Source organism: Oppia nitens, unplaced genomic scaffold, assembly GCF_028296485.1.
Source record: "Oppia nitens isolate AA-2021 unplaced genomic scaffold, nextdenovo-longstitch-racon4-pilon3 scaffold8_pilon_pilon_pilon, whole genome shotgun sequence".
NCBI lineage: Eukaryota > Metazoa > Arthropoda > Arachnida > Sarcoptiformes > Oppiidae > Oppia > Oppia nitens.
The window spans coordinates 563189-698676 of record NW_026533252.1 but is presented as its reverse complement, the minus strand read 5'-3'; the positions used below and the strand labels follow the sequence as shown (position 1 = coordinate 698676).

Sequence of the window (135488 nt, the reverse complement as noted above, 5' to 3'; positions counted from 1 at the left end):
AGCTCAGGTGCGCCCCTAAAAAAATTCAGTTGAAAATCCCAATAAATACCGCATATGACTGATATAATTACAAAAACACTGATATATATATAATTTTTATAATATAAATATAAAGCCTTTATTTGTTGTTGTGTTCAGTTTTGGTTGAGTTAATGGCATAAATTAATACTTATTTATTAGTATTTTCAGTATTTCTATATATTTATTATATGGTTATTGTTATGATTATTGTTATGTTGCCGTTATATTGCAGACCTTTCTATCTCTATATTGCAGTAAATTAAAAGAGTGAAAAAAAGTTCAAAAAACTTTATTTAACATTAGTTTATTATTATTAAAACTCTCTCTCTCTCTCTCTCTCTCTCTCTCTCTCTCTCAACAGATAAAAAATAATGTTTTGTTATTATTATCACTTAAATATATTGCAGTTGGTTTAATAATTAATAATTATTTTATCAATTTGACAATAAAATATTATTTTCTATATAGCAATTAGTATTTTCTATTAAATGTAACATTACTATAAATATTATTTATTATTGTTATAATAATAAGTTGTAAAAAACAATATATTGTATATCTTAAAATAGAAATATATAGAAAAATAATAATTTTAATAAACTATAATTAGAAAATACTGGATTAATTATGATACAATCAATAAAATTGTTTCACAAAATAAATATAATTAACACATTTATAAAATAAATTACACGCATATACATGTAGTATACATTATATTATATAATGTAATATTACAATACATATATTGATTCAATTAATTATCTGATTTTCAAACATCTATTATTTCAAAAGAAATTTTTTATCCAATAAAAATCTCATCTTAAATTTCATGTTTGTCAACAAAAATTGTCATAATTAAAAGTTATCAAAATTATCAGTTTTGCTAAATTTTTAACTAAAATCATAGTCTGTTAATCATTTACTACTCAACGTAACTAAAAAATAGCTTAATTTGATTTTTTATAATCAACAATGTAGAGATTTTTATTTAACAATATAAAAATTTCTATTATCAACCATTGTGTTAAAATATAGATAAAATTACAGATAGTTTCAATTTTTCTACAATTTTTATTATATTATATTAAAAATCTTTTATATAATTATTTAATTAAAAATATTTTCTTCGGATTTTATTATATTTTTATGTGTATATTATTAAGACATCAATCTATACCTTAGCATTGAATATCAAAAGTATTATATAATTCAATATATTTTATTATTTTGCATTGTTATTATTATAAAAGATAATTTAATTTATAAGATATTATTAAAATTTAAACATTTTTTAGTGGTATTCATATTTACATATAAATTCATATCTGGTTTATAAAAATAAATGGATCAATCTATTTCTATATTAACATTATAATATTTATTGTAATATACAATATAAATTTAATATGAAATCATAGTCAAAATTTTAAGTAAATAAAACATACATTAAATTTAGTTAACTAGTTTGAAATCTAGGCGATGATAAATAAAATGATAACAATTTTAAATTACCAAAAATAGTACTTTAATTTTGAATAAAATTTCATCGCTTAACAGGACTTCAAATACATTTATTTTTAATCAATAATACATTAGAAAGAGGAGAAATCTAAAGATCTAAATATTTACAGTAAATATAAATTATATAATCATTTATCTAATTATAAATTATTTTAAATTCAATTATAGCTTTTGATTTAATTACAATTTTTAGAGTTAACATTATATTATAACTATAATACTGTACTTAGTAAATGATAAACATTTTAAATGTCATTATAGTTTTAATGACATATAAATAAAGTTGAAATATGTTTTTGCATGTGTGAGAAAATTGTTGAATTGAGAGATGAGTTTAGTTTTTACTATTATTTTATTTGGTGATAAAATTACTTAATTGAATACCTCTGATATAAAAATAAAACATAATATAAAAATAATAATAAATATTAGTAGAGTATTATAAACATTATTATTAATTTCCTAAATATAAAATTTAATTTTTATTTGTTGTGTTACTTTGAGATTCATTTAATAAATCATTTTATGTTATTTGTTTGATAATTAATAATATTTTAATAAAATTGAGGTTTAAAAGAAATACACTTTTTTGTTATTTATGAAAACCTCAAACACTTATTTTGTTTACAATTATTATGTTTCGTGTCATTAAATTATATTATTTAATAATACTATTCGTGTAAAACATTACTTAATTTGGCAAAGAGTTTGTTGTAAAATAATTCAATTTTTTTCACTCATTCTTAATGTCACTCATTATAAAAAAGTGTTAAAACAAAAAAAAATAATTGAAGTCTTAATTCATAAATTTATAAAATAGTAGGCGATATATATATATATATAACAAATACAAACCAAAAACATATTCAAGTATTTCATTATGTAATAATTGTAATAATTAAATGTAATTTTTGTGAAGTAATATAATAATAAAATGTTAATTTATATAGAGTTAACAGTAATAAAATTATTTTGGATTAAAATCATTTCAAAAGTCATGTATTATTTTAGTTAATCATACAAATAATGATCTAATAACACATTTTTACATTTCTTATAAGTTATTAAAGAAGATAACATTTCTATAAATTATAAAACGATATAATAATAATAATAATATTTAATATTTTGATTGATAACTTAAGGGGGAAGAGATACACTACTAATCAAACTATACAATCAAATAGTTATTTTAATTACTCTTATGTTTCCTTTTAATTTATTCTGTAAAATGTGTGTCGATATAGTCTATAAATAATAAATGTATTGATAATATTTTAATTAATTGATAGATAAAATTATATAAATTTTTATTGCAAATTTTATGTTACATTTTCAGTGACTATATTTGGTATTAGAAACTGTATATTGTACTGTATACTGTAATTTATTACATATAMTGTATTAACATTAATGATTGACTATTACTTATATTTTTTATAAAAAAATATTGAAAAATTGCTTTAAAAAAGTGATTTTTGCCAATAAATGGGACGCAAAAAAATATGATATATTTCCCAATGGGTTTATTGGCAACACATATTAACTGGTAATTGATTGGCCACAAAATATAATTGATTGATATTTTTAATTAGAAAAACGTTATAAAGTTGTTTAAAAAATAAGACTATGAATCAGTCAAGTAGTAGTTAGTGAGTATAATAGGATTAAAATAAAAATATATTAAATAATTTTACTGTATTTACCTTTGAATATGTTGTTTGCATTATAATCGAAATGACACTCAAGTAATTGATTTTTTTACTTTAAATACTGATTTGATTTTAAGAAAAATTAATCATATTTTTGGGTTTTTTGTTACTTAAAATATAGCAACATATTAATTAACTTAAAGTTTATAAATGTATAATATTTATAAATGAAGTGTATAATACACTGTGTATTAAACTATTAAATACATTCAATGATTTATGTTATCATTCATTGAACTTTTTTACCTCAAATCTCTGTAATAATAAATGTTTACAAATACAGGTATAAAACATTATTATTGATAAATACTATATTTTTCGCCTAAATTGCAATTGACTGATTAAAATCACTTATACTATATTATGATTTATCTAAAAAAACTGTTATATAAGAGGTATAAGTAAAAACAAAAGTTAATTATTATTATTATATAAACACACTTATTTTTGTTTTTATCAAAACATTTATTAGATATAATAATATAAAATATCATTAATAAAAAATATAACTTTTTATTGTTATTACTTTTAAGTCATGATTTATACTTATAGTCTATAAGTTATAGATAATACATTAAGTCGGCAATAGGTCCGCAAAACAATATTTACAAATCTATAATAAAAACTAAATAATTTTTATTACTATTTTTATGATGGAGTGGGAGGGGAAATGTATGAAAACTTTTTTTTTGTAGGCTATTCCAGGATTAAGAATCCCTGAGAGCCGGCTATTAAGCCGGAGCTACACTAAGATCAACAACAATACCATAGAAATGAATTTAATAACAAAAATAGTGAATATAAAAGTAAACATATAATTAAATCAGTAAAAAATAAGACAAAAATATCGAGAGTATTGAACACAGATTTAGCTAAAGTAATAAAAACTATTGTTTTATGAGACTATTATTTACGTAGAGTTAAGACTTACATAACAATGAAAGCCATGGAAAACAACATCATATAAGTTATAGTCTCTGATGTTTGTGGTGTTCATGTCATACAAGAAAAGAGGCGACACTTCTTTGTGTTGTTTGAGTTTGATGTCCGGTCCGGTAGTTCTGTGGCCGAGACAGTAGAGTACACATAGTTTGCAATCACATGTATAGTATTGATGAATCACATGCTATTAAAGCACAGGTTTTATTGTACCGTTTATTGAATATACATAAGCAATGGTAAAGTCAATGAAATGTATGTTTTTGAGAGCACTGTTCGCTTACATTCACGATATCAGATGTGAATAACTGAATAGCACTAACACATACACACAAAGTGATTAATACTGTACTGAGTTAGCACAGCATACCTGAGCGCTAGTGAAGTACACCTGACGAGAGCTGCTATTCATGTGATGTGAGTTTCTTTAGTAAACTTTTTGAAACTACAGGTCTATCCAGCACTTGGAGTTCAAGTTTGTCTCTCTTTATACTATATTCCCTCTTATATGCGAACACATGAACTTATTTTTTTTACCGCTCAGACAGTCGGGTAGATCGTGTGCACTGTAACCGTGAGTTTGCTGTACTATGAAAGAGAGAGACTTGGATAAGGGACGGCCTCTCATAAGACTGGGTGAACAACACTATAACAGAGTCTAATATTTAGAGAGTGGGGCTAATAGTGAAACTCTTGATAAATTGTTTGCCATTTAACAAACACCTACAGTATTATTATTATTATTATATAATACACACATTTTATTTAAACATGTTTTTCATTATTCATATCTTTTATTCTAAAATTGTTTTTGGCATTTATGGCAATAATTTCATGAGTGACGGTAGGGATCAATTGATATTAATAACAGAGAGAGAGAGAGAGAGAGAGAGAGAGAGAGAGAGAGAGAGAGAGAGAGAGAGAAAGTCATTGAATGTTGCTTAATATTGTAATTATTATTTTGTCAACTCATTAATTCAAATAGTTTTCAAATGTATTTTAAAATCAATGTATTATTATTGTTAAATACAGTAAAACTTATTCTTAATTTTTGGATGTCATATGAATTTTATGAGAAACTAAAATATAAATATTACAACTATTATACCTCCCATGGCTTTCAATAATAGTCCCCTATAAAGTCAAATAAGCACTATTGAACACAATAGCAATGATAATTTATTTATTTGATTTGCAAACGTCATTAAAAAAATGCTAATAAAACAGTTAAATAATAATTTTTATAGTTATGTAATATTTATGTAAAGTACTGGTGTATTGTATTATGCATTAATTAGTAAAAAACATGATCACGACTATATATATTAAGAKTAYATATGAAGTTGAAAATTATATTATTTAAGTTTGTTTTTAAAATTAACGTTTTCTTAAGTTATAGATTTTAATGATTTTTACACATAATTATTCAGTGGATTATACTCTCAACATAGTATGCGCTGTATATACTCAACACACTTAACAGTAATATATAATTTAAAATTTTAATTAATTTTAACTTATTTATATTTTAAATTATATTATTAAAAATACCGCTAAAAATGAAATCTCTAATAATTTATTAGCAATAAATATGAACAAATAAAAAATTTAATTTAAATAAATTATTTTTTATCTTTTAATATAAAATAAAGTGTTAATTTGAATGCTGTTTTGAAATTGATTTTAATTCCACACCTTATTTGTAAAGATTTATTGATCGCATTAACGAAACATATTTAATAATAAAAGTATTAATATTTTATAAATTTATAATAACATTATATACTCTATAAACAAATTAGTTCAATAAACGATAAATTTTAGGTTAGTAATATACTAAAAATAATAAATATTTGTTATGTATGTGAAAATTTATTTGAGATAAAAACAAAAATACTGTCAACATAATAATAATAATAATAATAATAATAATAATTATATAGTATATTATACAAGAGTTGTACAATAGTTGTTCAATTTTTTTAAATTGAAAATTTATTCACTAATTAACTTAATTTTAGTCTATAATTGAGAAACGTTCTCAAGAATTAAAACTAAAGTTATAAAWATATTTGTTTWATGTTTGAAATTGTAAAATAAATGTATAATTTTTAATGTGTAATTATTTTAAGAAAACAACACAAAACTCGGCTTTAAATCCAAAAATATAAATTAAATTGTAGTTATAATTAGTCGATATTAATAAAAATATGTTAATTTTTAAGTCACTCAATGAAAACTTATTGCAATACCATAGAAATAATACCAATCATATTCATAGATAAAATAACTAATTTTAAAATAAAAGCTTTTTTATTAATAATTTGTTAAAAAATAAGGATTACGTTAATTTAATAAATGACAGCTTATATTTCAGTTTACTAACAAATAAGTTAAATAAAAATATTAAATAAWATAAACAATATATTATTTTTAATATATAGTATTACATTATATATATTTATACTGTACTTTTAAATYACACCAAAATTTRCATAAATGTAWAAATATTTTTTACAATTTGTTTTTAAATTTAAAAAGTTAATCCTATCATAAGTTTTTAATACCATATACTGACGTACAAAGTAAGTCAACTTCAAAATTAKTTTTAAAACTTTTAATATTATAAATTATAATAATTATCAAAACTAAAAATATAGTCAAATAATTACTATTCACAATTGMCTAAAAATTAAGAGTTTTGATTGAATARWTAAATCAATTTTATTTAAGATTTTATAATTATTGACAATATCTATACTAAAATATTTGATAGTAAATAATTACATTAAAAATTTGTTAACTAGGTTGTTTTAAMATAATTGTATTTTGTTAAATGTTAAATTTGTACATTTAACATTGTATCATTTAGTTCATATACAAAAAATGTATAACAAAAATGTTTTGTATTTTCTGTTAAACAAAAAATTAAATTTGAATCAGCCCTACATAAACATTGCACGTCAATCAGTTTTACTCAAATTATTTATATAACTAATATACAGTACATACAACTTTTTTTACAGTTTACACATTTTATATTGAATATAATACAATATTTTTTGTCACTAATTAAAATGTTTCAAAAAAAATTACTAGTCTAGGTTATGTAATATGATATACATATATATTTGTTTATTTTTAAAAATCATATTATAAAAATTATTTTTATAATAATCATAAGAGTATTATTTATATTTTAGGCTAAACAATAAAAATATTAAAATCCTTCATTAAGTAAACGATTAAAAGTTATTTTTGTAAAAGTGAATGCAAATGATTAGTTAAGTAAAAGTTGAAAAATTATATTTGTTTAATATTCAAATATATATTATATACAGTCTATATTATACACTATTATATGGAAAATAATTACTGTATACATATTATTGCAATATTATTGAGACAGTTAATAGAGGAGAAACTTATTTGAAATTATAATCATTATTAACATTATAATAGTTAACCAAAAATACATTTGTCATTAGTGTTTGTGTATAAATATTTAAATAATATTATAATTAAAATAKTAAATATAGATATTAAAGTTTATTTTAAACTATTAGAAAGTTATTGTTTGCCAATAATTACTAAATAGAAAAGTTTTAACCAAAATAATTATAATTACCAAAAACATTATTGTCTGCAATGGATGAAAGCATTTTGATTGTYACAAATTATTGTCATTATTGTCACTCAGAGAGCGATGATCTGACCCAAGACTTACAGTGTCCGCTGTGTTTGTCCAAAGCAGTCGAAGAAAAGATTATTTACGAAAAGGTGAAGACTGTGGCCAAGAGTACTGATTTGTCGGACACCGCAAACAATAGTAAAAAACGAAATTCAATACTTGTCTGTAGTATATGTTTGGACTTAATGGACAAACCCAACGATTTACAGAACCTGTACTGTAGTCACCGATTTCATCGACAATGTATTCAACAATGGTTTGCCAGCGGACATAATACCTGTCCATTTTGTCGCCGTAAACAAGATATGAAATTTCAGAGACAGAAGTAAACAAAATAAATATTTTTAAAGTTTTAGAGTTTTTAGAGTATTTTTAAATGTTATTTGAATTATTATAAAGTATCTATTATTAATGTTTTTACTATTTTTTGAATATATATTGAATATATCTGAATATATGTTTTTATATTTATGTTAATATTATGAAGTACTGTATATTTCATTTTAAATAAAATCATAGTTTTTATAAATAAACCAAAATATARTAAAAAGTATTTTTAATATATTTAAAATATAAATTTAATTAATTTACAAAAAATATCTATTTTATATAGATTTAAATAATAATTAAACTAAGCTTAATTACTCCTAATTAAATTAAATTATTTATTAATTGTTAATTATTTATTTTTACTTAATATACATATAGCTAATTGCATTATTATGTAAAACTATTAAAGATAAATAAAAAATTGTTTCATATAATGTAAGTGACTCTGTGTCTAATTTTTAATAAATCATGAACTGAACGCATTTAAAGTATAAAAATTTATACTATTTTTACTATTTTATTAAATACCAATAATTGCAATTAAAATATCTWTAATCTATTTGTTAGTCAATTATTTAAGGAATATTTTCAAATATTTTCACATATTTAGTAAAGTAATATAGATTAGCATATTTTTATATATAATACAATTTTTTTAAATGTTAAACTTGTATTATTATTATATACTGTATGTACATTTGATTATATCAACAAAATTAAATTCTAGTATTTATTAATATTCGTTATTTATTTTAATTCATAGGTTAAACTAAAGAAAATACAGTATAACGATATTCAATCAACGTTTAAGTATTAAAAATAAAACCATACAATAACTTATTGTTAATAAGTGGTCAAAAAAAATTATCATTAAATGTCTGCATATAATTATAATAAATATATTATTACAYATTTTTGTCATAATTGTGACAAAGAAAGCAATATTACGATCTCTGATAACAGTTTTTGTCCAGAATGTGGATCTAAGTCTGGAGTAAGCGTTTACTATAAACCGAAAGCCATAGTGACTGACGAGGAAAGTAATGAAACGAAAGAATTGGACAAAAGTAAGTCCATTATTTATTGCACAATTTGTTGGGAAACATTGGAAGAACAGTTGACGCAAAAAGTCTTGGATTGTGGACATTATTTTCACTGCGAATGTATAGATGAGTGGTTGGATAGCGGACACAATACTTGTCCCGTCTGTCGACAAAATGTCGGCAATTATTCGGATGATTTGTCGGACAGTAATGAAGAGATTCATGATTTGGTGCTTCAATTGGTAATCCAAATGATTGAAAGCAGACCATTGATGAACATTCAKAGGATACACAATCATCGTTCGGCCAACTTTAGGATTGGACTMAATCGGACGGGTTATCGTATGCATAACAATAGAAGGAACAGTACCTAAATTTAGCCGATACTGTATTCATTTGATTAACTAATTATTGAAAATAGGATTTTGTTTTTTTATATACTTTATTATAATACCCATATATAATATTATTGTTAAAATTAGTGCTGTTTTAATCATTTTTTATTTTAATATCTATATTGTAATATATTTTATACATTACTATTTTGCTGTTGATAAGCATTAAAATTATATGCAAAAACACTTTTAATCAAAAAGTTTTTAAATATAGTATTGAAAATATAATATGCAATGTTGTTATAGAATTTTAATAAAATTATTTTACACTGTACTGCAGATTATACTCAAATTTTTAATTTACTGAATTATTAAGACATCTATTTTCAAATAAATGTTTTTTTAAACCAAGAGTTGTTTCAAACAAAATTCATTTATTTAATATTATTCACTCTTTCAATATAACCTAAATTTTACATTTAAATGTAAGACTCAATTAGATAATACTATACTAAAGCCTAGCTTTTATTGATGAGTATCGCAATAATCAGGGTTGCTAAAGGTTTTCGATTTCAGGGGGGGGTATAGGGGGAGGTAAAATGGCAAAATTTTCGAAAAAGCTTGGGGGGGGTATAGGGGGGGTGAACATTTTTTATTGCATTTTTAAACGACAATTTTTGCCAAATTTGAGTAAATTCCCATTAAATTCCCATTAAATTCCCATTAAATTCCCATTAAATTCCCAATAAATTCCCACTAAATTCCCACTAAATTCCCGCTAAATTCCCATTAAATTTTCAATAAATTAACAAATAAAAATATTCTCAACTTAATTTCTCAATACTCAAAATGTTTTCTAAATATTAAAAATTGCATAAATATATATATAACAAATATAATTATAATTATTAAATAAAAATATTATTTAGATTTTAAAAAAAATAGTTATTGATTAAAAATTAATGATATAATACTGTATTTATTAAAACGTTTTAATAATAATAATAATAAAATTGGCAGAAATAATTATTAATTAGTTCTAAATAATTAATTTAATTTAAAAATATATATTTTTTTAGTATTTTATATTGAACCATAACTAACACATTTTAATACTGTATTTATTAAAACGTTTTAATAATAATAATAATAAAATTGTCAGAAATAAATAATTAGTTCTAAATAATTAATTTAAGAATATTTTTTTACATAGTATTTCATATTGAAAAATAACTAACACATTTTACTATAAAATTTAAAAATATTAAAATATAATAACTTTAAAATTTATGCTAAAAATTTGTTTTCTACTTTTAATAAGAAATAATATATATAAATATTATCATTTATAAAGGCTAAAAAATAAAATAAAATATTTGATTATTTTTTTTGAAAATTGGTGGGAATTTATTAGGGAGCTTTTTTCCTTGTGGAGTGCCCCAACTCTATTTATGTAATATTTAGTTAATATTATTATTATTATTTTTAAAGCACATAACTAACAAATTTTAATATAAAGTTTAAAAATATTAAAATACAATTATTTTAAAATTTATGCTAAAAATCTTAGTTTTCGACTTTTAATAAGAAATAAAATATATATTATCTTTTATAAACAGCTATAAATAAAATAAAATATCATTAATTTTTTTGAAAATTTGGTGGGAATTTATTTTTTAGCTTGTGGAGTGCCCTAACTAGTGTAAATAATGTTAAATTGATGTAATTAAGCATTTTTATCTATTTATTTTCTATACATAAGCTATTAATTTATATTAAAACTAATTTAATATTTATTTTTTTGTTTAATATAAAATTTTACATAATTGAAAAAAATTTTCGGCGCCTTCGGCGCCGAAAATTAGTAGGGGGCAACTTTCTGGCTTCAGGCCAGGGGGGTAAAAGCCAAAATTTCTCGATCTCAGGGGGGGTAAGACGTCTTACCCCCCCTACCCCCCCCCCCCCCCTTTAGCAACCCTGGCAATAATGTATGTAATGCTAAAAACTTTTCAAATGTTTTTTTTGTTTTGTAATTTTATTATTCGTTTCATTATTGTTAACACGATTTTTGTGAAATTTGATAAACTTATTTGAATAAAAATGGATAATTATATCATAAAAGTTATAAATACATGTTTACATATATATAAACTAAAAGTCTATTTTTATGTATTACTAACAATAACTATATATTAAAGTTACAAGTGTTTTGCAAAATAAATGTTATTTTAAAAACTATTCATTTCATTGAATAAGTTATTTATACAATCAATCAAATACTTAATATATTTAGTAAAAAATAAATTTATTTAATGTATGAGAAAAATAGTAAATTATAATCAATGAGAAAAGATTTTGAAAAAAATGTAATATTTAAATTAGTTTTGTTATTATACTAATTTCAAGTAAATGCTATTCACATCAGAAAACAAATAAATATAATTCTAGTCAATAATATTTTGAAGTAAAAAAATGCTTAAATAAAACAAATACAATGTAATAATTATTAGTTTTATAATCACTTAAAACCCATTCATAGAAAATTATAAATATTTTTTTTACCCTTTTAGTGCTGTTTGTTTTTAATATGATATTAGTTTCACAATTATACAAAATTATACTTTTAGATATAATATAATAAACATATGTGATTGAGGGTATCGTTACCTAAATTTTTATAAATATTTTTTTAATGGCTAAACATTACAAATACAATAATTGTTACTACAGTATAATACTAGTCTGTATATTGTTAAAAATAAAATCTACAAATTGAGAAAACAAATAAAAAACACAACAAAAATTGATTACAAGTTTAGCCCAGATTTCTATAATTAAATTTAAAGATGTATTTTGTTTTACTATTAATGTAAAACAAATGTAAAGATAACTAATTAAACTCTTAAAGCAAGTAATTATTATATTTATGAAAAAACTTGTAACCGAAATAAATGAACTAAAACTATGTAGATATTTAACATTAAATAAATTTTATTAAATTATTTATATTATAGTTTGTTTGAAAATTATAATATAATTAAATGATGTTAAACTATCTAAATAGAAATATAAATTTGACAATATTAAGATGTCAACTATTTTTATAATTGTTATAATAATTTTTTAAAAATTAATTGTAATAATACTATTATAACAGTAATTACATTAATTGTTATATTTAATAATAATAATTCAAGCAAACAATTGATATCTATTTAGTTAATAAAATACATAATTTTTATAAAATTAGTTACTGTACTTATATTTCATTAGTGACTCATTAATGGTTTGTGTTTATCTAATAGTTATTTATAGTTATTAATAGTATAATAACTTTGCATAAAATACATTAATAAAAACCTAAAGATTTTTTGTCTGATATTTGTTATTATTATTATTAAACAAAAGTGTAAAAACAACATTAATAACAAAAAAACACAAAACAATAACAATAATAAAAAGCAAAGTTTCTTATCCTTACAGATAGTATTTTCACTGAAAAGCGATACTCTATTTATGACAACAATTGTTTGGTTTAAATCTATTTTAAGACATTTCATTAGATTTGTTTAATTTTTATTATATGGGAGACAACATTATGTGTTGTTAATTGATAATCTAAAAGTAAAATTTAGGTTAAAATTAAAATATATATTGAATATTATAATAGAGTGAATTCTAACTCATATAATATAATTATTTTTATTTTATTTTCTAATTTTTATTTGTTATTTTATTTTATTGTTAATAGTTTTACTTAAATCATATGTATGTATAAAACATTATATAATATTATATATATATATATATACTATATATTTATAACTTATAAATAAATTTATATTTGGTTTTAACACATGCAAACAGCAACAAAAAATTATCAATTTTTTATATTTATTATAAATAATTTTATATCTTCTAAGTAATACATAAAAATATAATTGAAAATTTTTATTTTATTTATTTGATTAATTGTATTAAATATAATTTACTTACATTTAATGATACTTTTTTCGAAAATTAATAGCTAAAAATTATTAATTAGCAAAAATAAAATTGCTACTTTTAATTAATTAATGCTGAAACTAAAAATAATGTTCAAATATATTAATATATATATATATATGTATTTGAAAGTAAATTTTACTTTCAGTAGTATATCACATACATAGGTATGTCTTGACTCTTGGGACAGACACTACAATAATATTGGTGTCACTAATCACACAAAACAATAACAAAAATTTTTACTACAAATTATTATAACTTTTGTTTTTTAGGCGTTAAAAACATTTTCAGTTTTACAAATATTTAGTTAACTCATTGTACTGTAAATAATCGCGATTAACATTATTGTCGTTATTGTAATTTAGTTAAATATTATTATATCATTATAGCGTTTAAATTTGTCAAACTATAACCAATGATTTGTTTGAAAAAATTCAATATTTATTAAGTACACTATTTTTTAAATAAAAAACCATAGAATTTTCAATAAACTTTGATTTATAATTATATAAATAAAACATTCAAATATGTTTAACAAAAAAATTTGCCGAATAACTATACCATTTATGATTTACACATTATATTACATGTATATTACAAAACAATTTTTTCAAACTTATGATATATACAATTCAATTCAAAGAAATATTTACATTTACACATTAAAACAATGTTGACTTTGAAATACTATATAATTATATTAGAAAATCATTTGACTTTTGTGTGTTTTAATACTACAGTAGGAAAGTAATTAAAAAATCATTTTAAAAATTGTATTTATTTGAAAACAGGCGCTTTTAATCTTTATCTCTATGTTTTAAAATATATCATATAATTTACAGGTATATAATGTGCACTACATTGTGTAGGTCTATACAGTGCACACATCAAATGTATGACATCATTGATAGCTTTTCACAGGTTTCTCTCTCTCTCTCTCTCTCTTATGTATCAGCGATTCACATGAATTACTGACAGGTATTTCATGTGATGATTCAGAGCTTCATTTAGTCAGTCAGTCAAATAAAGACAGAGAGACAGACAGCAACTAACTTATAAAAACAGCATTGATATTACAAAAGGGATAGACATTACACAGTAAAATAATTTTAAACAATTTATTTATATACAACTTAATCATATGTATTGTATATAAATTACTGTATTCATAATATGCATGTTTGCAATAAAATTGAAAGACACATAAAATATAGTATAGTATTATAGTTAACACTGACAACAATTAACTTAAACAAAAACATCAACCTTAGGCATTATATTAGAAATAATTTAAGTAATGATAATAATAATTTTAACTCTTAAAAACAGATAAGTTTTATTAAGTAAAACCTCGAGGATATGATATTATTATTTTATAATAAATTATAAACAACAAAGAAATATATCCAATATTATGTATAGGAGAAAATTCAAGATAAATAATTATATATTATTTTATTAGACTTGTATTTAAAAGAGATGCAATTGACACACCTACTCATCTATTACTACTACATTGCAATATATTTTTTCTGTCTTATAAAACTCATTATAATTAGAAAATAAAACTTATTTGATTGAATTGATGAATAATAATCTATGAATGGTATAAAAATATTATAATGTAAACAGATATGCTTGAAATATATATAAAGATATATATATTACATATTATACATTATTATATAAAAAACTTTTTCTCAAAGTCTATGTTATTTTAAAACTTTAATACTAGTTTTGGACTCAATTATCTCTCTTTCTTAAAGGTAAAGGGTTTTGTGATACACAAAGTTTAAATTACATTCAATAATACTAAACAATATAAAAACTAAAGAGTCGTTAGACTTTTGGCTAACAATCTTATAATACTTTTGAAGAGTAGTTCAGTGATTCATTGGACAAAATAATGGTTTAATAAACTTGTTTCAAACCAAACAAATAGTGCTATTTTGTGTGAAAATACTATACAGTACTCAGATTCATACATATATAATATACAGTAGTTTATATAATATTAGTTTATAATTTATAATATATATATATATAGTTTAAATTTCTGTAAAAATTACTTTTTTGAAATTACTTTTTTTGCAATCAATATGTCTGTTATTATTTATTATAAAGTTTTTTTTTTGAAAAATAAAAAACTTTTAATTAAATGGATATTCCGTTGATTTAAAACAAAAAATTGAAGTTTTATTTATTGTTTTAGATGTTTGCGCCAAATACTCTGAAATGTAATTTTATTTTACCCCACAAAATGTATGTCACATCAAACACACAAACAATTTTTTCCAGTCTCTTTAAATATAATATAGTATATAAAAATATTATATATATATATATATAAATACCTGTATAATATAATTTACTTGAATGATATCGCCTTATTATTTTTATTGTTTGTATAAATATTTAGATATTTTCAATGAATATTTTTAAATTATAAAAAACTTGTATCATTGTTTAAAAAATGATATAAAACTTTTGGCATCTATTATTTTTAAAAATTGTATTTATTTTATTTTTAAAAAGATTCATCTCATAATTGTTTAGTTTATACAATTAATAAAAAAACTATGTAATTTATTTGATATTTAAAATGACATTTAAAACGTTATATTTATTATACAACAGTGCTAACAACAAAATATAAATATAATATATGAAAGATTAATGTTTGAATAAATAATAAAAAAATAATAATGACTTTTAGCTAATAATACTATTTAGATGTCATCATCATATAAATTATTGTATTTATAAATTTGTATATTTAAGTGTTTGTTTTGTTAGTATTATTTTTTTCTTTACAAATAAACAACAAAATTTAAAACTATTTAAGGATTTTTAAAGTTTAAAAATTATTTCAAAGTCAAAAAGTAATATATCAAGAGATCAAATAAGATTATTAGTAACTAAATCATACACAAAAAAACTAATAATTATTATCCAATTAATGTCAAACAAAATTATTTTTAATATATTGATACATATAAAATATACAATATATACCATGTATAGATATAGTGTATATAAATATTAATGTTTTTAGTGTTTTTTATTATTATCTTATTAATTTTTATTATTAGTTTAAACTTTTTATGTGAAATAAAATATTTGTATTGTATTTTTATATATTTATCAAAAATTTCAAGTTTGAGGTCATGAATTGTATGATGACTTCTTTATATAAATATTATACATCTAATAACAAAATACAATATAYAAAATAATGATTTATATTGTATTTAATGAATAATTGGTTCATTAAATATATTGAATATATATGAACAGTATTTAAAAGTTTGAATAAATTTATAAATAATTAATAGCGGTTTGATTTGATTTTCAAAATAGTTTTGACATAAAAATAGTCTTAAATTCAAAATTGTCGGCCTTTGAGGGTTTTAGTTCAATAACTGCTACTGTTTTGCTTAAATGCATTATTTTATTTGAACTTAATTTGATTTTTAAATTGATTAATGATTTTGATTTTGCTTAACTATTTAAAATGTAGATTTGGCTAATTAACCAAATAAAAATGTTTTATAAATTCTAGATATAAAACTCAATCAAGTGTATTATAAATTATTAGCAATAAATTATAAAAACAAAATATGAAATTATAATGAATTTTACTACAGTATCTTAAATATGGTAAACCAAATACATAATGATATTTAAATTTTTAATAGATATTTACAAAGTATTTTTTTATTAAATTAACAAAAAATTGTGTCAAAAATGCGTATAAATTAATTAATGTCTTAATAATTTCTAAATTGTTTAAAACAATGATGTAATTTTAATTTGCTCTAAAAATTATTAAAAAAAACACACAAATAACACACCCACTCTCATAGCCTTGCGGTATATTAATTTACTTAATGGTTATATTAAATCTAACAATTAATTAAAACATGTCATAAATTAAAATAAAATATTTAGACAATTAAAAGTTTATAAAAAGAATTATTAATTAATAGTTTAGTTTATAAATAGGAGTAATAATAATGTTTAACAAAACATAATTTATAGATTATTTTTATATAAATGATATAATGCTATAGATAATGAAAATTAATAAATTATAATACATAGTTAATAAAACATATGATTAATTAAAATGTTGCACAAACGCTGTATATAGCAATAAAATAATAATTATCAAAAAATTTATTTTAACTGTTTTTTCTTCTTTTTTATTTTTGTATTTATATATATTTTTTGGTTTAGTGTATCAAATGAAACGTTTGAATGAGTTTGCAAACGGAAAGATAATTTTCATCGCATAAGTAATTAAATTACAAAATAATACTGTCATATAAATGATTATCTTTGAAATAATAATAATGAAAAAATTGGTGTCAATATAGTAGTTGAAAACAATGACATATAATCACATCTCACTAATTGAATGAATCAATTGGTTGATCCTATCGATCATTCAGTGAATTGTGAAAAACACATAAAAATCAATAAAAATGTTTTTTATGATAAACAAAAAAAACCTGTCGTTAACCATAGTATTCCCAACCAAATCATAACAACACTAGTAATTAAAGTTGTAATAAATTATTAATAATAAAAAAAATTTCAAAAATAAACAATAAAAATAAGATATTCTCTCATAAGAAATAACATAATTGGAAACCTATTAAATATATTTATAAGTAATTAAAACAACAGTAAAAAAAATCTAGGATGAATGATACAACTATTTTTATATTAACATTTTACTGTAATAAATAATACCTGTATATGAATTAAATTTTATAATTAAGGTAATAAAAAAATTATTGAATTCAAATTAATAAACATAAAAATTTATTAAATAACACTAACAATAGATAATTAAAAGTAATTTACTGTACGATAAGTTACAAAACTTTTAATAATAAATTAAGAAATAAATAACAATTTATTTACATAATAATAATAATAATAATAATATCAAATATTATATTTTTGTCTTAATTTATTATAAGTGTGTTTGAAAAAGAATAACAAATTATCATATCTGTAGTCATAATGTGGTCGACCATCGGGTCCGACACGACCGCAATGTTCATCAACAATGAGATGTAAGTCAACAAAAAAATAATACATCGCCTCAATGGTCGATAAATAAGTTCGCGGAGTATTTCGCTGATGTCTCCAAAATAGCGACTCGTGATCGGACAATACCACAGTTCCGTTGGCCAGAAGTGGCCGCACTCGCGAATCATTCAAAACCTGTTTCGTTTGACGCCATGTGCTATCAATGAAGACTACTGTATCAAATGGTATTTCACCTATAGATGATATTGATGTCCGATTATCATTGATATGATTGTAATGATTGTCCAATAGTTGTCTCAATGTCTGTGCATTAGGTCCGGGAAACAATAAAACAGTCTGTTTTCATAAATACAAATCAAATCAAACAAATTGTTATATAATTAAAACAAAAATTTTTAATACTTTTTGGTAATCCCAGTGAGGAATGTCTGGAAACGTATGTATCCGACAATCTTCTGGCGAAATAATGGCCGCGTGAGGACAGGTTGACTTGCCGTCCACTTCTTGGATATGTTTAATGATATCCACTTTGACGGGTAGTTTAACACGTGGCAGACGCTCTTTAATAACATCCAACGGCACGTAACACGTATAGCAATAATATCGACGCGATTTATGACAATTAGGACATGTGTTGCGCTCCGGGATCTCGTCCAAGAAGTCTGTGTCGTCAATCTTGAATCGGGTGCCCATCGGGTCGACCTCTTCTCGATTCATCCAAAGACTACTGTTGCGAATGTTAGGAACTCGTCGGTGTTGTTGTTGACCATTCATGTTGTGGTTGATATCACCCGTTGGGATCAAATCAATCAATTTGTGTCATAAATATCACATTATTATCATCGCATAACTCATGTGTCAAACAAAACACATGTCATATCAACCAATCAGTGCATTGTTTACAGCAATGTATCTCTCATTCAAACACATTGTTAATACACAACTAACGTTAACACTGGCTATTGACTTATCAAAGACTAACTGATCCACTATTTTGGATCAAATTAAGTGATAATTGTATTATTTAAAAAATAATATGAAGTATAGTATAGTATACTTAAATAAAGAACAATMGGTATATATTAACAATTATACATTTGGCTAAATAATAATAAATGCTATTTATTAACATAATTTTGAAATTAAAAAAATTTTATAAATTGTAAATACATAGTGTATACTGAAATACATAGTGTATACTGTTTATATAACTTTTTTTCTTGTAAAAACAATTTATTTAACATTATTATTATTATTATTATATATATAAACTTTTTAAATAGGAAATTAAAAATAAATGAAAACCTTTATATCATTATAATTTTCATTTGCATACTGTAATAGATATAACATAATAAAATATTTACTGTTTTAACTTTATATTCTATAAGATTATTATTAAAAATAATTATTATAATTATAATTAATATTAATGTTAAGCTATTCGTTCGTAAAACAGTATATATGCCTGAGATCTCAATACAGAACTCAATGAGGAAGACGTAACCGAAGTGTCCGAAATGTAAAACCATTTTCCGCTATCATTAGTACAATATGTGTCGTCGTCATCAGTATTGCCATTGTTTTGTCCATTTTGATGATAATTGCCATTCATAGTGTGACCATTGATTAATGGTTGTTCATTATCATTGGTGTCATCACTACTAAAGTATTTGTCTTCAATCATTTTGAGGACATTTTCCAGTTTAGGTAAGAATGGTTCGATTACTGAAAACTTCTTTATCTGTTTCGGATTGTAAGGCCTATGCTTAACAAAGGCGGTGTAATGACCGCTCTTGAGGCTACCGGAGTGCTCGACCACACCATAGAGTGAATAGATTACTCTATGAGCAGTCGGCTGACCAGTAATTGGTTGTAAATAGTTATACATTTTGCTGACAAATTGAGACAAATCAAAAACGGCAGGAAATGAGACAAATGTCGAAATCTTCTTGAGATTTACGGACCGACGATAGCCGCCCTCGGCTTCAAAGCGCTTTAAATGTAGTGTAAGTACTGGTGGCGGTAAGGCTATCAGTGCTCGCTTTGAGGCATTAGTAAAAACTTTTTGGGAACCATTGGCTTTTGTACACATCTCACATAAATACTTATTATTACCCGATAGAGACTCAATACTCGTAAAGTTGGACAACAAACGGATTAAATCAAAATTTGGCAAATTTTCCATTTGATTGTCACTAATTGTCTCCAAACACTTTGATATTATGCACTTAATTGTAGGCGAATTCATGTTCAATGATTTTGTAACCGATTGTTGATCTCCATCGACAACTGTTGACTGTTTTAAGTCCAACTTTTTAGTGTCACTGATACTCATTAACAACAGCTCAGACTCTAATTCCAGAGACGAATTAAAGTCTAATTCTTGAGCTTTATTTTCGTCGCATTCTTTTTCGCCATCGGAAGTGTCATCATTGCCATTGACCTGATTAAGCTCATTAGGGGGTAATTCTGGTCCATAAACAGGTAGTGAGGCGTCATTAGTATCATTATCGACATTATCATTAAAAAACAATTGATTATATTGAAATTCGTTATCATCATTGACACCGTTCCAGCCATTGTCTTCCCAGCCGTCATCCAACCATCCATTTTGTTTATCCCAACAATTGGTACCATTTTGTTGATCTTCATCAAACAAACTGCCAATATTGTAGTCTTCATCTATATTATTATCTTCAGGTGGTTTCCATTCATCAATTGTAAAATTATTATTAATGTTATTACCGGTAATCTCATCGTTGATCAGGTCTTTAGTATCACATTTAAATGTTGTATCAATTAAATCATCAAAAAGTGGTTCTATAGGCATATCTTCTTTAATGTTTTCACTTTTATGTTCATCCACTGCTTCTTCTTTGAATTCATTTGTCTCAGATTTAACTTCGCCGCCAAAAGTCCAGTCCTCTACACGACAGTCGCCAACAGGTGATTGATCTGTAGTATCGTTATTACCATCATTTGTCTCTTCCAATGCTTTTTCTTTTTCTAAAATTTTAAAATTAGTCTCAACTTTGCGTTGCTCTTTGGCCTCACGTTTGGCCGCTTTTTTCTGTTGTCTTTTCTGTCGGCGTTCTTTTGGAGTCAAATTTCTTATTTCCTTATCGTTAAAATCAACTTCAGGTTCTTTACTATCTGTTATATCACTTGTCTGATCCTTATCTTTAGCTTTCTTGCCTTTATTGACAATAACAGGACTTGTGTCGATGCGATTTGTTTTTAAATGAGATAATGGAAGCGATAAATCAAAGAAGGGTTCAAATATAATGTTTGTGTACTGACACTCATCACAACAGATACTCGATAACAATTGGCCGCCGAAGACGCTATCGATTGGTGTCAGTTGTGAATAAGTGGCGAACGACTTGATCCGGGCCTTAGTGTCGTCGTCAACGTTGTCACTGTTCCTCAGCTCCGAACAGATGGCCAATCGCTGGCGTTTCACTTCTTTGCATTTCAATGAGTCTAACAAACATCTAAGTAATTCGTGTGAGTCCTGTTGAGACCACCCGTCAAACTGATTCCAGTCTTTACGGATACTTTGCAATACTTTAGCGGGTGATATAGTTTTCCGATTATCTGATCGCATATCACGCATAAAATGAATAACATTTGCGGTTAAGGGATAACACGTATTCAAAGTGATGTCCATCTCTTCATCGTATCGGTGATCGGGTGACCACTGACATGGATTCGCCAGACTTTTAGCAGAATAGACATAACCATCGTTTGAACGCTCGTTCAGTACTTCATACAAAAGATGTGTTTCCGAAATCACCTGAAGAACTGAATTAAGAAAACAAGTGTTTCCCATATTATTCAATCCTTTGGGTGGATATGTGGTCAACCAATTGGCACTCATTTTCGGTGTCAATGACTCGGTATCGACAGCTGTCTTCTCATCACATCTCACGTCTAAACGTCTGTCGGAAGCGCCAAACACATCGGCGGCCACTTTCGGCGATAGTCTACCGTTGGTCACTGAAGTCGATTTTGTTGTCTCAGTACGCGTGTGACCCGATTTGGCCACCGGTTTGTTGACCACATGTTTGTTGTTGACGTTTCTGTTGTGAACTTTGTTTGACTTTTTGTTTGATTTTTTGTTTCCCTTTTTATTAGCCATTCATTCAATACAATCGCAAACAATACAAACAAAATGTAATATCAATTAAATAATCGTTTAGTTATTCATTGTTTGGTTAAAAATATGATTTAGTTTTAAATAACTCATTAAAACAATTATTCATTGCTTTCATATTTGTTATGCTTTTTGTGTTTTAATTATTGAATTACACGTGAAATCATTTGCGATATTATTATTATTATTATTATAGATACAAAAATTAGATGCACATATCACATGATACAAATCAACTTTTTTGCACTACTCCTAAACTACGTTATCATATATACTGTTTAAACTAAGAGCGCATTTTTCAAACAATAATTTCATTTTAAATAATAATTACAATAAGTTTTAATTATTTTAATGTATTTTCAGTATTAATATATAAAATACAATATATATAAACAAATATAATAAAACAAATATATTATAAAATAATTTAAACTGAAATTATTGTTTGAAAAATGCGCTCTTAGTTTAAACAGTATATATGATAACGTAGTTTAGGAGTAGTGCAAAAAAGTTGATTTGTATCATGTGATATGTGCATCTAATTTTTGTATCTATAATATTATTATCGTATTATTCAACAGTAAACACACATATATACTGTGACACAAATTATGTTTAAGTTTGAAAACATTAGACAATTCATATACAAATACATACAATAGTTAATCATTAATTTAGTTTAATCATTGATTTGAACAATATTTTACACTAAATTGTTTATTTTATAAGTATATAAAAAAATAATATTTATAATATACAGTATATATTCATTGTATATACAGTAAATCAATAATACAATATTAAATATACAAAACAGTACATTAAATTGTATTATATATTTATTAATATTGATAATAAATTATTTTTAAAAGCTCTAATAATTTATATATTGTATTTACAAGTACTATATTAATACTTTACATTAGACATTTACAAAAAACATGTAATATTATTAATATAAACAATTATAATCAATAAATAACTTTAATCATTAAAGTATTTAATTATTATTAATAAGATTATTCTATTATAATTATTGAAATTATTTTAGTATAAATTTGGATTTAAAAAATATATAATTGACATTATAATTTGCAATACCAATAGCTATATTTATTTATTATWTACTGTTTAATATAATATCTTATAAAATACCTACAATATAATTTTATAATTAATATTTTATACAATTAATATTCTATTAATAAAACAAARTGTTTTACTACAGTATACTAATTACTACATAATAATAATTAGACTATTTATTATATCACGAAATAAAAATATAATTTATAGAAATATAGTCTATTTATATCATCTATAAAATAATTTAATTATAATGATATTATTAGGAATATAATATATTTATTATAATTAATAAGTGATTGATTGACCCAAAAGAGGTCATCACATAATATATATTGATATTAAGATAACTATAATAAATTTATGAGATAAATACTGTTTCTATGTTTGTATCGATTTATTTGCAGTTTTTGTATTAAATTTTGTATTTACTTGTATTTATACATTAGAAATAAATAATACATTTTGTATTGCCATTTGACGATTAAATTCTCAACAAATTTAATATAATTTATACAATATATTAATATATATCAAATAATTAATAGAATTTTATGATAAAGCTTATCGTTATATTTTTTAATATTGCAATATTGCAATTTTTTAATAATACAATTAAGCTAATAATGAAACAACAAATAATATCTATGTATATGCTATATATATATATATATAACTTATATATATATTTATAAATATTAAAATAAAATAAAATATATTTATTGATATATAATTTACAAATAGAATATTTATAAAAAAATGTTAAATTTTAAAGAAAAATTACTTAAACGTCGATAAAAAAAATCTCAATTTATTAGGATTTTTTTAATTAAGTTTTTCACATAATTGATTAATATATATATTAATAAATATCATATATGAAAATCTTATATGAATTTTGTGTTATTGAGTGTAATAATTTAGTTGAGTTTGTAAATTAAATTATTTATAATTTAACTGACAATGAGATAACAATTTATAATTTTGTGTAAATATAATTGCTATCAATTTGTTTATACAATAAGATATTTTCGCTATCTTTACATTTCTGATATTTTAATTCATGTATAATTGATATATATATATATATATATATATATTAGTAAATTTTAATTTAATTTAATATAATATAATTTTTTTAATACTACACAAGTTCATACAGTATATTATTATTATATTTTTTATATGCTAACAATATAACTACTACTGTAAGATATTTTACACAATTATTTTTCAAAATGATGGGAATAGTTCCTAAAAATGTTGAATTCAACAAACAATTAGTCAAACGATTGTATAATTATGATATCCAACACATGAAAGAGCTTAACGGTTACGATGACCGCAACTATCACTTGATTACTACCGACTCAAAGGAGTTTATATTAAAGATCACTAATAAATTGGAGTCCAGTCAAGAGGGACTGTTAGGTATGTATAGTAATTGAACTGATTTAACGAAACGGAAATAAATTAACGTTTTTTATTACAGATTCTTTAAATTCTTTAATTCTTCACTTATATAATAACGGTTTCAAAGTGACAGTGCCTCAGATCAATACAAATGGTAAATATTTATCATTTGAAGACATACCTCAAGAAGGACAACAAGAAAATGCCATCGAAAAGCCTTATGGAGTCAGACTCTTGGAGTATATTCCGGGAGAACTACTCAGAGGAATTCCATTTACACCTGAAATACTCGAAGAATGTGGTCAAGTATTGGCAAAAATGACTATTACTCTTCAAGTAATCACTTAATTGTATTTTAAAAATATATTTAATAATATAAATCATTTTTTGTAGTCATATGATAGCGATGTCCTTCAGAAACGAACAACTGAATGGTCATTATTGAGAGCACTGGATGTCCGTCAATATATAGATGATGTAGAAAGTGAAGAAAACAGATGTATAGTCCGCCAAAGTTTGGATGAATTTGAGAGGACAGTCATGTCTCGCTTACATGAGTTCAAACACTGTATAATTCACGGAGATTTCAATGAAATGAATATAATTGTTGATAAAAATTTGAAAATGGGAAATGACTATCATGTGAAGGGTATCATTGATTTTGGTGACTCTCACTATGCGCCCCAACTGTTTGATCTGGCCATCCATTTGTGTTACAGTATACTAATGTTTACGGCAGGACCGGTCATATATGCTCCAGCATTTGGACTCAGGGGTTATCAAAAATTTGTAGATCTCAATAATAATGAACTCAACGCTTTATATGTTTGTATTTATTTTTAAAACTTTATATAATTATAATTATTTATTGTATTGATTATCATATTATTCAGAGTTGTATAAAAGCTCGTCTCTGTCAATCATTAGTATTGGGCGCCCATTCATCCAAATTAGATCCAACCAATACTTATGTATTGACAACAGCCAAGACTGGATGGTCAGCTCTTAAAGCATTACATGATTGCAATCCAAAAGATTTGTTAAGTAAATGGCTTAACATTGATAAATATATGTAAATTACTTTATACTATAAAGTATATAATTATTATAATAAGTTAATACTGTTTATAGTATAAACTTTATACCGTATATCATATAGTTTATGATTCATAGATAAAAAAATGTGATGTCATTTAATGTTTATTAAAATTAAAATTTTTACTTTAATGAAAATTGTGTAACAGTAAAAATATTTTATTAATTAAAAAAATTATTAATACTAAGATTTATTGTGTAATATTTTATTAGTATAAATTAAAATGTTACTATAAGTTGGTTAGAAATTTTAATTTATAATCATTTATACTGTATATTACGCATAAAAAATCATTGTTATTAACTACTGTACTGTATTTGAAACATTTATTTTTTATGCGTTATGAGAGAAATGTTATATTTAGTTTAATATTAATGTAAAACTAATTATTTCATTTTTCCTGTTAATATTTAAACTCAATTAATTCATAAATTGATATTTATTCGTAAATTTGTATTAAAAATTATTTATAAATAACATTAAGAAGAATATACMGGTATATAATTATCATTACTTTAATTATCTTAAAATAATATTTACTGAACTTTATTAGACAAATAAATCATTTTTTAAGTTTTTAATTAAATAATTTTATTAAATTTTTTTATATTTGGCCTATATTAAACTATTATATTTTACTGGCAATTATTTTACTTACTACAGTAATATTATTTACAGAAAAAATGTTTAGTAATATTTTAATTTTAGCAACTTTTAGCATTATTAGTATTTATAAAATCAATAAAATGACATTTTACTATTGATATTTACTTTATAAAACATTATGTTTATTTTACTATTAGAATTAATTAGATTGAAACATAAACAAGTAATTTTAGTACATGTATGAGATTTTTTACAATAAAATTTAAAATCGATAGCAAATATTACTGAGAATATAAATTAAATATAAAAACACAAATTTTAATAAATAATAGTTTATAATTAATATAATATACTTAAGAAGTAACATATTTATAAATATATTAAATTAATATTCAATATATTTAATAACTTGTAATATAAAGATAGTATAATTTTTTAATGAAAATTGAATAATACATATAATTTATATATTTTATTAAACAGTTTGTATGATAACTATAGAATAGGAGACAATAAGTGTTAAACACGAGAGTAAAGTGTTTGCATTGATTTGAAACAAACCCATTGCTGTTAAACCCATCTGAGACCTCATGTCTTTCAATTGAATGATAATTAGTCGATCAGATTGTGTATATAATTGTAAATTATGTGAATTTTTTGAGTCCTCCAGTCTTTCAATTAATTGATTTAACGTTTTCGGTATGCGATCGCATAAAAAACATATACTTAATATAGATAGTGCACTAAATAGCAAATGTGATAAATTCATTATAAATCTTATATTTGAATTAATAGCCAATTGACATATTGTCGAAACACATATTATAAAATTTATCGTAAGAAACATAAACGTAAAATAAGATATATTTATATCAAATTGTTTAATTGACTTATGCATAGTGTATATACGATTATATACTATGTCTAAATTACAATTATCAATTTTATCTGTTATCATTTGCAATTGTTTTTGTGTGGTCAAACAAAAATATGCATATAATGTTATAGGGCATAATTGCATGTTAAATATTATAAAATAAATTATAAAAAACATTATAATAAAGTTTATATTAAATAAATTTACATAAAATTTCCAATTCATTGTATGTATAATTGTTTGCCAAACCAATGCCAGTAGTGGTTGACTGACAATCACTACAATTCCAATGTTTCGCTCATACCTACAAATTTGATTATCAGTAAAAATATTAGTTTTGATGATAATTTCAAGCAATTTGGATCCACTGGCAAACAGGAAAAGACTGATCCCAACAGCCTGTGTCGTGTAAAACACAATTCCTATAGTGAAAAGCCAAACAACAAGTCGTGAACGTTTGGTAATACCCGAACCGTCAGTTTCCGCAGATGCCAAACATCTCTGATCAATAATTTTTGTATTATTAGTTTCTATTATGTTATTGCAATTTACAGTGATTTTAGACAACATTATAACACTTGAAATACAGAAGTGTGTGATTATGACAAATATGATGCCATTATAAGCAATCAGTAATAATCGTTTGAGTTTACTGTAGGGCTCACCTACACTAAAACCCAGGTATGTGTTGCCAATTAAACGATGATATATTAATAACATTCGTAAACCAATTAAATTATGTTTATTTTTATTATTGAAAAACATTTTTAAAATTATTAATACAAAATTTTTGACTTTTTATGTCAAATACTACATAAAATATGTTTTTATTAAATTATTTTAATTAGAAACGATGTTTACATATTAAATATTTACAATAATTGTTATTATATTTTGTTATATGAATTATTAAGAATGCAATTATTTATTCAGTACATGTTTATATTATATTTGATATGTTATAATAATAAATTATAACTTATAATATACTAATTTATATATACAATATCATATTAAGTGTAATATTAGTCTATAAAATAAATTAAAGTTTTATTTATTTTATTTTAATTAATTTAATACATTTATTCTAAATCAATTGATTTGTGTAAAATCAATATCTGGTCTTAAGTTTTACAATTGATTACAATTTTGGTAAACCGGTTATAATATTTTCTTCAAACTGGCAATCATTACGACCCCTCCTTATTTTGAAAAAGCCATTATCACCCCATTCGCGATTCCACGAGTTGGCCGCCAACCAGTAATCGACACCATTTTCTACACCCCAACCAATAATTTTAACCGCATGAGCACCGACTGATTTACCGATCATATGATGGTATAYACCGTATTTGTAAGTTAAAAAATCCTTCCAAACCTATATATATATATATTTATCATTAAATTATTATTAAATTAAATATCAAATTCTAGATAACTTTAATTAATAATTACTTGAAAACTTGCCACAACGGGACCATTACTTATAATGTCTGATTGTAATCTATTATTTTCATTAGTAAATTCATACATTGATATACCGTAATGTTTGTCCACATTGTAAGTATGGTTATACCCAGAGTCACAATGTTTTACACAACTAGGCGTCGGTTCACTTGTTTTACTGCACGCAGGGAGTTGTCCAGTCATATGGTGCTCACAAGCGGCTATAGTATAGGGACGACAGCCTTTATGGCTGTCATATCCTCCACCCGACACTATACCTGTGTTAATATAGTAATTCCAGGCTCTGTCGATATACCCACCATCACAACCGTCACCACAAGCAGTACAACATGAAAGCAGATCTTCAGCTGATATCTCTACGTGTTGTTTGCCTTGCGATGCAATACATATGCGATCAGTTATAGTCTCAACTACAGCCATAGCCCAACACGAACCACAGGATCCCTGATCTCGTATCTGATTAATTGATGTACACTGAGGCCAGGCTTGGCGTAAATCAAACGAGTCGGGTATTTGAGTCAAATTGAGTACAAGTGCTTTCGGGTTTTCAATATCAGACACTGTCTTATCCGAGTAGACACCCATCAAATGCTTAATATCCTCTAATTTAATTGAATCATCAAAATTTTTGCCAGCCTTTTGACAAATATAGTATTTAATTGTTTTTTTTTAATTACAAACTATATATTATCTATACTTTCCACGACATACCATCTAAACTGTTTATATAATCAATTAATTCATTTTGATTATTAAACGTTAGACCAGATATTGTTTGTTTTGAAAACAAAATTAATATAWTTAAAATAATTAATTGAATCATAATTTGTGTAAATGTTAATTATTTATACTCTATAGTAATAATATTTTAATAACAATATAAACACTGTAAATAATTAAATAACAATTCAATGACAATACTACAGTATATACCGTATGATATATTGTTTTTGAAATATGTGACATACTGTATATTTAGAATTTAAGTAATAATTGTCTATATTTTTATTTTCATGATTAGTATGCAAATAAATTAAATATTTAGATATGAGCTCTATCTATATATTATAACAATTTTATAAATTTAAATAAAACAAGTTTAGTCTATTACTAAGCACTAAAGCATTTTTAAAAAAGTTTAAACGTTTTAAATGTTATTTTAAACATTTAGTTTTGTATAATAATGACAGAATAGGAGACAATGAGTGCCAAACACGACAGGAATGTGTTTGTATTGATTTGAAACAAACCCATTGCTGTCAAACCCATCTCTGGTCTCATATTTTGCAATTGATTTATAATAAGTCGATCCGATTGTGTATAAGATTGTAATGGTTGTGAAAGTTTGTAATTTTCAATTTGATAAATAAAATAATTAAATGATCTAGGTATAATATTGCTAACAAAACATTGCAAAAATATTAACATTAAGCTTAGCATGAGATTTAATATATTAAATTTGTAATTTGATGATAATATAAATTGACATAAAAATGCCACACAAATCACTACATTAACCACAATTGCTACAAATGAATACATAGAGATGTGTTTATCAAACCTTTTAACAGATTTTTGTATTTCAAATACATATTTATGTATAACTTCGACACTTTTGATGGCTAATGAAGCGCCCAATATATCAAACTGTCGTTTAACTACAAATACTTTGTAAGCCATTAAAGTTAACATTGAAAATACAAAACCAATTGATAAAAATCGTATGACAGAGAAAACAATAATCAATAGAGTATTTGTCATAATTTTTTTGAAGTCAAACCAATTGACTGTCGTTACAATTGTTATAAAAAGTGATGTTATAGTCAAGTGTATGATCACTAAATAGACTCCTAGTTTTTGTTCAAACCTGTACTCAATATGAATGATATTGTCATCGCGTAAATTATTTAATAATTTTGAACCTTTTATCAAAAAATAACAAATAGTAAACTTAATAAATATGAGATATAGTAAAATAGCCCAATTGTAGATCAATGTTGACGACTTGATTAATTTAATTGAATTATTAATCAAATTTTTATCAAAATTAGTTTGTAATTTAGTTACATTACTAATAGTATTAGTGTAAGGATTAGGTAGAGTTATAAAAATTGTAAATGACATAATACAAATAGCAATAATAAGTAAAACATTATAGAAAATTATTACAAATTTTTTAAATTGATTGATTTTGCCATCAATTGTCCATCCATTATATGATATGCCTATAAATCGATGATAATTTATAAGTACTTGAAGACCTCTTAAACAGTTTTCAGCCATTTTGTTAACAGAATTATTAATTTAAAAATTTCATGTATTTTTGTTTTATTTATTTATTTCACACAATGTTTTTTAATATATTCAATAAAATATTACAAAAAAATGAATAAGTTGTTATGTTTTATAAAAAATATATTAGATAAATATAAAATAATTATTGTATAATAATGACATATAATTCAATAATAATACAGTAATAACATTAAAATGTTTATTCTAATAATACTTTACTGTATAATAAAATGTTTAACATTTGAGTGATTAAATATTTATTACTATTTTTTTTATTGACATTTTTGTTAAAATTCATTTTAATATAATTAAACTAGTTTATTTACTGTATATCTAACATTTGATTAAATTATTTGACAAAATAATTTTAAGTTAAACAAAACAATATATTATATAATATAAACTAAAATAAACAACAATGTGAACATAAAAAATCATATAAAGCTAAACACGCGATAATTTTTTATTATTTACAATTAATTTTCATGCAATATTATAATAGCGTTAATTTATTTTATAAGAATAGAAATTTCAAAAAATAGTAAAATATTTTTTATCTATTGACCGGTTTTTTCTATTAAATTCAAATATCTTAAGTATTTTACTATTTTGTTCACAAATTGAAATTCAAGCAAAAATTATTAGTTTATAAATGATGGACACGTTTTACACAATAGTTATGATTACGATTTGGTGGTCATCTATGGTAGTGGCAGTTAATAAAGACTTTTATAACAATTACGAAACCATTTGTTCAAAGCGTCAAAACAATGCGTTTGAATATTTGTTAAACAAAATTCAAGACAAAAGTCAAATGTGTGATCACTCTCAAGGATTTTACTACTCATCAGACAACTGTCCGAAACAATATTCTGGAGACGGAGTCCTGTCTTCACGTAGTTATTATCGGTCAGACAATGATCTGTATTACTATTTTTATGTCCACTTTAAACAACCGATTAAAGACTATCAAAACAATGGAAAAGACACAAAATCCTATAAACTGGTTATTGATAACAATTTATTGCATTTTAAGAGAAATTATTTGAGAGATAAATATCTTTTTGTTGTCTGGATTCGTGAGCCGTCATTCAATGAGTTGTCGACTCATACTTATGAAGTGATTATCAACTCCAGTGCCATACAGACGACTGTAACATCAGATAGTTTTGATTATAAACTCGAAGATCAGCTAATTTTCAAAGATTTTAAGAAAACTCAAGACTTGAATGTAGTCATCAAAGTGATGGGAAGTACTAATAATATTACAAAATATACAATAAATCAGTCGTATGTGATATTCTGTAATCAAAAGAATAAACCGATTGAATCTGTTTGTCAACCAATTGTTGTCGACGACCACTACATCACCTGTAAGTGCAGTGAAGTCGAGAATTACTATCGACTGATAGTTGTGACGGCATTTTGGATAATATGGTTGCTTCTGGTAATCAAACCATTCATCGATCTCTTTATGGATTCAGAGCAGCGATCAAAAGTAGACATCAAACAAGCGGTCAATTGTAATGATAAGTCATTCAAATTCAAGTATGAATACGTAATGAGATTAACTAAAGAAACTCTCGATCCGTTAAACAATGTTACCATTGATCTCGAGTTCTTTACCGACAACCACGAGAGCGTCGGTATGTGTTTTGACTAAATATTTGTTAATTTAATTTATTAACAATAATTATAATAACCATTAAATTGTGTCTTTATTTTTTAAATCCATGTCCAGCGCCATCAGTTCGGCTTAGCGCCGATAATCTCGATGATAAACCAGTTATGGATATAACAATTACACAATGGAGACTAACTAAACTACCGAAACTCAAGTATATTGAATGCAATCACTCGGGAAGTCTCGAAACAAAGATTAAATTATTGTATATTAAAATCGATTGTAAATTTGGTGGCAAAGAGTCCATTACTTTTACAGTCATGAAGAATATAATCAAAAATAGCCGTCGATTTTATTTTCAGGAACCAAAAGATTTGTCTGAAAACGACATCAAAATACCGTCGACGACATTCAACTTTGGTATCTCCAATATCTACCTGTCCTACTTGGAAATCATGTGGATATTATTTGTCGACATCTCATTGATGGCACTGTTTGTCGACATTTTCCGAAATATCTTTGACAATACCATTAGTCCTATAATATCAATACAACTATTGTTTCAATTACTATCGGCCACCGGCTGTCTGATTGTGATTCATATCATTTTGGTTATTGTCTACAAATGTCTATTACTTTGTCTACTAAAACAACAACGAAGAATGCAATCGGAAACCATATTTTATTGTATAATAATAGTCTTCTATGTTTTAACCACTTTTACGGCCGTATGTATCTGCTGTTATCTAAGCATTAATATTTTGTCGTTAATCGATATCTATCAATGGGTTAGTATTATTATCTGCGGCACCGGTATATTGTGTCTATTGTGGTATTTGTCATCTAAATTAAAACCATTGTTTTGGCGAAACAAACCCAATATCACTATTACTGAAACTAATACTAATTCAATCTCATCTCTCAATGACGAGAGTATTACCACTTAATATAATTTCATTTATATTTATTTTTATATTCTATACATATTTTGTCATTTAAACAATAAAAATATTTTATTTAACCATTTAAAATAATATAAATACAAATAAAATTATATAATTATTTTTGATAAATGAATTAAAAAGTTTGTATAATAATGACAGAATAGGAGACAATGAGTGCCAAACACGACAGGAATGTGTTTGTATTGATTTGAAACAAACCCATTGCTGTCAAACCCATCTCTGGTCTCATATTTTGCAACTGAAGAATTATTAGTCGATCCGATTGTGATAATGGATTGAATGAACTGAAACCTCTCTTTTTCATTATCTCATTGACCACTGATGTCAACTTATTTGGTATAGTATTGCAAATGAGACATAATGTCAATAAACAGGTCAAACAATACAAAACAATCAACAGATTTGCAAGAAATCTCATATTTGTGTTCAAAGCTAATTGACATATGGATGATACAGACATTAACAGGTATACGACAATTGCAATCAATAAATAAAATGATAAATATTTATCAAATTCTTTGATTAAATCCATAATTTTGAGAAATTGATTATAAATGGTTTCCAAACTACTATTCATATCTGAATTTGAGATTTGTTTGAATTGATTATAAAATATAAAACATTTATATGTCATTATAGCGATTACAAACATATGAGTATTAAAAGATTGAAAATATGCTAAATTTAGACTAATAAGTGTCAATATATCAGTTTTATTGATAACATATTTCTGAAAGTTATCCCATAATAACAACCCAATGTCCAAAATACTAAAAAACAGTTGAATGGTCATCAATAAGACACCAAAACGTTTTTCAACTTTAACTTTAATTAATTCACTACTTGTAACCAATTGTTTGACTATATTTTTTCCATTAATAGTTAAAATAAAACCAATTATAACACTTAATAGATTGAATGATACGGTTCCCGCAGAGTATAATATAGACACAACAATTGTACGACTTTTACTAACACTTTTGTTTAAAGCTTTATTCATTAGTTTATTATTTATTATATGCCATAAATTGGATCCCATTTTATTATTATTAGTTATTTCGGTGTTAAACAATGATTTAACTCCCAATACACATACAGTTATTAATATTAACAAATAAATAATATTCCACAAAATGAGCATGATCCTTTTTGTCAATGAATATCGATTGTTAATACTGTAACCCATAAATGTTATGCCTATTAATCTGTTATAAGCCAAAAGTATGTCTAATCCAGTCATTGATATCATTATTTAATCAGTTATGGATTTGTTGTATTAAATACAGTATATTTAATAATGATTTTTTTCACTAGTTATTAGTTTGTATACTATTATTATGGATTGTGTACTGTATTATTAATTATTTTTTATTTACCTTATAGGTAGTACACATTGTACAATAAATCATATAGTTTCATATTTTATATTATTCGGAAATTTAATAAAGTAAATGTGTTTTTTGTGAATTTCAAATATTGTTAAATAAACATTAATAACAAAATTATTTATTTTATTATATTTTCATTTAATAATCGATAAAATAATATAATGAATTTAATAATAAGATATCATGTATTTATACAGTATATTAATACTCCAAATAATTGAATGAAAGAATCTTAAATAGTTAAAACTTATTGTTAATCAATTAAATGTCTCAAACAGCAAAAAAAACTATTATAAGGCAAAAATAGTTATTTGGTTAACCATATGATAGATAAGAAACAATTTTATTGAGTTTGAAATTATTAATAACTTTATTATTGATTATTTGTAAATTTAGTGTATATTTGTTTAGATAGTGTAACACAAGCCGTCAAACATGTTTAAAACTGTTACTGTTAATTGAATGTTATAATATATCTATAAACGATAGAAACAATTCAAATTTTAATTAAAAGTTAGCTATGAATTGTATATAATTTTAATTATAGACTCTATTACAGCATATTGTGATTAAATATATGACGACATCTATTATAGTTATGTTCAGTTAATTAACTAAAAAAAACATAAATAAATGAAAAATTAATTATATAATATTACAATAATAAATACACCAAAATATCATTTGAAAGTATTTTTATTATTATCATATTTTTGGTTAAATTTACTCTAATTTGCACTAATTTGTAACTTTTGAATCATTGTAATGCAATGTATTATTAATAGTAATTCAAATAATTAAACAAAGTTAGAGGTAAATTAATATGTTATTTTAATCTCAGGTAATTAAAAAATATATGCAACAAATATTATAATCAATTAAATAAATTATAGATAAAACATATAAAGTACAGTACAATCTATTAATACATTTACGTATACATAACTTACTGATTAAACGCTTAAATAATTTAATTAATTTATGACAAAGTAAATAGAAATTAATGGATGAAAAAATAAATTAAACAAAAGTTAAAAGTTTATATAAATTACACGAAAGTTATAACAAAAATGGTTGAAATGACACCAACTATCAATTTGGACCCATTTGTAAACCCGAACCGTTTGATCAATGAATTTGATTTAATGGACAATAGTCTCGGTGTCGGTGGTTTTGCAGTGGTCATCGGCGGTAAACATAAAATCGATGAAAAGATCTACGCTATTAAAATGATACCTATTGTCGGTTAGTTTCATATATTAAAGTTATATAAAATAATTTTCAAATTAAAAATACTGTATTTAAGGATTGGATAGCAATGATCTTCGCATTGATTTTAACAAAAAAATTGGTGAAATTAAGTTGTGGTCTAAACTAGAGTTTGGCGATTGTGTTCAATACCGGAGCGCGTGGTTAGAAAGGGATGAAGAGTCGAGACAACGTCTTCTAAGATATTTATCTGGCGTTTCAAAAGAAAGAGAAGACATTTTTAGGAAAGCCATACATTATGCCGTCCTTAACATTCAAATGGATTACTGCTGGTTCTCATTGAAAGACATATTAATCAAAATTATGTCATATTTTGGTGTTAATAATAATGGATTTTTATCACCAATTGCTTACTACATATCATCGGAACTGTTTGTTGAGATACTAGAAGTCATAAACCGATTGCACACCGATTGTATGCCACTTGTTATTCATCGAGATATCAAATCGTCTAATATATTAATTAAATATAGTCCACAACACGGCTTTGTAAAGTTGGCCGACTTTGGTCTGGCAGTCGAACACAAGAGAAAATCGCAAAGTCATAGCAAATGTGTGGGAACTGCTCGTTATATGGCACCGGAGGTCATCTTCTCCAGAAAATACAACGAGAAGGCAGACATCTATAGCATTGGTATTATGCTTCAGGAACTCTTTAACTTTGACATCAATCATATAAAGTACTGAAAATATATGAAAATATTACAACAAATTATTGATTAAACAGTTTTATTATTAGCGATCAGTTAGATATTGAATTACTGGAACAATATAAGTGTCTCAAAACACTAATAAAACGGATGACTGAAGGGACACCATCAGGAAGACCTTCATGTCGAGAGATCATTGAAAAGGATGATCTAAATGGTTGGGCTCTGTCTTATCATGTGGTTAGAGATGAAGTCTTAAATACCATTGATATCAATCGGACATATAATGGACAGGAGAGGTTTGTTGAGTTTTTCCTCAAAATAAAAAATGCTGCCAATAATAATAACTAATGATAACTAAATTAAAATTTTTAATTGTATTAAATCACCGTAATTGTTATTTTGTTTAAAAATGATATAAAATATTAATTTTTAATTAATTAAAGTAAAAATAAAAGTGTTTTATATCAAAAATAAATACATTTGTGATACAAATAAAAAATAAAAACAAACAAAAAAGTTGATTAGAAAATATTATCAAAGTATCAACAATTCCTCAAATTCACAATTTATGCAAAAATGAGATTTTATTTTTTGTGTATAAAATTATATTGGTATATAATTAAGATTATATTAAATATTTATATAAACTATATAAGGTATTTGGTATATATTAATAGAAATTTTATGGTAACAAAATTAGTCCATAAATTAACATAATTTTTTTAATTACTGTATACAACAAGAAAATATTAAAATAATAACTAATTAAATGTGAGCCCGATTTCTATGAACTCGAGCTATCATTATCCCACTATAGACCAAACCGGTCTAATTGCTATACAGGGACTCATTGTCTACAATAATGTCCACAAACATGATATTTAAAATAATTTAGAAATTAGAGATTATAGTTTTTTTGTATAAATTTGTAGAGAAACTGTACCATTAATGACATGTAAATAATCTTCATTATACCGGTAATATATCGGATATATATATATATTATATAATATATACTCAGATTTTTACCGATAATTTATGACTGAATTAATCAATTATATCAAATGGATCACTAATACCCAAAACATCCCCGGATTGTGTCACATAAACTAATCTAAATTTATCGGCAATTAATAGACTATTATCTGGATATTGAACCGAAAACCATGGCTGACGTCGAGTAGAGGCTATTGTGTCGGTACTGTCTTCACTGTTATCAAGTTGTTGGACATTCGTTTGATTAAAATTAGGAGCTGACCATCGATTGGGCTCTGTATTGGCCCAAACAAATAACAAATAGTCTTCAATTGATATAAAATCAGCTTTAAATAAACCTAATTTCCGGTGAAGATATGCTTAGTTTATGGTTAAACATTATGAACAACAACAACATACCGATCCAATCCCACTGAGACAACGATGCAATTGTTTTCTCATCATTCGGTGATATAGTATACCAAGCAATGGATTCGTTGTTGATTTTCCAGTTACTGATTGTATGGAATGTTACAAAAATCTCTTCCTCCTTGTCTTCCGGTACTCCATCTAAAGCCTGTTCTTCACCGGACAGGGCTAACGATGCGTATCGTTTGGAAATTTTATGTGCGGATGCTTTTGTGGTCAAATGAAACAAAGCGGATACCGGTTTATGATCTGATTGTTTGTATTGTGGATGAGATTTATAATACAATTGCCGGAGCTTTAACTCAAAGTCCTCATAAGCGTTAGATGTATAGCGATATAATACACGATCAGTAAATGCAGGTTTTCTCGCTCTAAGGAACGGGAGATTAAAATAATATAAACTTCGTTATAACAATAATGATAACAACTAATTACTTATATTCATAATCATCAGTATTGACAAAAAATTTATAGGTGGGTGCAAATGATATGTTTGATTCATTAAACTCACTGAAAGCCCGTCCTTCTCGTCGGACACGATTTAACTTTAATTACCGGTAATTGTAGTTTTGTTAGATAATGATAATAAATACTATTATTTTACTAAACTACCTGATCATTGGCTAATAATTTTTCAAATCTAAGATCATTGTCGGGATGTTTATTAGCATACATTATGATGTCATGTATCTCATCTCCCGATAGATTATCGATACGAAAATTAAGATCACCGATCCATATGACATAACTGTTTAAACAAACATTAATTTATTACTTAATTAGAAATAATATCAATATTACTAACTCATGACTCAAAATATTTGGTTTCTTTGTATTGTAAAAGTTCTGGCCATCGATTATAGTATTATAATCGGCCACTCGTTGGTCTAAATTCTCGTAATGCGGGGCCAAATGGCTGTTCACTAAACACAAGGATACGCCACCAAAGTTTAGGCTAACACTGACACCTCCTTTGTTACCCCACAGTCCTCCCAAACCTGTGCGCGTGAATTGAACCTAAAAAAGGACACAAAATATGTCAATTTGAGAGACAATTTGCTGACAACAAGTAGACAATTACGTCAACTGATTTGATTCGCGGTAAATATGACCGTTTGGTGTACACCATCAGCACAATGCCAACCAAACGGATCTGTTTGACTCTTACGTAATCCAATTGTTTGAACAACTTATCAAATGTCTCAATCCATGGTTCAGTGAAGAATATGTTACCGAACTTGAAGGCCACCTCTTGTAGACCAATGGCATAAATATCAGCCAATTGTTCGTCTGAAGATTGATTTGTTAGCGATGAGATGTCCAACAATTGTGATAAATCACATTTGCATTGACCAGACTTGACATTCCAGGTCAAGACATGGACACTATATATCAATTGATTATCAATAGGTCATCAATAATATGTCATTACTTAAGAAAATTTCTTACCTTAAGTCGGGTTTCATTTGATTATATGAACTGTTGGTCTGTTTGCCGTCACTTTGATGGCAATCGCTGTCAACCAATAAATTGTTGCTATTTTGCAGACAATTATTGTTACTATTGGTCACACATTTGGTTAATATTAATAATAATTGCAATAATAGGGATAAATATTGTGAAAATCGATTAATTGTATTCAAAGACATGTAATAACTCACTGTAAGTGAGGAAAAAACACTTAAAAAATAAGATAATAATAATAGATATTTATATTTACATTACTTATACTAATAATCACTTAAACGATAATAATTATCCAAAAGTTTATAATATACAAGAAAATTATATTTTTATTTTAAGTAAAATTAATAATTAGGCTAACCTTATGAAAAAAAATGTTCAGGGTCGTTTCAGGTTTCAATATATTATTGTATTACAAGTTATAAGTGAAATATTATTTATATGACAATTCAAATGTCAAATTCAAACACTTGTTTAAACATGTTTTTGCTTAAAATATTAGCTATTATTTGATACATTCACTCATTATTACTAATAAATTATTTGTTAAAAAAATATTGTGTTTTATTACCCTTAAGTATTGTAATTTATAATATGATATTACATTTATTATTTATATATATTTTTAAATAGTTTAATACATAGTCTTAATCTCATCAAATGTTTGTGTCATTTGTTTGCCTTTTTTTAATTCATTCAAAAACACATGACTTCACACAACAAACACTCTGACAGTCCGTCCCCTCAAAAACGTCACTATATTTGTACAGCACTGGTATAGTAGTAGTAATAGTAGTGTCCTCTCAATAATATTTGATGCAATTATCATGAAAACTAAAATTGAATTTATAGAAGTTTTTATTATTATAATTATTTGACAAATTGTGCTTGATAAGTTTATTTTTGTTTTAAGTTTTTTTTTAAAAATGTAATAAGTTTTTTAAAATCATTTTTTTACAAATTATATGTAAATACRAAATATTAAAGTATTGTAAATAATGTGCGCAAATCAGTAATAGTAATGAATCGGTAGTTTTTGTGATCATCACTCAGGCAATAGAGGCTCACATCCTAATGCTGTCCACTCTTGTCTAAGTTTCCTAAACTTTTCATTAAATAAATAAAAAGATATTAATTAATGAACACATTTTGATGATAGAGTCCATACAAACCACTTCTGGGGGTGCATTGGGTGTAATAAGCAGTTCCTTTTGATTAGGGGGTCGATATTTGGGCGGTTCAGGTACGGCAACGTTGGTCTCRGACTCTTGATTTAAGCCAACCCATACACCAGAATCATAGGAATAATGACCAGAACTGCGAATACCTTCTCTCGTAGGCATTCCTTCCCAAAGTCTTAAAGTATTTACTGAATGCATAGCCTCTCTGAGTGAAGAATGCCTGTCATCGGTCTAAAAATACAACATTTATTAATTAATATAAATGGTATTATATATAAATATTTCAAATAAATTTACCGATGCTGTCTGAGGTCTGACCTGTCGGTGAAATTTCCTAATCATATAATTGCGGACAACATATGCCGTAATTACTATAATAATTGATATAATGACAAAAGCRCTGATAACTAAGCCTATTATTACATAAGGATTATTAATAAGAGAACCCGTATTATTGGGTCTGTTATTGTTGTAATCTGTATTACTCGACAAAATCTTATGAGAAACATCATTCAAATCTTTGATAAAAGCAGTGTTTGATCTAATTTTGGATTCAAACTCTATTTTAGCTGATTTGAGAGCTTCTTCATTGATGGGATAGTTGCCATCATTTGATGGTATTAAAGTAAACAATATAATTATTGAGCCCAGCCTTGAGTCCATATTATCTAAACATTTAATGGGCACCCGGAGATATGTGGCTAATTGATGTTTAACGTGATTCAAAAATTTTTGTTTGTCTGCACCCACCACAGTGTCATAATCACCTTCAATTGTGATGGCCATTGAAATTGATTTTTCCGGTATATTTGTTGTGCTAATTGTCTATTATGTTAAAGTTTGTTATATTACTGCTATTAATAGTATATTACTTTATTTTATTACCGTAAACATAGGTTTAGATGTTTGAGTAGTCTGTTGTAAATCTAAATAATAAAAATATTTTATATTTATTCAATTGATATAAAAGTTAAATAACAAAACTATAATACCTGTCGTTGGTTTGATGCTCTGGGATGTAGTCATTTGTGCTATGGATGTGACCTGAGATGTCTGAGTAGTTACCTCTGAGCTCATATCTGTAGTTCCTTTATTGATGATTTGTTCCGAACTTTTTAATCTTCTAACTAAATATGTATTATTTTTGAGATCAGTTATCTTAAAATTCCTGTCAAACAAATTGCTTTCTATCTGTTCATTGCTCGTCACATTCAATTCAATTAAAACACTACCAGATCTTAGTGTTAAATCAATTTCATAGTTTGGTTTTAATTCAAAAGTAATGTAAATTTGTTGCTTTATATGATTAACAGTTGCATCCATTTGGTTGTCAATAAAATTGTTAAAATCAGTATAAATAATAAATTGAACATTCATTGTATAGGATATGCTATCTTGATTTGGCACATCTGTATCAGAAACTACAGGTGTTTCTGAAGGTATTATCGCTGTTGTCTTTATCATCGACTTARTGGTCGAAATAATTTCGACATTATTTCCATCGTTTGCAGACATTTCTGTGATCATAGATTGTGTTGTATTTGTTTGTGTTGTATCATCTGTTGGTTTAATAATTTGAGTATCATTTGATGGATAGTTATTATCGGAAATACTTGAGTTACTATTGTTTGACATCTCTGTATTAGAAACAACTGAATCTTGTGTAGGTATGGCTGTTGTCGTCTTAATTATCTGTACTTTAATTTCAGGTGTGTTTTCATTGTTTGCAGTTATTTCAGTGATCACCGATTGTGATGTATTTGGAGATAATGTTTGTGATATATCTTGTGGTGATTCTGTAAACTGAGTTTCATTAGATGATTGGGGTTTTAATTCATTGGATTGATTATCAATTATCTGATGGGATATGTTTGAGCTTTGATCTGATATAGGATTTACAGTAGTGGTAGATATAATCGACTGATTATCTGATACCTCATTAGTCACATTGACTGCAACATCTGATGAATCTTTATTATCAATTGTAGTAAAATCTGCAGAATTTGTTTCATTATTTGCCGGTTCTGTGGTATTATAGTCTAATATATCATTGTTGTCATTGTCTAATACAATATTGTTAGAAATGACAATAGTTGTTGAATCGGTCGTATCATTACTTAAATGATTAATATCTGTATTTTGACCAAAAACTACAGATTCAGTTGAATTTGGTTCAACGGGTTGACCATTGATATTGTCAACCAAATTACTAGACTCTGTATTATTAATATAATCGTTTTTATTATACATTTCATTGATTGAATCTGTAATAGAAGTAGTGTTCAATAAACCAGAACCGGTATTATCTGATTCTGTAACACTATTCTCTATAYTATCAATAGTATTATTTTCAACAATATATTCTGTGTTATTAATGACAGAATCTGTATAATTATTATCTGATATATCTAACGGATTAGTCATATTTGACTCACTATTATCATAAACATCAGCAGAATTTGAGTCAATAGTTGTATGATTTGAATATATTTGTGGAGACATTAATACATTAGTATTTTGATTGTTTTTCACGATTTGATCACAACTGGTAAGGCATTGATCAGTTTGTGAACAATATTGAAACTGTGGCGGACATAAACTTTCCGTTTTATTATTAATCTTATTAATCAATAGTTCACATAATTTGCTATTTGTTTGGTCATTGCATTCAATAATCAAATAATTTTGATCATAAAACATATGAAACGATGCCTTAAACTTATTATTGTCGGGCATTTCATCACAAATATTAGTGTTGCCGATATCTCTCATCTTAATTATAGATGAATTTACCGTTAAAATTGATATCAAAACTTTTATCATCTTTAAAACTCTATGTATATAACTTTTATTTTATAAAAATTTATAAAAATGATTGCAAAAAATATGAACTATAATTAATATATTATTATTTTTATTATCTACTGTGGATTATATTTCAGAAGGTATTATGAAATTATTTGCAAATAAATATTAATATATTATAGTATTTAGCGATGCCTTGATCTTCAATATTCAAATTTGATTTCTGATACATTTTTGATTATTTGAAAAATAAAATTATCTGTAAAACAATAAGCTTTTAGAAAATAAAAGCTTTTAATATAAATTATATTTTATTGATTATCAATATTTTGRTTATGACTTTTAAAACTAGCAAAACACATATCAAACATAATTAATGCATAACATGTATATGTTATACAATAAATTTAATAAATTTGATATTAATTGTTTCTCACTATAGTTATATATATTATAAATATTTTTTATTTATTGAATTAAAAAAAATTAACAAAAAATTAGTTCATTTTATTTTTTTGCAATTATTATGATAAAGTGTTTCTAAGGTAACTATTAATGTATATAATGACCAGATATTTGCTTATAAGATGTTAAAAGTTGACAAATAAATGACTGATTAATACATCAAAATTATATACTTTTGTATAAATATTAACATAAAAGTTGCCCTGAAATCAATAAATAGCTTTTATGTCAACTTTTAATTGATTACTATAAATCAATAATCAAAATCAAAATAAATCAAACAAACAAAATTATTTGTAATTTTTAATAAAATAGTTCTAAAAATGTTTTTTTAATATTATTTAATAATTAAATAAATTTTAGAAAAATTATTAAATGCAATGATTTATTATATTTTTAATAAAATTATTGTTTTATAAAAACAAACTTATATAATAAATTTATTATTATTTCATATACTGTATGATAATTACTTTATTATTATTATTATTATTAAACATTTAAGCTTATTTTTCAACTTAAATTTAATAGTAAATTCAATAAAAATTAAAAATGTATTTATTTACATTATAAACAGTTACATTAATATAATTGTATAATTAGTATATTAGGAATAGTATTAGAAATTGTAATTTACTGTACAATAAATACTAATGACTGTCAATTTTGACAAAACAAGTACCGGTAATACAATATATATATATATATATATATATATATACTGGTATATAGAGTATCTGTCTATTAAGTTAATAGTATTAACTAATGTGGTTAACCTTCATCCAGTCTAATGATATCATAATATATTATATTTTTCATGCATTTGATTAAAATTATTTATACATAAACAGTATGGTGTTATAAATAAAGATATAACTTAATAATAATTATTATACAGTACTAAAATAATTTGTCATAAAATTAAAAACTCAAAAAAATTATACAAATTTTTTAAACTTTTAAAATACAATTTAACTAATTTAATGTAGAAGTAGACTATTTGTATAATAAAAATTTATATTGTATAATTAAATTTAGTAGTTTTTAATAATAAAACTTAACCAACTAATTAAATTTAATAAATTTTTATGTGTGAAAAATTAAAAATTTGACAAAAAATCCCAAAATGCCATTAATTGCTGGTCTGGATATCGGATCTACAAGTGTTAAGATTAGTTTGTTGGACACAATTAGTCATCAAATAGTGGCTACAAATAGCAAGAAATATGAGTTTAAAGTGAACGAAGAGATCAGAGTTAAACATCCAGAATATTGTCAGCAAAATGTTTCAGAAATTATTGGCTGTATTCACGAAACTTTGGCCACATTTGATGATCAGCAGAGGTCAACCATCACAATGATCTCAATTTGTGGTCAAATGCATGGATGTGTTCTCTGGAATAACGATTCATATTTAAATTATTATTCAAAAAGAGGACAGTTTGATATCGATGATAGTCGGGTCAGTGATCTATACAATTGGCAGGACATGCGATGTACCGATAAATTCATAGCYTCATTACCGAAGCCCCACTCATACGCAGATCGTATCAGCACAGGCTTCGGGTGCGCCACTATTTTCTGGTTGACTATATATGAGAAACAATTTGTCCAGAAATTCAATAGTAGCGCAACTATTATGGACTTTATAGTCACCATTATATGTGGTCTCAAACATCCAGTGATGAGCACTCAAAATGCTATGAGTTGGGGTTATTTTGATCCCATTGGACATAAATTTAATGAAAATCTGTACGTTTTTATAGAAATATTGATAATTTGTTATTAATTATTATTATTATTATTATTATTATTCTGTAAAACTATAGTTTAAAACTCTTTAATTAACTATATTTTATTAGACTTAAAAACAATGGATTTCCTGTACATCTTTTGCCAACAGTTAGCAAATGTGGATCAATTGCAGGCAAAACTGTGTTCAATTGGTTAGGCATTCCTGTGGGAACACCAGTATTGGTGGCTATGGGTGACATGCAATGCGCTACTTACGTTAATTTACGGCACAACCCTAACAGTGCCGGTAAAAGTTATTGAAATTATATAACTATTTAAAAAATTAATTGATAATTTGTTATAAATTTAGTGATAAATATTAGTACATCAATGCAGTTAAGTGTCTTGAATAACAAAAACTTTACACCGGAATCAAAAAGTGTTTCAAAATATAAATCAATTGACTATTTTCCGTACTTTGACGACACCTACCTGTCAGTGGCCGCCAGTCTTAACGGTGGAAATGTATTACAACATATAATTAACTTTATTAAAGATTTAATTGAAGACATTACTGGTATTAAAGTGCCTGACAATCAAATTTGGCACAAAATTTTTCAATTACATCAAAATCAAGAGACAGACATCTCAGATAATAATCTATTAGTTAAGCCGACATTGTTTGGTGAAAGACATGATCCCAGTCTAAAGGCATCGATTGTTAATATTAGTAAAAATGTTAAAATTAATAAAATAATTGAGGCTTTTTGTAATGGTATCATTGATAATGTATTTGAAATGATGCCAATTGAATATATTAAAGAAAACAATATTACACAAGTGATCGGCACCGGGACTGTACTCATCAAGAATCCCATTATGAGAGGAATGTTAGAAACAAAGTTAGAAATTCCTATCGTTTATATTGAGAACAGTGATGCAGATGTGGGCGCTGTTTGGGTGGCATTTGATTACATTTTTAATACACAATAATTGGTAAATTAGTAAACATATATAGTTTTTATATGATATTAATAACCAAATTGAACATTATTTTTGATACAAATTTTGAATATTGTTTTTCTATTAAAATAAAAGTTATATATTTGTATTATAATTTATAAATAATTTATCATAAGTTGTTAACAAATAAATAACTGTATTTAAAGAAAAGTATTGTAGTATAGCATTAAACATACAAAAAAAAGCAATAATAATAATAATTTTTATCACTAATTAAATTATTAATAATATATTATATTATAGGTCCTAAATTATATTTGCGTATAAATTATTTAATAAACTTTGAATATTTTTGAAAAATAAATTTGAAATTTGTGTAAAAGCGATACCTATTGAATGACAAACACATTCTCATCCATCAAAATACAGTATTAAACAAAAAAAACTAAAAGAGTATTTAAAAATAAAACAAATGTCTATTGTCTAAACATCACAAACGCATAGATATATCATAAAATACACTTAATATATACATACTGTACAATATATCATAGTTTGTATAATAGTTATAATGCATTAAGACTCCGCCCAAAGCATTAAACGTTATAACATTGAGCGCATGTATTATATATAAAATATTTGTTTGTGATGTCATATAAACGTCTAATTTTGAATACTATTCATAAACTAAGTTATATTTAGTGATTAAACAATGATTTGAAGTGTTATTATGTTTAACATAATATGTTAACAATGATTATAATTACAATAACCGTAATATTTATTATTTAATGCATTTTTAGTATCAATATATGCTTTGGTATGCTATGCAGTGATTATTATTTTACCGTCGATGATGACAACAATATGAGGTCAAAGGTCAAAATGATGAGGTCTTCGGCCGTCTATTTTGATATCAAAAATCTATATCTGAGTCGATCTAAACTAAAACAGTCGTCTCAAGTGTCGGCACTGTTGTCGGGATTTGCATTAGTAAGTCATAGAGTATATCAAATATATGCATAACTTTTGATACCATACCATATGATACAAATGAAAAACAGGTAGCTATGGTGGAAATGGATGTCAAAACCGAGGGCGACAACAAAGTACCATTTGCTTTGCTATTGACATTCATAATAGTGACCACATTGTTAGTGTCAGTACATATGCTGGCGTTGATGATCTCCACGTGTATATTACCGCACATCGATGCCGTGGCCAACATGGGTGACAGCGGCGGTGATGGCAGCGGTAATGGATGGGCTCCGGCCTATGAGGAATCGCCGCACCGTAAGATGAGACACTATACATCCATTGCATGGTTTTTCTCAACAGTTATCGGCATTTTTCTCTTTCTACTGGAGCTGACAATCATAGTTTGGATCAAATTTTGGTATCTTTACGGCGGTTGGGTAGCCATAGTGTCGACCATATTGTTGATACCAGTTATCGGCGCCTTTCTATTTTTTGCCTACAATTTCTATCATAAATTAGTTAACTATAAGTTCCAGAGGACGGAACTGGTACTTAAAGAGTTGGAACAGTTGGCCCAACAGTTGGATACTAACACTACTGATGATAATAATGATAATTATAATAATAGTAATCACAGTAAGACTATTGCAATCGGCAGTCAGTTGATGACTGTCTAAAAGTTTTACTAACAATTGTATAATAAATTTGTCATTTTTACTGTATTGCTATTATTACTATTATTATTATTATTACCGGTAATTAATTATTTTTTATTATTTACTGTAAATTGTTTAACAAAACATCACATTTTTATTATAAATTTAATTGATATCTAAGTTAATGTTTACAATTAATAGGCAAATATTTTTCTGTATATTATTGTTATTGTCTTATATAGTAGTGTTTAATAATTTATTTGAATTGTTTGATATTAATAAAAATAATTAAAGCAATAAAACTTTTTTATAATTTTGTTTTTAACTATTTGTATAAACCATTCAAAGTATTTAAAAACTATTTCAATAGTAAACATATGATATTTATTTCTCAAACAGCACTTGAATTAATGTCTAAATACTAWTAATTAGTGGATAATAACAACCACTTCAACAACTTTTATAATAAATGTATCGACGAATTGGTTACTTATAAGACCACATTTCCCGTCGGGAATAATCAAAAACCAGATATCATACGCTTACCGATACCAAGTATGTTGAGGCCAAACATTGTTGGTCACCACAACCACCAAACATCGGTCAGTACGTGTGTATTATAAATAATTTATCATAAATTGTTAATAAATAAAAAAAAGTATTTTTAAAAAAGACAATATTTTAGTATAACATTAAAYATACAAAACTGTATTCATAATTATTTTTATCACTAATTATATTATTTTTACTTAAATTATATTTCTGTATATTTTAATAAAGTTTGAATAATAATAAAAATAATTTTCAAAACTATTACTATTAGGGTTGTGGCAAATTCCATCCCTCATTTAATATCCAAAATTATCATATTTTCCCTAAGAATTCCCAGGGAATCTATTTTCTAGTGCCACCACCTCTTGAACMATAAAACAATAAATTTTATTATAAGATTTGAATAATAAATATTRTATTAAACTGTATTTTGAATGTTAGATTTAGTATTACTAAATTCATTGAAATCAAATTTATTTTTAAATATTTCAATGAAATTTTATGCAAAATATAAAGTTTAGGTATTATTTATTGTAGAAATATAAAWTATATTATCCTTTCTAACGGTCTAAGGAGGAAAAATATTTTATTTTCCCTATTTTCCTGTAAAATTGGAGGGATTTTATTAGGGAACTTCCCATCTTTTGTAATTTACCCGAACTCTAATTAATATTGATGTAATAATTTTGTGTAAAAGCGATACCTATTGGTTGACAAAACACATTCATATAGTGTTTCTCATTCATCTCATTCATCAAACTATTATTACTCTCAAAACAGTGACATTCAGTCCATTGAAAACACTAAACCATTAGTTAATAATTGTCTGCTATTTGTTGTTAGGCTTTGAATGAACACAATATTGCAATCAATTTAGTCTATAATTAAAATAAATTTAATTTCACTCATTATTAGCAAAAACATTATTATTATTTGTATTATTATTTGTTGTTTGCATTTGTTTTTCAATTGTTTGCAATAATATCTGAAACAAACATATATTGTCTTTCCGTAACATTTGATCCATTAATAAGTGGTAAGTGTTTTGTTTGTACAGTATTTTTATGTTTAACTAAAATTAAATGTCATTTATTGTAATCATTACATAAAAATGTTATTATATTAATAAATGTGTATAGTTTTGGTCAAACATTATAATAGGTTTATATAAAATATTTTTTCGTTACAATTTTGTTAACATATATGATATGATATTTGACTAATTTTTCATTTAATGTCAACAAAAATGTGTGAAATATTTGTATGAAAATTGTATTTTTATTTTCCTAAAAAAAATAATTACATTTTTAATGCAAATTGTTTTTTTAGTTCAAATAGTTTTGTCAACTCATGCAATGATTTTGTTTAATATAAAATATATTTGTCTATAAAAAGCGTTGACAACTGATTTTAAATATCAATACTGTGTTATTGAAGTGATTTTTTTTTTTGTAATTCAAGAGATTAAATATAATTGACTGTAATTTAATAGTTTAACAAAAAAAATCATTAAATTAATATAACTGTCATTAAAATCATATGATATTTTTATTCTAATAAACTTATCGCTACTTTTTATTTTAATATTATTAYAAAAAAATAAAAAAGTTATTACAATAATTGATAAGATTTTTTATGAGTTAAATAATAACCTTTTTCTAATCAGTTAAACAAATAATTTTTATATTTATAAAATTTTTAATAAATTTTTTCGCATAACTTTTTTGTTGTTTTCACAATTAAAATAAAATACAGTAAGTTTTGCTTACTTTTTGATGAAAACACGTGTCAATCACTATAATAGTGATAATGTGTACTATCGGTAGGTCAGTAGGGGTTGAGTGGATATGTGGTATAGTTTGTCAACTTTTTATTAGTTTTTCATCTATCAATTTAATTGTTAAATGTCATAACATTTTAAAAGTATTTTGCTAAATTGATAAACTAGCCTTAAAATGGTTAGTTATGTTGGCAAAGCTATATACTTAATATTTTAAAAATATCATGACATTTAACAATTAAATTGATAGATGAAAAACTAATAAAAAGTTGACAAACTATACCACATATCCACTCAACCCCTACTAACCTCCCGATCACACATTATCACTAGTATAATGATTGATTTTCATGAAAAAGTATGCAATACTTATTGAATYTTATTTTAATAAATTAGTTTTGAAAGATGAGTGAACCGATTGTTAGCGATTCGTTTCCATTGTCGGCATTGCTGCCGAAACGGGAGACGACTGCGGCTTCATTTCTGAYCAAATATCCCGAATATGACGGCAGAGGTATAAAAATAGCAATCATCGATTCGGGTATAGATCCCGGTGCTGCCGGACTACAGACAACCACTGATGGTAAACCTAAAGTAATTGATATGATGGACGCCACCGGTGCTGGCGATGTGGACACGAGTACTGTTGTTGAGGCAGACGCCGACGGTTTTATCACTGGTCTTACCGGCACTAAACTCAAGGTATGACTGATTTCTACTGCAATAACAATCAATTGCTGTTAAACATTGTTTTTGGTGATTAATAACATATTGTCTGTAAACAGATCCCAAAACACTGGACTAACCCGACCGGCAAATATTATATCGGAATGAAGAATATCTATGAGTTATATACGACTAGAGGATTGTCTGACAGAATTGCCAAAGAGTATAACGAAGAAAATTTTCAACCAAATCACAAGACTGTAACCGCTGAAGCCATTCAAGAACTGCAAGAATTTCAAAACAGTCATTTGGATCCATCACAAGACGATCCCGAAGAGAAGCTAATTCGCGAAGAGTTGCAATCAAGAGTAGATTTTCTCAAACAAATGGATAAAAAATTTACAGATTTGGGACCAACTTTTGATTGTGTGGTTTTCAATGATGGCACTAATTGGAAGTTTGTGATGAATTTTGTTAAATTTTATTAAAATTTTATTAAATATTTTGTATTACATTTTAGAGCTGTAATCGATACTTCAGGAATCGGCAAACTAGAAGAGTGTACAGTATTAGGCAATTATAGAGATTGTTTTAAATACGGAACTTTATCCCATAGGGGTAGGCATTCAATAATAATAATCATAATTTGCGATYTTTATTTTATTATGACTTTTTATAATTTCTTAAGATTTACTTAATTATGCTGTGAATATACATAATGATGGTAAACTTCTGGAGATTGTCGCCATGTGCAGTGAGTGTCATAATATATGTGATTAATTAAATTGGACTAAAATATCGTTTTAATTGATAGGTGCTCACGGAACTCATGTGGCCAGTATAGCGGCTGCACATTTTCCAAATGATCCGGAACGCAATGGTGTGGCTCCGGGAGCTCAAATTGTCAGCATTTGTATTGGAGATAATAGGGTTGGTTCTATGGAAACTGGAACTGCTCTCATTAGGTATGACTTTATAAATAATAAAGAAATGAAAATGTACCGGTAATAAAAAATTTATATTATTTTWAAAAAATAAATTTTAAGAGCAATGATCAAAATTATTGAAACGGGTTGTCATGTTATTAATATGAGTTATGGCGAGTCTAGTCATTGGTGTGAAGGGTATGTATATATATATATATATATGAATATACCGTTATTATTATTATTGATTTTTATTTATTAAAAAACTTAATAATTTTTTTCAGTCGAGTATTGGATTTGATGCACGAAGTGGTCAACAAATACGGTATTGTATTTTGTGTGAGCGCCTCTAATAGTGGACCGGCGTTATCTACTATTGGAACTCCTCCGACAAATAAATCTGCATCAATGATAAGTGTCGGCGCCTACGTATCACCTGATATGATGGCAGCCGAGTATTCAATGCGTCAAAAAATTCCCGCAATGGGCTATACGTGGACGTCGAGAGGACCAACGTATTAATTTTTAATGAATGTCTTAATGAATATAATTATAAATATTATATTTTTACTTATTTTAGAATTAATGGAGACTTAGGAGTGTGCATATGTGCTCCGGGAGGTGCTATTACATCAGTACCTAACTGGACACTTAAGAAATCGCAATTAATGAATGGAACATCAATGGCATCGCCTAATGCGGCCGGTTGTGTTTGCATACTGTTATCGGGACTGAAGGCACTTAATATCGATTACTCGCCATTTAGTGTCAAAAGATGTCTTGAAAACACTGCTTTAAAAATACAAAACTACTGTCCCTTCACTCACGGACACGGACTCATTCAAGTGGAGAAAGCTTTTGAACACTTGACTCAATATAAAAATGCCATTGAAAGGGATGTTCGCTTTCATGTGACAAATGGTAACAATTTGGGTGTCTATTTGAGAGAAGCCTACGAAGTACAGACTCCTTCAGTTCAACCAATAAATATTGAACCAGTTTTTCTTAATGATAAACAAATAGGTGTTTTTGCGATAAAATTTAGTGAAAATATAACTTATTTWACTAACAATTATTTTTATATACAATTTTAAGATAATAAGCGGAAAGTGGATTTCGAAATGAGTTTAAGTCTTGTCTGTGACAAAGAGTGGGTCACTTATCCCTCGTTTTTACATTTGACTTACACGTCGCGTATTTTTGGCATCAAAGTTGATCCTCAGGGACTTGAAGATGGATCAGTTCATTTTGCACTTGTATTTAACAATATTAKTGTATTTATAATGATAACGTTAATGATATTACTATTTTTTAGATCAAAGCCTATGATACTAAATGTATTGAAAAAGGGCCTGTTTTTTATGTTCCTATAACTGTTATTAAGCCATTAAAGTAAGTGAAAATTGATTTATTATAATTATATATACAATATTAATATATATTTTAAAAGGATTACTGATCGAAATGCCATAGAAAGTACTCATAGTTATAAACCGGGTTATTTGAGGCGACTGTTTCTGGATATACCTGCAAATGTCACATCAATGGCAGTTAATATCAAGAATTGTGATCAACTCGAAAAAGGATCGTTTGTTTTACACACACAACAGTTGTCACCACAATTGTCTAACAGAACCGATAGTATTGAGAAAATGTTAGTATTATCGGCACAGGAAGACACCACTGTTATCATCAAACTAAAGAGCTCACGAACTATAGAAGTGTGTTTTGGCAAATGGTGGTCCAGTATCGGGGAAACACCCGTTCAATTGAATCTCAAGTTTTATGGATTGCAGCCATCAGGAGCTAAGACAACAATGGTTTGTTAATTAATTAATTTTTATAGTTTAAATAATTATAATATTATAATTTGTTGATCACTATTCAGTTGGCGAGTGAAGGTATTAGCAGAATAAATGTGATCTCTAATTATGGGTTTGAAGACATATCTCCCAGTATTTCACTACAAAGTTATACTCAACCTATTAGGTAATTAGTTATTTAATTATATTTATTAAATTAAAAAATATGAGAAACATTTAATTACAATTATTATTTATAGATCGACTGAGAATTTGATTCGTCCTTTATTGACATCAAGACGTGATGTAATACCTCCCGGAAGACAGATCTATGAAATTATATTGACTTATAGTTTTCAATTGGTCTGTAATATAATTTAAAAAGTTTAATTTATATAAATGCAATTATAATTTAAAAATTCAAATTTAATTTGTTTAGTCTAAAGCACAAGAAATTATTATTTCGTGTCCACTTTTRTCGGATGTATTATATGAATCTGAATACGAATCACAACTTTGGATGATATTTGATGCAAACACTAAACAATATTTAGGATCCGGTGACGCCTTTCCCGAGAAATTTTCGGTACGTTTTTAATAATTTAAAGATATTTGTAAAAACATTTGACTTATTTATAAATATATATATTTAGTATTCAAAGAAATTAGAAAAAGGCGATTACATCGTTAAACTACAGATAAGACACGAATTGGTGTCACAATTAGAAAAACTGACTGAACTGCCCATTCATTTGCATTACAAATTGGCGTCAAGTGTTTCATTGAGTATTTATGAAACATATCATAACGCCATAAGCGATGGTAAAAAGGCGAACTCAATTAGCTTACCGGCCAACTCACAGATTCAACTCTTTGTGAACGCAATGACTGAACCGCCAAAAAACATAACCACTGTTTGCGGCGGCTTTTTCTCAGGACATCTAACACTTAGTAAAGATGATAATCGCAAGAAAGTCGAAAAGTTTGAATTCAAATATATTACTGATAGCGAGTCACAGAAAAAGTCTAAAGAAGGCAAAGATTCAAAAGATAAGAAAAGTGGAGAAACAGATGACAAGTCATTAGAAGAACAATATAACGATGCCTTAACTGATCTCAAGATTTCTTGGATTTCAAAGTATTAGATGATATTTAATTTATATATATTTTTAATTTTTGTAATAAAATATTTTTAGATTAAAAGGCAAACAATCAGAAGATTTGTTTAACGAACTTCAAATGTCAAACAAAGGTAACAAACAGCTATTGTTTGCAAGACTTCAAGCACTCGACTCGGATGAAGAGCGCAGTCAGCATTTGAAAACGCAAATTAGTTTAGCGAATGAATTATTAGATTTAATTAAAGTCGAAGACTTGATCTCTTCAATGGCTGTCTTGAAATTAGAGAAGAAGGATAATGCAAACAATACAACAGCTAATAAAAAGTATTAAAATTCTTTAAAAATTTAATTATTTTTATGAATATTTTGTTTGTTTTTTTTTTGTAATGTTTAGTTTGGAGAAACAGAAAACCACTGCCATTGAAACATTAGTCAAAAAAGGTATTGCCATTTGTGATATCATTGACATTCAAACCCAACAAAGCGACGGCGGACTGTCCACTGTGGCGATAAGTGACTCGAATGCTATTTCTGCGGACTCCCTGTCCGATGATACTAAACTGTTACCACCCGTTCAAGTATTGATATCCGATGTCGACAATATATTCGAACAATTGKCTAAACTTATTGATCCATACGATCAAAAAGTGGCCAAATTTACTGAACGACACGCATTGCTACACAAACATTACGGACGAGCACTCAAATTGTTTAACAAACTACAAGAATCTAAAGCAAGCCATGAAATTGAACTCAAAACTATTGAGGTTTTATTGGATTTTATTTTTTCTATTTAATGTTATTATTATAACTGATAACATTAATACTGTATTAATAATACATATTGACATAAATTATTTCCTATTTAGGCATTTAATCGACTCAATTGGAAACATTTGGCAAACGCTTATAATCGGTCAATAAATGTTAAGTATCCTAAAAATTACCGATTGTTTTAATATATAATTTAACAAAATATTACCGTAAAATTGTGTTTTCCCCCATATGGAATTTAAAAAAAAATGAAAAAACACTTGCATTTTTACCTCCATTGCTAATAATTAAACAGTAAATTATTATACAAAACTATATTTTTCATATGTTACAAAACTCGCATTATTTCCAAAGACATTTCCATATGGAATAAAAAACACGATTTTACGGTAAGTATTTTTAATACAATTTTTTCTCATTTATTATTATCGCTTTTGAAAATTTTGTATTTTTGTACTTTTTAATTAAAAATACTTTATGTTTAARACATTAACTCTATATCGTAATTAACTTWAATTAAATTAATAATTATAAGTTTGAATTTTGTGGTAAATTACTAATAAAAAAATAATATTTTAAATTTWAAAAAATGTTTTCAATGATTTTTATTAATACAAAATACAGTAATTTAAAATAAAATAGTTTAACTACTATATTGTACAACAATTTGAAATTATTTAAATTKAAATTATATTAAATTGAATATATTTAATAAATTGTTTAAATATATTTAYTAATTATAAATTTAGTGTTTTATATTTTATTTTATATTATATTTTATATAAATTATCAAAAGTTAATAATTTTGAATTTCCTGTAAATTATTCTTTGATGAGTTGATTGAGTCTATCATTTAATTTTTGATCAAAATCGGTGAAGAACTCAGCAGTGGTTCGCAAACTTGTCAGACGACTGTCGGCTTCGAAAATGTCTGCAAAATGTGTTGATTGTTGACTCTGAACGTCTCCGCAGATCAGTTCCAGACCTTTGATTGCGAAATTCATTTGTTTTAAGAAAGTCTGAAACATATTTTTATGAAATCTCATTTCATCCATTAATTSAGTCAACAATTGTCGATCACTATCACTGATATTGTTATTGTTGACAGACTTTTCTTTAACTTTAAGACATTCACTCCACATCTCATCTAATGCTGTCAAGTATTGACCAAACTCTGGCTTCAATCTAATATCACGGAAATAATTTGTGCGTTCAATGAAAGCTAAATACATGTTTATCTTGAATTGGTTGAGCTCTTGAATCACATCCAAAGTAACGATCATTTGCCGTACGATAAACTTTTGACTATTTTGTTGGTRACAAACGCCGTCCAAAATATGAATGAAAGCAACGACCAGACCTAATATATCACTGATTTGATGCTTGTATTTGTCGCAAATCAATACATCAGTTTCATCTAACACTAAACTTTCAGTTGTCACCACTTCTTCATTACATAACTCGTCGCCACAGCTTTCAATAGATTCATCGCTCGAAGCCATGAATGGATTTAATTAATAATTTGTATTAAAGAATAAAATGAGTTTTTAATTAACTGTTAAATTCAAAGTAACATTTAATGTTAATATTTGTAAATGTGTTGTACTGTATATCACGATATTTTCTATTAATTATTATAATTAGTTCCGTAATATCTCGCGCTTAGAATAAAAGTTTTTTAATAAATTCGTTGGTTTTCTTTGTGTTAAACTGTAAAAGAGTTGTCATTGAATGTCTTAAACAGATATTTCTTSAGTTAATTTTATTTTCATTTCATTGTTTTTATCATTCAAGACATGACAACACAACCGATGGCATCGATATCTCTGTTTGACAGCCTTTGCGACGAATTGTGTTCTCATATCTTAAGTTTTCTGTCACTTAAAGATAAGGTGCGCTGCGAACGGGTCTGCAAACAGTTCCAGCGATGCGTTTATGTGAATGTCATTGAATTGGATATCACTGAAAATATGATTAATCAGATGAGCCGTCAGTGTATATCAGGAGCCGTATACTTTGATACACTAATGATGGCAATGTTGGCCAAGAAGTGTCATTGCGTGCATCGAATCAACTGTTTTGACGTCTCTCTGGTTGACTCTTCTTATAAAAACAGAACAACGGGTCRACTCGTCAAAGCTGTCGACGTATTGGYCAAGTATTTGCCAAAACTCCGTGAAATTTATTGGCCAAAAATGATAAGTATAAAACCTAGTCGACAAAAATATCTGTACACCCGATACGGACCACTGTTTCGATGGTGTGAATGTATCGATGACCAAGTTTTCAAATATTGTCMAAATCTTGAGTCATTGGACACAGTTTCAACTTATGCTATGTTTAGTGATAACCAATTAGTCGCTAAAAACTTGAAGAGACTCTGTTGTGGTACCGATGCGTTTGAGTTGAATCATTGGCAGCGAATAATCAATGAGAATAAGTCATCACTGAAAGAGTTACACATTTATATGTATTCTATGGAAAGCAAAACCATTGTCGGTATACTTCAAGAGATAACCAAACTCGAAGAGATGAGGTTTTTGCAAATTGGTTTGAAATTCACAGAAACGCTTGACTTTGACTCAATGGCCGCCGTCTTGACAGAAATGTCTGTGAAATGTCTTAAACTAAAACAGCTATTATTTACTCCAATCGATGGCGTCAAAGATTTATACGACAACAATGTCCATCATTTCAATACTTTAGTCAATACTTTGACGACAAATGTGCAGATATTTAATGCACTGAAAAGCTTTGAACAATTAACACATCTCTTTCTGAATATACCATTACCTCAAAATCACATGAAATTGACGCCAACTAAACACGAGATATCACTTGGAGTTCAACCGCTCAACAATTGTTGGAAATATTTGACACAATTGTCAATACATTTGTTAGCGTTTGTTGATATTATTCTTGAGTCGATTGACACAAATTGGCCAAAATTACAACATTTGGTGATTGTTGACCCAAAAGGCCGTATCGATGGTCTTTGTATGGAATCGATTGCTAGATTAAGACATTTACAATCACTTGACATCGCAACCATTGAGAAAAACCGTATCAGTGATCGTGACATTCAGTTGGTTATGGAAAGGTGTCCACGAATTAATCGTATTTGTGTCCACTATTTGGGCGATTCATCGACTGATTGGCAGCCAGTGATAGCATTAACTAAGACTGATAGACATATTTTTGAGTTCAAAAAATCTCTAAAATATTAATTAATATAATTTTTAAACATTTAATAAGTTGTAACTAAATTATATTTATTATTTATTATAAGTATTATATATTTATTTATTGCATTTTTTAAATAATTCATTTGTTACTTTTTATTCATTATATTATAAGTATAATTTTATTTGTTTTATTTGTAATTTTATATTATTATTATAGTTATTTTCAGATTTTATTATAGTATTGTTTATTTATTATTATAATAAAAAAATTATTATYAACAAAAATTTATTAAATATATATCTGTATATAACTTATTAATTATAGCTTTGATTTAATATGAAATGCAATCATAGGGTCGTCCCAATTACTTTCAACAACTATCTGAGCCGTGCTATCATTGTTGACAACAATTTGTCTACCCGTGCACTTACCATCTAAATAAGACAAATATAACATTAATCATTATTATAAAAATTGAATAATAAWTTGAATTAAAAATCCCTAACCGATCAGATTTCCCGAAATAATATCACAATAAGTACCGCCCGGTAGCCCAGTCTTAAGCAATTGATTGATTGGTTTGCTGTTATCATTGTTAATAGCAATAAAGGCTTTGTTTCCTCTTGAGAAAGCAATTTGGTCGCCAAAGTCCCACCAGTTGGCCACCGGTTCATTAACGGCCACATTACGGAACTTAACCATATTGTAGATCTGTGACCACCGGTGTTCACAAATCCATTGACTCGAATCACAGCTGAGATCGGCGTTACGTTTGACGTCAGCTATATTATAGTTACCGTCGTGTGGCGGCCCGATATAGGAATTGGTATCTTTGCCTCCCTGTGCCATATCATAGAAAGATTTTTTCGATAATTTTATGATGTAATTGTAAATATTATATATTATATAAACAATAATATGATATTGAATGTCATACCTCAATTTTTCGGGGCCAATAGTAGCTGCTCATGACGCGGGAAATGGAGTACGGCCAGGCCAACATGTAGGCAGTGGACAATTTCAATAGTTTCGGCTCAAAGAATGTAATGGTAACACTGAGATCGCCGGCGTGTCCTCTCTGCAGGTCGTGATTGTTAATCATAACCAACGAGTCTTGTGACGGCAACATAGCCCAACCCTCGCCGAAGTTTTTCAGATAACAGAGTTTTTGATTGTGAAGCTTACGGAAAACGTTACCCAAATTTTCGTAGTACTTGAACTCAATCACCCGACCCAGTGGTGTATACTCAGTGGCCTTGACGTTAGGTCCGTGCTCTATGTACTCGTGGTAAAACAATGGCTTACTATTGGCAGAAAAGTAGTCTGTATTCAAGTTATGCAATCGGGAAATAATATTTTGTAGATCTTGTGGCCATTGATGTTGCGAAGCGTCCGATCGAAAGCCGGCGACACCGATATCAATAAGTTTATTGAGAAACTCAGACTGTTTTTGTCGGACATACTCTTTACCCTGATTTAGATCTCGAAGTCCACCCATTTGACAATTTCGCGCTTCAGTCGGATTGTCTGAGTTGTGTATATTAAGATCAGAGTTTGGACACGACTCGTGTCCGTGAAAGTGCTCGACATTATAGGGAACGGCATCGTACCGGAAGTTTACCCCATCATATGTGTCACCAGCTGTTCCTCTGCCTATAGAAAAGATTTTATAAATTATAAAAATTAAAAATACTTGACAATTATGTATATTTAATATACCTGTCTCTGGCATTGACATATGGTTAAGAACAATGTCGACATATACCCGAACACCCACTTTATTACATCTGTGAACCATATCTCGGAACTGTTCTTCATTACCACTCCGAGAGGCTATCTTATAGCCAATTGGTTGATACCGTTCCCACCAAGGTCTATTGGTTAGTATAGCGCATTCGTGCACTGGTGACACCTGAACACCTCCGTAACCATACGGTCCTAAAAATATTTCGCACTCTTTAGCGATCTCATCGAATCTCCATTCAAACAGTTGGACAATCACTGACCGGTCGTCCACAAAGTGTGGATCACTGTTAGGACTGCCACTAATTGCATGCAATAAATTGCAAACAATTGATAAAATAATAGTTGTTTTAAGCATTTCTAAATTGTTTACTTTTGTGTACTATTACGTTACTATAAAAATAATTTTAAATCAATTACATATTAAATATTACTCTATTAATATAAATACAGTATAATACTGTACTTAATAATAATATGATGAATGTTTTCTCTATTTATACCAAATTCAAAAGTTATCAATTTCAACTATCAATATATACTAAATGTACTGTAAATTAATACAGTATTAATAATTTACTAAGATTTTTCACAATGTTATTGATAACAAGTTATAATGTTAAGTTAACATTGTTAACTATCATACAGTATTATTGAATACTTTTATTAAATTATTACTAAAAAAATTAACTTTTATTTTTCAATTAATACTGATATGAATTAATTTATAAATTATCTTTCAAGTGTTTATCCAATTAGCTAAATAATAATTGTGTGAAATTTATATAAAATTTTTATTTATTTATAAAAAATATAAATGCCTAAATTATTATTATTATAAAATTAATATTTGTTTTATAGCAGATGCTATTTTAAGAAAAATTAACAGAAATTTATAAAACTTAATTTAATCATTAAATATTTTTTAATAATTAGAATATATATTTAATATATAATATTTATAAAAACCGATATGTGTTAGTATATAATATATACTATATATCTATATGTGTGTGTATGTATATGTATGTATGTATGTGTTTGTGTGACAAAATAGATTAAATATTAGAAAATAATAATTCTTGACATTGAAAATAAAAAATAAATACAATATAATGTTAGTATACCTTATTTATTATTTTTTTAATAACATTATATTCAGTATAATAGTGTACTACAAGTGCTGGGATTGGAAAATCGAAATAGCATTTTATATATCTCTCAATATATCGGTTGCTAAGTAATTGAATTGTTTTCAAATAGTATTTTTTAAATACAATAAATTAACATTATTAAATATGTATACAATATAAATTTATTTCTTTATTATAAAAATTAATAATAACATGTTTTCACTATTTATAAATAGATAGCTTTTGTATACTAAAATACAATTAAATTATTTATGACATTTGTATAACAAAAGTTATGTGCGATCAAAATGATGACATTATTGACGAACAAATATCACTGACACTATCGGTTCGGAGTCTTATACCCCGTTCCTCAATAACCTCAGCAGACAGTAATGGATCAATTTTTTGCCGCATATGTTATCAAAGAGATACCGATTTCGATGACAACCGGGCAAACATGATAACACCGTGTCATTGCACTGGCAGTATGGCTAATGTCCACCAGCAATGTCTACAAAGGTGGGCATCAATTACATCGACCAATAGCTGCGATATCTGTGGCTTTAAGTTTAATTACAATCAAAGATATCCACCGGTTTTAGATGTTAGTTATTTATTCAATTTTTTAAATTAATATTATTATTGTTGTAATCATATGATTACATATAGTAATCTACTAAAGATTATATATTGATATATTAATATGATATACAATTTAAGCTAGAATGGACCATGATAATTTTAACATATTATATATAAATATATAACTTTTATTATTTTTGCAAACAGTTGCTCAAGAAATTTATGAAAACTAAATTCTATAAGAAAGAGATGTTAACATTAAGTTTGGTCCTTATTATAGCTCCTCTATTGATAATATCAACAATACTGTTAGCCCTTTATGGGCACAATCATGTCGATAGGTTTGATAGGTATCCAAACCATGAGTTGCTTGCTTTCAGTACAATTACTTTCATATTGTGGATCCTATATTTAAGTTTACTTATTTATACAATAAGGTTTGATTGCTTTATTTAAATGTTAAATCTTTTATAATAAGTAAATCGATATTTTTCTCTATATTTAGACATATTTATCGACTGTTTATTCAGTGGCGCAAAAATAATGCTATCATTGAATTGGTATTATTTGATAAAAATAATTGATTAATGATGTCATTTTGATTTTTAATGTTAAAACAATCAATTTAATAATTGGCTGTTTTAAGTCAGAAACCACTTATAAATATTTAAACTCATTTAGACTCAATTCATATTTAAATATTAGTACTATTTTTGATAAGAGTCTGAATTTATAGGGGGTTTGTGACTAGAGTTGGCAAAAAAAAGAAGAATTTCTAAAATAATAAAGAATTTCTGTAAAGTTTCTAAAAGAAATTTCTTGCTATATTACCCCCAAATTAATTTTGTTTTATCGATATTTTTTATATTGAAACAATTCATTATAAATATAAATATTAACTAAATTTTATTAATATTTTAATTAATATTCAAAGTAAAAAATAATTCATTTAATTACATTAGACTAAAAATATAAACCAATTATAAATAAAATTTTACAAAAACTAACTATAATTAGATAATTATATGAATTTTATAAATAAGAATTTATATATAATATATAATAAGAATTACAGTAATATATTATCATATTATCATAATTAATAGTAGTGTAGTGTACAGTATATTATTTATCATTAGTGCAGTATTACAATACAGTAGCTATAGATATGGGGATCCCATAGATATAATGATAAAGTTAAATTTCTATAGAAAATTATTCCTGAGAAACTTTCTAAATTTTTTTTAGGGAAATTTATTAGAAAATTTCTATTTTTACTTAAAAGAGTAAATTATTATATATTTTAATGTAAATATAAATCAATAATATGTAGCTCTGTTTGTAATTTATTTATTTATATTTGTGTCAATAATAACAAGTATATATTTATTGTCATTAAAAACAAAATATAAAACATGTCATAAATAAAATTATAAAAATAATATTCTTTTAAAAAATAGATTTTGTATATAAATAGCACAATATTTTAGCTATTAATCGTAATGATATTATTTTTATTTATATTTTTATAACATATTATTTTTATAATTGGTTTTTAAATGGAATTGTAAATGCTATTGTGTCACAATTAAAATAATAATTATTATTGTAATTATATTTTTAAAATTCAAAACAATCCATTGTGTATTTTATACTACTATATAATCTGTTTAAATCATTTATTTTTAGTTTTAATAAATTAAAAAATTGATGAAAATAAAATAATGCTTCATAAATTATAGCACCTAAGTATTAGTAATACAAATTATCTCTAATATAAYAAATTATTTTTCTATATTATTATATAATTTTATCCACAATATTGTATGTGAGACTAATGTTTAGTTAGAAAACATTAGGTATAAAAATCAATAAAAAATATCTCTATAAATTGTAATCATTAAATAAATGATAATTTATTCTAAATTATATCCAAAATGCTTTAGTAAAAACAGTATTATAAGATTAATCTTGCATTAGATTTACATAAAATGGACCCCAACTAAAGTAAATGGCATTTTTTGGTGAACTTATGTAGAATGAGGAAAGACAGTCAAAGCACTGGACGAATGTGACCCAACTGTCCCAATCGGATCCATATTTAGCTTTCATGGCATTTCTTAAATGTCTAACCATTATACTGCTAATATCATTATTATTTTTGTTATAGTTTAATGCCATTTCAAACTCATTGATAACAAATATTTCCATATCTTTAGTCATTGTCGATGAAATTATTTTAAGTTTAGTCCTATCGGTAAGCGTTTGCTTTATGTATAATATTAATATGAAAAAACAAATTTAAAATTAATAATTTTTATTTAAATATTTTCAAAATAAAATTACTAATTCATGATCCGGTCTACGGTTTTGTCGGAAGTGTTGGACTTCATCCGTAAGTTTTCGGTTATTTTCTCTTAAGTTTTTCACTTCATTCTTGAGTTGAAACTCATTGTATGACAAATCCTTGATTTTATTCTTAAGTAAAATCATTTCTTTTGTCAATAAATTCATTTGTTTTTTCAGATTTTCTTCACAATTATGTTGTGATCCTTGTTGTTGACCGCATTCATTGCACAGTTTGCTGGTGTCATACATACAACTAGTCTCATGTTTGGCCACATTAGACAACTGCATCACTTGAGTACAACCATTGGACTCAAAACGACATTTGACTTTCAGTTTGTTCATCAAATTAGTCAAACTTCTCGGTGGAAGTAATAGTTGAGAGGATGTTAGGCGTTGTCTATCATTAGGACATTTGCTATTTTGATTCAACCATTGAGTGATGCAATCATTGCAATACATTTGCCGACAACAAGAAGTAAACTTTGGATTTGAGTACACATGAAGACAGATACCGCACGTGTACTCCGAGAGCACATCTTCGGTGATGTCGACAAATAACTTGGGGTCTAAACCAGGCATTCAGTTAATCAATTGCTAACAAAACTTTTTGACAGTAATGTTGTGCTAACTTTTTTTTGACAGTTAATTTCAATTAATTGTTTTTTTAAAAAAAATAGTTTTTGTATTTTCACGCGCTTTCAAAACTTTGTTTTTATTCAAGTAATCAAAATGTCAATATAGTATTAATTATTTAGTTTAACAAAAAAACTAAATTATATCAATATATCATAATTTAATTTAATGTTAAACGTAACAGGAACATTTTGCAATAAAAATAAATACATTATGCAATGCATGTATGATGTCATAGGAATCAATTACGCGGTTTTTATATTTATAATAAAATAATTATTTTAAGAGATTGAGATCAAACACATTATAATTAAATAATAAAATTAATTTTTCATCGATTATCTAATTGTTATTCTCTGTCCACTTATGAACTGCCGATTTTGTGATCAAATTGTATAAAATTCAAAATTTTTTAGAGAATTAACTTTAAGAGTAATCAATAATATCAATTGTAATGGTGTAATGTAAAAAATACTTTTTAAATTAAATAAAATTGATTATTAAATATTATTTTATCTATAATATATAATCAAATATTTATAATTCAAGAAAATAATAGAAATCTGTTCTTAAAAAATCTCATGAATGACATGTCATCCAATGTTTTTATGTTGTCTTTATGTAAACTATTGGTCAAATTTATTGAAATTTATATTTATTTAAGTTGTATGACTTATACTGTGTGTGTATATAATTAGATCTAAACTGCTGTAAAAACTGACCATGCTGACCACCTCTATTTTGTACCATGACACTTTTAAATAATAATTATTATACACTTTCAATTGCTAAAAGTTTTTTTTGTCTCAAAATGAGATTTTTGTTTAATCGTTTGAAGTAATAACTGTCATATAATAATAATTAGTGAATTTTAATTTTAAATTTAAACTATATAAGTGTATAACAAAAATTTAAAAAAATTAAAAGATAATTAAATATAAATTGTACATTTATTAAAATTTTTAAATACTATTTAAAATTAATTTTGTATTATATCGTTAATAAAATGTAATTTTTGAAACTATGTATAAAATAATAAACTATTGCCCTAATTATTGATACATATTTTCAAAAAACTAATATTAAATGTAAATTACTACAACATAATAATAATTATTATCTACTAAATACTAATTAATGTAATAACGTATAACTTAATTGTCATATTAATGATTAGACTATGAAAATAAAATGCAATAAAAGTTTTATATGAATTATTCATTTATTGTCAATTATAATTATAACTTTAATTTAAATTAAAAACTATTGGTATTATAACTATCATATGATGTATTAATATTTTTCAAATATATATATTTAGAATTATTATTGTTTATTATTATTGTATATTAAAATATACATAATTACATAATTAATATCCATATATAATATAATATATAACTAATTTTATAAATATAAATATTATAAACTAAAAATACATGCTTTTACTATTATATTTGAATTATTGTTTATAGTAGTTATGTATTATTTGTTTATGCAGTATAAGTAATATATTATAAATTTATTCATTAATCAATTATTATAAAGTTTAGACATTTATACATATAACATAAATATTTTACTACTTATTCTGTAAAATAATATATAAATAAATAGTTAAATATAAAGTTTATATATTGATTATAAATAATAAATGATAATAAAAATATATTATCATTTTAAAAATAGAGTTCAATAGTCATGAAAAATAGAGTTTGAGAATGTATTAAATAATAAAACATTTATTTCATACATATATTACAAATAAATGATATTTAACTTTTTGAACAAATATTATTATTATTTAATTAATAATGACAACGAAATTAAAAAATTTATATAACAAATATCAATTCTTTAAAGTTCAAAATATTGATTTAAACAATTGTTTAATTGATGACATAGCTATTGATGATATTGATTACATTTTTTCAAGCGGTATAATTTATTGTAAAAAATTTAAATATAAAAAATATAAATGCATTTATATTTTAGTGCTTTACTTTATTAGCATTTTAAAATATTTATTATATATTTATTTAACTGACAATAATGGAAATGTACCGAAATATTTGTTTGACTTTTTAAAAAATTTTGGCGGTATTGTCACATATTTTCATATAATATGTTTAGATGTATCTATAATATTGTTTTTATATAGCTATATATTTATTAAATCATCAGATGAAGACACCAATTGGCTTATAATATTAAAAACATTAAAAGGTATTTTACCTTTAGATGTGCTCAATATTGACGATAAAAAATGTTTTAAACAATTTATATTGATATCACTTATTATTAATTATTGCGTGAAACTTGTCTTACCTTTAGTTAAATATGCTTTTATAATAATGATTATAGTGTTAATAATATTGAAATATAGTTTAAATACTTTTCTATCACATGGATTGTTATCAACTCTACTGTTTTATCAATGGTTTCATTATTGTCCGATCATTATATATATAATAACAGAATATTTTATAATTGTTTGTTTTTATTCAAAACTATTATTAAAATCAATGAACAAATTGTTGAAACAATTAATTTATACAGAAAGTGACAAAATATTCACAAACGAAATGACAATTTATAATATGCTTAATAAATGTAACAAAATATTTGTCAGAATTAATGATTTGAACCGTTTTTGGAAAAGAATATTCTTTGTATTGATCTATACATACATTCCATTTATTTTGTTTGTCTTACATCAGGTTCTCTTCGGACAGTTAGATATATCACTGCTACCGGTGCTTATAGTTTGTATTTTTGCTATAATAATGCTTATCATATTGTTAACAATTACATCGTATGTGTACAAAGAGTTGGAAATTTCAACAAAATTATTTAGAAAATTATATTTTGTATTATTATTATCGAGTAATTCATTGAATGTAAAATTAAAAGTATTTGAAAAATATTTCTAATCTGTATAATTGTGTTAATAATATAATATTTTAATAATTATTTTTTTTATGTATCTAAAGGTGTTATCAATGATAGAAACTATGTCTAACCGTAATCGTCGTTTGGTTGGCTTTTCGTGTGGAAATCAATTTTTTATAAACTCATTTAATTCATATAAAGTAAAGATAAATAAATAAATAATATTATTGCTGTATTTATAAAAAAAATATTTTTTTAAATTTTATTTTTTATAGATATATGTGATTATATGTAGATTTTTCATACTCGTACTTAAATTGGCCAAACAATTGAATACTTAAAAAATGCAATAGATTTGTTATACAAAAAAACATACAAAAAGCAATTTATCATTTTTAATAAATTATATTTATTAAAAACTTATGAATTATTAGTTATCATTTAATGATATTATTTAATTATAATATTCTTTTTTTAATAATAATATTTATTTTGAAATAATGTTATATACTGTCAATAAATTGTCAATATTGTACATGGTTAATTATAGTTTATAATTCTAAAATTTTATAAACTTAAATTAAGTTCATATAGAATAAAATATAATACAACAATAATACACTATAACACATAATGTACTAATATAATAAATAAGTTACAATTAAAATATAATTAGCATAAAATTGACAAACATATAAGCTTTCAGTATTTTTTTTAGATATTTTTTATTGTATTTTATTTATAAATTATAACATTAAAGATCCTTTAATAAAATATTATTATACTATAATGTATTGTATATAGTTTTTATTTATATTATTCACTGTTAGATTACATGAAGCTTATAGTATAAAATGCTCAATTAAATAAAAATTATGTCTGTAATTTATCTTAATAATGAAAATAATCCAATACTAAATATTAATATTAATATTTTGTATTGTATTGTAATGTTAACATTAAATGTCTGGGTTGCGAAAGGTTTTCAATCTCAGGGGTATAGGGGGTAAAATGACAACAATTTCAACAACAAAAAATCTTAGGAAGATTTGTGTTCAACAATTTTATTGCTTTTTAAACAATTTTTACTAAATTTAAGTAAATTCCATATAATTTTTTATTCTTTGTGGAGATACCCATACTCTACATATTTAATAATTATTTAATGCATTTTTATTATTTTAAATGTATATTTTGCGTTAATTAGAAAATAAGATATTATTTTTTAAGTTTAAATATAAAAATAGTTAATTTACATTGTTTTGTTACATATCAAATACTTTAAATAATGTTATAGTGATGTAAACAATTATTTTTTCAGTATTTAACTAGTTTTTATTTATTTGTTTATATTAAAACATACTTATTATTTATTTATTTATTTTTAATTAATATTAAATGAACCTGAGCCCCCTAACATTTTGGCTTTTAGGTCAAAGGATAGCAAAAAATCGTGATCTCAAGGGGGGGTAAACTGACTAAATCCCCACTTCATCGCAAACCTGATTAATGTATTCTAGAAAGTTAAAAGCTATAATTATATTAAAAGATACATTTATTCTATAATATAAATATACTGGTATTTTATATACAAAGGATAATATGTAACAAATATCGATATTATTAAAATTGTTAAACTAATAAACATGTATTATTTATATTAAACAATATACAGTATATTTTAGACATTAACTAAATGAATGATTATAGACTTAGTTATAACTTATAAGTTATAGACATTAGATACACATTTGATAAAATAAAATAAAATAAAATTAATAATTGATATTTTTGTCTCGAAATTAGAAACATTAGTACTAACAATAGATTATTATAAAAATTTTAATTAATTTAGATATTTTTGCGAAACGAATTCATTAACATTTGGTTTTGTTAAGCTCTACAAAACAAAACAAAACAATTCAAATAATTTCAATAAATCTGTTATTCATTAAATGTATAAATTGGATAATGAAATAAGAAATTGTTTAATATTTATTATTATAGTAAATATGAAGTAAAATATTAATAAACTAAAAAATGGAGTCTCGATTTTGTCACCATTTTGTTCCCGAAGAATCGGTCAACTTTTTAATGAATAACAATACACAACCAATCGGTACATTAAATTTTGCGGTTGAATTTTGGCAGCCATTTATCGATGTGAATAATAACAAAATTTGTGGCCCAATGTTAGGAGTGGTCATTGAAATTAGCAAATATTTAAACTATAGGTAAAATAAAATTTTAATATTTAAAAAAAACTGTTTGCAAATATTATTAATGTTTTACAATGATTTAGTCTGACATATATTGAAGACACTACTGTTGATTATATGCCATTTGAACTGATAGATCCAAAACATATTCATATTATTTTAACACCATATCCACCAATGAGTCTAAACGACACAAAATTTATTCAATATTTAAAACTAACAAAAGTTTTGAGTGATATACCAATGCTGAGCATATTGTCGGCAAAAGGTGTGTCTTCGCAACCATTATTTCGGTTAATTTGTATATTTAATGCCGACATTTGGATAATCTTTTGGATCATGTATTTAGTGTTGATATTGTTGTGCTATCACATACCGTCACCAGACAATAGTAACACAATTTTCATAAACTTTATCGCAATTATGTTCCGCCAATCGTTAAACAACTTTAGTCGCCGACATAGTATATCACCGATACTAATGATCTGGTCATTGGCGACATTCATATTTACGACAGCCTTTTCGGGAGCACTTTTATCATTTCTTGTATTTGCCGTCCGGTTCAGTAAAATAGACTCAATCGCCGATTTGGCCAAACAGGACATACCATTCATTATCTTTGAAGGCGAGCCTTCTGTCGAATACTTCAATAATCCGATGGAAGAGTTTTACAAAAATTTCTTTAACCGATCTATTGTTGAAAATCCTGAAAATAACAAACAAAATGAATGGGAGAGTCAAGTCTTTCATAAGATAAATACGGGACAGATAGCCATCGTTAGTGATAAACTATTTCTTGACTTTTATTTTGCCACTAAATCTATAAACTATACAAATCTTTATCGATCTCAAGACAATCAACTAGTTTTACCTTATTTTATGCCAATCACTCATAATGTTCAACAAAATGAGACAATTTATATCAATAGAATGTAAGTTAATATATATATATTTGTATTTATTCTCAATTATTATAATTATTAAGTTTTCAATTATATTAAAAATTGATATTATTTTATCATTAAAATAGTTTGACATATTTACTTGAAAGTGGTATATACGACATGTGGATCAGTGAAACTCTATATAAGAATATTAAAGATAAAAATCAAATTTCAACATTTGATAAACTGGAAGAAAAATACAATTATAAGCCAATAGCTATTCAACACTTCATATTAATTATATCATTATTGTTGTTATTATTTTGTTTGGCAGCAATATTTGTAATCATTGAAATAGGTTATGACAAATACAAAACAAAACACTTTAGTAACAAAAAAGATGATAAAAATTTAATTATTTAAAACTTAAACTATTATTGATTTTTAATTAAACATCTATTTATTATATAATTATATAAATAATATTGTTTTATTATATTAAGATTTATTATATATTAATAGTATTTTATAAATTTTATGAGAAAAATGATAAAACTATTAATATACAGTATATTAATATTTTGTGTGTAATTTAAATGTATTTCTTTTTTATAAAATAATAACATAATTTATAATGTCATCTAAAAATAATTTTTATAACTGATAACATTTGCATATTTAAAAAAATATTTAGCGATTAACTGACAAATAGTTCAGGTGTTGTTTATTGTTAATGTATTTTAAATATATAACTTCTAATGATATATCATTTAATTATATAATTTAAATTATATTATAAAATAATAATAATAATAGAAATATATTTGACAAATGGATATTAATAAAACTGAAAGCAATCCGTTTGGTGCGGACAACGATTTCGACATAAAAAATAACAATTTAGACGTTAATATCAAACTAATTAATAAATCATTTGAATCGAGTTTGAAAAGAGATAGAAATCCAGTGAAATACATGAATCAAATGTCTGACAAAATGGTTGTCTATAATGATATGGAAAGTCGAGTGGCGTTTAAATGCAATGTTGAACAAGAGTTAAAAGACTTGTGGGAATTGGTGTCAAAGACATGGTATGTAAAAGACAGCGACAGTACAGTCATATATCGTGCGCCCCGTATGGATGATACCATACTTTTCTATCTACAGCGTACTGTTGAACGCAAACCGTTTGTTTGGCGCTCAGAGATTGTAAGATATCCGCCCCGAGGAGCGCCTAATCTAAAAAATATTAACATAACGGGTGTCGCTATAATCGACTCCAAACGCACCGGTATGGGAGGTGAGGCCAGCATTTTAAACGGCGGCATTGGCTTTGATTTTGTGGACATTAAATTACAGTCCAATTGGTTTTGCGGATATTCATTTACAATCGTTATTATAGGTAAATATATGGACACCGATAGTGAAGTCAATTCAGTTTATCAACGATTCACTGATATTACAAACGATTAGATTTGATTAATAAATAAACTGAAAAAACTCTTTGAGAATAACCTGGTTTGGCTGATACCGGTCACTACAATATATTTTAAATACAGTAATATATATATTTGTAGATTTTAATGAATATATTTGATAATTTTATTAACTTTTTAATTAAAAAAATATTTATTAAATAATATTTAATTGATTCTATTATATTACAGAATTAGATTTAAAATATTAAAAATCATATTAAATAAAAGTGCGTTTATTTTATTAATTTTATTTTAAACTTATCCACTCATTTACATAAACTTATTTACACACTCACACACTACACACTTAGTCATTAAATATAAACTAAGATTATTAAAAGATTTGAAAATTTTTTAAAGAAAGAGAGTACTAAACAGTAATATACTGTAGTAATAAACTTTTTTTTAAAGATAAAGTTTAATTCATAACAATGTTTAACATTAAACTAATAAATAACATCAATAATTAAACTACCGGTAGTTGTATATTACTATACAACTAGTTTAAATTTGTTGTACTGTTTAATAATTTATTTTAATTTATTGTAATATTTAATTACATAAAATAACAATTAATTAAATTAAAATTTTAGATCCGAAAATATAAAAATATATATTTAACATATTAGTAAGAATTTTGTTGACCTAATTAAAAAATTACTGTAATTTAATATTAATTTCAGTTAAGTATTATTTATTTTGTAGTAATTATTATAATACATATCAGTAACATACAGTTAATACAGTAAATGTTTCAACTTTCTTAACAACTTTAATAAATATTTAATTTTATAATTTTGTTTGAAAAACTAGATTATATATATATTATTGTACTGTAGTTCAATATAAAATCAATATAACATTTTAATAAAAATCGTTTGAAATTTTTCTTTAGAAAAGTTAATTTATATACAGTCTTGTAATTTGATTGTATAACCAAATGGACTTAATTATTGAAACTCTTGCGGATATCAATGATATCGAAGATATCAGAGACCTTTGGGAAGAGGTCTGCGACTATTGTAACTCATGTCAGAGAAAATCAAGTAATTTAGTGATCGGTATTCCCAAAGTTGGAGATACTGTTCTCTGGCATCAAATACTCACCAAAGAGTCCAATTGTTTTAGTAAAACCAAAGCGTGGATTCAATATCCGCCCAAAGGATCGGTCAATTGTCAACATAACATCATTACTGGTATCGCTGTACTTGATATAAATAATGACGGAAACGGTGGTAATGCAGATATCATTGATGGTGGCATTGGTCGCAACTTTGCTCGGATTAAACTCAGGTCAAAGTTCAGAAAAGGCTTAAGTTTTCAGGTTATTATTATTGGAAAATATGAATAAAATACAATTTATATAAACAATTAACAAATTTTATTGAGAATATTTGTGTACTTTAAGATTAAATGCAAAAATTATGAAAATGTCATAATTAAAAAAAATATTAAAATAAAAAACAATTTGTCAAATCATAAAAATTAAACACAATTAACAACAAATTCAATAGTAATCCCATGTATTATCATATTTACGACGTTTTATATAGTCATCGAGTTTGAGATCAATGAGATCATCAATTTTTATGTTAGATGTGTCCGGTTGTATATCGGGATCTTTAAAAGTATGCTTACGTTTTCGTGACCAGCCAGAGATCACACGACCCGATGAGTCAAACAAATGTAGTCGCAAATATCGTCCGTCCAAATCCGTACCATCCAATTGGCGGCACGCGTTATGTGCGTCCTCATAGCGCTTAAACACTACAAACCCGGTTCCCTCCGATCGACCATCTCTTCTATAGTTAACATAACCCCTAATGAGAGGTCCAAACTCGTCAAACACTGAGCGTAACTCATGATCTGTTAGTCTCCACGTTATGTTTGCCACAAATATCTGACCCGAATTCACACCAAAATGTTTGTTACCTTTTCTGTCATCTGATTCTCTCTCTTCTCGTTTCTCTCTTTCAATCAAACTATTATATGACTCAATCAGATCATCCCTTTCTTTCAGTCTTTCATTAGATTCTTGTTTATCGATATCTTTCTTTGCAAACCTACAGCCGCTGTTGTCTTCATTATAATCTTTAGACAAATAATACGGTTTATTGGTTGACAAAAGAGACGGATCTTCTATGAGTTCATCCAATGAAAGTCCAATTATGTCATCCATAGTTGAGATATCAAAATATATAGTTTTCAAATTTATGACAACAATATTATTGTTTAATACAAAAATACTTAAAATACTATAATTGCTATATTTATTTAAGTATATGTTTTCGTTTTAAAGTTTAAATTTAAGCAATTAAAACACATATGCAATTTAAAAATTTTTATTATATGATAAACTTTTTAATTCATAAATGCATAGTTGAATTGTATACTTTAGTAAAGTGTATTTATATAAATTTATATGACTGTATTTGCTATATATAATGTATAAAACATTAACTTACTTAAAAAAGTACATTACCAATATTATACTGTATGATTTATACATACCGATACCATCAACATTGACAATATTCATTTATAGTACTTAAAAATAATAGTCTATAAATTATAAGTATATCTATTGTTAATATTGCAATAATATAATTTGTAAGTTATAATTTTAAAAAGTTAAAAAACAAATTTTACAAGAATTGTTAGTTTGATTTTTTTCCAAACAAAGTGTTGTTAAACTTAAGTGAATAAAATTATAAATTTTGTTTTAAAAAGTTTTACTAAATGATAATCGTTTATACAGTATGTTAGCGAACGCATTATATTTATTTATATAATATAATACACGAATTTTGTCAAATTACACAAATGGACTTTATATCAAATTGTTTTGCAATTAATATATTTTTAAATTGAATAAATTTGCGTCAATAAACAGATAGAAACTGATTTATTAAGATATACTATATAAGCCGATAAAAATATATATATAATTTTTTATATACAGTAATAGTTTCTCAATGTATTATTGCTAATCTAGGACTTATACACAGATTGTCACACAAATTATTGAACAAAATGCTAAACTATAGGAACAGATAGTAAAAGACATTATCATTAGTAACTCATTAGACTAGACTACTAGTGATACGACAAACAACTCTTTAAAAATTTATTAATAAACACTGTATAATACATATATTACAAGCTATATTACATATACATGTGTACATGTAAATTATATACATATACTGTATGTACAGTACATATATGATAAATGATAAAACCGCTGGTCTTATAAACATAAAATAGTTAGTTATGAAAATTTGTATAACATTATATATACAGTATAATATGTATATTATATATAAATATACTTTGTTTTGTTTTTAATTTAAAATGTTAGAAATACAGTATATACAGCTAATTTACATTGCTTACATAATATTACAAAATTATCAAACAAATGTTTATTATGATTCAATAAATAAATTTGTGTCTATATTTAAATGTTTAATGAATTAATTTTGAAATATTCAAACATTTTGATTATGAAATCAAGTGTTTTTACATATTGTCTGACTATAAGATAATCTCTTAATTTTCGAGCCGACAACAGCTCAATAAGTCTGTATTTGTTTGACATAATATCCCATTTAAGTGGTGAGACATCACTTGCAATGGCAAGTCTTATGTTATGCTGTAAAACATTGTTATCATTGTGAATATGATGTAACTGTTGATAATAATTGACAAGTTTGTCATCAGCACCGGTAGCATACAATAATTTATCAGTTGTCCACTGTTTAAATGGTATAGAAAATAATCTAGCAAAACAATGTGCACCTTGTATTGCTTGTTCAATCTATAACAATACAATTAATTAAATTAATTAAATTAATAATATTTTATATTATTTTATATTAAATGCAATAATCATTTTTTATTTAACAAAAAAAACTTACAGTAATCTTAGTAAACAATTGTTGCCAACTATTTTCATTTGGTATATAAGGTAACCAACCAAAACTGGTATTGAGTCCCAATTGTTCTAGATCATTTATTATAGTATCAATGTTTGAATTTATTTGTGTGTCCAATGATGTCTATATATTTTAGAAAATATGTAATATTAAAAAATAACAAAATTAATAAAATAATAATTGAAAAAAATAATTATAAAATACATACAAAATTTTGTTGTATAGCCAATGCTCTATTCCTAGCCATCGATGAACTGCTTATTATATACAGTAAAATATCATTGAAGTGTGGATTGTCATCAGTGATCACTTTTGGTAATTTATGGCACAAGTGATGCCAATTTGATGTGTCATCCAAATAGCTTCTATGGTTAACCATTGGTTTAGTTTGTACATCAGTTAACAAAAACTCTAGTATTAGATAAATATTTAACATAATTGCAGACATAATACTAATATAGTACTCATAGTAATAATAACTATTTTATTATTAAAAAAAAACTTTTTTAATATTAATTACAAAATGTAATACAATTCTCTGGAAGTTTTTTAAATAACTTGTTGATTGACAACAATAAAATCATCAAATAATGAGTTACTTTTTAAAATAACAGTTTTATAACAAATTTTTATTTGCGATAATATTCTTATTAGTTCTTTGAATATATTCCGACCGATTGTCACACATGTGTTTCAATGAAATTGACACTTAAAATACTTAGTATACATTATATACACCTATTGTTAGTTTGAGATTTATTTGAAATGCTTAGAAGAAATTGATAATTTTTTTATTGATTAGCAGAACAATTGTTTTTAAAACAGTACTTACAAATTTATATAATGTCCTAAAATTTAACAAAAATGTTATATTATAAATAAATGTAATTTTTATAAATTAAAAATATTTATAAGTTTTTATTGTTGAAAATTTAAAAACTATTTTATAAGAATTTAAAATAAAATGACTGTCAATCTTGCTTATATCAATACATTTGTTTACATTTAAAGTCATTGTTTTGTTGAATTTCAAGTCAACAAAAATTTTATTTTCATTATCAAATAATCTATAAATAAACAAATATAATTTCAATTATTAAACTAATCTAGTCTATTTCGATGTCAACTAATCCTTTTTTATGTAATATTTTTATTTTTTTGAAGGTTAATATTATATGAAATCAACAATATTATGGTTAGATAAATGTACTTGATAAATTAATCACTTGATTAATTGCAAAAAAATAAAACGATAAATCATACAGTAATTTATATTTAATTATATAAAATTTTAAACGTGATAATAACGAGAAGTATATAATTAATCTATGAGTGGATATCCTAACTTTTTAGCTAATTATAAATAATTTATATACCATTACGTGATACACATATAGTTATAACTCAAATGTTAGTTATTTTTAATATATTTCTAACAAAATAAAAATTTGTGGTTATATGTAATAGTTTAGTTGTGATAATTGGTATATCAATTAAACTGTGAACTGTGAGATGAAAGTGTTGTGTGAAATCAATTATTACAGTATATTATATTAAAGAGATTTTATTTAAGTTAATGCATCTATTAATACAGTATTTATATTATAAGTATATACGGAACTATAATATTGAAAGTGCTATATGTATGAGTATTTTTACGTTAGTCACACAACATTTAAGTCATTAATCAATTGTTTATCTCTCATCTTATGATTAATTATGAAATCATCAAAACTATTATAATATTTATATCATTATTATGTTAAGTATTGTATAATTATTATATAAAGCTCTCTTTTTTTATTATATTCAATATTAAAATATTAATTTTCATACTACTATATAAATTTAATTAGTAACTATAATATATTCTTTAATATGGAATCTATATATTCAATAGTATTTAAGTACCGTATCTTTTATTTATTATAAACAATAAAGTAATTGATTTTACTAATTATTAATTTAATTTATAAAAATATTTTGTAAATAATTCAAAATTTAATTGTGTAAATTRTTATTATTATTATTACTAAAATTTATAAAAATAAACTTAATAAACAAACATTATTGCTGTATAAATATCTTTATACATTTTTTCATTTAATTTTTATTTAATCTGTCATTAATCTAAATTAAATAATTATAAAATATATTTTTCTTAATCAATATATTATTATTTATATTTATATAACTTGGATAAATTATTATATTATGTTATTTATAAAATATAGAATTGTTTATTTATAATTTAATAAATTAGTAATAAATAAATTAATTATCTTTTTTGATAAGATCTAACACCTTGTCCTCCTCCCCACGATTTCAATGCTACCGTCCGGGTGTTTGACATACCGAACCCGATTCCAATGTTCCTGATTATGCATATAATATATTTCAGAGATTGCACCCGCAATGGCCAAACCAAACATTGTCATACAAAAGCTGAAATAGTTGTCTTGTTTATATCCCGGTTCAAGTTTAGACTGGTTTATCAAAATCAAAAAATAAATATTAACAATAAATATTGACAAAAATATACATTAATGTTATTAATTACATTAATTAATGCCAATTACTTACAAACACATCGTAACACAAATAACTGGTTGTACCAAATAGTACACCAATTATAGTACCGTTTCCTACATTAGCTATTGTCCGTATTATGTCCAGTACTGTCATTATTTTAATGTAATAAAATAATTATAAACTAAAATATGTTAATATGGCGACAATTATTACAATATAATAAATATACTGTAACAACAAATCAAATAAATAAAAGTAAATAACATACCATTTATAAGTTATAACTTATAACTAAAAGGTTATTCAATTTAATGATTAGATAATTATTAATTATCAGTTGAATGGGAAAACAATTGAAGTTAAAAAACAAATAAAATTTAAATACATATAAAACCAGTTTTTGAAGGCAATGTGTTTATAATTATTTGTTATTTATATTTATTTTATTAGTAAATTAAAAAAACATATATAAACACATATGTTATCTGTTAGATAACAATTGATTATATTATGAATAATACATAGTTTATTGTGATTTGAGACTAATAAATATATTAATCAAAGGCATTAACAATGATTTGGGCCGAGTTTGAGGTGTCGGTGCTTTAGATGGTGTCAGTGCTACTATCGGATCACACTCTYCATTGTTTTCACTGTACTCTTTAGGACATATCATATGAAGAATATCATTGGCAAAGCCATCAATCATTTTACTGATCTCTGCAATCATAGCATCAGTACATTTGGGTTGTGTCTCATCCTTAGCAACATTTAGCACAAGTGACTTGAATTTATTGAAATTACTATTAAATAAAATAATATTAGTTTAGAATCAATAATTAAATTTTTCCAAACAAATAGAAACTAAATTAAGATATAATTACCAACAAATAAGAGGTATTTTCATAGAGTTTTGTTGCATTTTGTTTATTGAAATAATGGTATCAATAAAGTCATACATAAGCTGATCCATTGCTGCTTTTCTGGCATTAGAGCACTTGGCTATCAAAATAAATGATTGTTTATTGGAAAGGGAGGAACAGTAACTCCGATGTGTCTTAACGACACCRTTTAACAAGACATTAGACACTTGTTTTGAAAAGTTATCCAAACATTTGAATGAGTGATCTTTGACACACTTCTCTGTCAACGACACTGAACTGTATAGAAATTGTGTGAAAWCATTAAATATATATATGTTTTAAAAAAATATACTTAAAATTAATTTTAATTGATATATATTTTTAAAAATTACTTGCAATGGGCAGACATCTCAACCGAATTAACCGGGAATAGGAACTCCGGTTTGCCGATCAATAACAGTGTTTGCATACAACTATCGGCACTTTGACGGTAATGACCACATTCCTCATGGCTTGCGTAGACAATACCGATTGTTATCAATAAATTCATTAATTTGTAAAAATTCATTATTTTTTATAAAATATTAYAAATAAGTTTAAAAAAAAATTATTTATTATACATGAATAAAATTTTAAAATAAAAATAATCACTTTAGAAATTAGTTTTTATACTATTTTTTTGAAATAATTAATTGAATGCCTAAACTTTATCTCATGTTTTGTGTTATCACTGGTCAGTATTGTCCAGTTAATTATCATTTAAAATTTTTAAATAACTTTCCCATAAATTGTGATATTAAATAAATACAGTATATATTGTAAAATAAATAAAGATAATTTAGTCATTTTTAATTATAAAATTTTATCAACTTTAGATTATTGTGATTTAAAAATTGATAGTTAATAATTATAATTTATGTCAATTTTAAAAATTACCAAAAAAATTATTAAAAATAAATACATATATATAAATATAAATAAATAAAAAGTATTATAGTAATAATTATTGGGGTCAACATACAACAAAATCAAATAATATATTAAAATAATTTACGTTATTTTAAGTCGATATTAATGTAAGGAAAACACATGTTTTAGTTTATTGATAAACTGTTTGACGTTTTATTACATATTAATGTTAAATAAGGTATTAATTAATATTTGCATTAAATTAAAAATTTATTTTTGTAATAAAGTGGTCACAAATAGTGGCCAAACAGTGATGTTTTGTCCGGGACTTCTCATCCCAACTTAATTAGCAATAAAATATACATAATTTTGTTGTTGTATATGATATATAAAAATGGACCATGGTGGTATATATACTATTGTTAATTATATATTTTAGTTTAATTATGATTAATATGATATATGATAATCAAACTGTTTGTTCCCGATATATGTATCCCTTATAGCAAATCTGTGTAAACCCGAAGCCAACATTGATTTCGGCGACTATTGGCTTGAAATTCACGAATCTTTTGTGAGACAAAGTCGTGACCGCAAAGATGACATTAAAGTGGTTTTTATTGGCGCTTCAATTGTCCAGAACTGGTCAGCCGAAGGCCTACACATATGGCGTCAATATTATGCTCCGAAAGGTGCGGTCAACTACGGCATCGGTGGCGATACCATACAGAATGTCTTGTGGAGAGTTCAGAACAAATCGTTGGACGGATTGGATCCGCGAGTCATTGTCCTGCAGTGCGGTAATTGCCGACTCACTTAACGGTAATATAAAAGTTATTGAGTTGTTTATCACCCATAATAGGTGCCAACAATCTGTTGACCTCATATGATAGCGTTTCCGATGACGATATAGCTCGTGGTATTTGTGCCATCATTAACGAGTTGAGTTCACGGCTGCCAAACGCCAACATATTATGTGTGGGAATAACGCCAATAAATGACCGCAATTTTCTCGGGAGAGCCAAACGTGTTAATGAATTGGTGGCCAACAAAGCCAATGAGCGAAACATCTTATTTTTAGACTTAATACCAAAAATGTGTGACTCATCTAACGGTCAACCTATAGGCCGCTTATTTACCGACGGTTTACATTTGACACGACAGGGCTATGATGTATGGCATGAAGCGATGCAACCATTGTTTGAAAGACTATACTAAAAATTATATGAATATATCAGATATATTATAGTATAGTATATAAACTTATATTTTGTTATATAATTATTGTTTGGTTAGGTATCATACTATTGTCTGACCGGTATTTATCTATTGTTTGTATAATAATCATAAAAGTTATTTAAAAATATATTTTTTAATTATCGAAATATTTTGATATTTGAAAAACAATTTGGACTAAATTGTTAAACATATTATAATATATACTGTTTTCATAAGTATAAACCGGTAATACCTTATGAATAAATTTAATTGTCTATATATAAAATATTTTATATATATATGAGATTATTTTGTAATGTTTTTAATAAATTAACTAWWTWTAAATTGATTTGTAATTGTATATTAATTTTATATTTAAAATTATGTTACAGTATTTTTACAACAAAAAAATATATTTATACAACAATATAAATTTTGCTATTTAATACCAGTAATGATATGAAATTATTAAAGTATTACAATTATGACAATTAGTTTATTATTTTATTTACATTTTTTGCAAATAACACAGTATTTAGTATTTTATACTTAAAAATATAAAATGATTTTTAAATATTAACTTAGTTTTTACTTTATATTGCAATATATATTGACAGTTCAATAAACAAGTGTTAAATAACTCATTAAATAATAAATTCTAATAAAATCTCAGAAATATCAATAAAATTATTAACATTTGTTATTTGCTCTTTCAATATATCAATTGAATYAATGAAACAATGAATGTGAAACTCTGTGAACCTGAACGGAGCTATTGGTTATCAAATTGGATGGAAATCCACGAATCATATAAAAATTATAGTAAATTAAATAAAAACAATATAAAAGTAATATTTTTTGGCGCATCTATTGTTGATCATTGGAAATCTGATGGCAAATACTTGTGGGATAATTATTATGTCCCTAAAGGAGCAGCCAGTTATGGTATACCAGGAGATAACATATCCAATGTTTTATGGAGATTACAAAACAAAGAGTTGGATGGACTCACACCTAAAATAATTATAGTGACAAGTGGTCCAGGTTTGACATTATTTGTATAATTATGATTTAAATTGTTAATAAATGTCTTTAATTTCTACAATTTAACTAAATTATAAAAGTTAAATAATAAAAATATACATTTAATTAAAATTTAAATTTTGCGATGAAATTGATAAGTTAATGTTTTTTATGAATTTGTTTAAAATATAAACATTAAAACATTATACTATTAATATATTATGTTTTAGGATATAATACGATATACCAACTCATTAAACACAATACCCCTCCTTTATCGGCGTGTGAACAGGTATTTCGTGGACAGAAAAAGATAATCGAAGAATTGAGATCACAGTTTAGTTATAGCAAAATGATAATCATTGGACACACGCCTTATAACAACTCAAGAGTGGATGACGTGTCCAAACAAATCAATGAAGAACTCATGAATTTAGCCGATAATCGAGACATTTATTACTTGGATTTAAGACAACATTTAGTCGATAATTATGGCAAACGATTGAGACATATGTTTAAAGATGGGGTACACTTAAGCACAGATGCATATAATATATGGCATAAAGTTATGAGACCTTTATTTGAACAATTAATTTGAAAACTAATATAATTAAATGATAAAGTTTATTGACTAAGTTTTATATTAAATATTTATTATAATATTTTATTAATAAATTATTTGAAATATTTAATTTGAAAAAATTATTTTTGCAATTATCACTCATGCATTAAATTATTTTATTATATTTTACATTAGAATTAATTTTATTTTTATGATATAATCCTAAACTATTGTATATTTTGCAATACTGGTATTTTGCTAATATTTTGCAATTTGATATTTAAATTTTTAATACAGCGTATTTCTAAACTCAAATACTTAATTTAAATATCTAAAAACTACATTTTATAAAATACATACCGGTAATATATTTTATATAATATTTAAATAATGGATGTAAAGCCCTGGGAACCTCAGCCAAACTATTATTTACAAAATTGGTTGAAAATTCATGATTCATATAAAAATTATAGTAAATTATATAAATCAGATATTAAGATTATATTTATTGGCGCATCGATTGCTAATTATTGGCAAACTRATGGATCCAAACTATGGGATGACTATTATGTGCCAAAAGGAGCTGTAAATTATGGTATRCCTGGAGATAATACATCTAATGTTTTATGGAGATTACAAAATAAAGAGTTGGATGGACTCACACCTAAACTAATTGTATTGACAAGTGATACTGGTTTGTATAAATTTATCATTAATGTATATAATTGATATAAATTATATATGAAATGATACTTTATTATTATTATTATTTAATATCAATTCTATATAATTAAATTTATTTAAAGGTTATAACACAATATGTCAACTAAATCAATATAATACTACATATCAATCGGTATTTGATGAGACAATTCGTGGACAGCAAAAAATAATTGATGAAATAAGATCACAGTTTACATTAAGTAAACTAATTATTATTGGACACACACCTTATGATAACTCAAGAGTCAATGATGTGTGCAAACAAATTAATACAAAAATCATCAATTTGGCCGATAATCACAATATTTTTTATATTGATTTGACACAACATTTAGTCGACAATAATGGCAGACCTTTAAGACATATGTTTAAAGATGGGGTCCATTTAAGTACCGATGCATATAATATATGGCATCAAGTAATGAGACCTTTATTTKAATGTATTATTTAAATTACATGATATAAGAATATAAGGTACAAATTATATTAATTTTATTAATAATAATTTACATATACTTTAAAATGTTGTTTTAAAATAGCAAATCATGTATTATCATTGTAATAATTTAACTAAATAATAAATTATTTAATTAAATAAAATATTTTTAAAATATAAATAATTTCAGTAAATGCTTTAGTATTTGCAGATATAAAGTAATAATTATTTAATATGCTATAAAATATAATTAAATTTTATTCATAGATGATAATTTGTACTAAAACTTTAGCGTAATATAAGTTAGTTTAGACTAAATATTAAAAATTTGAGTTCATATGTACTTATTTATCAATGAATTGTTGTGACATTTGGTGTATTTCCCATTTACTCGTATCTAATGTAAAATAAAAGGTTTATAAATAAGTGATTAATATATATTAAAACAAAATTCAAGAATTACTCAATTCTATAATAATGTTTAAATTACTTTTGCTTTGTTTTTTATATATAGACTATTGTTTAGCTGTTAATCCTTGGGAACCGGAACCGGGCTCCGGGTGGTGGCTTCAACGGCATCAACAATTAACTCAATACACACAACAACACAAAAATCAGGTGAAAGCTCTGTTTATCGGAGCCTCGATTACTGACTACTGGCAGGCAGAGGGCAGACCAGTTTGGGACAGTTATTATGTACCAAAAGGTTCAGCCGATTATGGCATTGGAGGCGATACGACATCAAATGTGTTGTGGAGAATACAGAATAAAGAAATGGATGGTTTGACCCCAAAAGTTCTGGTAATTGGAAGTGGACCGGGTATGACATGTCCTTTATATTGTTTTTTCAATTTTAAAAACTATATACAGTATATATATTTCTATAGGTTATAATACTATGAATAGATCCCCCTCTCCATCAGCATCTGATGTCTTGAAAGGACATCTGGAAATTATTCGTGAATTAAGATCTAAGTTTCCATTGGCTAAAGTGATAGTTATGGCTCACACGCCATATACCGATCCCAGTATAAGCCAACGATCCAAACAAATTAATAACGAACTCAAGAAGTTGGCGGACAATCAAAATGTATTTTTTATTGACTTAACATCGCGTCTAACTGATGGCAATGGTCACCAAATTGCTAAACTCTTCAAATCAGATCACTTGCATTTATCTATAGATGGATACAATGTATGGCACGAAGTCATGAAATCAACATTTGAAAGACTATTGCAATAATACTTTTATAAATATATTGATTACTATTGTATTGGAAATTTAATAATTAAAAAGTTTTATTCATATAATTACAGAAAATTTATTATTATTTAAAATTTAAAAGTTTTACAATATGTTAAGTTTAATGTAATTTATTTGTTGATAATATACTTTTGATATAAATTACTGTACTATTGATTCATTTAAGCTTTTTATTTCTATTTGCTATTATTTTGTAAAATGATAATACTGTAGATAATAATTATTATTATTGAATATTATTGAACAAACATATAGATAATATAACGTAAGCTAAATGTTTAGATACTAAATTGTTTTCAAAATGTTGATTTTTATTTATTGCATACCAATCAATACAATAGTATATTTAAAAACATATTTTTTCAAAGCATACTAAAAGTAATAATACATCACATCAATAAATAATTAATTTTAACTCAAAATATGCAATAACAGGGTTAAGCAGAGGGGGTAAAATATAAAGATATTTGAGATAAAGATTTATCTATTTCCCTCCCAGATTTTGTTGTTGTAAAATTGATAATAAAATAAGCCCACTCAAAATTATGTGCATATTTATAATACATAAATCATAAACATATCATAACTTATAATAGCTATTAAAATAAAACAATAAATAAAATAACAGTAAATAGTTATTAAATGTAATATTAACAATAAATTGTGCATTTTTAAAAGCATTGCTAATTTAAATTAGTTTTCAAACCTTATTTAAAAAAAGTTATTAAAACTATCTGTATATACTGGACTGTACTATGAACTATAAATAAATATATATATATACAGTTTAACAATAGATAAATTTWAAAAAAAATTAAAATACTATATCATTATAATTACAAATTAACAAACATTACATTATTTAATAATTATACCAAAATTAAAAAAATATTTAGATAGAAGAGTAAGTACTCGATAGGGTTATAGTTATGTAACTATTAAAGAATATTATATAATAAGCTATTATATTGTTTTACTACAGTGTTGTCAAAATTATTTTTAGATTATTCTATGGTATATAAAATTTTTATTTAAATAAAATAGTTATTATTTACAATAGATGTTTATTAAATAGTTTTAGTAATATTTTTATAAAACATTTTGCTTTTTTATACTTTAGATTCACGAAAAGTACATGTAAGTTGCAATAAAGTTATTTGATAATATTATCAAGTGATTTATAAATATAAGTACATTTAAAAAGCAATTACTATAATAAATGAAATATTATGAAAACAATAATAAATATTTGATTTGTTTCAATCCATATACAGTATATACCAGTGTTGAAAAAATACAAAGTTTTGAATTTTGACTTTGTAAAATACAGTATATAATATAATRTACAATATTATACAATTTTTAAAACTAATATAAATTTTATTTATATTAWGTTAAAAAATTAATTATAAATATTTAGTAAAAATATAATTGCTAGAAAATGCATTATTATTATTATAATCGTTGTTTTTAAATAATAATAATAATGAAATAATTTAAAATAAAAATTCAATAAAAAATAATATCAAATCTATATTTATTATAAAACATGGTTTAATTTGTTTATATCAATGATTTTAACACTAGGTGGCGATAAATTTTTTTAATAAACCAAATTGGTCATGTATTATACTGTATATACAAGTATAYACTTTGTCTCTGCCAACACTGGTATATACTATGAGTGTTTGTAATAAAAACAGTCTCCCGGAAAAAGTGTTCACATTATACTTTATAATATATAATGTTTATTATACACTGTATATATCGTAATATATAAATGGTATTATTTAGTAAATTATTATTATTAATAAAATAATATAAACTAAATAAAATTCTAATACTATCTATAGATATTTTACAGTAAGTTTCTTATTGACATAACATTTCTGTACTCTACACACCATTTTTATCAGAAATATATCGGAGATAAATAAATTTTAGGACAAAAATTCACTATTTTAACGACAATTAAACATAAAGACAAACAAATTATTTGATTTCTTTTGAAACTTTTGGGGAATTAATTATAATATATTTTAAAAATTGTATACAAATACTGTACACTCCATCAAAATATGCATTCAGATTAGCATTATCAGTGATTTAGGTTCGCTCAGGGACTACATTGTGAGACAGACAGTGGGACAGTCAACTACTTATACTATAATACTCACTGGGATAGTCAAGCAGTAGAGCAACTGTAAACGTGTATGTATTGCAGTTATTTTGTTATAAGATGTGAATAACCTCCTAAAGAATCTAAACAATGGTTTCACAAATATATATCATCAATATATGTGAAGATACCATACCCTATATGCCTATACCCTAATGATTCATACGKTATACCTAATTATTTACATACTATACATTGCCATTGACTTACTGTGAGTCTGTGACTATCCACATGACTGACAATGTTTAGTTGAGAATATACTGATAGTTAGTTATTAATCATATTATTAAAACAATTGCTATGTATTAAAACCACTTAATATTATGACAAGAATTTAATGATATAAAAATTCTTGATTTTTTAAAGACTATTACAAATGATATAAACATTGACATTGTTTTATAATTTTCAAACACATACATACAGTTTATTGTATATCAATTTATATGTTATATTTATAAATATTATATTTATATGATAGCATTACACACACCTGTCCTCAAAGTCATCAATAATCAGTTGTACTGTACATTTAGCTTTTAGTATATATATATATATATATTTAAATAAAATAACTTAAAAATAACTAAATATTGTAATAAAATGAGTTTTACTATAAAAAATTACAAAATAATTTATTTAACAATGGTCATGTTAATTGTTAATAGGTAAGCGTTTAAAATTTATTTTATTTATAAAAGCTATTATTATGCATACAATATTAACTATAATTAATTTTTAAAAATCACAATAACATAAATGGTAACTACTATATTTATAATAAAATTGTGTACAATTATTATATAATGTTGTCATTGAATTATATGAATCAATTTCCTGATTAAATCAATTTTAATATAATAGTAACAAATGTTACGTAAATTCACGCAAATATGTTTATATTTATGTGCAAATATGAAAATTAAAAGCAATATAAAAATAATTAATTTTATGTTTTTTTTAAATATGATGACTAATAATATTGTCGAAAAATATAATAATAGATATTTCGCTGAATTTTTAAAATTAAAGTTTTGATTTCAACGACACGACTTTACTGTATAAATAAAATAATATTTATTGCAATATTGAATGAAAACAGACAGGGATTACACTATTTAAATGTTTGTATGTCTGACATGTGTTTTTCATTGCATTTAAATTTATATAAAAGTATCAAATTTATAAAAATCTAGTCTAAAAATGTATATAACTTTAGATATAAAATATATTTCAATATTATTTTTCATATTATTATACTATTGGTATTTAATCATAAAAATGAAAAATTAATTTAGATAATTATTAATATATTTCTCAATTTAATAATTTTTAGTACAACTGGTGAACATGTAGACAATGGACAGCCAGAAAATAATGGTATGACTGCAGACAACTATATAAAGACAAAAGATATAATGAGACAACTGTTTCACATGAGATTTAAATGCAAAAAGTTGGGACAAAAGTGTACTAAACATAAGGACTGTTGTAATAAACATCTGTGTCTTTGGAATATTGAGGACAAGTCTGGGGRAAAAATTTGTTTTCTCTGACTTAATCACATTATATTAATATTTAAAAATATTAATTACATATTTATAATTATATATTATTATAAATTAAGAAAAATATTTTTAAAAATTGATTTTTATTAATAGTTATACACTGTATAATATACAGGTACTTTCTTATTGTAWATATWGTATATTGTATATAAATTTAACTGTATTATTGTAAATATAATGTTTACTGATAATCTTTTGTTATAGCATTTATTAATAGATTATTAACAATAAAAATCTTAATTTTATTGATATTATTTTTATTGGAATTTTATTTAATATTTGTTTTGTCTTAATATAAATGTTCAAATATTGCATATTTTTATACCGTTAACTGATTATATAAGTGTACAATCAAATGATATTTATTTTTTCACAAATATTTAGAACATACAGATATATGATATCCTATATTACACCAAAAATTGATAATAAATTGTATTACAAAAAGTTTACTTGAATTGTTGTCCAAATATTATTAAACAACTAAAATATAATTTATATTCWAAACCAATTTAATAATTAAAATAAATCGTGTGTTTTATAAAATTGATATTTTACAGTGAAAAAAATATGTTAACAAAGTTTTTAATTAAATTAAACATTTCTATAATAGTATATATATATTGTTAAATATTTTATTTAAAATGTAACTGTACACATCTTGYAATTAACCTATATTTTTTTATTGATGTTATTATTGTTGCTAACCCTAAATATTAAAAAATTATTAAATGTTCAAAGTACATTTATATACAGTATATTATAATTTATATAAATTAAATTTATAATACTTACTAATTGAATTTGTGTTGTATTATAAAATGAGCAACGTCATTTTATTATATCATTTATATATTGTAGCCTAATTTATTGGTTAACTATTCAGTAAAAAAACATATAAATATATTTACATACTTTGCTACACTTAAACATATTTTTATTATTTGTTATATGATATATATTTGTAAAAGGTATGTTTTGATGTAAAATTAAAAAATATTTTAAATACAATATATTTATTTTGAATATTAGTTTATTGTAAGCATATTATTTATTATCATAAAGTATTATTTATAATAATTGGAAGCAAACTAAATAATTTTATAATTTAAGTAAAATGATTAATTGGATTTTTGTTGATGTTGTTGTAATATATAATTATATTTATATGTTTGAATAATAATAACATTCATTAAAAATTTACAATTAAGGAAAATGATGGCAATGTATGATACTTTGCGAAACATTTAAATATTTTAGATCTCAAATTGATGTCATTGTCTAAATGATTCTTATATACTGTAGTACACAAACTGTACACTACTATACTACTGTATATATATAGTCCTAAAAAATAGTAAAAAAAATAATATAAGTTGTTATAAATAATATAAGATGTATCAATACATCAGTATATTTCAGATACGAGTTGAACGTAGGCTTTATGTTTAAATGTAAAATTGATCAGATAATARCAGTCTAMTATTTTTTTTAACAATCGACTGCTATTTTCTARTTAATTTYAGCWATYAATCAAAAAATGTTTAATTACAATATTATTGAKTTTAATATTATTGATAACTATGCCATTGTCTTTTTTWCATTTAATGTATGGTTTACCAGATATTTAATATATGATATACTGTAGTATCTAACAGTCGAAAGTCGAAAACAATCRACTTTYAAGTTGAATGTGTACTCCAATTGAGATCGAAATCATACAACTGTTGCATAAAATATCATAATTTTGATAATAATGATAATATGAATTATGAAGAGATGTAAAACATTAAACATAACATCATTATAGAGTCGGAGAAAGTTTTATCACTAAAGCTATTGTTTAAATGTATAATTAATTTCAATGAATTACCCGAAGAGTGGACACAAATTTTTAAGATATCTGAAAATCCGAGGACTAGTCGAAAATTTTTTAGTCAAAAACAAGAAATTAATTTCTGATAATTAAAAAAAATTATTTAATAGATTTATTTAATTCACTTCTGTTACTATAAGACTTTTCGTTACAATTTTAATTATTTTGTACAAAATATAAACAATTTTTAAATGTTTTTCATTAATATATTAATATTATAATGAATAGAAATTATTGGATAAAATAGTTTTGTTAAGTATATWKTAGTATATGTAAGAAATATTTATATATATTTTTAATTTTTATAATTACTCTGTATTATTATAAACTTGTTTTTATTGACAAATTATTAAATTGATAATTATAATAAAAATTTTATTTAATTAAATCAATTGAATGTTTGTTATTAATTTTTGATGTTTATATTGATGAGTTATAAAAATAATATCTATTTATTAATATATATTTACTACAAATTTTATAGATAAATATATAAATATAAAAATTAAATGTTAATTTTTGAATCAATATGCACTAGGTATAATAATTAATCAATTAAAATTAAATTTAGTTATCACTTATATTAAAGTATCTAATATAAATACTGTATAGTTTAACTTATATACAGGTATTAATAGTTTTAAGGAAAAACAATGATATATAGAAATTATACTTTAATAAAATTTAAGATATTTAATTTAGAATTTTGTAAAAATTATATAATATAAAGTAATATTAGTTATTAAAATTATTAGAAAATATTTTATTTAAATAATAAATAAAAATAGTAATTAAAAAGTAATAATATTGAAAGTAATGATTCAGTGAAATACATGAATCATACTTAAAACCAGTTAAAATTTAAGAATTAAATATATAGTTTAAATATATACTATAAAAAATTTTATAGACTCTTGAGGCTCAATGAGGACAGTCGGATATGGAAAAGATATTATGAAGACAAAGCTTCTCATAATTATGGATTTTCCGGTTATTCAATAACAAACTTGTTGTAGAAGATCGCTGACCACGAGTTGGATTGATTCCGACCTAAGGTTTTTGTGTTACAAATTGATAAGTATTTCTAATAATATCAATAGTAATGATTTTTTGTGTGTTTAATAAACGCTTTTTAGATTATAACAACTTTCTGTTAACAAATCCACAAAAATGGACACCAAATGAGACCACCAAAGGAGTGACTGAAATTAGTAGACAAATACAACAGAAATATGTGAACACAAGGATTATAAATATTGGATTAATACCAATAAATGACAACGAATTGGACACAAGAGTCAAACAAATTAATCAATTCCTCAAACATAATGATCACAAAAGTGTTTATTCTTGATTTAACTCATAATTTAATCGATTGCGAAATTTTTTAAATATTTTGATTTCATCAATAGTATAATTATTTTATTTAATATATTAAAATACAACAAATAATTTTTAAATATTTATCAATAAAACAATAATAATATACTATCCTATATCTATATATATTCTATATGTTTACTGTAATGTAAACATTTTAATTATACCATTAACTAAAGTGTTTGGACAAGTATTGATAATTGAATCATAAATTAATTTGAATAATCTATTTAACAGTTAGTTTTAAAGGATCAAACTTTATTGGGTTCGTATAATAATATGAGAGATACCAAACACGTGCACATCATTGCTGACCATCCATTGAGTTCTCCACCACTGAACCGAATCAGTCACTTGTTTGGCACCAATTTTCTTGGAGTCAAATGCCAGACACACTTCTGCCATATCTTTACGTTTAGGAGACTGTAAGATACGAATGCCATCGGAATAGCTATTCAGTGATATCTGTTCTTTGGTATAGTTTGGCGGCGAATCTGTGAAGTAAACGCCCTCTTCTTTATTGTCCTGTTTGACGGTACGGATGACCCCTTCGGCCAATATATTCAATACATTCTCATATGACGTGTAATAATAGATTTTGACACCCATTTAATAATAAATACTAACAACTCATTAAATTATTACTGAAAACATTTATAATATATTTTTTCTCAATTGTTTACATTAAACATTAAACATTCAATTTATATAAAATATTTGCTATATATTATCGTTTCTATCAAATTATTGTGTAGCTTATGTAAAAAAATTATTTAGAAAAATAATTTTCTGATTTATAAGTTATTATAAATTAAAATTGAACTATATTTGATCACTATTTATAAAACATTCAATTATTTGTTATTTTTTGTAAACATAATGATAATAATTCACTAATTCTAGGATTAAATGAAATTTTATTAAATACCTTTGTTGTTATAACGATAATTTTATAACAAAATAACTATATTTTTATAATGAAAATATATTTTAATAATTCAATTTTAAAAATTAGGTAAAATAATACAAAATTTTAGTACAACCTTATTATCTTTGATGTGATGTTATAATTTGTTAAATAAAGATTATATGATATTATAATTATAATAAATTTTAAATATTATTAAAAATGTTATACAGTATATATATATATAGTAAATAATTATGTTTTTTATAATAATATAATAATTTATGTAAAAAAATAAATTTTAAATTTTCTCGATAAAATTATTAATAAAATAAAAAAAATAAAAGTTATTATGCCGGACATATTAATGCATCTTTCACTACATCTTTTTAAATATAAACATGAATAGCATAATTATGGGTATTAAAAAACAAAAAATACAAATGTTTTAAATTATTTGTTAATTTAATTATCAAAACAATAATTTAGTAATAAGTAATACTTAATAATACTTATTATATTTATAACTAATAACTTTTACATAATATTTAATTAACCAATTTATAAACAATTTGAACAATAATGATAATTTAAAATATATTACTTATTAAATTAATTGCAACACTTATTATATAAGATATTTGTATTTATGTTTTTATATCCAATGAATAATTATATAAAACGATAGTTTCATTGATTGATATATTGTTTAGATATTCTTTGAGTGTTTTATTATTTGTCTGATTTGTCTAAGATTTTGTACTCTAAATATTCTATATTTTAGAGTAWTCTTTAAAATAATAGTTATTTTAATGAAAAATAAAAGATAACTATTTGCTAAATATTAAATAAATGAATATAATTATATAACTAMTTTTTTTATTTATCAATAAATACAGTAAAATAGAATGCTATTCTATAAAGTAAACAATTTTGTGTTAATTAAACAATATGTATTGATACAGTATGTATAATTCAATTTTATAAAGTAGTACATTAGTGCAAAATTTCAAATAATAAAAAATAAGATTGTATTAATAAATATTATAAACGTAAACTTACAATCTTTATTAATTGATAATTTTATTTACATTAAATACAAAATTGCTAAAATCTATTAGCATTTTTTCAAATTCATATAACAATCATTTGGTTAAAATATCATATATATAAAATATAAGTTTTTTATTTCAAAAATTAATATTTACAATAAATTATCAGCTGTAATTAATTATTATATAACTTATATAATATTTATACAGTATTTATATATATATATACCAATAATATATACTGTATGTAACTGTAATTTATAGTATAATATTAAAGCAAAAAAAACATATTTATTTTTAAGTTATAACTTATCAATCAATTTATAAAGTTGTAGATTAGAACTTAAACAACATGTAATAAATTGCAATGAATTTATAATATAACAGATTTTATAATTATAAAATACACACATTTTATTTTATCATTTAAATCAAAATTTTTATATTTCTAATTATAATTTTAAATATTATGTATGTATAATATATTAAAACACATTGAATATTAAGTTTTATTCCATATAGAAAATATAGTTTTGCTATTAGATTTATAATAATATTTTTGTACCACAAATAACATTAAAATTAATAAAATTAATGTTAATGCAAAATATCCAAAATCCATATATAAAAAGACTTGCGGATGATTTTCAATTAAGTTTCCCACAATAAATGGTGATACCATTGGACACAAACCCGAAATAAATGCAAATATTGCGGTCACATTGTTGGTCAGTTTGATGTGATTTTCAGCAAAAGTTATAAATGAACACCAAATGCCACTAAAACCAAATCCTAAAAAAGTAATATTAATAATTAATATCTAATGATAATAATAATAATTTATTACCAATTATAACATTTATAATCCAAATAACCAGTTCTGATGACTGTATGAACTGAAGAATAAGTAATGAAATAATAACAATAATAAAGTGATAGCAAAGCATAATATGTGGCTTCAATTTGAGTGCAATATATGCAGACACTAATCGTCCAAAAGTAAAGGCAGCGGTCATTACAGTCAAAATATCTGTAGTTTTTTGAACCGACAGATGAATTGGTAGAAAAGTAAAATAAGCGGAACTGTAGAAGAAATACATTAACTCAAGACCTGAGTATGTGTTAAGACTCAAAGCCATTAACCCTATCAATAGATATCGTATTCTTCGCGATGGTTGCGATAAATCACTATTTATTTGTATTTCATTGWCAGTCACTTGTTGTGTCTCTTCTTCCTTAGTTTCTTTTGGTGGGATATATCTCTTGAATATAAACATTATTATCATTATAATTGTGCCTATAATGACAATTCAAAGCAATTAAATAATTATWAATTATTAATCAAATAATGTTTTAATCTATTTAATAGCATCTTAAATAATTATCTAACATAAAAGTCATAACAATTTAATTATTATAAAAAATCAAATTGCTTATTGTTGTAAAATATATTATTAATTTTATTAAAATGCTATAATTTATTTTAATATTTACCAATAAGACTGGTTACTCCAACAATCAAATAGGGCACCTGTAGGTCAGATTTTCTATCAATTGTAAAGTTAATTTGATCGTCTTCACCACTGCTACCGATTTTTCCTTTCAAAAATGGTTTWGTCATTATCGGCGCTAAAATAGATCCCAATCCATACATCATTTGCATCAAATGTAATGCCGGTGAGGCCTTTTTACCCCACAATTCAATAATCCAAACCGAAACACTACTATCCCAAGCACCGCATCCAAACTCGTTKATAAACCGGGCCAACCATAATAAGTATATATTTGGACAAAACGGCATAACAGCCGTAAAAATACCGTAAAGTGCTGTCATTATAATTAGCACAAGTTGTCTGTTAACGTATTTAAAAAGAAAGCCAACTGTAATTAATTTTAATTAATTTTAAAATTTAATTTAATTAAACAAAATTATGTAAATTACCTAAAGATCCCATCAAATATCCTAAATTTGCAAATGTATTTACATATGATATATATGCAACCGATGTATTAAACAGGTATCTCATATCAAGCATTGTCGGTGCAAATATACATGTTATAATACCCTAATTTGACATAGATAAAATGTTTTTTAAAATTAAAATAAATAAAGATTAGTTATTTTAAACTACAATATTAATTATATTTATAAAAATTACAAAAAATACTTACAAAATTTAAGTAATTGTAAAGAAAAAGAATGGTATAAACATATTTATCCCATTGTCTTATAATTTTACTAATTTGACCATCATCACTTTTATCGTTTGACATTTTAATATATATATATATATATAAATCACCTAAAAAATATACTGTATATTTGATTAGTTATAAACAATGTTTACTTTAATGACTAGTCAACTGTTAATTATGTTTAAATAAAAAACTGTATTTAATTTATATGAAACATTAATTAATGATTAATAATTTGAATGTTTCTTATAATGAAATAATAACTTAATGACATTAAAATTGTCAATTAATTTTAAATTAAAATACAAGATTTAATGATAATAATGTATTATAACTATAATTATATAGATATTATAAATGTCAATTTTCTTAATACTTGATAAAAAATTTCTAATTAATTTTTGTTCTGCTATTTTAACTAATGAACTAAATAGCAAATTATTAATATATATTTTATTTATCTAATATTACGTGTCTTTAAAATAGATTAATTGAGTTTAATTGCAATAATCAGCTTATCTTAAAATAAATATTTAGCAATTGATTTATAAATTGCTTACTTTTTATAAATTTGACATTTTTAAAGATGATGTATTATTATTTAATCAGTTGTTAGTTTGTTTAGTGTAGTAATCAATTAAAAATATTGAGAGAAAATCAATCTAACTTTCCCTCTAAACTCTAATCAAAATATTTCCACAAACTCTTATCAAAAGACTAAATACGTGTTTACCATTTCTCTATAAATACGTGTTTACTATTATGTATTAAATGACTCAATCGTTGACTCTCACATTGTTAACCTAATCTCTATTATTTATTTATATTGCTTATTATATTATTTGTATTTAGTGTATTATATTAATAAAGTTAGTTATTTGAATAATGTGCTTAATATAATTTTACATCCAATTTGATAATCTATCTACAATGAAACCCGAGATCGATCCCCGAGGAGGCCAACTATTGATCGATCACCCAAATGATCCCATCCTTTATCTCTCAATATTAAAAACTTTTTATCTGTCAGACATTAATTTTTAATAAACATATGTTTTTCTTTATTAATTTTATTAATTAAAATAAATATTTAACTTAACTTAAATATTAATATTAAAATTTTGTTATTATTAAAAAACATTACATTTAATACATTTAATAAATAATTCATATTATATACTAAGAAAAGATAAATTAACTTTTTAAAAATACTTTCTTGGATTAAAATATTATAAAAACTGAAAAATACAAAACAATAGTTAATTTGTATGTTTAAGACAATTATTGTTTATTTTGTTGTTTGATTTTAATTAATTATTACTTAAGTATAAAATTATTGAATAATTTATGTTATGAAAACTATTGATTAACTACACCCTAATTGTAAATATGAAAAAAATATTATAAATATAATGTAAACTTAATTATTATTATAAATATAATTTTGCATTTATTTATAAATAGGGTTGAGGCAAATTCCCTCCTTCGTTTTATATTCCAATAAGTTCCCTATTGTTTGACAAATTTTGGCAACTTTTTAATTTAACTAATTTTTGACATTTTCATGTTTTAATATTTTTCTCAAAATTGTTTATTATTATTATTCATTTTAATTACAACTTTAAATAATTAAAAGATTTAATKTTATTATAAAATAAATATATAAAACATACATAAGATAAAAATGTATGAAAATATTATTATTTTTATAAATTATAATAATAAATCTATTATTTTCAAAACATTCAATAATAATTTAAATACTGTACTTATGTATTGTAAAATTTTTATATTCATCTAATAATCAAACTTTTATCTTTTAAAGTTTTAATATATCGATAACTCATTTATTAAAAATGATTTTTRAGTATTTCGATATTCATTACTTGTCTGTCTTATCACTTATTATTGTAAAGTACTGTACTTTAAAACTAATGACAGATAAATAAAATTACAAAATTAAGTTACTTATTATATTTTTTCAGTATTATATGTAATAACACAATATATAAAATAATTTAATATATAGATTACARCTTTTAGTTATAAATTACTTTAAATATACAGTGAATTACATTATTTTTGATAAATAAAAAGATATTAAATTTGACATTAAAAATAGATAACATAAACATAATTACATTTAATAAACACTATTGTAATAAAAACTTATTTTTATTTAATTATTTAAAAATAAAGCATTAATTATAAAATAATAAGTATTACAAGTATAACAAAAGATAAGTATAATTTGTAAATTAAAAATTAATTGTTTTACTTATGATTTAATCAATTTTTTATTATTTATAATTTTAAATATTATAATTTGTTTAATATCCTAAAATATATTGAATACTAAGTTTTATTCCTAATAGAAAATACAGTTTCGTTATTAGATTTATAGTAATATTTTTGTACAACAAATAACATTAAAATTAATAAAATGAATGATAATGCAAAATATCCGAAATCCATATATAAAAATATTTCCGGATGTTTTTCGATTAAGTTTCCCATAATAAATGGTGATACCATTGGACACAAACCCGAAATAAATGCAAATATTGCGGTSACATTGTTGGTCAGTTTGATGTGATTTTCAGCAAAAGTAAAATAAGAACTCCAAATACCACTAAAACCAAATCCTTAAAAAAAGTAATATTAATAATTAATATCTAATGATAATAATAATAATTTATTACCAATTATAACATTTATAATCCAAATAACCAGTTCTGATGACTGTATGAACTGAAGAATAAGTAATGAAATAATAACAATAATAAAGTGATAGCAAAGCATAATATGTGGTTTCAATTTGAGTGCAATATATGCAGACACTAATCGTCCAAAAGTAAAGGCAGCGGTCATTACAGTCAAAATATCTGTAGTTTTTTGAACCGACAGATGAATTGGTAGAAAAGTGAAATAAGCGGAACTGTAGAAGAAATACATTAACTCAAGACCTGAGTATGTGTTAAGACTCAAAGCCATTAACCCTATCAATAGATATCGTATTCTTCGCGATGGTTGCGATAAATCACTATTTATTTGCATTTCATTGTCAGTCACTTGTTGTGTCTCTTCTTCCTTAGTTTCTTTTGGTGGGATATATCTCTTGAATATAAACATAATGACCAATAAAATTGTGCCTATAATGACAATTGAAAGTATTAAACAAATAAGTAATACAGAAGTAATTTATAAAACTTAGTTATARTTACTTATCTTAAAAATAAAAAAGATATCATTATTGTTATTAAAATGTTAAATTTTATTTTAATATTTACCAATAAGACTGGTTCCTCCAACAATCAAATAGGGCACCTGTAGGTCAGATTTTCTATCGATTRTAAAGTTAATTTGATCGTCTTCATCACTGCTACCGATTATTCCTTTCAAAAATGGTTTAGTCATTATCGGCGCTATAATAGATCCCAATCCATACATCATTGCAGATAAATGCAGTGTTGRTGAGGCCTTTTTACCCCACAGTTCTATAATCCAAACCGAAAGACTACTATCCCAAGCACCGCATCCAATCGCACTGATAAATTGGGCCAACCATAATAWGTATACATTTGGACAAAACGGCATAACAGCCGTAAAAATACTGTAAAGTGCTGTCATTATAATTAGTACAAGTTGTCTGTTAACGTATTTAAAAATAAAGCCAACTATAATTAATTAAATTAATATATTAATTTCAAAACTTAATTTAAATCAACAAAATTTTGTATACCTAAAGAACCCAACAAATAACCTAAATTTGAAAATGTATTTACATATGATATATATGCAACCGATGTTTTAAATAGGTATCTCATATCAATCATTGTCGGTGCAAATATACATGTTACAATACCCTAATTTGACATAGATAAATATTTTTTAAAAATTAAATAAATACAAATTATTTACTTTAAAATACAATATTAATTATATTTACAAAAAGTTATGAAAAAATACTTACAAAATTTAAGTAATTGTAAAGAAAAAGAATGGTATAAACATATTTATCCCATTGTTTTATAATATTACTAATTTTACTTTTATCATTTGACATTTTAATAAATTAATATATAAAAATCACTTTAAAAATAATATGTATATTTGACATGCAATGCAATGTATACTATAATGAATAGTATATTTAAAAGTTACAAATAACTAATAGTCAAATGTTAAATCATGTTTAAATATGTAACTGTATTTAACTTATATAAAAAATATTAACTTTCTAAATGCTAATTTATCATAAAATAATATCCCAATGATATTAAATTGTTAGTTTATTTTATATTAAAATACATAATTTAATGATAATAATGTATTATAACGATAATTATACAGATATTATAAATGTCAATTTTCTAAATACTTGATAAAAATTAGCAATTTATTAAGAAAATTTGAACTAACAAATAGAGTAGCAATTATTAATAAATATTTTTTTTATCTAATATTATGTGTCTTAAAAATAGATTAATTGAGTTTAATTGCACTAATCAGCTTATCTTAATATAAATATTTAACAATTGATTTATAAATTAATTACTTTTTTAAATTTTACATTTTTAAAGATGATGTGTTTTTATGTAATCAGTTGTTGCATTATAATAAAAATAACAAACATTATATTAAAATTATGTTTAATTTAGTAAATATATTAATAGTATAATCATTTTTAAAAAATTAACAAAATAAAAACATATGTATAATTATAAACTGTTAAATTACTGATAAATAAGTTTAATATATTTGATAATTATTTTAATATTTAAATTTCTCATTAAAATTATATTTTAAATTTTTACAAATCTCTAAACATTCACAATATATTGAATTACTTAAATACTGTAAATACACAATAACTGCATATCTCGAACCCCTCGCACCCTAACCTCACTAATGGTAAACACACGGCTCTGAAATATATCTTAGTTGACCGCCAGTGCTGATGAAGGAAAGTAGTATCTCTTTCTGAAACACGTGTCCAATATATCGCTAGTTATTGCGGTTAACTAAGTTTGGCCAACAAGTAAGTGATTGAATCACATAAATTTATTAAAAATGAGTCCCAACTACACAAAACACAATGATTTAATTGATAATTATTTGATATAATAATATTAAAATATTAATTTTTACATTATATTTAAAAAACAATATAATATTTATTAATTTTTATTAAAATATTATACAAATTTAAAAACTTAATAAGAATAATAATTCTTAATTAATATTTAATAAATTACTACATTTTTTCATTTTAAAAGAAATTATTATTATATTAATATTAGATGATATTTTTTATTTACATATTATATTATTTCATTTATAATTATATTTTACAGACAAAATTTAATTATATTTAATTATTCTAATCAGTTACTAATACTTATAAAATTATTTATATTYTATTGTTTTTGTGTTATTAGAACAAAGAAGTATAAAAATAAATTTTAAATAATTAAAAATAATTAAAGTAACTTAAAAAATATATATACAAAATCATTAAATTTAAATTTAATTATTTATTAAGTGTATAACACGCGGGATATCGTWGAGRWCTGATTAGTAAGAAAATACTCGACGATATGGCAAATATTGATGTTATATTATTAGTGAGTTTTATGTGATTTTCGCCAAATGAAAAATATGATGACCACATGGCACTGAAACCAAAACCTGTATTATTATAATAATTGTTAATTATTATAATAAAAATTAATAATAAAATAATATACCTATAAATGCATTTCCGATCCAAATAAGCAGTTCTATGTCTTGTCCGAAATGAAGTATAATTAATGAAATAACTATTATAATTGAGTGATAGGTTAACATAGTTTCCGGTTTGAGTTTTGTTGAAACAAATGCTGAGACTAATCGGCCCAATGTATAGGCGATAGTCATTATCATCATTATCTCTGCTCCATCTTTAGCCGATATATGTATTGGGATGTATTGGTTGTAAGTGGAACTGTAGTTAAAGTAGGAGTTTTCACACGCGGAATAAGAGTTTAGACTCAATGCTATTAARATAATTATATAAATCCTATATTTGGATGACTTTTCCATTGGTTTATCAATAGTTATTATCAGAACTCTTGGATCGGTTGATATTTGTTTTGTCGTCACAATCTTTTTGTGTATTTATTTCTGGTATTTTATATCTTTTAAAAATGAACATTAATAGTAAAGCAGTCGGAACTATAAATAATAATCAAATTTTAATTATTCCTAACAATAAATTATAAATATTAAATTTATATATTGTATATTATGATACATATCTAAATCTGTAAATTACTTTACAATGTATTCAAATAACTGACCTATAAGTCCAGCGCCACCTGAAATAAGGTAAGGCATTATAAGCAGTGGTCGCCTATCGATTGAATAATTAATGTCATCGGTTTCCGTTGAGTTTGATTGTGATTGTATTGTCGGTGTTGTTGTCGTTTGTATGCCTTCCGAGAGATCACCTATAAGATAGGGCCGGGCAATGATGGGCGCGAGGATTGAACCCAAACCAAACATCATTTGTGATAATTGTAAGAAAGCGGGACTTTTGTTGCCCCACATTTCAATAGTCCAAACGGCATTACTGCAATCCCAGGCCCCACAGCCTACCGAATTGAGAAATGTACTCAAATACAGGAGCCATATGTTKGGACAAAATGGCATTAATATTGCAAAGACATTCATGAAAGCTGTGGCCACTATTAATGTCAATTGACGGTTAATATATTTATATGTAAATCCAACTATAGTACAAACAAATAAATAACATTTTTAATATATATATATATATATATMTATAATCTTATATATTAATATTTTTTTTCAATTATTTGATACATTATGACTTGAATGCTTACCAAAAGATCCGATCAAATATCCGCCACTAAGACAAGTGCAGACAAGTGTTATACTTTGCATTGATGTCCTAAACATAAACTTCATGTCATTCATTGTCGGCGCAAACATACTGTTAACAACACCCTAATTGTAAGTTTGAATCAAATATTATACATATAATGTAAAATGATTATAATAAATACTATTGTTTGTTATATATTTACATAATTAAGATAAGCGACCAAAATAATAACAGTATAAACATATTTATCCCAATTGGTAGCAAATTTTTGATACCATTTTGTTGCTGTATTTTCATTAATTTTTTCATTATTGTTAGAATTATTATTATTATTATTAATGTTATCAACAATTTTAAGATTTTCAATATATGTTTTTTCAATGTTTGTCAAAGAGGCAATTGATGACCGAATATTTCTAATACTTTTAATATACATTTTTACTTTTTAAAAATAAATATTAGTTACTTATTAATACATATATTTTACTATTGTTTTAAAATTTGCTTTTTATAAATCAATTATTGGCACTAATAAATAATTAGAATAAAACAAAAGCTTTAATAATAATCGACAATCTTTTGTTTAATTATAATTTTATAGCAAATAAGATATCTATTACTTAATTCATATAAATTATGTCATTATAAGGATTTAGATAATTGTACAAAATTGCAGTTTCAAAAAATTACTGCGAATTTTTACAATAATATCTAAAATATTTTATTAATCTTATATATCATAAAAAACTAATGCTTAATTATTTTTCAAATAAAATAAAATTAAAAAATCTTGTTATGCTTTTTTATTGATATATTGTTTAAACAAAATTAATTTTTCATACGTATGTTATTAATAATCATAAATAACATCATTTTATAATAAATAGATTTTATTTAATTTTGTTAATACTGTAGTATTCATTAATTTTAATAATTTACTTATATTTTATGCAACTTATTTCAATAATTTAAAATTGTAATTAAAATATTTGAACTYTATTTATCAATAGTTTATTACAAAATTACAATTAGTTTAATAAAGTAATTATCAAAATGTTATCATTAAAAACATTTATTTTATTTATACAGATAATTAATAATAATTTTTTTTAAAGTGGATCTATCCGTTGGTAAGTGTAATGAATAATTATTTAACAATTAATGTAACTTTAATTTCATATCATTGATTGATTAAATATTTTGTAAGCAATAAGTGTAGTCAAAGTGCTTACAATCAAACAATTAAATAAAAACTTAAATTATTTTGTTTAAAACAAAGTCTACTGTATAATGTTTATTATTAATTATTAATATATTGTTAAGTTGAATTATATCAATTTTATTGTATTATTGTATTCAGGGTAAAGTTTATGACTACTTGTGATATTTTTTTCATTACTAATACCTTTTGAGTAAATTTATAATTCAATTATTTCACTACAATTGACTTAAAATTGAATGAAAATATACAAGTAGTGTGTATTTATTTATTTATTTATTTAATGTAAAATATTTAGTTTTTTTAGAGATAATAATTATCAAATTTTATAATACATATAATAGTAAATTAATAGTTACTGTATAATAATAATAATTGTTATAAATAATAAGTATTTTTAAAATACATTTATGTATAAAAATATTTAATTAAATTTATAAAAATACAAAATTAATATTTTCTAAAATTACATACAAATTAAACAAATATCTATTTTCAAATATGAGGCAAATCTTTAGTTTCATTTGTTTTAAATTTTCGGGACAAAAATAATAATATAACAAATATAATAACAGTTATTATATAGAAAACAGTTTGCATTAATAAGAATATATCGGGAGTTTTTTCAATGAGTGGCCCGAAAACAAATGGTATAATCATTGGACAGATGGCCGAAACCAATGTAAAAACAGAGGCAACGGTATCGCTCAGACCTATGAAGTCTTCACCAAACTGGAAAAATGACGGCCATATACACGAAAAAGCTAAACCTATAACTACATTACCGATCCATATAATGAGCGCAGAGTTGCGACCAAAATATAGGATAACCATAGAGATGGCCAGTAATACAAAATGATAACTAAGCATAATATGTGCTTTTAATTTGAGTGCAATTAATGCTGAGATGAGTTTGCCTATTGTTAGGGCGGCGTTCATTACCGACAATACATCGGCCGCTGTCTGTGCAGTCATTTTTGCTCCACTGTATTGATAATATGTGGAACTGTATACTAAATGCAGACTTTCCATACCATTATATGTGCTCAAACTTGTGGCTATAAGTAACACAAATGTCCACTTCATGAGAGGTGTCTGTTCTACTGTTGGTTTCTTTATTGTATATTCTTTAATACTGTGAACTGTTGAACGCCTACCCTCTGGAACAACACCTTTAGTATCACCCAAATGACTGTTCAATTCATTTTCCTCGTAATAATATCTTTTGAATACAAACATCAGTGCCATTGAAATGGGAACTGAAAATATTGATAAAAATTATCAGTTATGACAATTGTTTGTTTAGTTTGAGTAGCAATTAATTATTTAAACTAATCAATACTTGAAAAACTGGTTAATAATAAGTAGTTATTTAATATATATTACCGATTAAGTTAAGTGCACCGCTTATTATGAATGGTATCTCTAATTGTGATTTTCTCTCTAATGAATAATTGTATTCATCGATGGCCTCATCGCCCGTAGCAGTACTTGTGATGTTTTGTAGATATGTTTTGAGTGTTGAATTATCGGGGGTTACCCGACCCAATATAAATGGTTTGGTCAGTAATGGTGATATAACCATACCGATGCCACCGAGAGCTTTGGCCAATTGAAGTACTGGTGCACAGTTTTGTTGCCACATTTCCACTGCCCATACGGTAGTTCCCGTATCAAAAGATGAAATACCAATATTGAATAGCATAGAGCACAGGTAGATCTGCCATAGTTGTGTGCACATAGGTTGCACCAAACCAAAAACGGCTACAAGTGCCGACATAAATATTAGTGTAAATTGTCGGTTCACATACTTGTACGCAAAACCCACTATTCAAATATGATATAATTAATTAGTTAAAAAAATGAATGTTATAATTATATTAATTAATTTATTATACCAAATGATCCAATCATATAACCCACACTTCCAAAAGTATTGGTATACGATATAAGAGTAGTTGTCGTGTGAAACATATATCTCAGGTCAACCATAACTGCACCAAACATATAAAATATAAGACACTAAAAAAAGAAATTTAATATATTTTATATTAATAATTGTTTAAATTTAAAATGATTAGTTCATACATAGCTAAATCCAAAATATAAGATAATACTTGTATAGACATATTTGGACCAATTTTTACGAAAATTTAATTTAGATTTTTTCTCGACTCTACTCGTCTGTGTTTCAATGAATTGTCGAAAATTATTACTTATTATTGAGTTTTTTCTATAATTATTATCCATTTTTATTATTGAAATATATATTTATAATCTTTTATATTAATWATTTGTTATTATTTAAAAATTTAGTCCATTAAATAWTTTAGATTATTTTCATTGAATATTTATAAAAAAATGTTCAAATGAGTAAAACTTGTTTAAAATTGCAGTCCATTTCCTTATATAGTATATCTACAGAATATACTGTAATATGTATTATAAATTTACAATACTTTTGGTTGTTATTTATCGATTACAAGTGTCTTAAAACACATACATTATCTAAGGTTTAGTTTATCTTTTTAATAAATACTWATTATTATTATTACGTGAACGCAAGTTTTACATAAATGTATACATAAATTGATTAAACAATTTTAATCCTAAACCACTTTAATAAAATTTAATACAGTGCAATTATATAATAATAAACTAAATATTGTTAATTAAAAAATTTAATTAATTAAAATTTATAAATAATAAAATATATTTTTTTGGTATTAAGTGACTGTAGTTTTTTTAGTTAAGTTTCAAGAGTAGTTTATATGAGAAAATAAGACTTACTTTTAACTGATATTAAATTATTTAAAAATAATCCTAACTCTAAATTTTAATTTAATAGATTAGACTGTAAATAATAGATTAAATTTTTAAAACGTAACTATTTTTTTATTAGATCAACTTGATGATTCAATTAATAAAAGTCAATATATATAAAGTAAAAGATAAGATTATAAAAATAATCTTATTTTTCAGTAAAAATATGTATAAGTAGTAACATTTTTGATTAATATAAATATATTGTTTGACATATACTGTAATAATTATCATTATAAATGTATGTCTATTTCACACTACAAATCTACAGTTGAATTAAAAAAATTCTCACAATTTTCAATAAATTCTTTTTTAAAAAATGGATGTATTTTTGTAAATATATATTATATATACATAGAGTTTTGGCAACAAGAAATAAAATTTCAGAAATAAAATTGTTTTAATTATTTCAGTTAAATATATTACAATATAATATTTCAATATAAAGTACCAATATTAAAAACTAAGATTTTGTTGAAATATTTAAAAAAATAGATAATAAATAAATTTAATGATATTATTAAACAATACCATTAATATCATATACGATAAGCATTTGACATTTTTTTATCATATTATAATAATATATATATTAGAGTTTAATATGTAATACCAGATGAAAATTCCTAGAGAACAAAGAAAATATAAAATATATTTTGGAAAATAAAACGAGTGGTGAAAATGTGACAAAACTATAATTATATAATTTATCATAAATTTTTATAAACTTTTATAGAATTAACTCAAAATAGTATTAATTATAATTTTGTAAAAATTATAAAATTGCTTTATTATTAATATATCATTATATAAATTCTTATTAAATTTAATAATTTAAAAAATAATTTAATTTGCTATTTAAAAAATATTAACTATAATATTATAATATTAATTTTACATATTATGAGCATACTATATGAAGTTTTTTTCAATTAAATAGATCAAAACAAAACAAAAAACGTTTGAAAAATCAAAAATAATTTTATTAGAAAAAAATAAAAATTATAATTACATGCAAATTATTATAATATACTATAATATACTAAATTAATGATAAATAGTATTATTAATATTTACAAAGTTATTTGTTTTAATAAACACAATATTATTATTTTAATGCTTATTATTATTATTATTATAGGAAATGGATTTATCTTTAGGTGATTTGCTTAATGAACGCGACATAAATATCAAAATAATAAATATGACAACAGTTGTGGCAAAATATGCCAATTCAAGCAACAAAAACACATTTGGATTTTTCTCAATAAGTGGTCCGCAAATGATTGGCGATAATAAAGGAAATATTTGTGAACCAAATGAAAATATAGATGTAATAGCATCGGTCAGACCTACAAAATCTTCACCAAATTGGAAATACGCGGGCCATACACAGGAAAACCCGAACCCAATAAGTATATTACCGATCCATATCATAAGCTCAGAGTTTTGGCCAAAATATAGGATACACATTGAAACAGCTAATATAATAATGTGATACGATATCATGATATGTGCTTTTACTTTCAGGGCTATGAACGCCGATATGAGTTTCCCGATGGTTAGTGTGGTTGAACTGACTGACAATATCTCTGCCGCTTTTTGCGCCGACAACTTTAGGGGTATGTATTGATAGTATGTGGGACTGTAGATAATGTGCAGCATTTCAAAGCCACCGTATGTGCTGAGACTAAAGGCTATCAGTGCAACAAATGTCCATTTCATTACAGGTGACTGTTTTACTTTAGGCTCCTGTATAGTGAACTCTTTTATACTGTGTAATGTTGCCCTTCTACTATCGGGTGGCACCTGTATGTTGGGCGCCATATCTTTCGGGTTAAATTGATATCTCTTAAAGATAAACATTATGATCAACGAAATTGGGACTATTGGAAAATTAAATGATTTTATTTGTTTATGAGAATTATTTACATTTATTATTAATTACTTATTGATTCAATGAGTCCGCCCACCAAATATGGTATTTCCAATTGTGGCCTACGATCCAASCCTTCATTATATGCATCAATTGCGTCATCACGTGATGTATAATTACCCAGTTTTTGATTATCGGGAGTTATTTTACCCAAAATGTAAGGCGTGTCGAGCATTGGCCCAAAAATGGTGCCCAAACCGCAAAATGCTTTCGACAATTGAAGCACAGGTGAGCTATTTTGTTGCCACATCTCTATAAGCCAAGTGGTAGTTCCCGATTCAAAAGCACCGATACCTATATTGTTGAACATTGCAAATATGTATATTTGCCACAATTCATGACTCATTGGCATCAATATTGAGAAGACAGTGACCGCCGCAGACATTATTATTAACACAAACTGTCGGTTTAGATATACATAGAGAAGTCCCGCTAAAATAAAACAAAAATTGATTTTTTAAATTAAATAAATATTTTTAAATAAAATAAATTATTTAAAAGATTACTAAGTGATCCAATTAAATATCCAAAACTTCTGAATGTATTCACATATGATATCATATTAGTATTTGTTTTAAACATATACTTCATATCAACCATCATTGGACCAAACATTGATGCAATCAAACTCTACACAGAAATTAATTTTAATTAATTTTGTTTAATATACTAATTAAAAATATTTTCAAATAAAAGTTAAATAACTTACGTAATTAAATAAAAATATATAAATAATAAGTGTGTAAACATATTTTGACCAATTTTTGCGAAAATTTAGTGAAAATTTATTATTAGATTTACTTTTATCCAAAAACTGTTTTAAGTTATGACTAATAACTGAATTTTTTCTAAAATCGTTGTCCATTTTAAAATGAAAAAATATTTTTAAAATGTTATAACTTAGAAACTTATGAAAATAGTAAATTATTATTATATAATATTAATAGTTATTCATTATAATTAAATATTATTTGTCCTAATTTTTATTTACTATATGTGAAACATTTTATATAAATTTTAATATAAATTTTTATCTAATTTAATTGTTAATATTATCAAAAAACTTACAATTGATTATTATTTTTTTATAATCCTTTATTTAATACTTAATTCTAAATGAACTGACACTAAGTTTATTTATTTAACAATATAAAGATTATTAGAAATAACTTTATATTAATTTATTTTCTCATAAAGCTTATTAAAAATGCGTTGTTTTTTTGTCTAATTTGTTTAATCAGTGAATTACTGATAAATTAATTGTAAAATTTATAAATTATCAATAATTATTAAAACATTAATATAAAATTAATAGTAATTAATATATAATTTTAACACAACTAAATTATTTACTTTAATTAGTCATGTTTATGATAACAAAAATAATACCAATTAAAATAATTACATATTTTACAGATAAATATTTAACTTTATACTCTATAATATAGATTTGTTTTAAAATTTAAAAGCCATTAATTCATTTTGTATTAATACTATTGTTTTTTAGTATAATTTATTTAATAAAATGTATTATTAGTTAGAAACTTTGTACTTTCAACTAAAATTTAACATTTTATATTAAAATACTGTAAAATAATATTAATATTATACCAATTAGTGTTGTCGTTTTAATACGATTGTCGTCACGTAATAATTAATAATTAAATAATATTATAGTTAAAAATAGGTAAAAATAATAATTATTAAATTATAAATCAAAATAATATATTTAGTATTTTTAAAACCAAGAGAAGATCTTGAAGAATGGGATCAATTTTCTTATGTATTCACATCACGTCTTAGTGTTGATCAAGACTAAGACGTGACAATATCTTACAAAACCGAGATCTTGTTTGACAACACTATTGCCAATACATTGTATTATATAAGAGATATAATAATAGTTTTTAAATTAACTGTAAGTTTATTATCTAAATACTGTATAATATATTTATATCTCTTCATTATAGTACACATTAATTATATTAATAGTTTAAAATAATATAATATTTTTTATTTAAAATCTTAAATTATTTTTTTTATCAACATTTGATATTTAATAATATATAAATTTGATTAAGATATTAAAATTATTTTTTAATATTTAAAAATGATTATATGAGTGATTAATTATTTACTATAAATACTATTACAAAATGTAAATTATTTTAATTTGTATGTAAATGTTATTAAAATGCATAAATTATGATTAAATTCTGACAAATTAAGTTACAAATTGATGTATTAATAGATAGAATTCTATAATATTAAAAATAATTTTAATATAAATATTCATTTTTAATTATTTTCTAGATTTAAACCTTAAAATACTTTTTAAAAAACATTACTGTTTACTTCTAACTATTAATTCATATATTAAATCATATGATTTTTTTTATAACACTTGTTATTATTTTTTGACATATAATCAATCTATCTTTAAATGTACTTGATGCGTTAATAATATTTTATTATTCACATTAATAGTTTGAACATTATTTTAATTAATTAATAATTAATATTTCAGTAACATAACAATTAAAACATTATATAACAATAAAACTACTTCTAAATTTAATTGTGATATTGTTAATTTTAATATAATTATAAAATTAAAATTAATAAAAAAAATTGTATTTTAAAAATTAAAATAAGAAAGTTTTTATTATTGAAAAATTAAGTTACATTAAAACTTATGATTTATTTTAAAACTGTTTATATAACAATACTTATCATTGACGCAAATGCCTTATTATTGACATCAATTTGATCACTAATTTTGAATTATATATTATAAAACTTCAATTATAAAGTATTATAAATATCAAGTTTATAAGTAGAATAATTAATTTCTATACTGTCATACAATTTAAAATTAATTATTAAAATGTACTAGTTTCAATTAAAGACAATATCATATTAATATCATAAGTTACAATAATTTATAATATATTAAGTAATTTTCCAATTTTAGTATTTATATATTAATTATTTCATATGATTTAATAAAAAAAATAATAATTTTAACAATTGCAATTGTAATTTAGACAATTTGTCACTCAATTATTTTTACATATGTTTATAAATATAATTTAATAACATTATGACATTAATATCAATGACATTTACATATCATAACTGTGCGCCAACTTTAAGGTATTTAAAGAATTGTCAATTATTAGTGAAATTTATATTTGAAATTAAATTTTAGTYTAATTAGAAGTATTAAAAAAGTTTTAATTACTATGAAATTGTTGATATTAGCGGCACTGATATCTGTAACGGTTGCCTATCGAGTATCGTTTGGATCAACTGGTGGTCGGACATCACTCGGAGTCAATGGTAATGGCAATGGTAACGGACAGATGTCTTTCAATGTGGGCGATGATACAGAAACAGGACTCAATGGTATTAGCGGTTTGTTTAGTGGTATTACTGGACTTATAGGAAAAGGTGTGGAAAACACTTTTCAAGTGATGGGAAATGTTTTAAATAGCGGCAAAAAATTGACTAATGATGTCATTAACACTGTATTTCAAACGATTACACAAACCGGTTATATCGGAGAAAAATTGATTGAAAACGGATTAAACAGATTTGAAGGTATTGTCAATAGAATAGACAATACAGTCAACACTGGACTCAATAAAGTTAATGATATTCTTAATAATGATTTAAATTTGGCTAAAAATGGCATCAATTCTATTCATGGAAATCTTGATTCTGATCTGAATAAAGCTAACGGAGCCCTCAGCTCTGGTATCGGTAAAGTTAACGGTGCCCTAAACAATGGCCTTAATACAGCTAACGATGCCATCAACACTGTTATCGGTAATGTTAACGGCGCCTTAAACACTGGTCTGAATACAGCTAACGGTGCTCTTAATAATGGTTTAAATTTGGCTAATAATGGCATAAATTCTGCTTATGGAGCACTTGACTCTGGTATCAATAAAGTTAACGGTGCACTCAACACTGGTCTTAATACAGCTAACGGTGCTCTTAATAATGGTATCAATAAAGTTAACGGTGCCCTCAACACTGGTATCGGTAATGTTAACGGCGCTCTAAACACTGGTCTGAATACAGCTAACGGTGCTCTTAATAATGGTATCGATAAAGTTAACGGTGCACTTAACACTAGTCTTAATACAGCTAACGGTGCTCTAAACACTGGTCTGAATGGAGCTAACGGTGCCCTCAACACTGGTATCGGTAAAGTTAACGGCACCCTAAACACTGGTCTGAATACAGCTACGGGTGCTCTTAATAATGGTTTAAATTTGGCTAATAATGGCATAAATTCTGCTCATGGAGCTCTTGACTCTGGTATCGGTAAAGTTAACGGTGCCCTAAACACTGGCCTTAATATAGCTAACGGTGCTCTTAATAATGGTATCGGTAAAGTTAACGGCGCCCTAAACACTGGCCTTAATACAGCTAACGGTGCTCTTAATAATGGTATCAATAAAGTTAACGGTGCCCTCAACACTAGTATCGGTAAAGTTAACGGCACCCTAAACACTGGTCTGAATACAGCTAACGGTGTTCTTAATAATGGCATAAATTTGGCTAATAATGGCATAAATTCTRCTCATGGAGCTCTTGACTCTGGTATCAATAAAGCTAACGGTGCTCTTAATAATGATTTAAATTTGGCTAATAATGGCATAAATTCTGCTTGTGGAGCACTTGACTCTGATATCAATAAAGCTAACGGTGCTCTTAATAATGATTTAAATCGGCATAAATTCTGCTTAACGGCAATAAAGCTAACGCCCTAAACACTGGTCTTAATACAGCTAACGGTGCTCTTAATAATGGTAAATCTGCTTATAAAGTTAATAAAGCGGTGCCCTCAACACTGGTATCGGTAAAGTTAACGGCACCCTAAACACTGGTCTGAATACAGCTAACGGTGTTCTTAATAATGGTATAAATTTGGCTAATAATGGCATAAATTCTGCTAACGGAGCACTTAATAATGGTATCAATAAAGCTAACGGTGCACTCAACACTGGTATCGGTAAAACATGTTATTTACGTTTAATTATTTATTCAATTTATTATAATATTGACTTTCGATTAAACTATTTTGTACTGGTCTTAATACAGCTAACGGTGCACTCGAGACACTGTTTTTGTATCGTTTCGTTTAAATTGATTTAATAATTAATTAACGTTTAGTTAATTAATAGTTATATAATTACTGGTCTGAATATAATTCATTTATAAGTTTAATTAATAAATAATAATAAAGTTTTGTATTTAATTATATAAGTTTAAATTTTGGCTAATAATGTCTATAAATTTGGCTGAGTTTATGTTATATAGTGTTATTGATATTCTCAGGTATCAATAAAGTTATTGCTAACGGTTCCGGTTCCGTTCGGATTGATGTGAATACGAACACTATTTATTAGGTATCGGTGTTTATAAGTTATTGTTTCTCACGTGTTAATCGTGTCCAGCCTAAATTTGTGAGCACTAGCCTTAATACAGCTAACGGTGCTCTTAATAATGGTATCAATAAAGTTAACGGTGCCCTCAACACTAGTATCGGTAAAGTTAACGGCACCCTAAACACTGGTCTGAATACAGCTACGGGTGCTCTTAATAATGGTTTAAATTTGGATAATAATGGTGTTAAAAGTTAACGGTGCACTTAACAATGGTCTGAATGGAGCTAACGGTGCTTTCAACACTGGTATCGGTAAAGTTAACGGCGCCCTAAACAATGGCCTTAATACAGCTAACGATGCCCTCAACACTGGTATCGGTAAAGTTAACGGTGCTCTCGATAGTGGTCTTAATGCAGTCAACGTTACTTTCAATGATGTCTTACCTTCGGGTGAAATATCACTCGACTTTTAACTTATTGACTAATTTTCATATTATTATATAAAATCTAATTGTAATAATTATAAATACTGTTATATATATTATTATTATAAGTCTATTGTATATATTAATACTAGACTAACTATACATGAGATGTCAATAAACATTTATTCAATTACTTATTACTTAAGAATTATTATAATTAATAATTTAAATAAACTTTTTATGTTTAAAATTAAAAATTAARTATCATTGAATTTTAGTATCCATAATTACTATTATACAATTTTTATATTTAATAATAATAATATTAATGTGAGAAAAAAACTATCATAAAAATCTTATACCGGTAATTTTTATTTATAATATTAATATTCTTTATTAATAAATWTTATATTATTATTTATTTTTAAAAATGAATTTGTATTTATATATTTGCAATTTAATAATAAGTTACTGATTTATCAAAATAATTAATTACTAATCTTATAAAGTTAACATTGATTTATTAATACTTAGAAATGCAATGTTTTTYAGAAAATGTCAAATTTAATTACATAGGTCATAAAATTAGCTTGCTTATTTTAAAGATAAAATATATCTAAAATATTTGTTCTTGCTAATTTTTTTCGAAGCAATTAAGATAMATTTTATTTATATAAAATGTCAAATTTAATTACATAGTTCATAAAATTAACTTGCTTATTTGATAGATAAAATATATCTAAAATATTTGTTCTTGCTAATTTTTTCGAAGCAATTAAGATAAATATTATTTTTAATGATATACTTATTACGGATTAATACTTTAATCAATACAATTGTGTGATTATGTCCATAGAAATAACTACAGTATTATATGTTGTGTAGTAATAGATAAAAAAAAGTATAAATGAGTTATTTCTATTAAAAAAGTATAAATTTTAAATTTTAAGTTAATATTATTATTTATATAATTTTGAAAATAAATAATTTATTCAATTAATAAAAGTATTTTTTTAATTATGTTATTTAAAAGTTTCAAAAATTAAAAGTTAGTTAACTTCTGGTTTACTTCTGGTCTAACTAACCGTTAGTTAAATCTTGAATACAAACAATGTCATCATCGTCAATTTTTGATTTAAATAAAAATGAACTGGACAAATCATCTAGGTTATTTAACAAGCAATGGTACATCTATGCCTATACATTAAYAATTTTATACAACCAAATATGTTATGTAAGTTAATTACTAAAAACAGTTACTAATTTTTATTAAATACTTACAAAWCTATAATTTATTAATAATTTAATTATAAGGGAATGGCTTTAAATCTATTTGGTCCGTCAATGATAGATCTGCAATACATGTTAAACACAACTATGTCTATGATATCTTTGTGTCAAACGGCAACTGGTGTCGGCTCTTTGATCGGTGCTTTATGTATGTCACTTAATAACAGTTATATTTATATAATTATATATAAAATTTTATAATATTAATGAAAATTTGGTTATTTTTTATTATTTAGGTAGTTTCCTATATGTATATATTAATCGTCAATTTACAGTGATTGTAATGACTAGTTTGATGTATGTATTTAGTGTTTTGATAATATTATGTCCTGATATTTGGTGGACAATTGGCGCTTTCATAGTAGCAGCAGTTGGCGCCGGTGCCTGGGATTCAGTGTCTAGCATATGGATAGTGGAAATGTGGCAACAAAACAGTGATCCATTGATGCAAGTATTACAGTGTATGTACGGTTTGGGATCTATTATCGGTCCATTAATATTGGCGCCATATCTCACTGGAGACTTAAAACCTGATAACCAAACAGTGTCGACACTGACCACTCAATTACCACTGATTACTACAACTGATATCAATAATTCGGTGGACAGGCGCTCGAAATTAATAGCACCGTATGTTATGGTTGGCTCTATTGGTTTAGTTGGTATACTTATATAATCTTATATAATATTAATAACTAAATAATAACTATTTTATTTTTTATAATTACAGTTCCAATAGTATTATTGATATTATTTTTGTTTAAACGATATAAAGTCCCCAAAATTCTTATCGATCAGAAAACAGAAGACAAATACAACGAATCAGATGTTATCGTAAAAAAATCATCGACTGATAGGATAATACTTATAATAATATTATGTTTGACATTCATATCGTACTCGGGTTTAGAAAATATTTATTTTAGCTACAGTTCCACTTACTTTCAATATGCATGCAATGAYATTGACGCCAAAACAGCCAGTCATATGTTATCTGTAATGTCCGCTACGTTTACCGGAGCCCGACTCGTAACGGCACTAATAGCAACCCGATTGCGTTCACAAACAATTATAGCATACAGTCTWTGTTTAGTTTGCATTTCAATGCTTATACTATATTTTGGTCAACACTCTGTCCCTTTAATTTGGACTACAAATGCATTGTTTGGTTAGTAATTGTATTAAATAATAATAATAAATGTTTTTCATTGACATTCAAATACCTGTATAGGACTTGGCTTTTCAGCACTAAGACCGGCATATTATGCATTTGCCGAGAAGTCCATCCAATTGACAGATCGTGTGTCCGCATTATTTACGGTGTTTTCATCAATTTTACTCATATTATCACCATTACTGTTGGGACCACTTATTAAAGACCATACAGAAGTGTTCATCTATTTTGAATTATTTTGTCTAATAATAACTATTTTATTATTTATTGCTTTATCATATCAGTATAAACGGTCGAAACATAATATTAAAAAAATTTATGTACTCAGACATTATTGAGAAAATATAAAAAAATTACATAAAATTTTTAACTAAATAAATAATAAAGTTAAAAAAATTAAAATATTGAATTTATTTATTAAAAAATTCAATCAATAATTTCACATTTTATATATTATTATACATTATATAATATTATGAATTTTTAATGCACGTGCATCCAATTATTCTACGTACAACATCACGTGTACATTGCCCGCTACTAAAACCGGTAGTCCGACCACAAGTCGAGTTACATACCGTGATATTACATCCGTAAAGACAAGTACGCAAACGGTAATTATAACGCTCACAACCCGTATAATAAAATAAACCATTCGGTTTCGGTAAAGTTTTACTACAAATTTGAATGTCCAGTGATGAACAAATACAGTCAACTAAATACATATATATTATTGATATATAATTAATAAAATTATATTATTATTTATATTTTTAAAATAAATAAATAATAGTTTTAATTTAATAGATAATTAATGTTTTTGATAATTAACCTTTATTTAWTAGTAAACCAGCTATAATACWAATGTAGAAAAAATATATAATCATTATTTTTTCYAACTATTTCAACTTTTTAACATAAAATTATATACAGTATTGAATTAAAATATTACTATTAATCTAAGTTAAATACAATAGTTGWTTTTATRTTTAAATTTAAATATATATGGTTTATATTATTTACATATTGTTATTTAACATTGAACTAATAATAATAGTAAAAAATCATATATTGATATAAATTGTGTAAATATAAAGTTKTTATTATTATTAAAGTATACTGTAGATATTTAAGCAAATAATAATCAATTWATTTTCAATCATCAAATTTATGTCACAAAAAWTATTTATACTATTTGATTTATTATTTTAGATGTCAATTAAAATATCYATTTATTTTTTAAAAATCACAATAAATATATAAAGATCATAGAAATCATAAAAATACAATTTATTTTTTATTATTTATTATTACGGTATATCTTCAAAAAATAAATCAAACAACTTGTTAATGAAATCTATATAAATATTCAAATTAATTATTATTTCTTTTTGATTAAAATTTTCAGTTTTGTTTTATTAMTTATAAATGTCATAATTATAAAATATTTTTTAAATTAGATTTATTTATATATTATGTATATTAATTATAGTATATGCAATCAATGATCAATAATCAAACTTTTACTTTAGTAACAGGTGTTCAAATAAATCATTTGAACAAATACAGTGAATTAACATTGATTATAAAATACTATAACTTTTTTTACAATACAATTATTTGAATAATTTTAGGTCAACTATTTTTCATAAGATAYACAAATTGTAATATTTTACTTATTTTAATTTTATAATATTTATAAAAATTTTAYTAATAATTACAATTTCCTCTATATTTTTATTGTAATATTTTGTATATTTTTATTATTCTAAATATATACAACTAAATAATTTATAATTAGTAATAATTAGTAAAATRTAAATAATATATTTTATTATGATAATTAATTTCAAAATATAACAAAAAGATTTAAATAAATATATTACAAATTCTTATTTATTTAATTACAAAYCTCTCTGTGAGATAAATAAAAAATTAATAATATTTATTTTTAAATAATTTAATATCAATAATAATATCAAACAAATATTATAATTTAAATTATATAATTTATTAAACTTGTATCAATATGTATATACTCTACACGTTTAATAGTATTGAATTTCATATATAATAATAATATCAATCATATGATGTTTGATAACACTATTTTATTACAGTAATTATTAATCACATTTACTGTACAATAATTCAATGCTAACAAAGTTCAATTACAATGTGATTAAACAATATTTTATTATACACTTTAATAATTACATTAACAAATGCATTGTTATAGTAAATACACAATTAATTATTGTTTAAATTATAGTTTATAACTTGAAAAAATATTAGAATTATTATAATTTATAAAATAAACATTTAATTAAAAATATATTTTAAATGTTTTAGTTCAACTTTAAGATATTTTTAGTGCTTTATTTAAAATTTATAATATTTAATAAGTTATGTTTATTCATCTTTAGAGATCGTACTATAAATTAGAAACATTTAAATAACCAAATAATAATTATAAGTTTTAAATAAAACACTAAAAATATCTTAAAGTTGAATTTTTAAGTTACATTTAAAATATAATTAAGTTATAATTACAGTGATCTTAAATTTTCTTATAATTTAAATCATAATACTTATAAACTTTTTTCAATAAAATATTTTCAATAAAAGTTTTAATCTAATTTAAAGATGTTTATCAATATTTATAAATGAAATTTGATTTGTGTTTGCAAATAAATTTATTAAATAGTTTTTACTTTTATATTTCTATCAACTTCTATTAAAATATTTAATTATAACATTATACAGTATTTCATAGTTATATAGTTTTTAAATTAAAAAATATAAATCATGTAAATATTTCACAAAACAGTTGCATTTACTAAATATATTAAATACTAAGTAATTTTAATAAATAAAAAATTATGTAATACTTAATCTTATCATAACTATATGTTAACGACACCCACCAACAACACATCCCAGTGCATTGTGTCAGTGCGCTCACCACCACAGTTGCAATACAATAGTCTATATAATTGTTTATTTTGTTTTAGATATTTTTTACAGCAATGTTGTGATATATGAGATATTTTAGATTAATACTGTATATAATAATTGTTTAAAAATTAATAGTGAAATAACAGTGATTTTTTCAAAAGTTTTTTTTATATATAAATAAATTTTGTTAATATTTAACAAATTGTATACTTAAAYACAAACTGTATATATTATGGTCAATTCGTGGGTAAAACCTTTTATYCGTAGAAAACCTATCGAAAGGACTGGTATAACAACGACACGACTTGAAAGATGTCTTTCCACTATCGACCTGACAATGCTTGGTATTTAACAAACTACTGTCCGATTGTTTTCTTATCTATAAATTACAGTATAATTATAATAAAAATCAGGTATTGGCTCAACATTGGGACTGGGAGTTTATATATTAGCCGGACAGGTAGCCAGCACTAAGGCAGGTAATTAATACTRAGATTTTTTTAATAATTATATATTTATTTGAATTAATTGTGATTTTATTAATGTTTCTAAAGGACCGTCGGTTACRTTAAGTTTTTTCATAGCAGCCGTGGCCTCAGTTTTTGCTGGACTTTGTTATGCCGGTTAGTCTTTTGTGTTWTTGACAGTCAGTTTTATTTGTKATAATATATCATACAATTTTAGACATCAAAATAAAAATACAATGAATTAAAAATTACTATAGCATTAAATAAATAACTTATAAATAAAATCTCAATCAAAATAGTTTCATTATATAATATGCTGTCAAAATTTAATATAAAAGTTATTATAATATATTTTATATCTATATTATCATATATACTGTGTATACTGTACTTTATATTATTTAAATATTAATGTCATTAAAATTTCTATAAATTATTTATGGCTATCAAAAGGTTTTTTAAAAATTTGWATGAGTTTAGGTTATAAAAACATTTAAAATAATTTTAGTTTAATTTATTATGAAATTATATGACAATAAATAATTTTATAAATAAACATTTCTATACACAGAATTTGGAGCAAGAGTACCGAAATCTGGTAAAATGAGCATGTACATTTTTTTATTGTTTATTATAATTTATATATGWTTTTATGTATATAAGGATCAGCTTATGTTTACTCTTATATAACTGTTGGAGAATTTATGGCATTTATTATCGGATGGTAATAATTACTGTTTTATAAATTGACAAATTAGTGACAAATATAAATAATTGATAATATTTTAAGGAATCTGATTCTAGAGTATGCTATAGGATCGGCATCAATAGCCAGGGGTTACAGTGGTTATGTAGATTCACTGGTGGGCTACAAAATACAACAACAATTYACAGAGTGGGCGCCTCTTAATTTTGGTATCTCTAAATATTTTGACTTTTTTGCATTTGCTATTGCTATTTTAATATCAGGTTAGTTAGTTGATGATTTAATTATGTTGTTACCAATAATTGTAATAATATTTTTTTTCTCAAAATGTTCAGCACTGTTAGCCATAGGAGTAAAAAAGTCGACCCGATTGAATGCAGTGTTCACTGTAATCAATGTTTTGGGTGTCATCTATGCCATCATATGTGGCTGTAAGTAAACATGCGATTAAACATTAATTGTATTTTATAATTATTATTTTTAAAAAAAGGTATACAAATTTTAATATWTTTTAATAGCCTTTAAAATCGATATACATAACTGGCAATTGTCTAAAAGTGAATTACCGCCAAATAGTGCACCAAATGAACAAGGAGGTTATWATAAATTATTATTATTAATTTAGTAACTAAATTATTAATTTTTAAAAATAGATTTAATTATTTTTTATAATATATTTATTTAGGATTTTTTGCATTTGGTTTTAGGTAATAAAAATAATGCAATATTAAAAATTAATAATAATAATATAATTAAAAAAAATTATGCATTTATTTGTGTTTAATAGTGGTTTGATGGCAGGAGCAGCCACTTGTTTCTATGGTTTCATCGGGTTTGATATGATAGCGACCACCGGTGAAGAAGTTAAAAATCCTGCCCGTGCTATACCTTTAAGCATTATATATTCATTGCTAGTTATATTTGTATGTTATTGTGGTGTATCGGCTATTCAGACTCTAATGGTTCCCTATTATGAACAAAACCAAATGGCACCGTTACCATATGTTTTTAACAAAGTTGGCTATCCGTTTGCCCAATATATTTTAACTATTGGTGCAATGGCTGGTCTATACTCAAGTAATAATTTGAAGTTAAATRATATTTACATTAAAATTATTTGATTTCATAAGGTTTAATGGGAACTATGTATCCATTGACTCGTATATTATATGCAATGGGTAGCGACCGTATGATATTTGGCTTCTTTAGCAAAGTTAATGGCAAACTTAAGACCCCTCATTGGGCCACATTGTTTGCCGGCATTTTCAGCGGTTTTATGGCTGCAATGTTTGATTTCCAAGAGTTAGCAGATATGATGTCTATTGGTATTAACTATTTTTTCTCAATTAATTTTACTACTATTTAGCATTTTTATTGTCAAATTTTAGGTACATTACTGGCCTATGCGTTAGTCTCAATCTCAGTGTTAATACTCAGGTATTGTAAATAGTCAATGATTTATAATTAATATGTAATTAATATGTAATTTATGTTTTAAATATGATAATTTCTAATTAAATAATTTAATTGAAATTATTGTTAAATAATAAATAGATATCAAAGAAGAAAGTTTAAAGACTCGCTAATCAGTGACACAGATATTAACGATAGGGAAACATATGAAGACAGAGAATACCTACTCATCTCTCATAATAAGACATTAATTAAACGACTTTTCAATGTCGACAACAATATGAAACTAACAAAAGCATCGGTTAGGATGAGTCGATACTTAATTGTTATTATATGTAGGTTTTAAATAAAACGATTGCTAAAAATTTAACCAATTATTTATCTAACGATTCTTATTTTTAAAGGTATATTAGTTTTCATATTAGCGGCACTGTTAGGTTTTTTGCCCAATGATTTATATCAACTAAAACTGTATGCATTGTTACCAGTATTCGGCACATTATTACTACTAACTGTTCTAATGATTGGACTGAAACGTCAGCCACAGACTGATGAAAAAATGTCATTTAAGATACCGGGTGTTCCTGTCATACCAGTGCTCAGTGTTTTTGTTAACATTTATCTAATGATACACTTGTCAAGCATAACGTGGATCCGATTTGGCGTTTGGATGGTCTTAGGTATAGATGATTAAAATATTATCGAAACTATGAATAGTCTTTATATATTAATATATAACTGGTTTTATAATTGATAGGAATGTTAATGTATTTCTTTTACGGAATTATTGAAAGCATTGGATACTTAAGCGATACTCAAAAGAGAGAACAATCAAGACTTAATGGCAGACGAACCTCAACCATGTCTTCAAATGTATCCAATATTGTGATACCAAATACAAGTGCTTCTCATATCAATTCATCTGTTAATACTCTAGAAGATCAAACAGATATTATCAATACTAATGATGACAAACATATTATTAATAATAAGATAATTGATGAACAATCAGCCAATTTTTAATTAACATTTATATATATATATATATTTAAATWTTATTTTATAACTTAATTTATTTATTATAACAGTATTTTTTCAAATATAAAAATTGTTAATATAATCAATTTTCTATTATAATGTWAATGTTTTTTTTATAGAAATATTTTTAGAAATTACAATTTAAAGACAATTTTATTTTAAATTTTTATATTGTATTTCATAGATTTTATTGATAAATTCAAATTAGTTTTTTTATATAAAACTTTTATYAAATCAATAGTTAATTTGTAATGTTTTGTGTTAAACACAGATGTCGTGTCAAAGTATTTTTCATTCAATGTTTTCATTGATTTACTCGAAATTCAAACAATTTTTGTTTTTTTTTATTAATTCATTAATTCATTGATTGCTTTCAATATTCAATCGTTTAGTTTTTAAACATTGATTTGATTTACAATTGATTTTCAAAYAAAAATAATTACAATTATTTATAAACATATTTTGAATTGAAGTCAGTATTGAAATGAGTCATACATTCAATGATTATAATTAAATATAACTTAATTTACATTTGATTTACATTTCAGTCGACACAACAAAAATGTCAACAAATAGTTGTCAACAAAAYAAGCGGTCGATCGCTAAGAAAAAGTTGATAAGTATTCACACATTTGATGACCAATTGGTGACAAACAAAGACATAACAACAACAACAACAACAATAAAGAAGTCAAGAGACAGTTTCGATAGATTTGGTGACGATTTGTGTCAATTGATTTTGTCATTTGTGTCATTAGATGATTGTTTTCGCTATGAATGTGTCTCAAAGCAGTTCCAGAGTTTTATCTTTAAGACACAGACAGAGTTGGTATTTAATGAAACATCCAATTTGTTGATGAGTAAGATATATAATATCGGAACTACTAATTGCTATACAATCACTAATATATTGAAGAAGTGTCCAAACATTGCAAGCATTTACTTATTATCATTGAATAGTTGTGTTAAATCTCCGGTCAATGAGTTGTTTGTGTCAATTGGCGAACACTGCCATCATTTAAGACATTTAACCGTTAATATTGATTCAAATATATTTGAAAATATTAGTAAACAAGTTATGGACGAGTTTTTCGCAAAATTCAATCAACGACTCACTTCTTGTAAACTGGTGTTTGGCAGCTATAGTGCCACCCAAAGAGTCAACCGATCCATTGATAACAATATAAAACAATTGTCAAATCTCCAGAAGTTGGACATACAATGTCTGACTTATTTGTATTCATCCGGCATTTTTCAAATCTGTTTGAACAGCAATGAAGTGATGTATTCAAAGTTAACTCATTTAAAATTAACGTATTGTTCACAACATAAGAATCTATTGGATCAGTTCGCTAGACATTATGGACCAAAATTAAAGTCATTGTCGATACTTATTGCTAAAGATTGTAATATTGATAAACAATCGATTGATTTGTTGACCACAGCATTGTCTGACATGACATCTCTAAACAAGTTTGATATCGATTACAGTAATCTCAGTAATATTGACTTCACGTCAAATATTTTAAGTCAATTGACAACAATTGCCGTCAATTGTAAGGACTTGAAGCTGTTGTCCATAAAATTTATATGCAATATGTCATTGTTTAACAAAATATTTGTCATAATCAATGACCACATGAGACAATTGACTTATTTGTCGATAACAATGCTTTACTCGTTTGGCTATAAAAGTAGAGAGTTGTGTCCGTACAGGTTCTCAAAATTGAAACAATTGACAAAAATTGTAGTCAACGGTCAGGTTATTAGAGGAAAATGAATCGTCTATTTGAGTCTAACTTTACTTTAATGTGTTATACAATTTACAATTATTTTATATATACTTTGCAGTAAATTCATAAAATATAAGTCAGTTATATTGTAGATATTTATTTTATTAAAATTTTAATGTTGTTTTTAATGTCATAATCTATGCAATAAAAATAGTATTATTTTTAAACATTGTATATTAAATATTAATAATTAATGACATATATTAAATGAAAAATAAACATTAAATTAACTTTAACTAAATTATATTTAAAGTGAATTCATTTGATAATTAATTGCAATCAGTTTTTGAAATGTTTTGAATTTATTATTTGAATTTCTTTGGTTATTAAAATTAATTTGATTTTTATTAAAGTCTTTATCGTTGTTATTATTTTCTGTAGTCTCTGTCTGACAGCCGATACTATCTTTAATCATCGTTACGACCGGTCGTCTATCGTGTCGTTGAGATAGCGACCGACTCAGCTTTGATGTGATTTTTGGATAAAAGTTAGTGTCGGTCTCCAAGACATTATGTTTGATATCAACACTTAGATCTCGCATAACATTTGCTGCAATAGTTTTGCCATTTTTCTGATAAATGTCACCTAAATTATTGAACAGTTGTGTCATATGTGGATATCTATGATAAATAAGTTGTAACTCTTTATTATCGTTTGTTTCGCAAACAAGACTGTAGTCTTTAGAACCGAATACTTCCAGTTCTTCAGCCAATTCCCAGATATTAATTTCCATTGAATTTTCTGTATAATTATCGAGACATTCATTTTCATGGATTGCACACAACACCTGTTTGGCCATCAGTTCCGACTCTTTGAATCTGTTTTGTCGATATAAAACGTGTGATAAATAAGTTTTCAATTTTATTACATTTCTGTCATTTGCGCCCAAACTATTCTCTTTTATGACCAACGTTTGTCGTAAATACAGTTCCGAATTGTCAAACTCCCGGAGCTTGAGATACATGAGTCCCAGAATTTCAGTTAAATAGCATTCGTCTGACTTTGAATTAGACTGTTCTTTGGCGGGTCTGCTCTGAACATCTGTAAGCACTTGTTTGCACAGAGGTATGGCCACATCGTACTGGCCTTTAGTGGCGTAATCTAACACCAGCTCAACATTGGCTGATGTGTCTTCACCGGTATCTTCATTGATATTGCCATCTATAGCACTATCAGCAGTTGTTTCACTGGTTGTCACATTGTCTTCATCAATGAAATGACATTTGAAACACTTTTCATATTCACTACTAACTGATTCATACTTTTCAAGCAAATAATTATCATCAAAATTATTGAATGAATTTATAATATTTTTATTCAATTCATTACAATTTTTATCAATTGTATCACAAATTTTATTTAACAAATGTTTTCTCGCATTTAAATCGCTAAACAATTGACTCACTGCTGAGTAAAGAAGTGATTCAATTAAAGATCTCTTATTTTTTGATGTCATTATAAAACTCATAAAAAATGAATAATAATAACTTAAGATTAAAAATTATATTAAATTTATATTAAATTTATATTAAATTTATATTAAATTTATATCATTTTAATATATGTGATTTAAAAAATATATTTCCACATAAAAAGGAAAATTACAATTATTTTTTCAAATCTAAAACTTATAATAAATTAAAGTAAACATTTTATGAACTTTAAATAAAGTCAAAATCACTTAAATTAAAGCAAAACAAATAATGTAATATTTAATTAAAAGATGATTGATGTTTTGATGATTGTTATATTTTGATGATTTAGCATAAAAATAAAAACTAAAATATTTAATATTTTTTTATAATAAATATATAGAAATTCTTTTCACAGATTTCATCAATATTTTCACTTATCATTAATTGTATACTATATTAATGTTATTGATATTAGAGATGAATACGTTTTACATCATGTTTTATATAAGGTTTTTATTTTACATTAAGTAAAGTAAAATTGATATAAATTGTGGGTTAAGTGTTGTGTCGGCGAAACTGTCATTGAGTTTATACTGTATATTCAATAATATCTCTTAAATACTATACAGTACTTAAGCGTGTATTCCAACCAACTGAATAACACTGAGCCTTGGTGTTTATGTACAGTTAAACCCATTAACAAATAAAAAAGTAAAAAATAATTTTAAAAATAAAAATATACAATGCTAAGCAACAAAAATATAAACAAAAATATTTTTAAAATAAACAAACATTTAATTATTTATATGTAATACTAACTAAATATATAATATAAATATATTATTATTTAATAAATCAATAATCTGATTTAAATCAAATATCTATGGACCAGTATATCTGCGCTACGGATAAATTCAACGATACGTTGTATCGGTTGTACCGAATGTTATCGACAATAAACTGGAAGAACTACTCGAACGATACGATCGTAATTGGGTTCTATTGAATCACATTCCCAGCGACGATAAGTCGCCCACTATTGGCAAACTACTAGAGTTGCGCAACAATTATATCGTACAATTGACTGACCATTTGACCAACAATTTGTCAGTTTATGAGTTGCATCTGTTTAATGGTCTAATTATCATATTGTTGTCGTGTGTATTCAATTTAGTTATCATTTACTGGATTCAATCGCATAAGCATTTGATCAACTATTGTTCAAAACTATGTATCGGTATAGACATGAGTGCCATCACTGCTAATCTGATCCGAATACTGGACTTTCCATTTCACAAAAGTATTGTCAATGATATACTATTTCTGAGTGATGTCACCTCTATTGTTGTACCGATGGGTGAATTAGTTTTATCGAAAGTCATATTTTTATTATCATACAAACGTTCAGTTTATTATAAGTTACTAAATAATTTATTTATAAAACCATTCATAGATAAGCCATTGATAATAATGTTAATAATATTACCTAGTTTATAACAATAATTAGTGATAAAAATTATTTATTAAATAGTATAATATTTATATTGTTTAGCATTTTATTAACTATTTATTAAATATCAGTGAAATCACTAATAATATAAATTTTTCAAATATATTTAGCAAATATTTATTGATATTCAATGCATTTGCCGTTTGCGGTCATTTGATTATATCATTAGCTGATTGCGACACTTTTGATGATAGCATCCCAACCTATAATATCAATGGGATCGCCACGAGCTATGATTCCTTTTTCAACGGTTCCAATACAAACAATTCCTCTGCGAGTAATATCTGTCGACATAATTGGCATAAGAAATGGTGAATTTGTGTCTCTTTCCGGAGGAGTAATGTATGAGTCGAGTGTATCCAACAGTTTGATAATAGACTCTTCGCCGACGCCTGATTTGTCTCCGCTAAGAGCCGCCAGAGCTGATCCAAATAAAAACGGTGTGTTATCGCCATCGAAGCCATAGTTGTTTAACAGGTCTCTCACTTCCATTTCTACCAATTCTTTCATCTTATCGTCGATTAAATCACATTTGTTGACAAAGACGACCAACTTTTTGACACCGATTTGTTTACTTAACATAAGATGTTCTCTGGTTTGTGGCATTTGTCCCTCACTTCCGGCCACTACAAGAATGGCGCCGTCCATTTCAATCGCCAAATAGCGGTTTAGGACTAATGATAATATCAATGATAGCATTAATTTATTTGATTTTGTTGCGCAAAACCGGTTCAGACAATAGTTTTATTACAATAATTATATGGTATTTGATATCAACTTACGGTTTCTTTATCACTGGTCATCACAAGTCAGACGAAATGATTCCCAAAGATATTATATTTACGACAAAAAACACAAATTTTTGGATTCATATAATACCAGTAAATTAGAAAAACTAATTTATTGTAATAAAATTTATAATTCAAATAAATTATATATTATTATCAAAACATTAAATATAATTTAAATATATTAATAATTAAAAAAATATAAGTTAAGACACAGTCATTGTATTATTTAAATTGCTATTCAATATAATTATCAAATGTTTTTTTCTTAAGATTTTTTTCAATATGTTTTCCTTGAAATTCAATCAATTTATTTAAACGTAATAACATATTATCTCTAATTTTTTTAAGCGTAACACCATCAATTTTTGAAAATGAGTATTCAATTGATTGCTTTAATTCATTTACGTTTTCGTAAATTCGAACGGCGACATCATCACGTACAATACCCCATATTGAAAAGTCCATTGGCGTGACATCTGGAGATCGGGGTGGCCATTTAATAAATGGACTTCCTCTACCAATCCATCTGTTTGGTAAATGTGTGTCCAACCAATCACGTGTAATGGTCGCAAAATGTCCAGGACAACCGTCTAGCATAAATATGACATCACGGCCAAACTTGTGTTTCAAGCATATTTGTAAATGATTGACCCGAAACATTTTCAGTAAAATAATATGGTCCTAATATACGACTTCCCCATATGCCAGCCAATACCATTACACTAGACGCGGATTGATCATTTAAATATCTTACAAATGGGGGATTAGACCCATAAGGTGCATAAAAACGGTACTTTTGTGTGTTTGGTTTCTCATTAATAACAAACTGTTTTTCATCAAATATTGCCAATTTACTTAAAAAATCCGGATCTTCAGCAATTTGTCCTAATACTTCTTCAGCAAAAGTTACGCGTTTGTTATAATCAATTTCTTTCAATGGTTGCATTGTTTTCAATTTATATGGAAAATAATTATTTTCTTTCAATATTTTATGTATTGACGTATGAGACAATCCAAATTTGGTTGCAACCTTAACAGCTGATTGAACAGGATTTGTCTTATAATCAGACATTACAGATGCTTTAATATCTGATTTAATTTGTTGATTTTTTCGACATATTTTTTTGTTTGAAACAGAGCCAGTGTTTTCAAATGCTCTAACATGTGACATAATTGTTGTGTGTGACGGTTTTCTGCCGGGATGTAATTGATTGTAAATAATTGAAGCTTTTCTTGCATTTTTTGTACTATAATATAAATTTACAAATTCTGTTCTATCAGATAAAGTGTAACGAAGACTTGTATTATTTTCATTATTTTCAATGTCTTCAATGTCTTCAATGTCTTCAATATCTTCAATGTCTTCTTCAATGTCTTCTTCAATGTCTTCTTCAATGTCTTCTTCAATGTCTTCAATATCTTCAATGTCTTCTTCAATGTCTTCTTCAATGTCTTCTTCAATGTCTTCTTCAATGTCTTCTTCAATGTCTTCTTCAATGTCTTCATTTGGTACAGCTGTTATTGTTGTCGTTAATTTTTTCTTTATAACTGTGTTTTGAATGTTTTTATCACAAAAAATATGACTAGAATTTTTGTGTTTATCTAAATATCGTTTATCACTGTATGATTTCTCACAATCATTGATATCGCATTTGTATTTTTTTGTACTTTGATGTACCCACAAATGACTTTTAAGCTGATCTTTTCGTTTAAAAGATTTGTTGCAAATATTGCAGAAAAAAATCTTTTCATTAGAATGGATTTTCTTGTGCCTCGACAGTGCGCTTTGATTGGAAAATTTTTTATCGCATTCTGGACATGAATTTTGTGTGCCAGACATGTGTACTCTTTGACCGATTTGTTCGTAAATGTTTGTCTGATTCATATTTAGTTCAATAGATTGACTATTGGGAACGGTTACTAAACCAATGTGACTGTCCTCTGATGTATTAGGCAGTGAAGCAACTGATCCGTCGATCAGATGATGGTACTGATATGTGCGCAGTGGCTCTGGAGGAGGTGGTAATGGCTGATTAGGCAATGGTGACGGCAATGATTGGTTTGGTGGTGGAGTCAGTGATTGAGTGTTGCCATTGTTGAGTGACATTTGCATCGATGGTGTCATTTGATGCTGAATCTGTGTCTGCAAAGACATTTGTGGATCAATTTGGTAGACATTAGTGGTAACTAATTGCGACTGCATTTGTTGAGCAGCACTTTGTTGAACGGATTGCAACTGTTTTTGTTGGATGTGTTGACAAATCTCTTGTAGAAATTGTTGATGATTTTGATGAAACAATTTCTGATCGTTTAATATAGTAAATGATTGTTCAATAAATTGTGGTCCACTGTTATGATATTTATTATTCATTGATTTGTTTAGTTCATTAACATAACTTAAATCATTATAATTTGTTTGATGACAAACATTGCTTTCAATCATAGATTTACTATTTCTTGATTTTTCTTGTTTAATACTTTGTATTCTATTCAATAAACTTTTGGTCGATCGAGACCTCACAACCACTGGATTCATGTCCTGACCTGAACTTGGATTTTGATTTTCAAATATGGCTTTTAGTTTTGCAATACTTGGACGGCGTATAACAGTTGCCTTTCCTACCAGTCTTTGGTGTCGCACTTCATTACCACCTGATATGTGAATACTGTTGGCAACAATGGATGGCATTCTCTGTGGCGAAGGCATTGTGTTGATATTTGACTCATTAGATGTCGAATTAAATAAATCGTCAACTACCGGATAAGTTAACAGTTGTCTCATAAATTGTTCTCCATCGCTATCAATGTTCTCATATGTGTGCGAATCAATCTGTGTTTGCGAAGACAATTGTGGATCAATTTGGTTAACATTAGTGGCAACTAAGTGCGACTGCATTTGTTCAACAGATATCAACTGATCGGTAATGGCTTTGTCCAACTTCTTTATCGCATCCTTTTCATGGCTCAACGCTTTTGCATCAATCTTCTGGCTCTCAATACTCGAGAAAAACATATCGATAGCTTTGTCAAAGGTATCCGTTTCGATATAACTCTGATTCGGATCTTTACTATCCTTAAATTGATTCAACAAAATTGGATGAAATTCAAGATATGTAACGATAGAAACATTTGGTTCTTCGATTCGTTTTTCTTCCTTTTGAATGATAAAACCTTTTGATAAACCGTTTTTATTTTGCATAATATTATTACACAAATCCAATGCCTTTTCAATTTGTTTCAAATTTAAATGCGATTTGTTTAGCTTTGGATTCAAATCAAATTCAATAAACGAATGATCCAGAAGTTGTGTACCAAATATCACCAAAGGATTCAACACTTTCATCAGATTCACGCCATCCTCTGCTTTCTCTATAATGTCTTTGAGTTCGTCGCCAACTAATTTCTTGTAGTCTTTCATAGTTTTTGCAGTTTCAATATTATACTTATCTTTGATTTCAAGTATAACGTCTTCATCGCCCGACTTTAGGGGCCGAAGTATATTCAAAATAATATACTGATAGTCAGTGATAACAATGTTTCCCTTGCCGTGGAGCTCAAGGATTACATGATATGAAGTCTCGTTTGATCCAAACTTGAGATCAACCACTCGGTCAACACCTAATTGAGTGATACTTTCCAATCGTTTATTCTTCAGATGTTTTCTCAATTTCATTGT

At 24.7% G+C, this 135488-nt stretch overlaps 25 protein-coding genes and 1 long non-coding RNA gene across 32 annotated transcripts; 13 read left to right on the top strand and 13 right to left on the bottom strand.

The window, feature by feature from the left end:
- Positions 1–18559: 18559 nt before the first annotated feature.
- Positions 18560–19577, bottom strand: LOC128964283 (tRNA-uridine aminocarboxypropyltransferase 1-like). Its single transcript, XM_054310863.1, has 2 exons — positions 19070–19577; positions 18560–19003 (listed from the first exon to the last, which is right to left on the bottom strand). Exons 1-2 carry the CDS (start codon positions 19439–19441, stop codon positions 18560–18562), a joined length of 816 nt encoding a protein of 271 aa, XP_054166838.1. The 5' UTR covers positions 19442–19577.
- Positions 19578–20083: 506 nt separating this feature from the next.
- On the bottom strand, positions 20084–23003 carry LOC128964269 (ubiquitin carboxyl-terminal hydrolase 16-like). The gene has a single exon (XM_054310848.1). It carries the CDS (start codon positions 22809–22811, stop codon positions 20103–20105), a length of 2709 nt encoding a protein of 902 aa, XP_054166823.1. The 5' UTR covers positions 22812–23003; the 3' UTR covers positions 20084–20102.
- A 2150-nt stretch (positions 23004–25153) lies between these two features.
- Positions 25154–26401, top strand: LOC128964069 (hydroxylysine kinase-like). Its single transcript, XM_054310627.1, has 4 exons — positions 25154–25343; positions 25405–25661; positions 25719–26150; positions 26219–26401. Exons 1-4 carry the CDS (start codon positions 25154–25156, stop codon positions 26399–26401), a joined length of 1062 nt encoding a protein of 353 aa, XP_054166602.1.
- Positions 26402–29045: 2644 nt separating this feature from the next.
- LOC128964068 (cathepsin B-like) lies at positions 29046–31051 on the bottom strand. The gene is made up of 4 exons (XM_054310626.1): positions 30933–31051; positions 30069–30090; positions 29360–30007; positions 29046–29282 (listed from the first exon to the last, which is right to left on the bottom strand). Exons 1-4 carry the CDS (start codon positions 31049–31051, stop codon positions 29046–29048), a joined length of 1026 nt encoding a protein of 341 aa, XP_054166601.1.
- Positions 31052–32260: 1209 nt separating this feature from the next.
- Positions 32261–34237, top strand: LOC128964066 (uncharacterized). The gene is made up of 2 exons (XM_054310625.1): positions 32261–33312; positions 33408–34237. The coding sequence occupies exons 1-2, from the start codon at positions 32319–32321 to the stop codon at positions 34235–34237; spliced, it is 1824 nt and encodes a 607-aa protein (XP_054166600.1). The 5' UTR covers positions 32261–32318.
- Positions 34238–36681: 2444 nt separating this feature from the next.
- Positions 36682–37947, top strand: LOC128964277 (interferon-induced, double-stranded RNA-activated protein kinase-like). Its single transcript, XM_054310856.1, has 3 exons — positions 36682–36888; positions 36950–37592; positions 37652–37947. The coding sequence occupies exons 1-3, from the start codon at positions 36714–36716 to the stop codon at positions 37911–37913; spliced, it is 1080 nt and encodes a 359-aa protein (XP_054166831.1). The 5' UTR covers positions 36682–36713; the 3' UTR covers positions 37914–37947.
- Positions 37948–38587: 640 nt separating this feature from the next.
- LOC128964272 (inositol polyphosphate 5-phosphatase K-like) lies at positions 38588–40853 on the bottom strand. 2 transcript variants are annotated; one of them, XM_054310852.1, is made up of 8 exons: positions 40795–40853; positions 40419–40505; positions 40051–40354; positions 39775–39986; positions 39582–39717; positions 39405–39514; positions 38961–39340; positions 38588–38899 (listed from the first exon to the last, which is right to left on the bottom strand). In XM_054310852.1, exons 2-8 carry the CDS (start codon positions 40433–40435, stop codon positions 38613–38615), a joined length of 1446 nt encoding a protein of 481 aa, XP_054166827.1. In that variant the 5' UTR covers positions 40436–40505; positions 40795–40853; the 3' UTR covers positions 38588–38612. The 2 variants fall into 2 exon arrangements, with proteins under 2 accessions (XP_054166827.1, XP_054166826.1); XM_054310851.1 differs by lacking the exon at positions 40795–40853 and having other exon boundaries at positions 40419–40632.
- Positions 40854–46010: 5157 nt separating this feature from the next.
- LOC128964065 (sedoheptulokinase-like) lies at positions 46011–47611 on the top strand. The gene is made up of 3 exons (XM_054310624.1): positions 46011–46636; positions 46747–46925; positions 46989–47611. Exons 1-3 carry the CDS (start codon positions 46011–46013, stop codon positions 47609–47611), a joined length of 1428 nt encoding a protein of 475 aa, XP_054166599.1.
- Positions 47612–48288: 677 nt separating this feature from the next.
- On the top strand, positions 48289–49236 carry LOC128964064 (calcium release-activated calcium channel protein 1-like). Its single transcript, XM_054310623.1, has 2 exons — positions 48289–48574; positions 48646–49236. Exons 1-2 carry the CDS (start codon positions 48404–48406, stop codon positions 49234–49236), a joined length of 762 nt encoding a protein of 253 aa, XP_054166598.1. The 5' UTR covers positions 48289–48403.
- Positions 49237–50522: 1286 nt separating this feature from the next.
- On the top strand, positions 50523–57212 carry LOC128964253 (tripeptidyl-peptidase 2-like). 6 transcript variants are annotated; one of them, XM_054310831.1, is made up of 19 exons: positions 50523–50803; positions 51953–52249; positions 52333–52670; positions 52734–52831; positions 52902–52967; positions 53028–53178; positions 53260–53337; positions 53424–53654; positions 53720–54162; positions 54235–54395; positions 54455–54531; positions 54590–54959; positions 55028–55128; positions 55202–55304; positions 55381–55527; positions 55595–56079; positions 56138–56386; positions 56457–56829; positions 56932–57212. In XM_054310831.1, exons 2-19 carry the CDS (start codon positions 51953–51955, stop codon positions 57019–57021), a joined length of 3858 nt encoding a protein of 1285 aa, XP_054166806.1. In that variant the 5' UTR covers positions 50523–50803; the 3' UTR covers positions 57022–57212. The 6 variants fall into 6 exon arrangements, with proteins under 6 accessions (XP_054166806.1, XP_054166801.1, XP_054166805.1 ...); XM_054310826.1 differs by having other exon boundaries at positions 51944–52249; XM_054310830.1 differs by lacking the exon at positions 50523–50803 and adding an exon at positions 51497–51521 and having other exon boundaries at positions 51944–52249.
- Positions 57213–60325: 3113 nt separating this feature from the next.
- LOC128964244 (alpha-amylase-like) lies at positions 60326–62247 on the bottom strand. The gene is made up of 4 exons (XM_054310810.1): positions 61742–62247; positions 60960–61675; positions 60529–60862; positions 60326–60456 (listed from the first exon to the last, which is right to left on the bottom strand). Exons 1-4 carry the CDS (start codon positions 62121–62123, stop codon positions 60341–60343), a joined length of 1548 nt encoding a protein of 515 aa, XP_054166785.1. The 5' UTR covers positions 62124–62247; the 3' UTR covers positions 60326–60340.
- Positions 62248–65448: 3201 nt separating this feature from the next.
- Positions 65449–66476, bottom strand: LOC128964063 (E3 ubiquitin-protein ligase NRDP1-like). The gene is made up of 2 exons (XM_054310622.1): positions 65830–66476; positions 65449–65751 (listed from the first exon to the last, which is right to left on the bottom strand). Exons 1-2 carry the CDS (start codon positions 66409–66411, stop codon positions 65449–65451), a joined length of 885 nt encoding a protein of 294 aa, XP_054166597.1. The 5' UTR covers positions 66412–66476.
- A 6883-nt stretch (positions 66477–73359) lies between these two features.
- LOC128964003 (uncharacterized) lies at positions 73360–73990 on the top strand. Its single transcript, XM_054310560.1, has one exon. The coding sequence runs from the start codon at positions 73436–73438 to the stop codon at positions 73931–73933; it is 498 nt and encodes a 165-aa protein (XP_054166535.1). The 5' UTR covers positions 73360–73435; the 3' UTR covers positions 73934–73990.
- An 825-nt stretch (positions 73991–74815) lies between these two features.
- Positions 74816–75277, top strand: LOC128963958 (uncharacterized; the record flags this gene model as incomplete). Its single annotated transcript, XM_054310509.1, has 1 exon — positions 74816–75277. A coding segment is annotated over exon 1 (399 nt), but the record flags the coding sequence as incomplete, so codon positions are not given.
- A 177-nt stretch (positions 75278–75454) lies between these two features.
- LOC128964062 (polyadenylate-binding protein 1-like) lies at positions 75455–76211 on the bottom strand (the record flags this gene model as incomplete). The annotated part of the gene is made up of 1 exon (XM_054310621.1): positions 75455–76211. A coding segment is annotated over exon 1 (663 nt), but the record flags the coding sequence as incomplete, so codon positions are not given.
- A 542-nt stretch (positions 76212–76753) lies between these two features.
- Positions 76754–78267, bottom strand: LOC128964061 (uncharacterized). The gene is made up of 4 exons (XM_054310620.1): positions 78085–78267; positions 77859–77999; positions 77436–77758; positions 76754–76766 (listed from the first exon to the last, which is right to left on the bottom strand). The coding sequence occupies exons 1-4, from the start codon at positions 78253–78255 to the stop codon at positions 76754–76756; spliced, it is 648 nt and encodes a 215-aa protein (XP_054166595.1). The 5' UTR covers positions 78256–78267.
- Positions 78268–80185: 1918 nt separating this feature from the next.
- LOC128964182 (uncharacterized) lies at positions 80186–80769 on the bottom strand. Its single transcript, XR_008484673.1, has 3 exons — positions 80677–80769; positions 80460–80554; positions 80186–80362 (listed from the first exon to the last, which is right to left on the bottom strand). It is a non-coding gene; the product is annotated as an uncharacterized LOC128964182 (long non-coding RNA).
- A 16-nt stretch (positions 80770–80785) lies between these two features.
- Positions 80786–81439, bottom strand: LOC128964060 (uncharacterized). The gene is made up of 3 exons (XM_054310619.1): positions 81293–81439; positions 80964–81211; positions 80786–80835 (listed from the first exon to the last, which is right to left on the bottom strand). The coding sequence occupies exons 1-3, from the start codon at positions 81379–81381 to the stop codon at positions 80786–80788; spliced, it is 387 nt and encodes a 128-aa protein (XP_054166594.1). The 5' UTR covers positions 81382–81439.
- Positions 81440–82358: 919 nt separating this feature from the next.
- Positions 82359–83444, top strand: LOC128963990 (platelet-activating factor acetylhydrolase IB subunit alpha1-like). The gene is made up of 3 exons (XM_054310544.1): positions 82359–82587; positions 82687–82980; positions 83043–83444. The coding sequence occupies exons 1-3, from the start codon at positions 82575–82577 to the stop codon at positions 83396–83398; spliced, it is 663 nt and encodes a 220-aa protein (XP_054166519.1). The 5' UTR covers positions 82359–82574; the 3' UTR covers positions 83399–83444.
- Positions 83445–86591: 3147 nt separating this feature from the next.
- On the top strand, positions 86592–87385 carry LOC128964059 (platelet-activating factor acetylhydrolase IB subunit alpha2-like). Its single transcript, XM_054310617.1, has 2 exons — positions 86592–86962; positions 87030–87385. The coding sequence occupies exons 1-2, from the start codon at positions 86620–86622 to the stop codon at positions 87383–87385; spliced, it is 699 nt and encodes a 232-aa protein (XP_054166592.1). The 5' UTR covers positions 86592–86619.
- An 8989-nt stretch (positions 87386–96374) lies between these two features.
- Positions 96375–98642, bottom strand: LOC128964058 (sodium-dependent glucose transporter 1A-like). Its single transcript, XM_054310616.1, has 6 exons — positions 98541–98642; positions 98311–98434; positions 97863–98249; positions 97216–97665; positions 96911–97160; positions 96375–96381 (listed from the first exon to the last, which is right to left on the bottom strand). The coding sequence occupies exons 1-6, from the start codon at positions 98640–98642 to the stop codon at positions 96375–96377; spliced, it is 1320 nt and encodes a 439-aa protein (XP_054166591.1).
- A 6234-nt stretch (positions 98643–104876) lies between these two features.
- LOC128964056 (uncharacterized) lies at positions 104877–111984 on the bottom strand. Its single transcript, XM_054310615.1, has 8 exons — positions 111938–111984; positions 111444–111863; positions 110708–111381; positions 108571–108694; positions 108059–108499; positions 107363–107931; positions 105452–105575; positions 104877–105292 (listed from the first exon to the last, which is right to left on the bottom strand). Exons 2-8 carry the CDS (start codon positions 111814–111816, stop codon positions 104877–104879), a joined length of 2721 nt encoding a protein of 906 aa, XP_054166590.1. The 5' UTR covers positions 111817–111863; positions 111938–111984.
- Positions 111985–114676: 2692 nt separating this feature from the next.
- LOC128964055 (PPE family protein PPE34-like) lies at positions 114677–117305 on the top strand. The gene is made up of 5 exons (XM_054310614.1): positions 114677–116175; positions 116282–116457; positions 116784–116830; positions 116903–117020; positions 117085–117305. The coding sequence occupies exons 1-5, from the start codon at positions 114677–114679 to the stop codon at positions 117303–117305; spliced, it is 2061 nt and encodes a 686-aa protein (XP_054166589.1).
- Positions 117306–118574: 1269 nt separating this feature from the next.
- Positions 118575–122180, top strand: LOC128964054 (uncharacterized). The gene is made up of 5 exons (XM_054310613.1): positions 118575–118695; positions 118784–119209; positions 119323–119715; positions 119779–119936; positions 122148–122180. Exons 1-5 carry the CDS (start codon positions 118575–118577, stop codon positions 122178–122180), a joined length of 1131 nt encoding a protein of 376 aa, XP_054166588.1.
- A 794-nt stretch (positions 122181–122974) lies between these two features.
- Positions 122975–128073, top strand: LOC128964053 (cationic amino acid transporter 2-like). The gene is made up of 16 exons (XM_054310612.1): positions 122975–123023; positions 123093–123158; positions 123234–123302; positions 123718–123744; positions 123810–123870; positions 123937–124115; positions 124188–124283; positions 124371–124448; positions 124538–124559; positions 124640–124929; positions 124983–125177; positions 125241–125289; positions 125407–125600; positions 125670–125945; positions 126023–126051; positions 126976–128073. Exons 1-16 carry the CDS (start codon positions 123017–123019, stop codon positions 127012–127014), a joined length of 1677 nt encoding a protein of 558 aa, XP_054166587.1. The 5' UTR covers positions 122975–123016; the 3' UTR covers positions 127015–128073.
- A 3113-nt stretch (positions 128074–131186) lies between these two features.
- Positions 131187–132409, bottom strand: LOC128964052 (elongation factor Tu-like). Its single transcript, XM_054310611.1, has 2 exons — positions 132169–132409; positions 131187–131695 (listed from the first exon to the last, which is right to left on the bottom strand). The coding sequence occupies exons 1-2, from the start codon at positions 132407–132409 to the stop codon at positions 131187–131189; spliced, it is 750 nt and encodes a 249-aa protein (XP_054166586.1).
- Positions 132410–135488: the final 3079 nt, after the last annotated feature.

Coding starts and splice junctions, on each gene's coding strand:
- LOC128964064 (XM_054310623.1), top strand. CDS start 48,404: ATGCTATGCAGTGATTATTATTTTACCGTCGATGATGACAACAATATG. Junction 48,575..48,645: donor TGTTGTCGGGATTTGCATTA/GTAAGTCATAGA, acceptor AATGAAAAACAG/GTAGCTATGGTGGAAATGGA.
- LOC128964283 (XM_054310863.1), bottom strand. CDS start 19,441: ATGAATGGTCAACAACAACACCGACGAGTTCCTAACATTCGCAACAGT. Junction 19,004..19,069: donor CTCACTGGGATTACCAAAAA/GTATTAAAAATT, acceptor TTATGAAAACAG/ACTGTTTTATTGTTTCCCGG.
- LOC128964069 (XM_054310627.1), top strand. CDS start 25,154: ATGGGAATAGTTCCTAAAAATGTTGAATTCAACAAACAATTAGTCAAA. Junction 25,344..25,404: donor CAGTCAAGAGGGACTGTTAG/GTATGTATAGTA, acceptor TTTTTATTACAG/ATTCTTTAAATTCTTTAATT. Junction 25,662..25,718: donor AAATGACTATTACTCTTCAA/GTAATCACTTAA, acceptor CATTTTTTGTAG/TCATATGATAGCGATGTCCT.
- LOC128964272 (XM_054310851.1), bottom strand. CDS start 40,618: ATGTCTTTGAATACAATTAATCGATTTTCACAATATTTATCCCTATTA. Junction 39,515..39,581: donor AATTATTAGCCAATGATCAG/GTAGTTTAGTAA, acceptor CGGTAATTAAAG/TTAAATCGTGTCCGACGAGA. Junction 38,900..38,960: donor GTCTCAGTGGGATTGGATCG/GTATGTTGTTGT, acceptor ACCGGAAATTAG/GTTTATTTAAAGCTGATTTT.
- LOC128964063 (XM_054310622.1), bottom strand. CDS start 66,411: ATGCCTGGTTTAGACCCCAAGTTATTTGTCGACATCACCGAAGATGTG. Junction 65,752..65,829: donor GTAGACCGGATCATGAATTA/GTAATTTTATTT, acceptor TTATACATAAAG/CAAACGCTTACCGATAGGAC.
- LOC128964277 (XM_054310856.1), top strand. CDS start 36,714: ATGGTTGAAATGACACCAACTATCAATTTGGACCCATTTGTAAACCCG. Junction 36,889..36,949: donor TAAAATGATACCTATTGTCG/GTTAGTTTCATA, acceptor ACTGTATTTAAG/GATTGGATAGCAATGATCTT. Junction 37,593..37,651: donor TTTGACATCAATCATATAAA/GTACTGAAAATA, acceptor TTTTATTATTAG/CGATCAGTTAGATATTGAAT.
- LOC128964061 (XM_054310620.1), bottom strand. CDS start 78,255: ATGGTTAACCATAGAAGCTATTTGGATGACACATCAAATTGGCATCAC. Junction 78,000..78,084: donor TGGCTATACAACAAAATTTT/GTATGTATTTTA, acceptor TAAAATATATAG/ACATCATTGGACACACAAAT. Junction 77,759..77,858: donor AATTGTTTACTAAGATTACT/GTAAGTTTTTTT, acceptor GTATTGTTATAG/ATTGAACAAGCAATACAAGG.
- LOC128964059 (XM_054310617.1), top strand. CDS start 86,620: ATGTTTAAATTACTTTTGCTTTGTTTTTTATATATAGACTATTGTTTA. Junction 86,963..87,029: donor GGTAATTGGAAGTGGACCGG/GTATGACATGTC, acceptor ATATTTCTATAG/GTTATAATACTATGAATAGA.
- LOC128964269 (XM_054310848.1), bottom strand. CDS start 22,811: ATGGCTAATAAAAAGGGAAACAAAAAATCAAACAAAAAGTCAAACAAA.
- LOC128964003 (XM_054310560.1), top strand. CDS start 73,436: ATGAATCAAATGTCTGACAAAATGGTTGTCTATAATGATATGGAAAGT.
- LOC128964052 (XM_054310611.1), bottom strand. CDS start 132,409: ATGCTAGACGGTTGTCCTGGACATTTTGCGACCATTACACGTGATTGG. Junction 131,696..132,168: donor CTCATTTTCAAAAATTGATG/GTGTTACGCTTA, acceptor TATTATCATTAG/TCCTAAACCGCTATTTGGCG.
- LOC128964066 (XM_054310625.1), top strand. CDS start 32,319: ATGATGGACACGTTTTACACAATAGTTATGATTACGATTTGGTGGTCA. Junction 33,313..33,407: donor CGACAACCACGAGAGCGTCG/GTATGTGTTTTG, acceptor ATCCATGTCCAG/CGCCATCAGTTCGGCTTAGC.
- LOC128964244 (XM_054310810.1), bottom strand. CDS start 62,123: ATGCTTAAAACAACTATTATTTTATCAATTGTTTGCAATTTATTGCAT. Junction 60,863..60,959: donor ATTGGCCCCGAAAAATTGAG/GTATGACATTCA, acceptor GATATGGCACAG/GGAGGCAAAGATACCAATTC. Junction 60,457..60,528: donor TATTTCGGGAAATCTGATCG/GTTAGGGATTTT, acceptor TGTCTTATTTAG/ATGGTAAGTGCACGGGTAGA.
- LOC128963990 (XM_054310544.1), top strand. Junction 82,981..83,042: donor AGTCATTGTCCTGCAGTGCG/GTAATTGCCGAC, acceptor CACCCATAATAG/GTGCCAACAATCTGTTGACC.